The sequence below is a fragment of the Rhododendron vialii genome, chromosome 11a (assembly GCF_030253575.1).
Source record: "Rhododendron vialii isolate Sample 1 chromosome 11a, ASM3025357v1".
Lineage (NCBI taxonomy): Eukaryota > Viridiplantae > Streptophyta > Magnoliopsida > Ericales > Ericaceae > Rhododendron > Rhododendron vialii.
Genome location: NC_080567.1, coordinates 8,409,331 through 8,553,509, shown reverse-complemented (window position 1 = coordinate 8,553,509; position 144,179 = coordinate 8,409,331).

Below are 144,179 nucleotides of genomic sequence, written 5' to 3'. Positions count from 1 at the left end.
ACACCAAAACGGTCCAATACCTTACGAGTACTTCGTTACGGTTCCAAACCACACCAAAACGGTCCAATACCGTACGAGTACATCCATACGGTACCAAACCACACCAAAACGGTGCAAAACCGTACGAGTACATCCATAAGGTACCAAACCACACCAAAACGGTGCAATACCGTACGAGTACATCCATACGATACCAAACCACACCAAAACGGTGCAATACGGTACGAGTACATCCATACGGTACCAAACCACACCAAAACGGTGCAATACCTTACGACTACATCCATAAGGTACCAAACCACACCAAAACGGTGCAAAACCGTACGAGTACATCCATAAGGTACCAAACCACACAAAAACGGTACAATACCGTACGAGTACATCCATACGGTACCAAACCACACCAAAACGGTGCAAAACCGTACGAGTACATCCATAAGGTACCAAACCACACCAAAACGGTGCAACACCGTACGAGTACATCCATAAGGTACCAAACCACACCAAAACGGTGCAATACCGTACGAGTACATCCATACGGTACCAAACCACACCAAAACGGTGCAATACCGTACGAGTACATCCATCCGGTACCAAACCACACCAAAACGGTGCAATACCTTACGAGTACATCCACAAGGTACCAAACCACACCAAAACGGTGCAATTCCGTACGAGTACATCCATACGGTACCAAACCACACCAAAACGGTTCAATACCGTACGAGTACATCCATCCGGTACCAAACCACACCAAAACGGTCCAATACCGTCCGAGTACATCCATAAGGTACCAAACCACACCAAAACGGTGCAATACCGTACGAGTACATCCATACGGTACCAAACCACACAAAAACGGTTCAATACCGTACGAGTACATCCATACGGTACCAAACCACACCAAAACGGTGCAATACCGTACAAGTAAATCCATACGGTACCAAACCACACAAAAACGGTACAATACCTTACGAGTACTTCGTTACGGTTCCAAACCACACCGAAACGGTGCAATAGCGTACGAGTACATCCATACGGTACCAAACGACACCCAAACGGTGCAATACCGTACGAGTACATCCATACGTTACCAAACAACACCAAAACGGTGCAATACCGTACGAGTACATTCATACGGTACCAAACCACACCAAAACGGTGCAATACCGTACGAGTACATCCATCCGGTACCGAACCACACCAAAACGGTCCAATACCGTACGAGTACATCCATACGGTACCCAACCACACCAAAACGGTGCAATACCGTACGAGTACATCCATACGATACCAAACCACACCAAAACGGTGCAATACCGTACGAGTACATCCATACGGTACCAAACCACACCAAAACGGTGCAAAACCGTACGAGTACATCCATAAGGTACCAAACCACACCAAAACGGTGCAACACCGTACGAGTACATCCATAAGGTACCAAACCTCACCAAAACGGTGCAATACCGTACGAGTACATCCATACGGTACCAAACCACACCAAAACGGTGCAATACCGTACGAGTACATCCATCCGGTACCAAACCACACCAAAACGGTGCAATACCGTACGACTACATCCATAAGGTACCAAACCACACCAAAACGGTGCAATATCGTACGAGTACATCCATACGGTACCAAACCACACCAAAACGGTACAATACCTTACGAGTACTTCGTTACGGTTTTACAAACCACACCAAAACGGTGCAATACCGTACGAGTAGATCCATACGGTACCAAACCACACCAAAACGGTGCAACACCGTACGAGTACATCCATAAGGTACCAAACCACACCAAAACGGTGCAATACCGTACGAGTACATCCATACGGTACCAAACCACACCAAAACGGTGCAATACCGTACGAGTACATCCATACGGTACCAAACCACACCAAAACGGTGCAATACCGTACGAGTACATCCATACGGTACCAAACCACACCAAAACGGTGCAATACCGTACGAGTACATCCATACGGTACCAAACCACACCAAAACGGTGCAATACCGTACGAGTACATCCATCCGGTACCCAACCACACCAAAACGGTGAAACACCGTACGAATACATCCATAAGGTACCAAACCACACCAAAACGGTGCAATACCGTACGAGTACATCCATACGGTACCAAACCACACCAAAACGGTGCAATACCGTACGAGTACATCCATCCGGTACCAAACCACACGAAAACGGTGCAATACCGTACGAGTACATCCATAAGGTACCAAACCACACCAAAACGGTGCAATACCGTACGAGTACATCCATACGGTACCAAACCACACCAAAATGGTACAATACCTTACGAGTAATTCGTTACGGTTCCAAACCACACCGAAATGGTGCAATACCGTACGAGTACATCCATACGGTACCAAACCATACCAAAACGGTGCAATACCGTAGGAGTACATCCATAAGGTACCAAACCACACCAAAACGGTGCAATACCGTACGAGTACATCCATACGGTACCAAATCACACCAAAACGGTACAATACCTTACGAGTACTTCGTTACGGTTCAAAACCACACCGAAACCGTGCAATACCGTACGAGTTCATCCATACGATACCAAACCACACCAAAACGGTCCAATACCTTACGAGTACTTCGTTACGGTTCCAAACAACACCAAAACGGTCCAATACCTTACGAGTACATCCATACGGTACCAAACCACACCAAAACGGTGCAAAACCGTACGAGTACATCCATAAGGTACCAAACCACACCAAAACGGTGCAATACCGTACGAGTACATCCATACGATACCAAACCACACCAAAACGGTGCAATACCGTACGAGTACATCCATACGGTACCAAACCACACCAAAACGGTGCAAAACCGTACGAGTACATCCATACGGTACTAAACCACACCAAAACGGTGCAAAACCGTACGAGTACATCCATAAGGTACCAAACCACACCAAAACGGTGCAACACCGTACGAGTACATCCATAAGGTACCAAACCACACCAAAACGGTGCAATACCGTACGAGTACATCCATACGGTACCAAACCACACCAAAACGGTGCAATACCGTACGAGTACATCCATCCGGTACCAAACCACACCAAAACGGTGCAATACCGTACGAATACATCCATAAGGTACCAAACCACACCAAAACGGTGCAATACCGTACGAGTACATCCATACGGTACCAAACCACACCAAAACGGTACAATACCTTACGAGTACTTCGTTACGGTTCCAAACCACACCAAAACGGTGCAATACCGTACGAGTAGATCCATACGGTACCAAACCACACCAAAACGGTGCAACACCGTACGAGTACATCCATAAGGTACCAAACCACACCAAAACGGTGCAATACCGTACGAGTACATCCATACGGTACCAAACCACACCAAAACGGTGCAATACCGTACGAGTACATCCATACGGTTCCAAACCACACCGAAACCGTGCAATACCGTACGAGTACATCCATACGATACCAAACAACACCAAAACGGTCCAATACCTTACGAGTACTTCGTTACGGTTCCAAACCACACCAAAACGGTCCAATACCGTACGAGTACATCCATACGGTACCAAACCACACCAAAACGGTGCAAAACCGTACGAGTACATCCATAAGGTACCAAACCACACCAAAACGGTGCAATACCGTACGAGTACATCCATACGATACCAAACCACACCAAAACGGTTCAATACGGTACGAGTACATCCATACGGTACCAAACCACACCAAAACGGTGCAATACCTTACGACTACATCCATAAGGTACCAAACCACACCAAAACGGTGCAAAACCGTACGAGTACATCCATAAGGTACCAAACCACACAAAAACGGTACAATACCGTACGAGTACATCCATACGGTACCAAACCACACCAAAACGGTGCAAAACCGTACGAGTACATCCATAAGGTACCAAACCACACCAAAACGGTGCAACACCGTACGAGTACATCCATAAGGTACCAAACCACACCAAAACGGTGCAATACCGTACGAGTACATCCATACGGTACCAAACCACACCAAAACGGTGCAATACCGTACGAGTACATCCATCCGGTACCAAACCACACCAAAACGGTGCAATACCTTACGAGTACATCCACAAGGTACCAAACCACACCAAAACGGTGCAATTCCGTACGAGTACATCCATACGGTACCAAACCACACCAAAACGGTGCAATACCGTACGAGTACATCCATCCGGTACCAAACCACACCAAAACGGTCCAATACCGTCCGAGTACATCCATAAGGTACCAAACCACACCAAAACGGTGCAATACCGTACGAGTACATCCATACGGTACCAAACCACACAAAAACGGTTCAATACCGTACGAGTACATCCATACGGTACCAAACCACACCAAAACGGTGCAATACCGTACGAGTAAATCCATACGGTACCAAACCACACAAAAACGGTACAATACCTTACGAGTACTTCGTTACGGTTCCAAACCACACCGAAACGGTGCAATAGCGTACGAGTACATCCATACGGTACCAAACGACACCCAAACGGTGCAATACCGTACGAGTACATCCATACGTTACCAAACAACACCAAAACGGTGCAATACCGTACGAGTACATCCATACGGTACCAAACCACACCAAAACGGTGCAATACCGTACGAGTACATCCATCCGGTACCGAACCACACCAAAACGGTCCAATACCGTACGAGTACATCCATACGGTACCCAACCACACCAAAACGGTGCAATACCGTACGAGTACATCCATACGATACCAAACCACACCAAAACGGTGCAATACCGTACGAGTACATCCATACGGTACCAAACCACACCAAAACGGTGCAAAACCGTACGAGTACATCCATAAGGTACCAAACCACACCAAAACGGTGCAACACCGTACGAGTACATCCATACGATACCAAACCACACCAAAACGGTGCAATACCGTACGAGTACATCCATACGGTACCAAACCACACCAAAACGGTGCAAAACCGTACGAGTACATCCATACGGTACTAAACCACACCAAAACGGTGCAAAACCGTACGAGTACATCCATAAGGTACCAAACCACACCAAAACGGTGCAACACCGTACGAGTACATCCATAAGGTACCAAACCACACCAAAACGGTGCAATACCGTACGAGTACATCCATACGGTACCAAACCACACCAAAACGGTGCAATACCGTACGAGTACATCCATCCGGTACCAAACCACACCAAAACGGTGCAATACCGTACGAATACATCCATAAGGTACCAAACCACACCAAAACGGTGCAATACCGTACGAGTACATCCATACGGTACCAAACCACACCAAAACGGTACAATACCTTACGAGTACTTCGTTACGGTTCCAAACCACACCAAAACGGTGCAATACCGTACGAGTAGATCCATACGGTACCAAACCACACCAAAACGGTGCAACACCGTACGAGTACATCCATAAGGTACCAAACCACACCAAAACGGTGCAATACCGTACGAGTACATCCATACGGTACCAAACCACACCAAAACGGTGCAATACCGTACGAGTACATCCATACGGTTCCAAACCACACCGAAACCGTGCAATACCGTACGAGTACATCCATACGATACCAAACAACACCAAAACGGTCCAATACCTTACGAGTACTTCGTTACGGTTCCAAACCACACCAAAACGGTCCAATACCGTACGAGTACATCCATACGGTACCAAACCACACCAAAACGGTGCAAAACCGTACGAGTACATCCATAAGGTACCAAACCACACCAAAACGGTGCAATACCGTACGAGTACATCCATACGATACCAAACCACACCAAAACGGTGCAATACGGTACGAGTACATCCATACGGTACCAAACCACACCAAAACGGTGCAATACCTTACGACTACATCCATAAGGTACCAAACCACACCAAAACGGTGCAAAACCGTACGAGTACATCCATAAGGTACCAAACCACACAAAAACGGTACAATACCGTACGAGTACATCCATACGGTACCAAACCACACCAAAACGGTGCAAAACCGTACGAGTACATCCATAAGGTACCAAACCACACCAAAACGGTGCAACACCGTACGAGTACATCCATAAGGTACCAAACCACACCAAAACGGTGCAATACCGTACGAGTACATCCATACGGTACCAAACCACACCAAAACGGTGCAATACCGTACGAGTACATCCATCCGGTACCAAACCACACCAAAACGGTGCAATACCTTACGAGTACATCCACAAGGTACCAAACCACACCAAAACGGTGCAATTCCGTACGAGTACATCCATACGTTACCAAACCACACCAAAACGGTGCAATACCGTACGAGTACATCCATCCGGTACCAAACCACACCAAAACGGTCCAATACCGTCCGAGTACATCCATAAGGTACCAAACCACACCAAAACGGTGCAATACCGTACGAGTACATCCATACGGTACCAAACCACACAAAAACGGTTCAATACCGTACGAGTACATCCATACGGTACCAAACAACACCAAAACGGTGCAATACCGTACGAGTAAATCCATACGGTACCAAACCACACAAAAACGGTACAATACCTTACGAGTACTTCGTTACGGTTCCAAACCACACCGAAACGGTGCAATAGCGTACGAGTACATCCATACGGTACCAAACGACACCCAAACGGTGCAATACCGTACGAGTACATCCATACGTTACCAAACAACACCAAAACGGTGCAATACCGTACGAGTACATCCATACGGTACCAAACCACACCAAAACGGTGCAATACCGTACGAGTACATCCATCCGGTACCGAACCACACCAAAACGGTCCAATACCGTACGAGTACATCCATACGGTACCCAACCACACCAAAACGGTGCAATACCGTACGAGTACATCCATACGATACCAAACCACACCAAAACGGTGCAATACCGTACGAGTACATCCATACGGTACCAAACCACACCAAAACGGTGCAAAACCGTACGAGTACATCCATAAGGTACCAAACCACACCAAAACGGTGCAACACCGTACGAGTACATCCATAAGGTACCAAACCACACCAAAACGGTGCAATACCGTACGAGTACATCCATACGGTACCAAACCACACCAAAACGGTGCAATACCGTACGAGTACATCCATCCGGTACCAAACCACACCAAAACGGTGCAATACCGTACGACTACATCCATAAGGTACCAAACCACACCAAAACGGTGCAATATCGTACGAGTACATCCATACGGTACCAAACCACACCAAAACGGTGCAAAACCGTACGAGTACATCCATACGGTACTAAACCACACCAAAACGGTGAAACACCGTACGAATACATCCATAAGGTACCAAACCACACCAAAACGGTGCAATACCGTACGAGTACATCCATACGGTACCAAACCACACCAAAACGGTGCAATACCGTACGAGTACATCCATACGGTACCAAACCACACCAAAACGGTGCAACACCGTACGAGTACATCCATAAGGTACCAAACCACACCAAAACGGTGCAATACCGTACGAGTACATCCATACGGTACCAAACCACACCAAAATGGTACAATACCTTACGAGTAATTCGTTACGGTTCCAAACCACACCGAAATGGTGCAATACCGTACGAGTACATCCATACGGTACCAAACCATACCAAAACGGTGCAATACCGTAGGAGTACATCCATAAGGTACCAAACCACACCAAAACGGTGCAATACCGTACGAGTACATCCATACGGTACCAAATCACCCCAAAACGGTACAATACCTTACGAGTACTTCGTTACGGTTCCAAACCACACCGAAACCGTGCAATACCGTACGAGTTCATCCATACGATACCAAACCACACCAAAACGGTCCAATACCTTACGAGTACTTCGTTACGGTTCCAAACCACACCAAAACGGTCCAATACCTTACGAGTACATCCATACGGTACCAAACCACACCAAAACGGTGCAAAACCGTACGAGTACATCCATAAGGTACCAAACCACACCAAAACGGTGCAATACCGTACGAGTACATCCATACGATACCAAACCACACCAAAACGGTGCAATACCGTACGAGTACATCCATACGGTACCAAACCACACCAAAACGGTGCAAAACCGTACGAGTACATCCATCCGGTACCAAACCACACCAAAACGGTGCAAAACCGTACGAGTACATCCATAAGGTACCAAACCACACCAAAACGGTGCAACACCGTACGAGTACATCCATAAGGTACCAAACCACACCAAAACGGTGCAATACCGTACGAGTACATCCATACGGTACCAAACCACACCAAAACGGTGCAATACCGTACGAGTACATCCATCCGGTACCAAACCACACCAAAACGGTGCAATACCGTACGAATACATCCATAAGGTACCAAACCACACCAAAACGGTGCAATACCGTACGAGTACATCCATACGGTACCAAACCACACCAAAACGGTACAATACCTTACGAGTACTTCGTTACGGTTCCAAACCACACCAAAACGGTGCAATACCGTACGAGTACAACCATACGGTACCAAACCACACCAAAACGGTGCAACACCGTAAGAGTACATCCATAAGGTACCAAACCACACCAAAACGGTGCAACACCGTACGAGTACATCCATAAGGTACCAAACCACACCAAAACGGTGCAATACCGTACGAGTACATCCATACGGTACCAAACCACACCAAAACGGTGCAATACCGTACGAGTACATCCATCCGGTACCAAACCACACCAAAACGGTGCAATACCGTACGAGTACATCCATAAGGTACCAAACCACACCAAAACGGTGCAATACCGTACGAGTACATCCATACGGTACCAAAGCACACCAAAACGGTGCAATACCGTACGAGTACATCCATCCGGTACCAAACCACACGAAAACGGTGCAATACCGTACGAGTACATCCATAAGGTACCAAACCACACCAAAACGGTGCAATACCGTACGAGTACATCCATCCGGTACCAAACCACACCAAAACGGTGCAACACCGTACGAGTACATCCATAAGGTACCAAACCACACCAAAACGGTGCAATACCGTACGAGTACATCCATACGGTACCAAACCACACCAAAACGGTGCAATACCGTACGAGTACATCCATCCGGTACGAAACCACACCAAAACGGTGCAATACCGTACGAGTACATCCATAAGGTACCAAACCACACCAAAACGGTGCAATACCCTACGAGTACATCCATACGGTACCAAACCACACCAAAACGGTGCAATAACGTACGAGTACATCCATCCGGTACCAAACCACACAAAAACGGTGCAATACCGTACGAGTACATCCATACGGTACCAAACCACACCAAAACGGTACAATACCTTACGAGTACTTCGTTACGGTTCCAAACCACACCAAAACGGTGCAATACCGTACGAGTACAACCATACGGTACCAAACCACACCAAAACGGTGCAACACCGTAAGAGTACATCCATAAGGTACCAAACCACACCAAAACGGTGCAACACCGTACGAGTACATCCATAAGGTACCAAACCACACCAAAACGGTGCAATACCGTACGAGTACATCCATACGGTACCAAACCACACCAAAACGGTGCAATACCGTACGAGTACATCCATACGGTACCAAACCACACCAAAACGGTGCAAAACCGTACGAGTACATCCATAAGGTACCAAACCACACCAAAACGGTGCAACACCGTACGAGTACATCCATAAGGTACCAAACCACACCAAAACGGTGCAATACCGTACGAGTACATCCATACGGTACCAAACCACACCAAAACGGTGCAATACCGTACGAGTACATCCATCCGGTACCAAACCACACCAAAACGGTGCAATACCGTACGACTACATCCATAAGGTACCAAACCACACCAAAACGGTGCAATAACGTACGAGTACATCCATACGGTACCAAACCACACCAAAACGGTACAATACCTTACGAGTACTTCGTTACGGTTCCAAACCACACCAAAACGGTGCAATACCGTACGAGTAGATCCATACGGTACCAAACCACACCAAAACGGTGCAACACCGTACGAGTACATCCATAAGGTACCAAACCACACCAAAACGGTGCAATACCGTACGAGTACATCCATACGGTACCAAACCACACCAAAACGGTGCAATACCGTACGAGTACATCCATACGGTACCAAACCACACCAAAACGGTGCAATACCGTACGAGTACATCCATACGGTACCAAACCACACCAAAACGGTGCAATACCGTACGAGTACATCCATACGGTACCAAACCACACCAAAACGGTGCAATACCGTACGAGTACATCCATCCGGTACCAAACCACACCAAAACGGTGAAACACCGTACGAATACATCCATAAGGTACCAAACCACACCAAAACGGTGCAACACCGTACGAGTACATCCATAAGGTACCAAACCACACCAAAACGGTGCAATACCGTACGAGTACATCCATACGGTACCAAACCACACCAAAACGGTGCAATACCGTACGAGTACATCCATCCGGTACCAAACAACACCAAAACGGTGCAATACCGTACGAATACATCCATAAGGTACCAAACCACACCAAAACGGTGCAATACCGTACGAGTACATCCATACGGTACCAAACCACACCAAAACGGTACAATACCTTACGAGTACTTCGTTACGGTTCCAAACCACACCAAAACGGTGCAATACCGTACGAGTACAACCATACGGTACCAAACCACACCAAAACGGTGCAACACCGTAAGAGTACATCCATAAGGTACCAAACCACACCAAAACGGTGCAACACCGTACGAGTACATCCATAAGGTACCAAACCACACCAAAACGGTGCAATACCGTACGAGTACATCCATACGGTACCAAACCACACCAAAACGGTGCAATACCGTACGAGTACATCCATCCGGTACCAAACCACACCAAAACGGTGCAATACCGTACGAGTACATCCATAAGGTACCAAACCACACCAAAACGGTGCAATACCGTACGAGTACATCCATAAGGTACCAAACCACACCAAAACGGTGCAATACCGTACGAGTACATCCATACGATACCAAACCACACCAAAACGGTGCAATACCGTACGAGTACATCCATACGGTACCAAACCACACCAAAACGGTGCAAAACCGTACGAGTACATCCATACGGTACTAAACCACACCAAAACGGTGCAAAACCGTACGAGTACATCCATAAGGTACCAAACCACACCAAAACGGTGCAACACCGTACGAGTACATCCATAAGGTACCAAACCACACCAAAACGGTGCAATACCGTACGAGTACATCCATACGGTACCAAACCACACCAAAACGGTGCAATACCGTACGAGTACATCCATCCGGTACCAAACCACACCAAAACGGTGCAATACCGTACGAATACATCCATAAGGTACCAAACCACACCAAAACGGTGCAATACCGTACGAGTACATCCATACGGTACCAAACCACACCAAAACGGTGCAATACCGTACGAGTACATCCATCCGGTACCAAACCACACGAAAACGGTGCAATACCGTACGAGTACATCCATAAGGTACCAAACCACACCAAAACGGTGCAATACCGTACGAGTACATCCATACGGTACCAAACCACACCAAAATGGTACAATACCTTACGAGTAATTCGTTACGGTTCCAAACCACACCGAAATGGTGCAATACCGTACGAGTACATCCATACGGTACCAAACCATACCAAAACGGTGCAATACCGTAGGAGTACATCCATAAGGTACCAAACAACACCAAAACGGTGCAATACCGTACGACTACATCCATAAGGTACCAAACCACACCAAAACGGTGCAATATCGTACGAGTACATCCATACGGTACCAAACCACACAAAAACGGTACAATACCTTACGAGTACTTCGTTACGGTTCCAAACCACACCAAAACGGTGCAATACCGTACGAGTAGATCCATACGGTACCAAACCACACCAAAACGGTGCAACACCGTACGAGTACATCCATAAGGTACCAAACCACACCAAAACGGTGCAATACCGTACGAGTACATCCATACGGTACCAAACCACACCAAAACGGTGCAATACCGTACGAGTACATCCATACGGTACCAAACCACACCAAAACGGTGCAATACCGTACGAGTACATCCATACGGTACCAAACCACACCAAAACGGTGCAATACCGTACGAGTACATCCATACGGTACCAAACCACACCAAAACGGTGCAAAACCGTACGAGTACATCCATCCGGTACCAAACCACACCAAAACGGTGAAACACCGTACGAATACATCCATAAGGTACCAAACCACACCAAAACGGTGCAATACCGTACGAGTACATCCATACGGTACCAAACCACACCAAAACGGTGCAATACCGTACGAGTACATCCATCCGGTACCAAACCACACGAAAACGGTGCAATACCGTACGAGTACATCCATAAGGTACCAAACCACACCAAAACGGTGCAATACCGTACGAGTACATCCATACGGTACCAAACCACACCAAAATGGTACAATACCTTACGAGTAATTCGTTACGGTTCCAAACCACACCGAAATGGTGCAATACCGTACGAGTACATCCATACGGTACCAAACCATACCAAAACGGTGCAATACCGTAGGAGTACATCCATAAGGTACCAAACCACACCAAAACGGTGCAATACCGTACGAGTACATCCATACGGTACCAAATCACACCAAAACGGTACAATACCTTACGAGTACTTCGTTACGGTTCCAAACCACACCGAAACCGTGCAATACCGTACGAGTTCATCCATACGATACCAAACCACACCAAAACGGTCCAATACCTTACGAGTACTTCGTTACGGTTCCAAACCACACCAAAACGGTCCAATACCTTACGAGTACATCCATACGGTACCAAACCACACCAAAACGGTGCAAAACCGTACGAGTACATCCATAAGGTACCAAACCACACCAAAACGGTGCAATACCGTACGAGTACATCCATACGATACCAAACCACACCAAAACGGTGCAATACCGTACGAGTACATCCATACGGTACCAAACCACACCAAAACGGTGCAAAACCGTACGAGTACATCCATACGGTACTAAACCACACCAAAACGGTGCAAAACCGTACGAGTACATCCATAAGGTACCAAACCACACCAAAACGGTGCAACACCGTACGAGTACATCCATAAGGTACCAAACCACACCAAAACGGTGCAATACCGTACGAGTACATCCATACGGTACCAAACCACACCAAAACGGTGCAATACCGTACGAGTACATCCATCCGGTACCAAACCACACCAAAACGGTGCAATACCGTACGAATACATCCATAAGGTACCAAACCACACCAAAACGGTGCAATACCGTACGAGTACATCCATACGGTACCAAACCACACCAAAACGGTACAATACCTTACGAGTACTTCGTTACGGTTCCAAACCACACCAAAACGGTGCAATACCGTACGAGTACAACCATACGGTACCAAACCACACCAAAACGGTGCAACACCGTAAGAGTACATCCATAAGGTACCAAACCACACCAAAACGGTGCAACACCGTACGAGTACATCCATACGGTACCAAACCACACCAAAACGGTGCAATACCGTACGAGTACATCCATCCGGTACCAAACCACACCAAAACGGTGCAATACCGTACGAGTACATCCATAAGGTACCAAACCACACCAAAACGGTGCAATACCGTACGAGTACATCCATACGGTACCAAACCACACCAAAACGGTGCAATACCGTACGAGTACATCCATCCGGTACCAAACCACACGAAAACGGTGCAATACCGTACGAGTACATCCATAAGGTACCAAACCACACCAAAATGGTGCAATACCGTACGAGTACATCCATCCGGTACCAAACCACACCAAAACGGTGCAACACCGTACGAGTACATCCATAAGGTACCAAACCACACCAAAACGGTGCAATACCGTACGAGTACATCCATACGGTACCAAACCACACCAAAACGGTGCAATACCGTACGAGTACATCCATCCGGTACGAAACCACACCAAAACGGTGCAATACCGTACGAGTACATCCATAAGGTACCAAACCACACCAAAACGGTGCAATACCCTACGAGTACATCCATACGGTACCAAACCACACCAAAACGGTGCAATACCGTACGAGTACATCCATCCGGTACCAAACCACACCAAAACGGTGCAATACCGTACGAGTACATCCATACGGTACCAAACCACACCAAAACGGTGCAATACCGTACGAGTATATCCATCCGGTACCAAACCACACCAAAACGGTGAAACACCGTACGAGTACATCCATAAGGTACCAAACCACACCAAAACGGTGCAATACCGTACGAGTACATCCATACGGTACCGAACCACACCAAAACGGTGCAATACCGTACGAGTACATCCATCCGGTACCAAACCACACGAAAAACGGTGCAATACCGTACGAGTACATCCATAAGGTACCAAACCACACCAAAACGGTGCAATACCGTACGAGTACATCCATACGGTACCAAACCACACCAAAATGGTACAATACCTTACGAGTAATTCGTTACGGTTCCAAACCACACCGAAATGGTGCAATACCGTACGAGTACATCCATACGGTACCAAACCATACCAAAACGGTGCAATACCGTAGGAGTACATCCATAAGGTACCAAACCACACCAAAACGGTGCAATACCGTACGAGTACATCCATACGGTACCAAACCATACCAAAACGGTGCAATACCGTAGGAGTACATCCATAAGGTACCAAACCACACCAAAACGGTGCAATACCGTACGAGTACATCCATACGGTACCAAATCACACCAAAACGGTACAATACCTTACGAGTACTTCGTTACGGTTCCAAACCACACCGAAACCGTGCAATGCCGTACGAGTACATCCATACGATACCAAACCACACCAAAACGGTCCAATACCTTACGAGTACTTCGTTACGGTTCCAAACCACACCAAAACGGTCCAATACCGTACGAGTACATCCATACGGTACCAAACCACACCAAAACGGTGCAAAACCGTACGAGTACATCCATAAGGTACCAAACCACACCAAAACGGTGCAATACCGTACGAGTACATCCATACGATACTAAACCACACCAAAACGGTGCAATACGGTACGAGTACATCCATACGGTACCAAACCACACCAAAACGGTGCAATACCTTACGAGTACTTCGTTACGGTTCCAAACCACACCAAAACGGTGCAATACCGTACGAGTACATCCATACGGTACCAAACCGCACCAAAACGGTGCAACACCGTACGAGTACATCCATAAGGTACCAAACCACACCAAAACGGTGAAACACCGTACGAGTACATCCATAAGGTACCAAACCACACCAAAACGGTGCAATACCGTACGGGTAGATCCATAAGGTACCAAACCACACCAAAACGGTGCAATACCGTACGAGTACATCCATACGGTACCAAACCACACCAAAATGGTACAATACCTTACGAGTAATTCGTTACGGTTCCAAACCACATCGAAATGGTGCAATACCGTACGAGTACATCCATACGGTACCAAACCATACCAGAACGGTGCAATACCGTAGGAGTACATCCATAAGGTACCAAACCACACCAAAACGGTGCAATACCGTACGAGTACATCCATACGGTACCAAATCACACCAAAACGGTACAATACCTTACGAGTACTTCGTTACGGTTCCAAACCACACCGAAACCGTGCAATACCGTACGAGTACATCCATACGATACCAAACAACACCAAAACGGTCCAATACCTTACGAGTACTTCGTTACGGTTCCAAACCACACCAAAACGGTGCAAAACCGTACGAGTCTATCCATAAGGTACCAAACCACACCAAAACGGTGCAACACCGTACGAGTACATCCATAAGGTACCAAACCACCCCAAAACGGTGCAATACCGTACGAGTACATCCATACGGTACCAAACAACACCAAAACGGTGCAATACCGTAGGAGTACATCCATAAGGTACCAAACCACACCAAAACGGTGCAATACCGTACGAGTACATCCATACGGTACCAAATCACACCAAAACGGTACAATACCTTACGAGTACTTCGTTACGGTTCCAAACCACACCGAAACCGTGCAATACCGTAGGAGTACATCCATACGGTACCAAACCACACCAAAACGGTACAATACCTTATGAGTACCTCGTTACGGTTCCAAACCACGCCGAAACGGTGCAATAGCGTACGAGTACATCCATACGGTACCAAACCACACCAAAACAGTGCAATACCGTACGAGTACATCCATACGGTACCACACCACACCAAAATGGTGCAATACCATACGAGTACATCCATACGGTACCAAACCACACCAAAACGGTTTAATACTTTACGAGTACTTCGTTGCGGTTCCAAACCCCACCAAAACGGTGCAATACCGTACGAGTACATCCATACGGTACAAAACCACACAAAAACGGTAGAATACCGTACGAGTACATCCATAAGGTACCAAACCACACCAAAACGGTGCAACACCGTACGAGTACATCCATACGGTACCAAACCACACCAAAACGGTGCAATACCGTACGAGTACATCCATCCGGTACCAAACCACACCAAAACGGTGCAATACCGTACGAGTACATCCATAAGTTACCAAACCACACCAAAACGGTGCAATACCGTACAAACCACACCAAAACGGTGCAATACCGTACGAGTACATCCATAAGGTACCAAACCACACCAAAACGGTGCAATACCTTACGAGTACTTCGTTACGGTTCCAAACCACACCAAAACGGTGCAATACCGTACGAGTACATCCATACGGTACCAAACCGCACCAAAACGGTGCAACACCGTACGAGTACATCCATAAGGTACCAAACCACACCAAAACGGTGAAACACCGTACGAGTACATCCATAAGGTACCAAACCACACCAAAACGGTGCAATACCGTACGAGTACATCCATACGGTACCAAACCACACCAAAACGGTGCAATACCGTACGAGTACTTCCATCCGGTACCAAACCACACCAAAACGGTGCAATACCGTACGAGTACATCCATAAGGTACCAAACCACACCAAAACGGTGCAATACCGTACGAGTACATCCATACGGTACCAAACCACACCAAAATGGTACAATACCTTACGAGTAATTCGTTACGGTTCCAAACCACACCGAAATGGTGCAATACCGTACGAGTACATCCATACGGTACCAAACCACACCAAAACGGTGCAATACCGTAGGAGTACATCCATAAGGTACCAAACCACACCAAAACGGTGCAATACCGTACGAGTACATCCATACGGTACCAAATCACACCAAAACGGTACAATACCTTACGAGTACTTCGTTACGGTTCCAAACCACACCGAAACCGTGCAATACCGTAGGAGTACATCCATACGGTACCAAACCACACCAAAACGGTACAATACCTTATGAGTACCTCGTTACGGTTCCAAACCACACCGAAACGGTGCAATAGCGTACGAGTACATCCATACGGTACCAAACCGCACCAAAACAGTGCAATACCGTACGAGTACATCCATACGGTACCAAACCACACCAAAATGGTGCAATACCATACGAGTACATCCATACGGTACCAAACCACACCAAAACGGTTTAATACTTTACGAGTACTTCGTTGCGGTTCCAAACCCCACCAAAACGGTGCAATACCGTACGAGTACATCCATACGGTACAAAACCACACAAAAACGGTAGATTAACGTACGAGTACATCCATACGGTACCAAACCACACCAAAACGGTGCAATACCGTACGAGTACATCCATACGGTACCAAACCACACAAAAACGGTACAATACCTTACGAGTACTTCGTTACGGTTCCAAACCACACCGAAACGGTGCAATAGCGTACGAGTACATCCATACGGTACCAAACGACACCCAAACGGTGCAATACCATACGAGTACATCCATACGTTACCAAACAACACCAAAACGGTGCAATACCGTACGAGTACATCCATACGGTACCAAACCACACCAAAACAGTGCAATACCGTACGAGTACATCCATCCGGTACCGAACCACACGAAAACGGTCCAATACCGTACGAGTACATCCATACGGTACCCAAGCACACCAAAACGGTGCAATACCGTACGAGTACATCCATAAGGTACCAAACCACACCAAAACGGGGCAATACCGTACGAGTACATCCATACGATACCAAACCACACCAAAACGGTGCAATACCGTACGAGTACATCCATACGGTACCAAACCACACCAAAACGGTGCAAAACCGTACGAGTACATCCATAAGGTACCAAACCACACCAAAACGGTGCAACACCGTACGAGTACATCCATAAGGTACCAAACCACACCAAAACGGTGCAAGACCGTACGAGTACATCCATACGGTACCAAACCACACCAAAACGGTTTAATAATTTACGCGTACTTCGTTACGCTACCAAACCACACCAAAACGGTGCAATACCGTACGAATACATACGTACGGTACAAAACCACACAAAAACGGTACTATACCATACGAGTACATCCATACGGTACCAAACCACACCAAAAGGGTGCATTACCGTACGAACACATCCATACGGTACCAAACGCCACCAAAACGGTGCAATACCGTACGAGTACATCCATACGTTACCAAACAACACCAAAACGGAGCAATAGCGTACGAGTACATCCATACGGAACCAAACCACACCAAAACGGTGCAATACCGTACGAGTACATCCATCTGGTACCAAACCACACCAAAACGGTCCAATACCGTACGAGTACATCCATACGGTATTAAACCACATCAAAACGGTGCAATACCGTAGGAGTACATCCATAAGGTACAAAACCACACCAAAACGGTGCTATACCGTACGAGTACATCCATACGGTACCAAACCACACCAATACGGTACAATACCTTACGAGTACTTCGTTACGGTTCCAAACCTCACCAAAACGGTGCAATACCGTACGAGTACATCCATAGAGTACAAAACCACACAAAAACGGTAGAATACCGTACGAGTACATCCATACGGTACAAAACCACACAAAAACGGTAGAATACCGTACGAGTACATCCATACGGTACCAAACCACACCAAAAGGGTGCAATACCGTACGAGTACATCCATACGGTACCAAACCACACCAAAACGGTGCAATACCGTACGAGTACATCCATAAGGTACCAAACCAAACCAAAATGGTGCAATACCGTACGAGTACATCCATACGGTACCAAACCACGCCAAAACGGTACAATACCTTACGAGCACTTCGTTACGGTTCCAAACCACACCGAAACGGTGCAATAGCGTACGAGTACATCCATACGGTACCAAACCACACCAAAACGGTGCAATACCGTACGAGTACATCCATACGGTACCAAACCACACCAAAACGGTACAATACCTTACGAGTACTTCGTTACGGTTCCAAACCACACCAAAACGGTGCAATACCGTACGAGTACATCCATACGGTACCAAACCACACCAAAACGGTACAATACCTTACGAGTACTTCGTTACGGTTCCAAACCACACCAAAACGGTGCAATACCGTACGAGTACATCCATACGGTACCAAACCACACCAAAAGAGTGCAATACCGTACGAGTACATTCATAAGGTACCAAACCACACCAAAACGGTGCAACACCGTAGGAGTACATCCATAAGGTACCAAACAACACCAAAACGGTGCAATACCGTACGAGTACATCCATACGGTACCAAACCACACGAAAACGGTGCAATACCGTACGAGTACATCCATACGGTACCAAACCACACCAAAAGGGTGCAATACCGTACGAGTACATCCATACGGTACCAAACCACACCAAAACGGTGCAATACCGTACGAGTACATCCATAAGGTACCAAACCACACCAAAACGGTGCAATACCGTACGAGTACATCCATAAGGTACCAAACCACACCAAAACGGTGCAATACCGTACGAGTACATCCATACGGTACCAAACCACGCCAAAACGGTACAATACCTTACGAGCACTTCGTTACGGTTCCAAACCACACCGAAACGTTGTAATACCGTACGAGTACATCCATACGGTACCAAACCACACCGAAACGGTGCAATACCGTACGAGTACATCCATAAGGTACCAAACCACACCAAAACGGTGCAATACCGTACGAGTACATACATACGGTACAAAACCACACAAAAATGGTAGAATACCGTACGAGTACGTCCATACGGTACCAAACCACACCAAAAGGGTGCATTACCGTACGAATACATCCATACGGTACCAAACGACACCAAAACAGTGCAATACCGTACGAGTACATCCATACGTTACCAAACAACACCAAAACGGTGCAATACCGTACGAGTACATCCTTACGGTACCAAACCACACCAAAACGGTGCAATACCGTACGAGTACATCCATCCGGTACCAAACCACACCAAAACGGTCAAATACCGTACGAGTACATCCATACGGTATTAAACCACACCAAAACGGTGCAATACCGTAGGAGTACATCCATAAGGTACAAAACCACACCAAAACGGTGCAATACCGTACGAGTACATCCATACGGTACCAAACCACACCAAAACGGTACAATACCTTACGAGTACTTCGTTACGGTTCCAAACCACACCAAAACGGTGCAATACCGTACGAGTACATCCATACGGTACCAAACCACACCAAAAGGGTGCAATACCGTACGAGTACATCCATAAGGTACCAAACCACACCAAAACGGTGCAACACCGTAGGAGTACATCCATAAGGTACCAAACAACACCAAAACGGTGCAATACCGTACGAGTACATCCATACGGTACCAAACCACACCAAAACGGTGCAATACCGTACGAGTACATCCATACGGTACCAAACCACACCAAAACGGTGCAATACCGTACGAGTACATCCATCCGGTACCAAACCACACCAAAACGGTGCAATACCGTACGAGTACATCCATAAGGTACCAAACCACACCAAAACGGTGCAATACCGTACGAGTACATCCATACGGTACCAAACCACACCAAAATGGTACAATACCTTACGAGTAATTCGTTACTGTTCCAAACCACACCGAAACGGTGCAATACCGTACGAGTCTATCCATACGGTACCAAACCACACCAAAACGGTGCAATACCGTACGAGTACATCCATAAGGTACCAAACCACACCAAAACGTTGCAATACCGTACGAGTGCATCCATACGATACCAAACCACACCAAAACGGTGCAATACCGTACGACTACATCCATCCGGTACAAAACCACACCAAAACGGTCCAATACCGTACAAGTACATCCATACGGTACCAAACCACACCAAAACAGTGCAATACCGTAGGAGTACATCCACAAGGTACCAAACCACACCAAAACGGTACAATACCGTACGAGTACATCCATACGGTACCAAACCACACCAAAACGGTACAATACCGTACGAGTACATCCATACGGTACCAAACCACACCAAAACGGTTTAATACTTTACAAGTACTTCGTTACGGTACAAAACAACACCAAAACGGTGCAATACCGTACGAGTACATCCATACGGTACAAAACCACACAAAAACGGTTCAATACCGTACGAGTACATCCATACGGTACCAAACCACACCAAAACGGTTAAATACTTTACAAGTACTTCGTTACGGTACAAAACAACACCAAAACGGTGCAATACTGTACGAGTACATCCATAAGGTGCCAAACCACACCAAAACGGTGCAATACCGAACGAGTACATCCATACGGTACGAAACCACACCAAAATGGTACAATACCTTACGAGTAATTCGTTACGGTTCCAAACCGCACCGAAACGGTGCAATACCGTACGAGTACATCCATACGGTACCAAACCACACCAAAACGGTGCAATACCGTACGAGTACATCCATAATGTACCAAACCACACCAAAACGTTGCAATACCGTACGAGTGCATCCATCCGATACCAAACCACACCAAAACGGTGCAATACCGTACGAGTACATCCATCCGGTACCAAACCACACCAAAACGGTCCAATACCGTACAAGTACATCCATACGGTACCAAACCACACCAAAACGGTGCAATACCATATGAGTACATCCATAAGGTACCAAACCACACCAAAACGTTGCAATACCGTACGAGTACATCCATAAGGTACCAAACCACACCAAAACGGTGCAATACCGTACGAGTACATCCATACGGTACCAAACCACACCAAAACGGTTTATTACTTTACGAGTACTTCGTTACGATACCAAACCACACCAAAACGGTGCAATACCGTACGAGTACATCCATACGGTACAAAACCACACAAAAACGGTAGAATACCGTACGAGTACATCCATAAGGTACCAAACCACACCAAAAGGGTGCAATACCGTACGAGTACATCCATACGGTACCAAACCCCACCAAAACGGTGCAATACCGTACGAGTACATCCATACGTTACCAAACAACACCAAAACTGTGCAATACCGTACGAGTACATCCATAAGGTACCAAACCACACCAAAAAGGTGCAATACCGTACGAGTACATCCATACGGTACCAAACCACACCAAAACGGTACAATACCTTACGAGCACTTCGTTACGGTTCCAAACCACACCGAAACGGTGCAATACCGTACGAGTACATCCATACGGTACCAAACCACACCAAAAGGGTGCAATACCGTACGAGTACATCAATACGGTACCAAACCACACCAAAACGGTGCTATACCGTACGAGTACATCCATCCGGTACCAAACCACACCAAAACGTTCCAATACCGTACGAGTACATCCATACGGTACCAAACCACACCAAAACGGTGCAATACCGTAGGAGTACATCCATAAGGTACCAAACCACACCAAAACGGTACAATACCGTACGAGTACATCCATACGGTACCAAACCACACCAAAACGGTTTAATACTTTACGAGTACTTCGTTACGGTACCAAACCACACCAAAACGGTGCAATACCGTTGGAGTACATCCATAAGGTACCAAACCACACCAAAACGGTAGAATACCGTACGAGTTCATCCATACGGTACAGAACCACACAAAAACGGTAGAATACCGTACGAGTACATCCATACGGTACCAAACCACACCAAAAGGGTGCAATACCGTACGAGTACATCCATACGGTACCAAACCACACCAAAACGGTGCAATACCGTACGAGTACATCCATAAGGTACCAAACCACACCAAAACGGTGCAATACCGTACGAGTACATCCATACAGTACCAAACCACACCAAAATGGTACAATACCTTACGAGCACTTCGTTACGGTTCCAAACCACACCGAAACGGTGCAATACCGTACGAGTACATCCATACGGTACCAAACCACACCAAAACGGTTCAATACCGTACGAGTACATCCATACGGTACCAAACCACACCAAAACGGTGCAATACCGTACGAGTACATCCATACGGTACCAAGCCACACCAAAACGGTGCAATACCGTAGCAGTACATCCAAAAGGTACCAAACCACACCAAAACGGTGCAATACCGGACGAGTACATCCATACGTTACCAAACCACACCAAAACGGTGCAATACCGTACGAGTACATCCATCCGGTACCAAACCACACCAAAACGGTCCAATACCGTACGAGTACATACATACGGTACCAAACCACACCAAAACGGTGCAATACCGTAGGAGTACATCGATAAGGTACCAAACCACACCAAAACGGTGCAATACCGCATGAGTACATCCATACGGTACCAAACCACACCAAAACGGTACAATACATTACGAGTACTTCGTTACGGTTCCAAACCACACCAAAACGGTGCAATACCGTACGAGTACATCCATACGGTACCAAACCACACAAAAACGGTGCAATACCGTACGAGTACATCCATAAGGTACCAAACCACACCAAAACGGTGCAACACCGTACGAGTACATCCATAAGGTACCAAACCACACCAAAACGGTGCAATACCGTACGAGTACATCCATACGGTACCAAACCACACCAAAACGGTGCAATACCGTTGGAGTACATCCATAAGGTACCAAACCACACCAAAACGGTGCAATACCGGTCGAGTACATCCATACGGTACCAAACCACACCAAAACGATTTAATAATTTACGAGTACTTCGTTACGGTTCCAAACCACACCAAAACGGTGCAATACCGTACTAGTACATCCATACGGTACCAAACCACACCAAAACGGTGCAACACCGTACGAGTACATCCATAAGGTACCAAACCACACCAAAACGGTGCAACACCGTACGAGTCCATCCATAAGGAACAAAACCACACCAAAACGGTGCAATACCGTACGAGTACATCCATACGGTACCAAACCACACCAAAACGGGGCAATACCGTACGAGTACATCCATCCGGTACCAAACCACACCAAAACGGTGCAATACCGTACGAGTACATCCATAAGGTACCAAACCACACAAAAACGGTGCAATACCGTACGAGTACATCCATACGGTACCAAACCACACCAAAATGGTACAATACCTTACGAGTAATTCGTTACGGTTCCAAACCACACCGAAATGGTGCAATACCGTACGAGTACATCCATACGGTACCAAACCACACCAATACGGTGCAATACCGTAGGAGTACATCCATAAGGTACCAAACCACACTGAAACGGTGCAATACCGTACGAGTACATCCATACGGTACCAAACCACACCAAAACGGTTAAATACCGTACGGGTACATCCATAAGGTACCAAACCACACGAAAACGGTGCAATACCGTACGAGTACATCCATACGGTACCAAACCACACCAAAACGGTACAATACCTTACGAGTACTTCGTTACGGTTCCAAACCACACCAAAACGGTGCAATACCGTACGAGTACATCCATACGGTACCAAACTACACCAAAACGGTGCAATACCGTACGAGTACATCCATCCGGTACCAAACCACACCAAAACGGTCCAATACCGTCCGAGTACATCCATACGGTACCAAACCACACCAAAACGGTGCAATACCGTAGGAGTACATCCATAAGGTACCAAACCACACCAAAACGGTGCAATACCGTACGAGTACATCCATACGGTACCAAATCACACCAAAACGGTACAATACCTTACGAGTACTTCGTTACGGTTCCAAACCACACCAAAACGGTGCAATACCGTAGGAGTACATCCATACGGTACCAAACCACACCAAAACGGTACAATACCTTATGAGTACATCGTTACGGTTCCAAACCACACCGAAACGGTGCAATACCGTACGAGTACATCCATACGGTACCAAACCACACCAAAACGGTACAATACCTTACGAGTACTTCGTTACGGTTCCAAACCACACCGAAACTGTGCAATAGCGTACGAGTACATTCATACGGTGCCAAACCACACTAAAACCGTGCAATACCGTACGAGTACATCCATACGGTACCAAACCACACCAAAACAGTGCAATACCGTATGGGTACATCCATCTGGTACCAAACCACACCAAAACGGTCCAATACAGTCCGAGTACATCCATACGGTACCAAACCACACGAAAAGGGTGCAATACCGTAGGAGTACATCCATAAGGTACCAAACCACACCAAAACGTCGCAATACCGTACGAGTACATCCATACGGTACCAAATCACACCAAAACGGTACAATACCTTACGAGTACTTCGTTACGGTTCCAAACCACACCGAAACGGTGCAATACCGTAGGAGTACATCCATACGGTACCAAACCACACCAAAACGGTACAATACCTTACGAGTACCTCGTTACGGTTCCAAACCACACCGAAACGGTGCAATACCGTACGAGTACATCCATACGGTTCCAAACCACACCAAAACGGTGCAATACCGTAGGAGTACATCCATACGGTACCAAACCACACCGAAACGGTACAATACCGTACGAGTACATCGTTACGGTTCCAAACCACACCGAAACGGTGCAATACCGTACGAGTACATCCATACGGTACCAAACCACACCAAAACGGTACAATACCTTACGAGTACTTCGTTACGGTTCCAAACCACACCGAAACTGTGCAATAGCGTACGAGTACATTCATACGGTGCCAAACCACACTAAAACCGTTCAATACCGTACGAGTACATCCATACGGTACCAAACCACACCAAAACAGTGCAATACCGTATGGGTACATCCATCTGGTACCAAACCACACCAAAACGGTCCAATACAGTCCGAGTACATCCATACGGTACCAAACCACACGAAAAGGGTGCAATACCGTAGGAGTACATCCATAAGGTACCAAACCACACCAAAACGTCGCAATACCGTACGAGTACATCCATACGGTACCAAATCACACCAAAACGGTACAATACCTTACGAGTACTTCGTTACGGTTCCAAACCACACCGAAACGGTGCAATACCGTAGGAGTACATCCATACGGTACCAAACCACACCAAAACGGTACAATACCTTACGAGTACCTCGTTACGGTTCCAAACCACACCGAAACGGTGCAATACCGTACGAGTACATCCATACGGTACCAAACCACACCAAAACGGTACAATACCTTACGAGTACTTCGTTACGGTTCCAAACCACACCGAAACGGTGCAATAGCGTACGAGTACATCCATACGATACCAAACCACACCAAAACAGTGCAATACCGTACGAGTACATTCATACGGTACCAAACAACACCAATATGGTGCAATACCATACGAGTACATCCATACGGTACCAAACCACACCAAAACGGTTTAATACTTTACGAGTACTTCGTAGCGGTTCCAAACCACACCAAAACGGTGCAATACCGTACGAGTACATCCATACGGTACAAAACCACACAAAAACGGTAGAATACCGTACGAGTACATCCATACGGTACCAAACCACACCAAAACGGTACAATACCTTACGAGTACTTCGTTACGGTTCCAAACCACACCGAAACGGTGCAATAGCGTACGAGTACATTCATACGGTACCAAACCACCCCAAAACCGTTCAATACCGTACGAGTACATCCATACAGTACCAAACCACACCAAAACGGTGCAATACCGTACGAGTACATCCATCCGGTACCAAACCACCCCAAAACGGTCCAATACAGTCCGAGTACATCCATACGGTACCAAACCACACGAAAACGGTGCAATACCGTAGGAGTACATCCATAAGGTACCAAACCACACCAAAACGTCGCAATACCGTACGAGTACATCCATACGGTACCAAATCACACCAAAACGGTACAATACCTTACGAGTACTTCGTTACGGTTCCAAACCACACCGAAACGGTGCAATAGCGTACGAGTACATCCATACGGTACCAAACAACACCAAAACGGTGCAATACCGTACGAGTACATCCATACGGTACCAAACCACACCAAAACGGTGCAATACCGTAGGAGTACATCCATAAGGTACCAAACCACACCAAAACGGTCCAATACCGTACGAGTATATCCATACGGTACCAAACCACACCAAAACGGTACAATACCGTACGAGTACATCCATACGGTACCAAACCACACCAAAACGGTTTAATACTTTACGAGTACTTCGTTACGGTACCAAACCACACCAAAACGGTGCAATACCGTACGAGTACATCCATACGGTACCAAACCACACCAAAACGGTGCAATACCGTACGAGTACATCCATACGGTACCAAACCACAGCAAAACGGTGCAATACCGTACGAGTACATCCATCCGGTACCAAACCACACCAAAACGGTCCAATACCGTCCGAGTACATCCATACGGTACCAAACCACACCAAAACGGTGCAATACCGTACGAGTACATCCATAAGGTACCAAACCACACCAAAATGGTGCAATACCGTACGAGTACATCCATACGGTACCAAACCACACCAAAACGGTGCAATACCGTAGGAGTACATCCATAAGGTACCAAACCACACCAAAACGGTGCAATACCGTACGAGTACATCCATACGGTACTAAACCACACCAAAACGGTACAATACCTTACGAGTACTTCGTTACGGTTCCAAACCACACCAAAACGGTGCAATACAGTACGAGTACATCCATACGGTACCAAACCACACCAAAACGGTGCAATACCGTACGAGTACATCCATCCGGTATCAAACCACACCAAAACGGTCCAATACCGTCCGAATACATCCGTAAGGTACCAAACCACACCAAAACGGTGCAATACCGTACGAGTACATCCATACGGTACCAAACCACATAAAAACGGTTCAATACCGTACGAGTACATCCATACGGTACCAAACCACACCAAAACGGTGCAATACCGTACGAGTACATCCATACGGTACCAAACCACACCAAAACGGTGCAATACCGTACGAGTACATCCATCCGGTACCAAACCACACCAAAACGGTCCAATACCGTCCGAGTACATCCATACGGTACCAAACCACACCAAAACGGTTCAATACCGTAGGAGTACATCCATAAGGTACCAAACCACACCAAAACGGTGCAATACCGTACGAGTACAACCATACGGTACCAAATCACACCAAAACGGTACAATACCTTACGAGTACTTCGTTACGGTTCCAAACCACACCGAAACGGTGCAATACCGTAGGAGTACATCCATACGGTACCAAACCACACCAAAACGGTACAATACCTTACGAGTACTTCGTTACGGTTCCAAACCACACCGAAACGGTGCAATAGCGTACGAGTACATTCATACGGTGCCAAACCACACTAAAACCGTGCAATACCGTACGAGTACATCCATACGGTACCAAACCACACCAAAACGGTGCAATACCGTACGGGTACATCCATCTGGTACCAAACCACACCAAAACGGTCCAATACAGTCCGAGTACATCCATACGGTACCAAACCACACGAAAACGGTGCAATACCGTAGGACTACATCCATAAGGTACCAAACCACACCAAAACGTCGCAATACCGTACGAGTACATCCATACGGTACCAAATCACACCAAAACGGTACAATACCTTACGAGTACTTCGTTACGGTTCCAAACCACACCGAAACGGTGCAATACCGTAGGAGTACATCCATACGGTACCAAACCACACCAAAACGGTACAATACCTTACGAGTACCTCGTTACGGTTCCAAACCACACCGAAACGGTGCAATACCGTACGAGTACATCCATACGGTACCAAACCACACCAAAACGGTACAATACCTTACGAGTACTTCGTTACGGTTCCAAACCACACCGAAACGGTGCAATAGCGTACGAGTACATCCATACGGTACCAAACCACACCAAAACAGTGCAATACCGTAAGAGTACATTCATACGGTACCAAACAACACCAATATGGTGCAATACCATACGAGTACATCCATACGGTACCAAACCACACCAAAACAGTGCAATACCGTAAGAGTACATTCATACGGTACCAAACAACACCAATATGGTGCAATACCATACGAGTACATCCATACGGTACCAAACCACACCAAAACGGTTTAATACTTTACGAGTACTTCGTAGCGGTTCCAAACCACACCAAAACGGTGCAATACCGTACGAGTACATCCATACGGTACAAAACCACACAAAAACGGTAGAATACCGTACGAGTACATCCATACGGTACCAAACCACACCAAAACGGTACAATACCTTACGAGTACTTCGTTACGGTTCCAAACCACACCGAAACGGTGCAATAGCGTACGAGTACATCCATACGGTACCAAACAACACCGAAACGGTGCAATACCGTACGAGTACATCCATACGGTACCAAACCACACCAAAACGGTGCAATACCGTAGGAGTACATCCATAAGGTACCAAACCACACCAAAACGGTCCAATACCGTACGAGTATATCCATACGGTACAAAACCACACCAAAACGGTACAATACCGTACAAGTACATCCATACGGTACCAAACCACACCAAAACGGTTTAATACTTTACGAGTACTTCGTTACGGTACCAAACCACACCAAAACGGTGCAATACCGTACGAGTACATCCATACGGTACCAAACCACACCAAAACGGTGCAATACCGTACGAGTACATCCATACGGTACAAAACCACAGCAAAACGGTTCAATACCGAACGAGTACATCCATCCGGTACCAAACCACACCAAAACGGTCCAATACCGTCCGAGTACATCCATACGGTACCAAACCACACCAAAACGGTGCAATACCGTACGAGTACATCCATAAGGTACAAAACCACACCAAAATGGTGCAATACCGTACGAGTACATCCATACGGTACCAAACCACACCAAAACGGTGCAATACCGTAGGAGTACATCCATAAGGTACCAAACCACACCAAAACGGTGCAATACCGTACGAGTACATCCATACGGTACCAAACCACACCAAAACGGTACAATACCTTACGAGTACTTCGTTACGGTTCCAAACCACACCAAAACGGTGCAATACAGTACGAGTACATCCATACGGTACCAAACCACACCAAAACGGTGCAATACCGTACGAGTACATCCATCCGGTATCAAACCACACCAAAACGGTCCAATACCGTCCGAATACATCCGTAAGGTACCAAACCACACCAAAACGGTGCAATACCGTACGAGTACATCCATACGGTACCAATCCACATAAAAACGGTTCAATACCGTACGAGTACATCCATACGGTACCAAACTACACCAAAACGGTGCAATACCGTACGAGTACATCCATCCGGTACCAAACCACACCAAAACGGTCCAATACCGTCCGAGTACATCCATACGGTACCAAACCACACCAAAACGGTGCAATACCGTAGGAGTACATCCATAAGGTACCAAACCACACCAAAACGGTGCAATACCGTACGAGTACATCCATACGGTACCAAATCACACCAAAACGGTACAATACCTTACGAGTACTTCGTTACGGTTCCAAACCACACCAAAACGGTGCAATACCGTAGGAGGACATCCATACGGTACCAAACCACACCAAAACGGTACAATACCTTATGAGTACCTCGTTACGGTTCCAAACCACACCGAAACGGTGCAATACCGTACGAGTACATCCATACGGTACCAAACCACACCAAAACGGTACAATACCTTACGAGTACTTCGTTACGGTTCCAAACCACACCGAAACGGTGCAATAGCGTACGAGTACATTCATACGGTGCCAAACCACACTAAAACCGTGCAATACCGTACGAGTACATCCATACGGTACCAAACCACACCAAAACGGTGCAATACCGTACGAGTACATCCATCTGGTACCAAACCACACCAAAACGGTCCAATACAGTCCGAGTACATCCATACGGTACCAAACCACACGAAAACGGTGCAATACCGTAGGAGTACATCCATAAGGTACCAAACCACACCAAAACGGGGCAATACCGTACGAGTACATCCATCCGGTACCAAACCACACCAAAACGGTGCAATACCGTACGAGTACATCCATAAGGTACCAAACCACACCAAAACGGTGCAATACCGTACGAGTACATCCATACGGTACCAAACCACACCAAAACGGTACAATACCTTACGAGTACTTCGTTACGGTTCCAAACCACACCAAAACGGTGCAATACAGTACGAGTACATCCATACGGTACCAAACCACACCAAAACGGTGCAATACCGTACGAGTACATCCATCCGGTATCAAACCACACCAAAACGGTCCAATACCGTCCGAATACATCCGTAAGGTACCAAACCACACCAAAACGGTGCAATACCGTACGAGTACATCCATACGGTACCAATTCACATAAAAACGGTTCAATACCGTACGAGTACATCCATACGGTACCAAACTACACAAAAACGGTGCAATACCGTACGAGTACATCCATCCGGTACCAAACCACACCAAAACGGTCCAATACCGTCCGAGTACATCCATACGGTACCAAACCACACCAAAACGGTGCAATACCGTAGGAGTACATCCATAAGGTACCAAACCACACCAAAACGGTGCAATACCGTACGAGTACATCCATACGGTACCAAATCACACCAAAACGGTACAATACCTTACGAGTACTTCGTTACGGTTCCAAACCACACCAAAACGGTGCAATACCGTAGGAGTACATCCATACGGTACCAAACCACACCAAAACGGTACAATACCTTATGAGTACCTCGTTACGGTTCCAAACCACACCGAAACGGTGCAATACCGTACGAGTACATCCATACGGTACCAAACCACACCAAAACGGTACAATACCTTACGAGTACTTCGTTACGGTTCCAAACCACACCGAAACGGTGCAATAGCGTACGAGTACATTCATACGGTGCCAAACCACACTAAAACCGTGCAATACCGTACGAGTACATCCATACGGTACCAAACCACACCAAAACGGTGCAATACCGTACGAGTACATCCATCTGGTACCAAACCACACCAAAACGGTCCAATACAGTCCGAGTACATCCATACGGTACCAAACCACACGAAAACGGTGCAATACCGTAGGAGTACATCCATAAGGTACCAAACCACACCAAAACGTCGCAATACCGTACGAGTACATCCATACGGTACCAAATCACACCAAAACGGTACAATACCTTACGAGTACTTCGTTACGGTTCCAAACCACACCGAAACGGTGCAATACCGTAGGAGTACATCCATACGGTACCAAACCACACCAAAACGGTACAATACCTTACGAGTACCTCGTTACGGTTCCAAACCACACCGAAACGGTGCAATACCGTACCAGTACATCCATACGGTACCAAACCACACCAAAACGGTACAATACCTTACGAGTACTTCGTTACGGTTCCAAACCACACCGAAACGGTGCAATAGCGTACGAGTACATCCATACGGTACCAAACCACACCAAAACAGTGCAATACCGTACGAGTACATTCATACGGTACCAAACAACACCAATATGGTGCAATACCATACGAGTACATCCATACGGTACCAAACCACACCAAAACGGTTTAATACTTTACGAGTACTTCGTAGCGGTTCCAAACCACACCAAAACGGTGCAATACCGTACGAGTACATCCATACGGTACAAAACGACACAAAAACGGTAGAATACCGTACGAGTACATGCATACGGTACCAAACCACACCAAAACGGTACAATACCTTACGAGTACTTCGTTACGGTTCCAAACCACACCGAAACGGTGCAATAGCGTACGAGTACATTCATACGGTACCAAACCACCCCAAAACCGTGCAATACCGTACGAGTACATCCATACAGTACCAAACCACACCAAAACGGTGCAATACCGTACGAGTACATCCATCCGGTACCAAACCACCCCAAAACGGTCCAATACAGTCCGAGTACATCCATACGGTACCAAACCACACGAAAACGGTGCAATACCGTAGGAGTACATCCATAAGGTTCCAAAGCACACCAAAACGGTGCAATACCGTACGAGTACATCCATACGGTACCAAACCACACCAAAACGGTGCAATACCGTAGGAGTACATCCATAAGGTACCAAACCACACTGAAACGGTGCAATACCGTACGAGTACATCCATACGGTACCAAACCACACCAAAACGGTTAAATACCGTACGAGTACATCCATACGGTACCAAACCACACCAAAACGGTGCAATACCGTACGAGTACATCCATACGGTACCAAACTACACCAAAACGGTGCAATACCGTACGAGTACATCCATCCGGTACCAAACCACACCAAAACGGTCCAATACCGTCCGAGTACATCCATACGGTACCAAACCACACCAAAACGGTGCAATACCGTAGGAGTACATCCATAAGGTACCAAACCACACCAAAACGGTTCAATACCGTACGAGTACATCCATACGGTACCAAACCACACCAAAACGGTACAATACCTTACGAGTACTTCGTTACGGTTCCAAACCACACCAAAACGGTGCAATACCGTACGAGTACATCCATACGGTACCAAACCACACCAAAACGGTGCAACACCGTACGAGTACATCCATAAGGTACCAAACCACACAAAAACGGTGCAACACCGTACAAGTACATCCATAAGGAACAAAACCACACCAAAACGGTGCAATACCGTACGAGTACATCCATACGGTACCAAACCACACCAAAACGGGGCAATACCGTACGAGTACATCCATCCGGTACCAAACCACACCAAAACGGTGCAATACCGTACGAGTACATCCATAAGGTACCAAACCACACCAAAACGGTGCAATACCGTACGAGTACATCCATACGGTACCAAACCACACCAAAATGGTACAATACCTTACGAGTAATTCGTTACGGTTCCAAACCACACCGAAATGGTGCAATACCGTACGAGTACATCCATACGGTACCAAACCACACCAAAACGGTGCAATACCGTAGGAGTACATCCATAAGGTACCAAACCACACTGAAACGGTGCAATACCGTACGAGTACATCCATACGGTACCAAACCACACCAAAACGGTTAAATACCGTACGAGTACATCCATACGGTACCAAACCACACCAAAACGGTACAATACCTTACGAGTACTTCGTTACGGTTCCAAACCACACCGAAACGGTGCAATAGCGTACGAGTACATTCATACGGTACCAAACCACCCCAAAACCGTGCAATACCGTACGAGTACATCCATACAGTACCAAACCACACCAAAACGGTGCAATACCGTACGAGTACATCCATCCGGTACCAAACCACCCCAAAACGGTCCAATACAGTCCGAGTACATCCATACGGTACCAAACCACACGAAAACGGTGCAATACCGTAGGAGTACATCCATAAGGTTCCAAAGCACACCAAAACGGTGCAATACCGTACGAGTACATCCATACGGTACCAAACCACACCAAAACGGTGCAATACCGTAGGAGTACATCCATAAGGTACCAAACCACACTGAAACGGTGCAATACCGTACGAGTACATCCATACGGTACCAAACCACACCAAAACGGTTAAATACCGTACGAGTACATCCATACGGTACCAAACCACACCAAAACGGTGCAATACCGTACGAGTACATCCATACGGTACCAAACTACACCAAAACGGTGCAATACCGTACGAGTACATCCATCCGGTACCAAACCACACCAAAACGGTCCAATACCGTCCGAGTACATCCATACGGTACCAAACCACACCAAAACGGTGCAATACCGTAGGAGTACATCCATAAGGTACCAAACCACACCAAAACGGTTCAATACCGTACGAGTACATCCATACGGTACCAAACCACACCAAAACGGTACAATACCTTACGAGTACTTCGTTACGGTTCCAAACCACACCAAAACGGTGCAATACCGTACGAGTACATCCATACGGTACCAAACCACACCAAAACGGTGCAACACCGTACGAGTACATCCATAAGGTACCAAACCACACAAAAACGGTGCAACACCGTACAAGTACATCCATAAGGAACAAAACCACACCAAAACGGTGCAATACCGTACGAGTACATCCATACGGTACCAAACCACACCAAAACGGGGCAATACCGTACGAGTACATCCATCCGGTACCAAACCACACCAAAACGGTGCAATACCGTACGAGTACATCCATAAGGTACCAAACCACACCAAAACGGTGCAATACCGTACGAGTACATCCATACGGTACCAAACCACACCAAAATGGTACAATACCTTACGAGTAATTCGTTACGGTTCCAAACCACACCGAAATGGTGCAATACCGTACGAGTACATCCATACGGTACCAAACCACACCAAAACGGTGCAATACCGTAGGAGTACATCCATAAGGTACCAAACCACACTGAAACGGTGCAATACCGTACGAGTACATCCATACGGTACCAAACCACACCAAAACGGTTAAATACCGTACGAGTACATCCATACGGTACCAAACCACACCAAAACGGTGCAATACCGTACGAGTACATCCATCCGGTACCAAACCACACCAAAACGGTCCAATACCGTCCGAGTACATCCATACGGTACCAAACCACACCAAAACGGTGCAATACCGTAGGAGTACATCCATAAGGTACCAAACCACACCAAAACGGTGCAATACCGTACGAGTACATCCATACGGTACCAAATCACCCCAAAACGGTACAATACCTTACGAGTACTTCGTTACGGTTCCAAACCACACCAAAACGGTGCAATACCGTAGGAGTACATCCATACGGTACCAAACCACACCAAAACGGTACAATACCTTATGAGTACCTCGTTACGGTTCCAAACCACACCGAAACGGTGCAATACCGTACGAGTACATCCATACGGTACCAAACCACACCAAAACGGTACAATACCTTACGAGTACTTCGTTACGGTTCCAAACCACACCGAAACGGTGCAATAGCGTACGAGTACATTCATACGGTGCCAAACCACACTAAAACCGTGCAATACCGTACGAGTACATCCATACGGTACCAAACCACACCAAAACGGTGCAATACCGTACGAGTACATCCATCTGGTACCAAACCACACCAAAACGGTCCAATACAGTCCGAGTACATCCATACGGTACCAAACCACACGAAAACGGTGCAATACCGTAGGAGTACATCCATAAGGTACCAAACCACACCAAAACGTCGCAATACCGTACGAGTACATCCATACGGTACCAAATCACACCAAAACGGTACAATACCTTACGAGTACTTCGTTACGGTTCCAAACCACACCGAAACGGTGCAATACCGTAGGAGTACATCAATACGGTACCAAACCACACCAAAACGGTACAATACCTTACGAGTACCTCGTTACGGTTCCAAACCACACCGAAACGGTGCAATACCGTACGAGTACATCCATACGGTACCAAACCACACCAAAACGGTACAATACCTTACGAGTACTTCGTTACGGTTCCAAACCACACCGAAACGGTGCAATAGCGTACGAGTACATCCATACGGTACCAAACCACACCAAAAACGTGCAATACCGTACGAGTACATTCATACGGTACCAAACAACACCAATATGGTGCAATACCATACGAGTACATCCATACGGTACCAAACCACACCAAAACGGTTTAATACTTTACGAGTACTTCGTAGCGGTTCCAAACCACACCAAAACGGTGCAATACCGTACGAGTACATCCATACGGTACAAAACGACACAAAAACGGTAGAATACCGTACGAGTACATCCATACGGTACCAAACCACACCAAAACGGTACAATACCTTACGAGTACTTCGTTACGGTTCCAAACCACACCGAAACGGTGCAATAGCGTACGAGTACATTCATACGGTACCAAACCACCCCAAAACCGTGCAATACCGTACGAGTACATCCATACAGTACCAAACCACACCAAAACGGTTCAATACCGTACGAGTACATCCATCAGGTACCAAACCACCCCAAAACGGTCCAATACAGTCCGAGTACATCCATACGGTACCAAACCACACGAAAACGGTGCAATACCGTAGGAGTACATCCATAAGGTACCAAACCACACCAAAACGGTGCAATACCGTACGAGTACATCCATACGGTACCAAATCACACCAAAACGGTACAATACCTTACGAGTACTTCGTTACGGTTCCAAACCACACCGAAACGGTGCAATAGCGTACGAGTACATCCATACGGTACCAAACGACACCCAAACGGTGCAATACCGTACGAGTACATCCATACATTACCAAACAACAGCAAAACGGTGCAATACCGTACGAGTACATCCATCCGGTACCGAACCACACCAAAACGGTGCAATACCGTACGAGTACATCCATCCGGTACCGAACCACACCAAAACGGTCAAATACCGTACGAGTACATCCATACGGTACCAAACCACACCAAAACGGTGCAATACCGTACGAGTACATCCATAAGGTACCAAACCACACCAAAACGGTGCAATACCGTACGAGTACATCCATACGGTACCAAACCACACCAAAACGGTGCATTACCGTAAGAGTACATCCATACGGTACCAAACCACACCAAAACGGTGCAAAACCGTACGAGTACATCCATAAGGTACCAAACCACACCAAAACGGTGCAACACCGTACGAGTACATCCATAAGGTACCAAACCACACCAAAATGGTGCAATACCGTACGAGTACATCCATACGGTACAAAACCACACAAAAACGGCGCAATACCGTACGAGTACATCCATCCGGTACCAAACCACACCAAAACGGTGCAATACCGTACGAATACATCCATAAGGTACCAAACCACACCAAAACGGTGCAATACCGTACGAGTACATCCATACGGTACCAAACCACACCAAAACGGTACAATACCTTACGAGTACTTCGTTACGGTTCCAAACCACACCAAAACGGTGCAATACCGTACGAGTACATCCATACGGTACCAAACCACACCAAAACGGTGCAACACCGTACGAGTACTTCCATAAGGTACCAAACCACACCAAAATGGTGCAACACCGTACGAGTACATCCATAAGGTACCAAACCACACCAAAACGGTGCAATACCTTACGAGTACATCCATACGGTACCAAACCACACCAAAACGGTGCAATACCGTAGGAGTACATCCATAAGGTACCAAACCACACCAAAACGGTGCAATACCGTACGAGTACATCCATACGGTACCAAATCACACAAAAACGGTACAATACCTTACGAGTACTTCGTTACGGTTCCGAACCACACCGAAACCGTGCAATACCGTACGAGTACATCCATCCGGTACCAAACCACACCAAAACGGGGCAATACCGTACGAGTACATCCATAAGGTACCAAACCACACGAGAACGGTGCAATACCGTACGAGTACATCCATACGGTACCAAACCACACCAAAACGGTACAATACCTTACGAATACTTCGTTACGGTTCCAAACCACACCAAAACGGTGCAATACCGTACGAGTACATCCATACGGTACCAAACCACACCAAAACGGTGCAACACCGTACGAGTACATCCATAAGGTACCAAACCACACCAAAACGGTGCAACACCGTACGAGTACATCCATAAGGAACAAAACCACACCAAAACGGTGCAATACCGTACGAGTACATCCATACGGTACCAAACCACACCAAAACGGGGCAATACCGTACGAGTACATCCATCCGGTACCAAACCACACCAAAACGGTGCAATACCGTACGAGTACATCCATAAGGTACCAAACCACACCAAAACGGTGCAATAGCGTACGAGTACATCCATACGGTACCAAACCACACCAAAACAGTGCAATACCGTACGAGTACATTCATACGGTACCAAACAACACCAATATGGTGCAATACCATACGAGTACATCCATACGGTACCAAACCACACCAAAACGGTTTAATACTTTACGAGTACTTCGTAGCGGTTCCAAACCACACCAAAACGGTGCAATACCGTACGAGTACATCCATACGGTACAAAACGACACAAAAACGGTAGAATACCGTACGAGTACATCCATACGGTACCAAACCACACCAAAACGGTACAATACCTTACGAGTACTTCGTTACGGTTCCAAACCACACCGAAACGGTGCAATAGCGTACGAGTACATTCATACGGTACCAAACCACCCCAAAACCGTGCAATACCGTACGAGTACATCCATACGGTACCAAACTACACCAAAACGGTGCAATACCGTACGAGTACATCCATCCGGTACCAAACCACACCAAAACGGTCCAATACCGTCCGAGTACATCCATACGGTACCAAACCACACCAAAACGGTGCAATACCGTAGGAGTACATCCATAAGGTACCAAACCACACCAAAACGGTGCAATACCGTACGAGTACATCCATAAGGTACCAAACCACACCAAAACGGTGCAATAGCGTACGAGTACATCCATACGGTACCAAACCACACCAAAACAGTGCAATACCGTACGAGTACATTCATACGGTACCAAACAACACCAATATGGTGCAATACCATACGAGTACATCCATACGGTACCAAACCACACCAAAACGGTTTAATACTTTACGAGTACTTCGTAGCGGTTCCAAACCACACCAAAACGGTGCAATACCGTACGAGTACATCCATACGGTACAAAACGACACAAAAACGGTAGAATACCGTACGAGTACATCCATACGGTACCAAACCACACCAAAACGGTACAATACCTTACGAGTACTTCGTTACGGTTCCAAACCACACCGAAACGGTGCAATAGCGTACGAGTACATTCATACGGTACCAAACCACCCCAAAACCGTGCAATACCGTACGAGTACATCCATACGGTACCAAACTACACCAAAACGGTGCAATACCGTACGAGTACATCCATCCGGTACCAAACCACACCAAAACGGTCCAATACCGTCCGAGTACATCCATACGGTACCAAACCACACCAAAACGGTGCAATACCGTAGGAGTACATCCATAAGGTACCAAACCACACCAAAACGGTGCAATACCGTACGAGTACATCCATACGGTACCAAATCACACCAAAACGGTACAATACCTTACGAGTACTTCGTTACGGTTCCAAACCACACCGAAACGGTGCAATACCGTAGGAGTACATCCATACGGTACCAAACCACACCAAAACGGTACAATACCTTACGAGTACCTCGTTACGGTTCCAAACCACACCGAAACGGTGCAATACCGTACGAGTACATCCATACGGTACCAAACCACACCAAAACGGTACAATACCTTACGAGTACTTCGTTACGGTTCCAAACCACACCGAAACGGTGCAATAGCGTACGAGTACATCCATACGGTACCAAACCACACCAAAAACGTGCAATACCGTACGAGTACATTCATACGGTACCAAACAACACCAATATGGTGCAATACCATACGAGTACATCCATACGGTACCAAACCACACCAAAACGGTTTAATACTTTACGAGTACTTCGTAGCGGTTCCAAACCACACCAAAACGGTGCAATACCGTACGAGTACATCCATACGGTACAAAACGACACAAAAACGGTAGAATACCGTACGAGTACATCCATACGGTACCAAACCACACCAAAACGGTACAATACCTTACGAGTACTTCGTTACGGTTCCAAACCACACCGAAACGGTGCAATAGCGTACGAGTACATTCATACGGTACCAAACCACCCCAAAACCGTGCAATACCGTACGAGTACATCCATACAGTACCAAACCACACCAAAACGGTTCAATACCGTACGAGTACATCCATCAGGTACCAAACCACCCCAAAACGGTCCAATACAGTCCGAGTACATCCATACGGTACCAAACCACACGAAAACGGTGCAATACCGTAGGAGTACATCCATAAGGTACCAAACCACACCAAAACGGTGCAATACCGTACGAGTACATCCATACGGTACCAAATCACACCAAAACGGTACAATACCTTACGAGTACTTCGTTACGGTTCCAAACCACACCGAAACGGTGCAATAGCGTACGAGTACATCCATACGGTACCAAACGACACCCAAACGGTGCAATACCGTACGAGTACATCCATACATTACCAAACAACAACAAAACGGTGCAATACCGTACGAGTACATCCATCCGGTACCGAACCACACCAAAACGGTGCAATACCGTACGAGTACATCCATCCGGTACCGAACCACACCAAAACGGTCAAATACCGTACGAGTACATCCATAAGGTACCAAACCACACCAAAACGGTGCAATACCGTACGAGTACATCCATACGGTACCAAACCACACCAAAACGGTGCATTACCGTAAGAGTACATCCATACGGTACCAAACCACACCAAAACGGTGCAAAACCGTACGAGTACATCCATAAGGTACCAAACCACACCAAAACGGTGCAACACCGTACGAGTACATCCATAAGGTACCAAACCACACCAAAATGGTGCAATACCGTACGAGTACATCCATACGGTACCAAACCACACAAAAACGGCGCAATACCGTACGAGTACATCCATCCGGTACCAAACCACACCAAAACGGTGCAATACCGTACGAATACATCCATAAGGTACCAAACCACACCAAAACGGTGCAATACCGTACGAGTACATCCATACGGTACCAAACCACACCAAAACGGTACAATACCTTACGAGTACTTCGTTACGGTTCCAAACCACACCAAAACGGTGCAATACCGTACGAGTACATCCATACGGTACCAAACCACACCAAAACGGTGCAACACCGTACGAGTACTTCCATAAGGTACCAAACCACACCAAAATGTTGCAACACCGTACGAGTACATCCATAAGGTACCAAACCACACCAAAACGGTGCAATACCTTACGAGTACATCCATACGGTACCAAACCACACCAAAACGGTGCAATACCGTAGGAGTACATCCATAAGGTACCAAACCACACCAAAACGGTGCAATACCGTACGAGTACATCCATACGGTACCAAATCACACAAAAACGGTACAATACCTTACGAGTACTTCGTTACGGTTCCGAACCACACCGAAACCGTGCAATACCGTACGAGTACATCCATCCGGTACCAAACCACACCAAAACGGGGCAATACCGTACGAGTACATCCATAAGGTACCAAACCACACGAGAACGGTGCAATACCGTACGAGTACATCCATACGGTACCAAACCACACCAAAACGGTACAATACCTTACGAATACTTCGTTACGGTTCCAAACCACACCAAAACGGTGCAATACCGTACGAGTACATCCATACGGTACCAAACCACACAGAAACGGTGCAACACCGTACGAGTACATCCATAAGGTACCAAACCACACCAAAACGGTGCAACACCGTACGAGTACATCCATAAGGAACAAAACCACACCAAAACGGTGCAATACCGTACGAGTACATCCATACGGTACCAAACCACACCAAAACGGGGCAATACCGTACGAGTACATCCATCCGGTACCAAACCACACCAAAACGGTGCAATACCGTACGAGTACATCCATAAGGTACCAAACCACACCAAAACGGTGCAATAGCGTACGAGTACATCCATACGGTACCAAACCACACCAAAACAGTGCAATACCGTACGAGTACATTCATACGGTACCAAACAACACCAATATGGTGCAATACCATACGAGTACATCCATACGGTACCAAACCACACCAAAACGGTTTAATACTTTACGAGTACTTCGTAGCGGTTCCAAACCACACCAAAACGGTGCAATACCGTACGAGTACATCCATACGGTACAAAACGACACAAAAACGGTAGAATAACGTACGAGTACATCCATACGGTACCAAACCACACCAAAACGGTACAATACCTAACGAGTACTTCGTTACGGTTCCAAACCACACCGAAACGGTGCAATAGCGTACGAGTACATTCATACGGTACCAAACCACCCCAAAACCGTGCAATACCGTACGAGTACATCCATACGGTACCAAACTACACCAAAACGGTGCAATACCGTACGAGTACATCCATCCGGTACCAAACCACACCAAAACGGTCCAATACCGTCCGAGTACATCCATACGGTACCAAACCACACCAAAACGGTGCAATACCGTAGGAGTACATCCATAAGGTACCAAACCACACAAAAACGGTGCAATACCGTACGAGTACATCCATACGGTACCAAATCACACCAAAACGGTACAATACCTTACGAGTACTTCGTTACGGTTCCAAACCACACCGAAACGGTGCAATACCGTAGGAGTACATCCATACGGTACCAAACCACACCAAAACGGTACAATACCTTATGAGTACCTCGTTACGGTTCCAAACCACACCGAAACGGTGCAATACCGTACGAGTACATCCATACGGTACCAAACCACACCAAAACGGTACAATACCTTACGAGTACTTCGTTACGGTTCCAAACCACACCGAAACGGTGCAATAGCGTACGAGTACATTCATACGGTGCCAAACCACACTAAAACCGTGCAATACCGTACGAGTACATCCATACGGTACCAAACCACACCAAAACGGTGCAATACCGTACGAGTACATCCATCTGGTACCAAACCACACCAAAACGGTCCAATACAGTCCGAGTACATCCATACGGTACCAAACCACACGAAAACGGTGCAATACCGTAGGAGTACATCCATAAGGTACCAAACCACACCAAAACGTCGCAATACCGTACGAGTACATCCATACGGTACCAAATCACACCAAAACGGTACAATACCTTACAAGTACTTCGTTACGGTTCCAAACCACACCGAAACGGTGCAATACCGTAGGAGTACATCCATACGGTACCAAACCATACCAAAACATTACAATACCTTACGAGTACCTCGTTACGGTTCCAAACCACACCGAAACGGTGCAATACCGTACGAGTACATCCATACGGTACCAAACCACACCAAAACGGTACAATACCTTACGAGTACTTCGTTACGGTTCCAAACCACACCGAAACGGTGCAATAGCGTACGAGTACATCCATACGGTACCAAACCACACCAAAAACGTGCAATACCGTACGAGTACATTCATACGGTACCAAACAACACCAATATGGTGCAATACCATACGAGTACATCCATACGGTACCAAACCACACCAAAACGGTTTAATACTTTACGAGTACTTCGTAGCGGTTCCAAACCACACCAAAACGGTGCAATACCGTACGAGTACATCCATACGGTACAAAACGACACAAAAACGGTAGAATACCGTACGAGTACATCCATACGGTACCAAACCACACCAAAACGGTACAATACCTTACGAGTACTTCGTTACGGTTCCAAACCACACCGAAACGGTGCAATAGCGTACGAGTACATTCATACGGTACCAAACCACCCCAAAACCGTGCAATACCGTACGAGTACATCCATACAGTACCAAACCACACCAAAACGGTTCAATACCGTACGAGTACATCCATCATGTACCAAACCACCCCAAAACGGTCCAATACAGTCCGAGTACATCCATACGGTACCAAACCACACGAAAACGGTGCAATACCGTAGGAGTACATCCATAAGGTACCAAACCACACCAAAACGGTGCAATACCGTACGAGTACATCCATACGGTACCAAATCACACCAAAACGGTACAATACCTTACGAGTACTTCGTTACGGTTCCAAACCACACCGAAACGGTGCAATAGCGTACGAGTACATCCATACGGTACCAAACGACACCCAAACGGTGCAATACCGTACGAGTACATCCATACATTACCAAACAACAACAAAACGGTGCAATACCGTACGAGTACATCCATCCGGTACCGAACCACACCAAAACGGTGCAATACCGTACGAGTACATCCATCCGGTACCGAACCACACCAAAACGGTCAAATACCGTACGAGTACATCCATACGGTACCAAACCACACCAAAACGGTGCAATACCGTACGAGTACATCCATAAGGTACCAAACCACACCAAAACGGTGCAATACCGTACGAGTACATCCATACGGTACCAAACCACACCAAAACGGTGCATTACCGTAAGAGTAAATCCATACGGTACCAAACCACACCAAAACGGTGCAAAACCGTACGAGTACATCCATAAGGTACCAAACCACACCAAAACGGTGCAACACCGTACGAGTACATCCATAAGGTACCAAACCACACCAAAATGGTGCAATACCGTACGAGTACATCCATACGGTACCAAACCACACAAAAACGGCGCAATACCGTACGAGTACATCCATCCGGTACCAAACCACACCAAAACGGTGCAATACCGTACGAATACATCCATAAGGTACCAAACCACACCAAAACGGTGCAATACCGTACGAGTACATCCATACGGTACCAAACCACACCAAAACGGTACAATACCTTACGAGTACTTCGTTACGGTTCCAAACCACACCAAAACGGTGCAATACCGTACGAGTACATCCATACGGTACCAAACCACACCAAAACGGTGCAACACCGTACGAGTACTTCCATAAGGTACCAAACCACACCAAAATGGTGCAACACCGTACGAGTACATCCATAAGGTACCAAACCACACCAAAACGGTGCAATACCTTACGAGTACATCCATACGGTACCAAACCACACCAAAACGGTGCAATACCGTAGGAGTACATCCATAAGGTACCAAACCACACCAAAACGGTGCAATACCGTACGAGTACATCCATACGGTACCAAATCACACAAAAACGGTACAATACCTTACGAGTACTTCGTTACGGTTCCGAACCACACCGAAACCGTGCAATACCGTACGAGTACATCCATCCGGTACCAAACCACACCAAAACGGGGCAATACCGTACGAGTACATCCATAAGGTACCAAACCACACGAGAACGGTGCAATACCGTACGAGTACATCCATACGGTACCAAACCACACCAAAACGGTACAATACCTTACGAATACTTCGTTACGGTTCCAAACCACACCAAAACGGTGCAATACCGTACGAGTACATCCATACGGTACCAAACCACACCAAAACGGTTCAACACCGTACGAGTACATCCATAAGGTACCAAACCACACCAAAACGGTGCAACACCGTACGAGTACATCCATATGGAACAAAACCACACCAAAACGGTGCAATACCGTACGAGTACATCCATACGGTACCAAACCACACCAAAACGGGGCAATACCGTACGAGTACATCCATCCGGTACAAAACCACACCAAAACGGTGCAATACCGTACGAGTACATCCATAAGGTACCAAACCACACCAAAACGGTGCAATAGCGTACGAGTACATCCATACGGTACCAAACCACACCAAAACAGTGCAATACCGTACGAGTACATTCATACGGTACCAAACAACACCAATATGGTGCAATACCATACGAGTACATCCATACGGTACCAAACCACACCAAAACGGTTTAATACTTTACGAGTACTTCGTAGCGGTTCCAAACCACACCAAAACGGTGCAATACCGTACGAGTACATCCATACGGTACAAAACGACACAAAAACGGTAGAATACCGTACGAGTACATCCATACGGTACCAAACCACACCAAAACGGTACAATACCTTACGAGTACTTCGTTACGGTTCCAAACCACACCGAAACGGTGCAATAGCGTACGAGTACATTCATACGGTACCAAACCACCCCAAAACCGTGCAATACCGTACGAGTACATCCATACAGTACCAAACCACACCAAAACGGTGCAATACCGTACGAGTACATCCATCCGGTACCAAACCACCCCAAAACGGTCCAATACAGTCCGAGTACATCCATACGGTACCAAACCACACGAAAACGGTGCAATACCGTAGGAGTACATCCATAAGGTACCAAACCACACCAAAACGGTGCAATACCGTACGAGTACATCCATACGGTACCAAACCACACCAAAACGGTGCAATACCGTAGGAGTACATCCATAAGGTACCAAACCACACTGAAACGGTGCAATACCGTACGAGTACATCCATACGGTACCAAACCACACCAAAACGGTGCAATACCGTACGAGTACATCCATACGGTAGCAAACTATACCAAAACGGTGCAATACCGTACGAGTACATCCATCCGGTACCAAACCACACCAAAACGGTCCAATACCGTCCGAGTACATCCATACGGTACCAAACCACACCAAAACGGTGCAATACCGTAGGAGTACATCCATAAGGTACCAAACCACACCAAAACGGTGCAATACCGTACGAGTACATCCATACGGTACCAAACCACACCAAAACGGTACAATACCTTACGAGTACTTCGTTACGGTTCCAAACCACACCAAAACGGTGCAATACCGTACGAGTACATCCATACGGTACCAAACCACACCAAAACGGTGCAACACCGTACGAGTACATCCATAAGGTACCAAACCACACAAAAACAATGCAACACCGTACGAGTACATCCATAAGGAACAAAACCACACCAAAACGGTGCAATACCGTACGAGTACATCCATACGGTACCAAACCACACCAAAACGGGGCAATACCGTACGAGTACATCCATCCGGTACCAAACCACACCAAAACGGTGCAATACCGTACGAGTACATCCATAAGGTACCAAACAACACCAAAACGGTGCAATACCGTACGAGTACATCCATACGGTACCAAACCACACCAAAATGGTATAATACCTTACGAGTAATTCGTTACGGTTCCAAACCACACCGAAATGGTGCAATACCGTACGAGTACATCCATACGGTACCAAACCACACCAAAACGGTGCAATACCGTACGAGTACGTCCATACGGTACCAAACCACACCAAAACGGGGCAATACCGTACGAGTACATCCATCCGGTACCAAACCACACCAAAACGGTGCAATACCGTACGAGTACATCCATAAGGTACCAAACCACACTGAAACGGTGCAATACCGTACGAGTACATCCATACGGTACCAAACCACACCAAAACGGTTAAATACCGTACGAGTACATCCATACGGTACCAAACCACACCAAAACGGTGCAATACCGTACGAGTACATCCATACGGTACCAAACTACACCAAAACGGTGCAATACCGTACGAGTACATCCATCCGGTACCAAACCACACCAAAACGGTCCAATACCGTCCGAGTACATCCATACGGTACCAAACCACACCAAAACGGTGCAATACCGTAGGAGTACATCCATAAGGTACCAAACCACACCAAAACGGTGCAATACCGTACGAGTACATCCATACGGTACCAAATCACACCAAAACGGTACAATACCTTACGAGTACTTCGTTACGGTTCCAAACCACACCAAAACGGTGCAATACCGTAGGAGTACATCCATACGGTACCAAACCACACCAAAACGGTACAATACCTTATGAGTACCTCGTTACGGTTCCAAACCACACCGAAACGGTGCAATACCGTACGAGTACATCCATACGGTACCAAACCACACCAAAACGGTACAATACCTTACGAGTACTTCGTTACGGTTCCAAACCACACCGAAACGGTGCAATAGCGTACGAGTACATTCATACGGTGCCAAACCACACTAAAACCGTGCAATACCGTACGAGTACATCCATACGGTACCAAACCACACCAAAACGGTGCAATACCGTACGAGTACATCCATCTGGTACCAAACCACACCAAAACGGTCCAATACAGTCCGAGTACATCCATACGGTACCAAACCACACGAAAACGGTGCAATACCGTAGGAGTACATCCATAAGGTACCAAACCACAGCAAAACGTCGCAATACCGTACGAGTACATCCATACGGTACCAAATCACACCAAAACGGTACAATACCTTACGAGTACTTCGTTACGGTTCCAAACCACACCGAAACGGTGCAATACCGTAGGAGTACATCCATACGGTACCAAACCACACCAAAACGGTACAATACCTTACGAGTACCTCGTTACGGTTCCAAACCACACCGAAACGGTGCAATACCGTACGAGTACATCCATACGGTACCAAACCACACCAAAACGGTACAATACCTTACGAGTACTTCGTTACGGTTCCAAACCACACCGAAACGGTGCAATAGCGTACGAGTACATCCATACGGTACCAAACCACACCAAAACAGTGCAATACCGTACGAGTACATTCATACGGTACCAAACAACACCAATATGGTGCAATACCATACGAGTACATCCATACGGTACCAAACCACACCAAAACGGTTTAATACTTTACGAGTACTTCGTAGTGGTTCCAAACCACACCAAAACGGTGCAATACCGTACGAGTACATCCATACGGTACAAAACGACACAAAAACGGTACAATACCTTACGAGTACTTCGTTACGGTTCCAAACCACACCGAAACGGTGCAATAGCGTACGAGTACATTCATACGGTACCAAACCACCCCAAAACCGTGCAATACCGTACGAGTACATCCATACAGTACCAAACCACACCAAAACGGTGCAATACCGTACGAGTACATCCATCCGGTACCAAACCACCCCAAAACGGTCCAATACAGTCCGAGTACATCCATACGGTACCAAACCACACGAAAACGGTGCAATACCGTAGGAGTACATCCATAAGGTACCAAACCACACCAAAACGGTGCAATACCGTACGAGTACATCCATACGGTACCAAATCACACCAAAACGGTACAATACCTTACGAGTACTTCGTTACGGTTCCAAACCACACCGAAACGGTGCAATACCGTAGGAGTACATCCATACGGTACCAAACCACACCAAAACGGTACAATACCTTATGAGTACCTCGTTACGGTTCCAAACCACACCGAAACGGTGCAATACCGTACGAGTACATCCATACGGTACCAAACCACACCAAAACGGTACAATACCTTACGAGTACTTCGTTACGGTTCCAAACCACACCGAAACGGTGCAATAGCGTACGAGTACATTCATACGGTGCCAAACCATACTAAAACCGTGCAATACCGTACGAGTACATCCATACGGTACCAAACCACACCAAAACGGTGCAATACCGTAGGAGTACATCCATAAGGTACCAAACCACACCAAAACGGTGCAATACCGTACGAGTACATCCATACGGTACCAAATCACACAAAAACGGTACAATACCTAACGAGTACTTCGTTACGGTTCCGAACCACACCGAAACCGTGCAATACCGTACGAGTACATCCATCCGGTACCAAACCACACCAAAACGGGGCAATACCGTACGAGTACATCCATAAGGTACCAAACCACACGAAAACGGTGCAATACCGTACGAGTACATCCATACGGTACCAAACAACACCAAAACGGTACAATACCTTACGAATACTTCGTTATGGTTCCAAACCACACCAAAACGGTGCAATACCGTACGAGTACATCCATACGGTACCAAACCACACCAAAACGGTGCAACACCGTACGAGTACATCCATAAGGTACCAAACCACACCAAAACGGTGCAACACCGTACGAGTACATCCATAAGGAACAAAACCACACCAAAACGGTGCAATACCGTACGAGTACATCCATACGGTACCAAACCACACCAAAACGGGGCAATACCGTACGAGTACATCCATCCGGTACCAAACCACACCAAAACGGTGCAATACCGTACGAGTACATCCATACGGTACCAAACCACACCAAAATGGTACAATACCTTACGAGTAATTCGTTACGGTTCCAAACCACACCGAAATGGTGCAATACCGTACGAGTACATCCATACGGTACCAAACCACACCAAAACGGTGCAATACCGTAGGAGTACATCCATAAGGTACCAAACCACACTGAAACGGTGCAATACCGTACGAGTACATCCATACGGTACCAAACCACACCAAAACGGTTAAATACCGTACGAGTACATCCATACGGTACCAAACCACACAAAAACGGTGCAATACCGTACGAGTACATCCATACGGTACCAAACCACACCAAAACGGTGCAATACCGTACGAGTACATCCATCCGGTACCAAACCACACCAAAACGGTCCAATACCGTCCGAGTACATCCATACGGTACCAAACCACACCAAAACGGTGCAATACCGTAGGAGTACATCCATAAGGTACCAAACCACACCAAAACGGTGCAATACCGTACGAGTACATCCATACGGTACCAAACCGCACCAAAACGGTACAATACCTTATGAGTACCTCGTTACGGTTCCAAACCACACCGAAACGGTGCAATACCGTACGAGTACATCCATACGGTACCAAACCACACCAAAACGGTACAATACCTTACGAGTACTTCGTTACGGTTCCAAACCACACCGAAACGGTGCAATAGCGTACGAGTACATTCATACGGTGCCAAACCACACTAAAACCGTGCAATACCGTACGAGTACATCCATACGGTACCAAACCACACCAAAACGGTGCAATACCGTACGAGTACATCCATCTGGTACCAAACCACACCAAAACGGTCCAATACAGTCCGAGTACATCCATACGGTACCAAACCACACGAAAACGGTGCAATACCGTAGGAGTACATCCATAAGGTACCAAACCACACCAAAACGTCGCAATACCGTACGAGTACATCCATACGGTACCAAATCACACCAAAACGGTACAATACCTTACAAGTACTTCGTTACGGTTCCAAACCACACCGAAACGGTGCAATACCGTAGGAGTACATCCATACGGTACCAAACCATACCAAAACATTACAATACCTTACGAGTACCTCGTTACGGTTCCAAACCACACCGAAACGGTGCAATACCGTACGAGTACATCCATACGGTACCAAACCACACCAAAACGGTACAATACCTTACGAGTACTTCGTTACGGTTCCAAACCACACCGAAACGGTGCAATAGCGTACGAGTACATCCATACGGTACCAAACCACACCAAAAACGTGCAATACCGTACGAGTACATTCATACGGTACCAAACAACACCAATATGGTGCAATACCATACGAGTACATCCATACGGTACCAAACCACACCAAAACGGTTTAATACTTTACGAGTACTTCGTAGCGGTTCCAAACCACACCAAAACGGTGCAATACCGTACGAGTACATCCATACGGTACAAAACGACACAAAAACGGTAGAATACCGTACGAGTACATCCATACGGTACCAAACCACACCAAAACGGTACAATACCTTACGAGTACTTCGTTACGGTTCCAAACCACACCGAAACGGTGCAATAGCGTACGAGTACATTCATACGGTACCAAACCACCCCAAAACCGTGCAATACCGTACGAGTACATCCATACAGTACCAAACCACACCAAAACGGTTCAATACCGTACGAGTACATCCATCATGTACCAAACCACCCCAAAACGGTCCAATACAGTCCGAGTACATCCATACGGTACCAAACCACACGAAAACGGTGCAATACCGTAGGAGTACATCCATAAGGTACCAAACCACACCAAAACGGTGCAATACCGTACGAGTACATCCATACGGTACCAAATCTCACCAAAACGGTACAATACCTTACGAGTACTTCGTTACGGTTCCAAACCACACCGAAACGGTGCAATAGCGTACGAGTACATCCATACGGTACCAAACGACACCCAAACGGTGCAATACCGTACGAGTACATCCATACATTACCAAACAACAACAAAACGGTGCAATACCGTACGAGTACATCCATCCGGTACCGAACCACACCAAAACGGTGCAATACCGTACGAGTACATCCATCCGGTACCGAACCACACCAAAACGGTCAAATACCGTACGAGTACATCCATACGGTACCAAACCACACCAAAACGGTGCAATACCGTACGAGTACATCCATAAGGTACCAAACCACACCAAAACGGTGCAATACCGTACGAGTACATCCATACGGTACCAAACCACACCAAAACGGTGCATTACCGTAAGAGTAAATCCATACGGTACCAAACCACACCAAAACGGTGCAAAACCGTACGAGTACATCCATAAGGTACCAAACCACACCAAAACGGTGCAACACCGTACGAGTACATCCATAAGGTACCAAACCACACCAAAATGGTGCAATACCGTACGAGTACATCCATACGGTACCAAACCACACAAAAACGGCGCAATACCGTACGAGTACATCCATCCGGTACCAAACCACACCAAAACGGTGCAATACCGTACGAATACATCCATAAGGTACCAAACCACACCAAAACGGTGCAATACCGTACGAGTACATCCATACGGTACCAAACCACACCAAAACGGTACAATACCTTACGAGTACTTCGTTACGGTTCCAAACCACACCAAAACGGTGCAATACCGTACGAGTACATCCATACGGTACCAAACCACACCAAAACGGTGCAACACCGTACGAGTACTTCCATAAGGTACCAAACCACACCAAAATGGTGCAACACCGTACGAGTACATCCATAAGGTACCAAACCACACCAAAACGGTGCAATACCTTACGAGTACATCCATACGGTACCAAACCACACCAAAACGGTGCAATACCGTAGGAGTACATCCATAAGGTACCAAACCACACCAAAACGGTGCAATACCGTACGAGTACATCCATACGGTACCAAATCACACAAAAACGGTACAATACCTTACGAGTACTTCGTTACGGTTCCGAACCACACCGAAACCGTGCAATACCGTACGAGTACATCCATCCGGTACCAAACCACACCAAAACGGGGCAATACCGTACGAGTACATCCATAAGGTACCAAACCACACGAGAACGGTGCAATACCGTACGAGTACATCCATACGGTACCAAACCACACCAAAACGGTACAATACCTTACGAATACTTCGTTACGGTTCCAAACCACACCAAAACGGTGCAATACCGTACGAGTACATCCATACGGTACCAAACCACACCAAAACGGTTCAACACCGTACGAGTACATCCATAAGGTACCAAACCACACCAAAACGGTGCAACACCGTACGAGTACATCCATATGGAACAAAACCACACCAAAACGGTGCAATACCGTACGAGTACATCCATACGGTACCAAACCACACCAAAACGGGGCAATACCGTACGAGTACATCCATCCGGTACAAAACCACACCAAAACGGTGCAATACCGTACGAGTACATCCATAAGGTACCAAACCACACCAAAACGGTGCAATAGCGTACGAGTACATCCATACGGTACCAAACCACACCAAAACAGTGCAATACCGTACGAGTACATTCATACGGTACCAAACAACACCAATATGGTGCAATACCATACGAGTACATCCATACGGTACCAAACCACACCAAAACGGTTTAATACTTTACGAGTACTTCGTAGCGGTTCCAAACCACACCAAAACGGTGCAATACCGTACGAGTACATCCATACGGTACAAAACGACACAAAAACGGTAGAATACCGTACGAGTACATCCATACGGTACCAAACCACACCAAAACGGTACAATACCTTACGAGTACTTCGTTACGGTTCCAAACCACACCGAAACGGTGCAATAGCGTACGAGTACATTCATACGGTACCAAACCACCCCAAAACCGTGCAATACCGTACGAGTACATCCATACAGTACCAAACCACACCAAAACGGTGCAATACCGTACGAGTACATCCATCCGGTACCAAACCACCCCAAAACGGTCCAATACAGTCCGAGTACATCCATACGGTACCAAACCACACGAAAACGGTGCAATACCGTAGGAGTACATCCATAAGGTACCAAACCACACCAAAACGGTGCAATACCGTACGAGTACATCCATACGGTACCAAACCACACCAAAACGGTGCAATACCGTAGGAGTACATCCATAAGGTACCAAACCACACTGAAACGGTGCAATACCGTACGAGTACATCCATACGGTACCAAACCACACCAAAACGGTGCAATACCGTACGAGTACATCCATACGGTAGCAAACTATACCAAAACGGTGCAATACCGTACGAGTACATCCATCCGGTACCAAACCACACCAAAACGGTCCAATACCGTCCGAGTACATCCATACGGTACCAAACCACACCAAAACGGTGCAATACCGTAGGAGTACATCCATAAGGTACCAAACCACACCAAAACGGTGCAATACCGTACGAGTACATCCATACGGTACCAAACCACACCAAAACGGTACAATACCTTACGAGTACTTCGTTACGGTTCCAAACCACACCAAAACGGTGCAATAGCGTACGAGTACATCCATACGGTACCAAACCACACCAAAACGGTGCAACACCGTACGAGTACATCCATAAGGTACCAAACCACACAAAAACAATGCAACACCGTACGAGTACATCCATAAGGAACAAAACCACACCAAAACGGTGCAATACCGTACGAGTACATCCATACGGTACCAAACCACACCAAAACGGGGCAATACCGTACGAGTACATCCATCCGGTACCAAACCACACCAAAACGGTGCAATACCGTACGAGTACATCCATAAGGTACCAAACAACACCAAAACGGTGCAATACCGTACGAGTACATCCATACGGTACCAAACCACACCAAAATGGTATAATACCTTACGAGTAATTCGTTACGGTTCCAAACCACACCGAAATGGTGCAATACCGTACGAGTACATCCATACGGTACCAAACCACACCAAAACGGTGCAATACCGTACGAGTACGTCCATACGGTACCAAACCACACCAAAACGGGGCAATACCGTACGAGTACATCCATCCGGTACCAAACCACACCAAAACGGTGCAATACCGTACGAGTACATCCATAAGGTACCAAACCACACTGAAACGGTGCAATACCGTACGAGTACATCCATACGGTACCAAACCACACCAAAACGGTTAAATACCGTACGAGTACATCCATACGGTACCAAACCACACCAAAACGGTGCAATACCGTACGAGTACATCCATACGGTACCAAACTACACCAAAACGGTGCAATACCGTACGAGTACATCCATCCGGTACCAAACCACACCAAAACGGTCCAATACCGTCCGAGTACATCCATACGGTACCAAACCACACCAAAACGGTGCAATACCGTAGGAGTACATCCATAAGGTACCAAACCACACCAAAACGGTGCAATACCGTACGAGTACATCCATACGGTACCAAATCACACCAAAACGGTACAATACCTTACGAGTACTTCGTTACGGTTCCAAACCACACCAAAACGGTGCAATACCGTAGGAGTACATCCATACGGTACCAAACCACACCAAAACGGTACAATACCTTATGAGTACCTCGTTACGGTTCCAAACCACACCGAAACGGTGCAATACCGTACGAGTACATCCATACGGTACCAAACCACACCAAAACGGTACAATACCTTACGAGTACTTCGTTACGGTTCCAAACCACACCGAAACGGTGCAATAGCGTACGAGTACATTCATACGGTGCCAAACCACACTAAAACCGTGCAATACCGTACGAGTACATCCATACGGTACCAAACCACACCAAAACGGTGCAATACCGTACGAGTACATCCATCTGGTACCAAACCACACCAAAACGGTCCAATACAGTCCGAGTACATCCATACGGTACCAAACCACACGAAAACGGTGCAATACCGTAGGAGTACATCCATAAGGTACCAAACCACAGCAAAACGTCGCAATACCGTACGAGTACATCCATACGGTACCAAATCACACCAAAACGGTACAATACCTTACGAGTACTTCGTTACGGTTCCAAACCACACCGAAACGGTGCAATACCGTAGGAGTACATCCATACGGTACCAAACCACACCAAAACGGTACAATACCTTACGAGTACCTCGTTACGGTTCCAAACCACACCGAAACGGTGCAATACCGTACGAGTACATCCATACGGTACCAAACCACACCAAAACGGTACAATACCTTACGAGTACTTCGTTACGGTTCCAAACCACACCGAAACGGTGCAATAGCGTACGAGTACATCCATACGGTACCAAACCACACCAAAACAGTACAATACCGTACGAGTACATTCATACGGTACCAAACAACACCAATATGGTGCAATACCATACGAGTACATCCATACGGTACCAAACCACACCAAAACGGTTTAATACTTTACGAGTACTTCGTAGTGGTTCCAAACCACACCAAAACGGTGCAATACCGTACGAGTACATCCATACGGTACAAAACGACACAAAAACGGTACAATACCTTACGAGTACTTCGTTACGGTTCCAAACCACACCGAAACGGTGCAATAGCGTACGAGTACATTCATACGGTACCAAACCACCCCAAAACCGTGCAATACCGTACGAGTACATCCATACAGTACCAAACCACACCAAAACGGTGCAATACCGTACGAGTACATCCATCCGGTACCAAACCACCCCAAAACGGTCCAATACAGTCCGAGTACATCCATACGGTACCAAACCACACGAAAACGGTGCAATACCGTAGGAGTACATCCATAAGGTACCAAACCACACCAAAACGGTGCAATACCGTACGAGTACATCCATACGGTACCAAATCACACCAAAACGGTACAATACCTTACGAGTACTTCGTTACGGTTCCAAACCACACCGAAACGGTGCAATAGCGTACGAGTACATCCATACGGTACCAAACGACACCCAAACGGTGCAATACCGTACGAGTACATCCATACATTACCAAACAACAACAAAACGGTGCAATACCGTACGAGTACATCCATCCGGTACCGAACCACACCAAAACGGTGCAATACCGTACGAGTACATCCATCCGGTACCGAACCACACCAAAACGGTCCAATACCGTACGAGTACATCCATACGGTACCAAACCACACCAAAACGGTGCAATACCGTACGAGTACATCCATAAGGTACCAAACCACACCAAAACGGTGCAATACCGTACGAGTACATCCATACGGTACCAAACCACACCAAAACGGTGCATTACCGTAAGAGTACATCCATACGGTACCAAACCACACCAAAACGGTGCAAAACCGTACGAGTACATCCATAAGGTACCAAACCACACCAAAACGGTGCAACACCGTACGAGTACATCCATAAGGTACCAAACCACACCAAAATGGTGCAATACCGTACGAGTACATCCATACGGTACCAAACCACACAAAAACGGCGCAATACCGTACGAGTACATCCATCCGGTACCAAACCACACCAAAACGGTGCAATACCGTACGAATACATCCATAAGGTACCAAACCACACCAAAACGGTGCAATACCGTACGAGTACATCCATACGGTACCAAACCACACCAAAACGGTACAATACCTTACGAGTACTTCGTTACGGTTCCAAACCACACCAAAACGGTGCAATACCGTACGAGTACATCCATACGTTACCAAACCACACCAAAACGGTGCAACACCGTACGAGTACTTCCATAAGGTACCAAACCACACCAAAATGGTGCAACACCGTACGAGTACATCCATAAGGTACCAAACCACACCAAAACGGTGCAATACCTTACGAGTACATCCATACGGTACCAAACCACACCAAAACGGTTCAATACCGTAGGAGTACATCCATAAGGTACCAAACCACACCAAAACGGTGCAATACCGTACGAGTACATCCATACGGTACCAAATCACACAAAAACGGTACAATACCTTTCGAGTACTTCGTTACGGTTCCGAACCACACCGAAACCGTGAAATACCGTACGAGTACATCCATCCGGTACCAAACCACACCAAAACGGGGCAATACCGTACGAGTACATCCATAAGGTACCAAACCACACGAGAACGGTGCAATACCGTACGAGTACATCCATACGGTACCAAACCACACCAAAACGGTACAATACCTTACGAATACTTCGTTACGGTTCCAAACCACACCAAAACGGTGCAATACCGTACGAGTACATCCATACGGTACCAAACCACACCAAAACGGTGCAACACCGTACGAGTACATCCATAAGGTACCAAACCACACCAAAACGGTGCAACACCGTACGAGTACATCCATAAGGAACAAAACCACACCAAAACGGTGCAATACCGTACGAGTACATCCATACGGTACCAAACCACACCAAAACGGGGCAATACCGTACGAGTACATCCATCCGGTACCAAACCACACCAAAACGGTGCAATACCGTACGAGTACATCCATAAGGTACCAAACCACACCAAAACGGTGCAATAGCGTACGAGAACATCCATACGGTACCAAACCACACCAAAACAGTGCAATACCGTACGAGTACATTCATACGGTACCAAACAACACCAATATGGTGCAATACCATACGAGTACATCCATACGGTACCAAACCACACCAAAACGGTTTAATACTTTACGAGTACTTCGTAGCGGTTCCAAACCACACCAAAACGGTGCAATACCGTACGAGTACATCCATACGGTACAAAACGACACAAAAACGGTAGAATACCGTACGAGTACATCCATACGGTACCAAACCACACCAAAACGGTACAATACCTTACGAGTACTTCGTTACGGTTCCAAACCACACCGAAACGGTGCAATAGCGTACGAGTACATTCATACGGTACCAAACCACCCCAAAACCGTGCAATACCGTACGAGTACATCCATACAGTACCAAACCACACCAAAACGGTGCAATACCGTACGAGTACATCCATCAGGTACCAAACCACCCCAAAACGGTCAATACAGTCCGAGTACATCCATACGGTACCAAACCACACGAAAACGGTGCAATACCGTAGGAGTACATCCATAAGGTACCAAACCACACCAAAACGGTGCAATACCGTACGAGTACATCCATACGGTACCAAATCACACCAAAACGGTACAATACCTTACGAGTACTTCGTTACGGTTCCAAACCACACCGAAACGGTGCAATAGCGTACGAGTACATCCATACGGTACCAAACGACCCCCAAACGGTGCAATACCGTACGAGTACATCCATACATTACCAAACAACAACAAAACGGTGCAATACCGTACGAGTACATCCATCCGGTACCGAACCACACCAAAACGGTGCAATACCGTACGAGTACATCCATCCGGTACCGAACCACACCAAAACGGTCCAATACCGTACGAGTACATCCATACGGTACCAAACCACACCAAAACGGTGCAATACCGTACGAGTACATCCATAAGGTACCAAACCACACCAAAACGGTGCAATACCGTACGAGTACATCCATACGGTACCAAACCACACCAAAACGGTGCATTACCGTAAGAGTACATCCATACGGTACCAAACCACACCAAAACGGTGCAAAACCGTACGAGTACATCCATAAGGTACCAAACCACACCAAAACGGTGCAACACCGTACGAGTACATCCATAAGGTACCAAACCACACCAAAATGGTGCAATACCGTACGAGTACATCCATACGGTACCAAACCACACAAAAACGGCGCAATACCGTACGAGTACATCCATCCGGTACCAAACCACACCAAAACGGTGCAATACCGTACGAATACATCCATAAGGTACCAAACCACACCAAAACGGTGCAATACCGTACGAGTACATCCATACGGTACCAAACCACACCAAAACGGTACAATACCTTACGAGTACTTCGTTACGGTTCCAAACCACACCAAAACGGTGCAATACCGTACGAGTACATCCATACGGTACCAAACCACACCAAAACGGTGCAACACCGTACGAGTACTTCCATAAGGTACCAAACCACACCAAAATGGTGCAACACCGTACGAGTACATCCATAAGGTACCAAACCACACCAAAACGGTGCAATACCTTACGAGTACATCCATACGGTACCAAACCACACCAAAACGGTGCAATACCGTAGGAGTACATCCATAAGGTACCAAACCACACCAAAACGGTGCAATACCGTACGAGTACATCCATACGGTACCAAATCACACAAAAACGGTACAATACCTAACGAGTACTTCGTTACGGTTCCGAACCACACCGAAACCGTGCAATACCGTACGAGTACATCCATCCGGTACCAAACCACACCAAAACGGGGCAATACCGTACGAGTACATCCATAAGGTACCAAACCACACGAAAACGGTGCAATACCGTACGAGTACATCCATACGGTACCAAACAACACCAAAACGGTACAATACCTTACGAATACTTCGTTATGGTTCCAAACCACACCAAAACGGTGCAATACCGTACGAGTACATCCATACGGTACCAAACCACACCAAAACGGTGCAACACCGTACGAGTACATCCATAAGGTACCAAACCACACCAAAACGGTGCAACACCGTACGAGTACATCCATAAGGAACAAAACCACACCAAAACGGTGCAATACCGTACGAGTACATCCATACGGTACCAAACCACACCAAAACGGGGCAATACCGTACGAGTACATCCATCCGGTACCAAACCACACCAAAACGGTGCAATACCGTACGAGTACATCCATACGGTACCAAACCACACCAAAATGGTACAATACCTTACGAGTAATTCGTTACGGTTCCAAACCACACCGAAATGGTGCAATACCGTACGAGTACATCCATACGGTACCAAACCACACCAAAACGGTGCAATACCGTAGGAGTACATCCATAAGGTACCAAACCACACTGAAACGGTGCAATACCGTACGAGTACATCCATACGGTACCAAACCACACCAAAACGGTTAAATACCGTACGAGTACATCCATACGGTACCAAACCACACAAAAACGGTGCAATACCGTACGAGTACATCCATACGGTACCAAACCACACCAAAACGGTGCAATACCGTACGAGTACATCCATCCGGTACCAAACCACACCAAAACGGTCCAATACCGTCCGAGTACATCCATACGGTACCAAACCACACCAAAACGGTGCAATACCGTAGGAGTACATCCATAAGGTACCAAACCACACCAAAACGGTGCAATACCGTACGAGTACATCCATACGGTACCAAATCACACCAAAACGGTACAATACCTTACGAGTACTTCGTTACGGTTCCAAACCACACCGAAACGGTGCAATACCGTACGAGTACATCCATACGGTACCAAACCACACCGAAACGGTGCAATACCGTACGAGTACATCCATAAGGTACCAAACCACACCCAAACGGTGCAATACCGTACGAGTACATCCATACGATACCAAACCACACCGAAACGGTGCAATACCATACGAGTACATCCATACGGTACCAAACCACACCGAAACGGTGCAATACCGTACGAGTACATCCATACGGTACCAAACCACACCGAAACGGTGCAATACCGTACGAGTACATCCATAAGGTACCAAACCACACCCAAAACGGTGCAATACCGTACGAGTACATCCATACGATACCAAACCACACCAAAACGGTGCAATACCGTACGAGTACATCCATACGGTACCAAACCACACCAAAACATTACAATACCTTACGAGTACTTCGTTACGGTTCCAAACCACACCGAAACGGTGCAATACCGTACGAGTACTTCGTTACGGTTCCAAACTACACCGAAACGGTACAAAACCGTACGAGTACATCCTTACGGTACCAAACCACACCAAAACGGTACAATTCCGTACGAGTACATCCATACGGTACCAAACCACACCAAAACGGTTTAATACTTTACGAGTACTTCGTTACGGTACCAAACCACACCGAAACGGTGCAATACCGTACGAGTACATCCATACGGTACAAAACCACACAAAAACGGTAGAATACCGTACGAGTACATCCATACGGTACCAAACCACACCAAAAGGGTGCAATACCGTACGAGTACATCCATACGTTACCAAACCACACCAAAACGGTGCAATACCGTAGGAGTACATCCATAAGGTACCAAACCACACTAAAACGGTGCAATACCGTACGAGTACATCCATACGGTACCAAACCAAACCAAAACGGTTCAATACCGTACGAGTACATCCATACGGTACCAAACCACACCAAAACGGTGCAATACCGTACGAGTACATCCATATGGTACCAAACTACACCAAAACGGTGCAATACCGTACGAGTACTTCCATCCGGTACCAAACCACACCAAAACGGTCCAATACCGTCCGAGTACATCCATACGGTACCAAACCACACCAAAACGGTGCAATACCGTAGGAGTACATCCATAAGGTACCAAACCACACCAAAACGGTACAATACCGTACGAGTACATCCATACGGTACCAAACCACACCAAAACGGTTTAATACTTTACGAGTACTTCGTTACGGTACCAAACCACACCAAAACGGTGCATTACCGTACGAGTACATCTTTACGGTACCAAACCACACCAAAACGGTGCAATACCGTACGAGTACATCCATAGGGTACCAAACCACACCAAAACGGTACAATACCTTACGAGCACTTCGTTACGGTTCCAAACCACACCGAAACGGTGCAATACCGTACGAGTACATCCATACGGTACCAAACCACACCGAAACGGTGCAATACTGTACGAGTACATCCATAAGGTAGCAAACCACACCAAAACGGTGCAACACCGTACGAGTACATCCATATGCTACCAAACCACACCAAAACGGTGCAATACCGTACGAGTACATCCATACGGTACCAAACCACACCAAAACGGTACAATACCTTACGAGTACTTCTTTACGGTTCCAAACCACACCGAAACGGTGCAATACCGTACGAGTACATCCATACGGTACCAAACCACACCAAAACGGTACAATACCTTACGAGCACTTCGTTACGGTTCCAAACCACACCGAAACGGTGCAATACCGTACGAGTACATCTATACGGTACCAAACCACACAAAAACGGTGCAATACCGTACGAGTACATCTATACGGTACCAAACCACACCAAAACGGTGCAATACCGTACGAGTACATCCATACGGTACCAAACCACACCAAACCGGTACAATACCGTACGAGTACTTCGTTACGGTTCCAAACAACACCAAAATGGTGCAATACCGTACGAGTACATCCATACGGTACCAAACGACACCAAAACGGTGCAATACCGTACGAGTACATCCATAAGGTACCAAACCACACCAAAACGGTTCAATACCGTACGAGTACATCCATAAGGTACCAAACCACACCAAAACGGTGCATTACCGTACGAGTACATCTTTACGGTACCAAACCACACCAAAACGGTGCAATACCGTACGAGTACATCCATAGGGTACCAAACCACACCAAAACGGTACAATACCTTACGAGCACTTCGTTACGGTTCCAAACCACACCGAAACGGTGCAATACCGTACGAGTACATCCATACGGTACCAAACCACACCGAAACGGTGCAATACTGTACGAGTACATCCATAAGGTAGCAAACCACACCAAAACGGTGCAACACCGTACGAGTACATCCATATGCTACCAAACCACACCAAAACGGTGCAATACCGTACGAGTACATCCATACGGTACCAAACCACACCAAAACGGTACAATACCTTACGAGTACTTCTTTACGGTTCCAAACCACACCGAAACGGTGCAATACCGTACGAGTACATCCATACGGTACCAAACCACACCAAAACGGTACAATACCTTACGAGCACTTCGTTACGGTTCCAAACCACACCGAAACGGTGCAATACCGTACGAGTACATCTATACGGTACCAAACCACACAAAAACGGTGCAATACCGTACGAGTACATCTATACGGTACCAAACCACACCAAAACGGTGCAATACCGTACGAGTACATCCATACGGTACCAAACCACACCAAAACGGTTTAATACTTTACGAGTACTTCGTTGCGGTACCAAACCACAGCAAAACGGTGCAATACCGTACGAGTACATCCATACGGTTCCAAACCACACCGAAACGGTGCAATACCGTACGAGTACATCCATAAGGTACCAAACCAAATCAAAACGGTGCAATACCGTACGAGTACATCCATACGGTACCAAACCACACCGAAACGGTGCAATACCGTACGAGTACATCCATAAGGTACCAAACCACACCCAAACGGTGCAATACCGTACGAGTACATCCATACGATACCAAACCACACCAAAACGGTGCAATACCGTACGAGTACATCCATACGGTACCAAACCACACCAAAACGGTGCAATACCGTACGAGTACATCCATACGGTACCAAACCACACCGAAATGGTGCAATACCGTACGAGTACATCCATAAGATACCAAACCACACCAAAACGGTGCAATACCGTACGAGTACATCCATACGATACCAAACCACACCAAAACGGTGCAATACCGTACGAGTACATCCATACGGTACCAAACCACACCAAAACGGTACAATACCTTACGAGCACTTCGTTACGGTTCCAAACCACACCGAAACGGTGCAATACCGTACGAGTACATCCATACGGTACCAAACCACACCGAAACGGTGCAATACCGTAGGAGTACGTCCATAAGATACCAAACCACACCAAAACGGTGCAATACCGTACGAGTACATCCATACGGTACCAAACCACACCAAAACGGTTTAATACCGTACGAGTACATCCATACGGTACCAAACCACACCAAAACGGTGTAATACCGTACGAGTACATCCATACGGTACCAAACCACACCAAAACGGTTCAATACCGTACGAGTACATCCATCCGGTACCAAACCACACCAAAACGGTCCAATACCGTCCGAGTACATCCATACGGTACCAAACCACACCAAAACGGTGCAATACCGTAGGAGTACATCCATACGGTACCAAATCACACCAAAACGGTACAATACCTTACGAGTACTTCGTTACGGTTCCAAACCACACCGAAACGGTGCAATACCGTAGGAGTACATCCATACGGTACCAAACCTCACCAAAACGGTGCAATACCGTACGAGGACATCCATACGATACGAAACCAAACCAAAACGGTGCAATACCGTACGAGCACATCCATACGGTACCAAACCACACCAAAACGGTACAATACCTTACGAGTACTTCGTTACGGTTCCAAACCACACCGAAACGGTGCAATACCGTACGAGTACATCCATACGGTACCAAACCACACCAAAACGGTTTAATACTTTACGAGTACTTCGTTACGGTACCAAACCACACCAAAACGGTGCAATACCGTACGAGTACATCCATACGGTACAAAACCACACAAAAACGGTAGAATACCGTACGAGTACATCCATACGGTTCCAAACCACACCAAAAGGGTGCAATAATGTACGAGTACATCCATACGGTACCAAACCACACCAAAACGGTGCAATACCGTAGGAGTACGTCCATAAGATACCAAACCACACCAAAACGGTGCAATACCGTACGAGTACATCCATACGGTACCAAACCACACCAAAACGGTTTAATACCGTACGAGTACATCCATACGGTACCAAACCACACCAAAACGGTGCAATACCGTACGAGTACATCCATACGGTGTACCAAACCACACCAAAACGGTGCAATACCGTACGAGTACATCCATCCGGTACCAAACCACACCAAAACGGTCCAATACCGTCCGAGTACATCCATACGGTACCAAACCACACCAAAACGGTGCAATACCGTAGGAGTACATCCATACGGTACCAAACCACACCAAAACGGTTTAATACCGTACGAGTACATCCATACGGTACCAAACCACACCAAAACGGTGTAATACCGTACGAGTACATCCATACGGTACCAAACCACACAAAAACGGTGCAATACCGGACGAGTACATCCATCCGGTACCAAACCACACCAAAACGGTCCAATACCGTCCGAGTACATCCATACGGTACCAAACCACACCAAAACGGTGCAATACCGTAGGAGTACATCCATACGGTACCAAATCACACCAAAACGGTACAATACCTTACGAGTACTTCGTTACGGTTCCAAACCACACCGAAACGGTGCAATACCGTAGGAGTACATCCATACGGTACCAAACCTCACCAAAACGGTGCAATACCGTACGAGTACATCCATACGATACGAAACCACACCAAAACGGTTCAATACCGTACGAGCACATCCATACGGTACCAAACCACATCAAAACGGTACAATACCTTACGAGTACTTCGTTACGGTTCCAAACCACACCGAAACGGTGCAATACCGTACGAGTACATCCATACGGTACCAAACCACACCAAAACGGTTTAATACTTTACGAGTACTTCGTTACGGTACCAAACCACACCAAAACGGTTCAATACCGTACGAGTACATCCATACGGTACAAAACCACACAAAAACGGTAGAATACCGTACGAGTACATCCTTACGGTACCAAACCACACCAAAAGGGTGCAATACTGTACGAGTACATCCATACGGTACCAAACCACACCAAAACGGTGCAATACCGTAGGAGTACGTCCATAAGATACCAAACCACACCAAAACGGTGCAATACCGTACGAGTACATCCATACGGTACCAAACCACACCAAAACGGTTTAATACCGTACGAGTACATCCATACGGTACCAAACCACACCAAAACGGTGCAATACCGTACGAGTACATCCATACGGTACCAAACCACACCAAAACGGTGCAATACCGTACGAGTACATCCATCCGGTACCAAACCACACCAAAACGGTCCAATACCGTCCGAGTACATCCATACGGTACCAAACCACACCAAAACGGTGCAATACCGTAGGAGTACATCCATACGGTACCAAATCACACCAAAACGGTACAATACCTTACGAGTACTTCGTTACGGTTCCAAACCACACCGAAACGGTGCAATACCGTAGGAGTACATCCATACGGTACCAAACCTCACCAAAACGGTGCAATACCGTACGAGTACATCCATACGATACCAAACCACACCAAAACGGTGCAATACCGTACGAGCACATCCATACGGTACCAAACCACACCAAAACGGTACAATACCTTACGAGTACTTCGTTACGGTTCCAAACCACACCGAAACGGTGCAATACCGTACGAGTACATCCATACGGTACCAAACCACACCAAAACGGTGCAATACCGTACGAGTACATCCATACGGTACCAAACGACACAAAAACGGTGCAATACCGTACGAGTACATCCATCCGGTACCAAACCACACCAAAACAGTCCAATACCGTCCGAGTACATCCCTACGGTACCAAACCACACCAAAACGGTGCAATACCATAGGAGTACATCCATAAGGTACCAAACGACACCAAAACGGTGCAATACCGTACGAGTACATCCATACGGTACCAAATCATACCAAAACGGTACAATACCTTACGACTACTTCGTTACGGTTCCAAACCACACCGAAACGGTGCAATACCGTAGGAGTACATCCATACGGTACCAAACCACACCAAAACGGTACAATACCTTACGAGTACTTCTTTACGGTTCCAAACCACACCGAAACGGTGCAATACCGTACGAGTACATCCATACGGTACCAAACCACACCAAAACGGTGCAATACCGTACGAGTACATCCATACGGTACCAAACCACACCAAAACGGTACAATACCTTACGAGTACTTCTTTACGGTTCCAAACCGCACCGAAACGGTGCAATACCGTACGAGTACATCCATACGGTACCAAACCACACCAAAACGGTACAATACCTTACGAGTACTTCGTTACGGTTCAAAACCACACCGAAACGGTGCAATAGCGTACGAGTACATCCATACGGTACCAAACCACACCAAAACGGAGCAATACCGTACGAGTACATCCATCCGGTACCAAACCACACCAAAACGGAGCAATGCCGTACGAGTACATCAATCCGGTACCAAACCACACCAAAACGGTCCAATACCGTCCGAGTACATCCATACGGTACCAAACCACACTAAAATGGTGCAATACCGTACGAGTACATCCATACGGTACCAAACCACACAAAAACGGTACAATACCTTACTAGTACTTCGTTACGGTTCCAAACCACACCAAAACGGTGCAATACCGTACGAGTACATCCATAAGGTACCAAACCACACCAAAACGGTGCAATACCGTACGAGTACATCCATACGATACCAAACCACACCAAAACGGTGCAATACCGTACGAGTACATCCATACGGTACCAAACCACACCAAAATGGTACAATACCTTACGAGTACTTCGTTACGGTTCCAAACCACACCAAAACGGTGCAATACCGTACGAGTACATCCATACGGTACCAAACCACCAAACCACACCAAAACGGTCCAATACCGTACGAGTACATCCATACGATACCAAACCACACCCAAACCACACCAAAACGGTGCAATACCGTACGAGTACATCCATACGGTACCAAACCACACCAAAACGGTACAATACCTTACGAGTACTTCATTACGGTTCCAAACCACACCAAAACGGTGCAATACCGTACGAGTACATCCATACGGTACCAAACCACACCAAAACGGTGCATTACCGTACGAGGACATCCATAAGGTACCAAACCTCACCAAAACGGTGCAATACCGTACGAGTACATCCATACGATACCAAACCACACCAAAACGGTGCAATACCGTACGAGTACATCCATACGGCACCAAACCACACCAAAACGGTACAATACCTTACGAGTACTTCGTTACGGTTCCAAACCACACCGAAACGGTGCAATACCGTACGAGTACATCCATACGGTACCAAACCACCAAACCACACCAAAACGGTCCAATACCGTACGAGTACATCCATACGATACCAAACCACACCAAAACGGTGCAATACCGTATGAGTACATCCATACGGTACCAAACCACACCAAAACGGTACAATACCTTACGAGTACTTCGTTACGGTTCCAAACCACACCGAAACGGTGCAATACCGTACGAGTACTTCGTTACTGTTCCAAACTACACCGAAACGGTACAAAACCGTACGAGTACATCCATACGGTACCAAACCACACCAAAACGGTACAATACCGTACGAGTACATCCATACGGTACCAAACCACACCAAAACGGTTTAATACTTTACGAGTACTTCGTTATGGTACCAAACCACACCAAAACGGTGCAATACCGTACGAGTACATCCATACGGTACCAAACCACACCAAAACGGTCCAATACCGTCCGAGTACATCCATACGGTACCAAACCACACCAAAACGGTGCAATACCGTAGGAGTACATCCATACGGTACCAAATCACACCAAAACGGTACAATACCTTACGAGTACTTCGTTACGGTTCCAAACCACACCGAAACGGTGCAATACCGTAGGAGTACATCCATACGGTACCAAACCTCACCAAAACGGTGCAATACCGTACGAGCACATCCATACGATACCAAACCACACCAAAACGGTGCAATACCGTACGAGCACATCCATACGGTACCAAACCACACCAAAACGGTACAATACCTTACGAGTACTTCGTTACGGTTCCAAACCACACCGAAACGGTGCAATACCGTACGAGTACATCCATACGGTACCAAACCACACCAAAACGGTGCAATACCGTACGAGTACATCCATACGGTACCAAACGACACAAAAACGGTGCAATACCGTACGAGTACATCCATCCGGTACCAAACCACACCAAAACAGTCCAATACCGTCCGAGTACATCCATACGGTACCAAACCACACCAAAACGGTGCAATACCATAGGAGTACATCCATAAGGTACCAAACGACACCAAAACGGTGCAATACCGTACGAGTACATCCATACGGTACCAAATCATACCAAAACGGTACAATACCTTACGACTACTTCGTTACGGTTCCAAACCACACCGAAACGGTGCAATACCGTAGGAGTACATCCATACGGTACCAAACCACACCAAAACGGTACAATACCTTACGAGTACTTCTTTACGGTTCCAAACCACACCGAAACGGTGCAATACCGTACGAGTACATCCATACGGTACCAAACCACACCAAAACGGTGCAATACCGTACGAGTACATCCATACGGTACCAAACCACACCAAAACGGTACAATACCTTACGAGTACTTCTTTACGGTTCCAAACCACACCGAAACGGTGCAATACCGTACGAGTACATCCATACGGTACCAAACCACACCAAAACGGTACAATACCTTACGAGTACTTCGTTACGGTTCAAAACCACACCGAAACGGTGCAATAGCGTACGAGTACATCCATACGGTACCAAACCACACCAAAACGGAGCAATACCGTACGAGTACATCCATCCGGTACCAAACCACACCAAAACGGAGCAATACCGTACGAGTACATCAATCCGGTACCAAACCACACCAAAACGGTCCAATACCGTCCGAGTACATCCATACGGTACCAAACCACACTAAAATGGTGCAATACCGTACGAGTACATCCATACGGTACCAAACCACACCAAAACGGTACAATAGCTTACTAGTACTTCGTTACGGTTCCAAACCACACCAAAACGGTGCAATACCGTACGAGTACATCCATAAGGTACCAAACCACACCAAAACGGTGCAATACCGTACGAGTACATCCATACGATACCAAACCACACCAAAACGGTGCAATACCGTACGAGTACATCCATACGGTACCAAACCACACCAAAATGGTACAATACCTTACGAGTACTTCGTTACGGTTCCAAACCACACCAAAACGGTGCAATACCGTACGAGTACATCCATACGGTACCAAACCACCAAACCACACCAAAACGGTCCAATACCGTACGAGTACATCCATACGATACCAAACCACACCAAAACGGTGCAATACCGTACGAGTACATCCATACGGTACCAAACCACACCAAAACGGTACAATACCTTACGAGTACTTCATTACGGTTCCAAACCACACCAAAACGGTGCAATACCGTACGAGTACATCCATACGGTACCAAACCACACCAAAACGGTGCAATACCGTACGAGTACATCCATAAGGTACCAAACCTCACCAAAACGGTGCAATACCGTACGAGTACATCCATACGATACCAAACCACACCAAAACAGTGCAATACCGTACGAGTACATCCATACGGTACCAAACCACACCAAAACGGTACAATACCTTACGAGTACTTCGTTACGGTTCCAAACCACACCGAAACGGTGCAATACCGTACGAGTACATCCATACGGTACCAAACCACCAAACCACACCAAAACGGTCCAATACCGTACGAGTACATCCATACGATACCAAACCACACCAAAACGGTGCAATACCGTATGAGTACATCCATACGGTACCAAACCACACCAAAACAGTACTTCGTTACGGTTCCAAACCACACCAAAACGGTGCAATACCGTACGAGTACTTCGTTACGGTTCCAAACTACACCGAAACGGTACAAAACCGTACGAGTACATCCATACGGTACCGAACCACACCAAAAGGGTGCAATACCGTACGAGTACATCCATACGGTACCAAACCACACCAAAACGGTACAATACCTTACTAGTACTTCGTTACGGTTCCAAACCACACCAAAACGGTGCAATACCGTACGAGTACATCCATAAGGTACCAAACCACACCAAAACGGAGCAATACCGTACGAGTACATCCATCCGGTACCAAACCACACCAAAACGGAGCAATACCGTACGAGTACATCAATCCGGTTCCAAACCACACCAAAACGGTCCAATACCGTCCGAGTACATCCATACGGTACCGAACCACACCAAAATAGTATAATACCGTACGAGTACATCCATACGGTACCAAACCACACCAAAACGGTACAATACCTTACTAGTAATTCGTTACGGTTCCAAACCACACCAAAACGGTGCAATACCGTACGAGTACAGCCATAAGGTACCAAATCACACCAAAACGGTTTAATACCGTACGAGTACATCCATACGGTACCAAACCACACCAAAACGGTGCAATACCGTACGAGTACATCCATCCGGTACCAAACCACACCAAAACGGTCCAATACCGTCCGAGTACATCCATACGGTACCAAACCACACCAAAACGGTGCAATACCGTAGGAGTACATCCATATGGTACCAAATCACACCAAAACGGTACAATACCTTACGAGTACTTCGTTACGGTTCCAAACCACACCGAAACGGTGCAATACCATAGGAGTACATCCATACGGTACCAAACCTCACCAAAACGGTGCAATACCGTACGAGTACATCCATACGGTACCAAACCACACCAAAACGGTGCAATACCGTACGAGTACGTCCATACGGTACCAAACGACACAAAAACGGTGCAATACCGTACGAGTACATCCATCCGGTACCAAACCACACCAAAACAGTCCAATACCGTCCGAGTACATCCATACGGTACCAAACCACACCAAAACGGTGCAATACCATAGGAGTACATCCATAAGGTACCAAACGACACCAAAACGGTGCAATACCGTACGAGTACATCCATACGGTACCAAATCATACCAAAACGGTACAATACCTTACGACTACTTCGTTACGGTTCCAACCCACACCGAAACGGTGCAATACCGTAGGAGTACATCCATACGGTACCAAACCACACCAAAACGGTACAATACCTTACGAGTACTTCTTTACGGTTCCAAACCACACCGAAACGGTGCAATACCGTACAAGTACATCCATACGGTACCAAACCACACCAAAACGGTGCAATACCGTACGAGTACATCCATACGTTACCAAACCACACCAAAACGGTACAATACCTTACGACTACTTCTTTACGGTTCCAAACCACACCGAAACGGTGCAATACCGTACGAGTACATCCATACGGTACCAAACCACACCAAAACTGTACAATACCTTACGAGTAGTTCGTTACGGTTCAAAACCACACCGAAACGGTGCAATAGCGTACGAGTACATCCATACGGTACCAAACCACACCAAAACGGAGCAATACCGTACGAGTACATCCATCCGGTACCAAACCACACCAAAACGGAGCAATACCGTACGAGTACATCAATCCGGTACCAAACCACACCAAAACGGTCCAATACCGTCCGAGTACATCCATACGGTACCAAACCACACTAAAATGGTGCAATACCGTACGAGTACATCCATATGGTACCAAACCACACCAAAACGGTACAATACCTTACTAGTACTTCGTTACGGTTCCAAACCACACCAAAACGGTGCAATACCGTACGAGTACATCCATAAGGTACCAAACCACACCAAAACGGTGCAATACCGTACGAGTACATCCATACGGTACCAAACCACACCAAAATGGTGCAATACCTTACGAATACTTCGTTACGGTTCCAAACCACACCGAAACGGTGCAATACCGTACGAGTACATCCATACGGTACCAAACCACCAAACCACACCAAAACGGTCCAATACCGTACGAGTACATCCATACGATACCAAACCACACCAAAACGGTGCAATACCGTACGAGTACATCCATACGGTACCAAACCACACCAAAACGGTACAATACCTTACGAGTACTTCATTACGGTTCCAAACCACACCAAAACGGTGCAATACCGTACGAGTACATCCATACGGTACCAAACCACACCAAAACGGTGCAATACCGTACGAGTACATCCATAAGGTACCAAACCTCACCAAAACGGTGCAATACCGTACGAGTACATCCATACGATACCAAACCACACCAAAACGGTGCAATACCGTACGAGTACATCCATACGGTACCAAACCACACCAAAACGGTACAATACCTTACGAGTACTTCGTTACGGTTCCAAACCACACCGAAACGGTCCAATACCGTCCGAGTACATCCATACGGTACCGAACCACACCAAAAGGGTGCAATACCGTACGAGTACATCCATACGGTACCAAACCACACCAAAACGGTACAATACCTTACTAGTACTTCGTTACGGTTCCAAACCACACCAAAACGGTGCAATACCGTACGAGTACATCCATACGATACCAAACCACACCAAAACGGTGCAATACCGTTCGAGTACATCCATACGGTACCAAACCACACCAAAACGGTACAATACCTTACGAGTACTTCGTTACGGTTCCAAACCACACCGAAACGGTGCAATACCGTACGAGTACATCCATACGGTACCAAACCACCAAACCACACCAAAACGGTCCAATACCGTACGAGTACATCCATACGGTACCAAACCACACCAAAACGGTCCAATACCTTACAAGTACTTCGTTACGGTTCCAAACCACACCGAAACGGTGCAATACCGTACGAGTACTTCGTTACGGTTCCAAACTACACCGAAACGGTACAAAACCGTACGAGTACATCCATACGGTACCAAACCACACCAAAACGGTACAATACCGTACGAGTACGTCCATACGGTACCAAACCACACCAAAACGGTTTAATACTTTACGAGTACTTCGTTATGGTACCAAACCACACCAAAATGGTGCAATACCGTACGAGTACATCCATACGGTACAAAACCACACAAAAACGGTAGAATACCGTACGAGTACATTCATACGGTACCAAACCACACCAAAACGGTGCAATACCGTAGGAGTACATCCATAAGGTACCAAACCACACTAAAACGGTGCAATACCGTACGAGTACATCCATACGGTACCAAACCACACCAAAACGGTTCAATAACGTACGAGTACATCCATACGGTACCAAACCACACCAAAACGGTGCAATACCGTACGAGTACATCCATACGGTACCAAACTACACCAAAACGGTGCAATACCGTACGAGTACATCCATCCGGTACCAAACCACACCAAAACGGTCCAATACCGTCCGAGTACATCCATACGGTACCAAACCACACCAAAACGGTGCAATACCGTAGGAGTACATCCATAAGGTACCAAACCACACCAAAACGGTACAATACCGTAGGAGTACATCCATACGGTACCAAACCACACCAAAACGGTACAATACCTTACTAGTACTTCGTTACGGTTCCAAACCACACCAAAACGGTGCAATACCGTACGAGTACATCCATAAGGTACCAAACCACACCAAAACGGTGCAATACCGTACGATTACATCCATACGATACCAAACCACACCAAAACGGTGCAATACCGTACGAGTACATCCATACGGTACCAAACCACACCAAAACGGTCCAATACCTTACGAGTACTTCGTTACGGTTCCAAACCACACCAAAACGGTGCAATACCGTACGAGTACTTCGTTACGGTTCCAAACTACACCGAAACGGTACAAAACCGTACGAGTACATCCATACGGTACCAAACCACACCAAAACGGTACAATACCGTACGAGTACATCCATACGGTACCAAACCACACCAAAACGGTTTAATACTTTACGGGTACTTCGTTATGGTACCAAACCACACCAAAACGGTGCAATACCGTACGAGTACATCCATACGGTACAAAACCACACAAAAACGATAGAATACCGTACGAGTACATCCATACGGTACCAAACCACACCAAAACGGTGCAATACCGTAGGAGTGCATCCATAAGGTACCAAACCACACTAAAACGGTGCAATACCGTACGAGTACATCCATACGGTACCAAACCACACCAAAACGGTTCAATAACGTACGAGTACATCCATACGGTACCAAACCACACCAAAACGGTGCAATACCGTACGAGTACATCCATACGGTACCAAACTACACCAAAACGGTGCAATACCGTACGAGTACATCCATCCGGTACCAAACCACACCAAAACGGTCCAATACCGTCCGAGTACATCCATACGGTACCAAACCACACCAAAACGGTGCAATACCGTAGGAGTACATCCATAAGGTACCAAACCACACCAAAACGGTACAATACCGTAGGAGTACATCCATACGGTACCAAACCACACCAAAACGGTTTAATACTTTACGAGTACTTCGTTATGGTACCAAACCACACCAAAATGGTGCAATACCGTACGAGTACATCCATCCGGTACCAAACCACACCAAAACGGTCCAATACCGTCCGAGTACATCCATACGGTACCAAACCACACCAAAACGGTGCAATACCGTAGGAGTACATCCATAAGGTACCAAACCACACCAAAACGGTACAATACCGTACGAGTACATCCATACAGTACCAAACCACACCAAAACGGTACAATACCGTACGAGTACATCCATACGGTACCAAACCACACCAAAACGGTTTAATACTTTACGAGTACTTCGTTACGGTACCAAACCACACCAAAACGGTGCAATACCGTACGAGTACATCCATACGATACCAAACCACACCAAAACGGTGCAATACCGTACGAGTACATCCATACGGTACCAAACCACACCAAAACGGTACAATACCTTACGAGTACTTCGTTACGGTTCCAAACCACACCGAAACGGTGCAATACCGTACGAGTACATCCATACGGTACCAAACCACCAAACCACACCAAAACGGTCCAATACCGTACGAGTACATCCATACGATACCAAACCACACCAAAACGGTGCAATACCGTACGAGAACATCCATACGGTACCAAACCACACCAAAACGGTACAATACCGTAGGAGTACATCCATACGGTACCAAACCACACCAAAACGGTTTAATACTTTACGAGTACTTCGTTATGGTACCAAACCACACCAAAACGGTCCAATACCGTCCGAGTACATCCATACGGTACCGAACCACACCAAAAGGGTGCAATACCGTACGAGTACATCCATACGGTACCAAACCACACCAAAACGGTACAATACCTTACTAGTACTTCGTTACGGTTTCAAACCACACCAAAACGGTGCAATACCGTACGAGTACATCCATAAGGTACCAAACCACACCAAAACGGTGCAATATCGTACGAGTACATCCATACGATACCAAACCACACCAAAACCGTGCAATACCGTACGAGTACATCCATACGGTACCAAACCACACCAAAACGGTCAAATACCTTACGAGTACTTCGTTACGGTTCCAAACCACACCGAAATGGTGCAATACCGTACGAGTACTTCGTTACGGTTCCAAACTACACCGAAACGGTACAACACCGTACGAGTACATCCATACGGTACCAAACCACACCAAAACGGAGCAATACCGTACGAGTACATCCATCCGGTACCAAACCACACCAAAACGGAGCAATACCGTACGAGTACATCAATCCGGTTCCAAACCAAACCAAAACGGTCCAATACCGTCCGAGTACATCCATACGGTACCGAACCACACCAAAATGGTATAATACCGTACGAGTACATCCATACGGTACCAAACCATACCAAAACGGTGCAATACCGTAGGAGTACATCCATAAGGTACCAAACCACACCAAAACGGTACAATACCGTAGGAGTACATCCATACGGTACCAAACCACACCAAAACGGTTTAATACTTTACGAGTACTTCGTTATGGTACCAAACCACACCAAAATGGTGCAATACCGTACGAGTACATCCATCCGGTACCAAACCACACCAAAACGGTCCAATACCGTCCGAGTACATCCATACGGTACCAAACCACACCAAAACGGTGCAATACCGTAGGAGTACATCCATAAGGTACCAAACCACACCAAAACGGTACAATACCGTAAGAGTACATCCATACGGTACCAAACCACACCAAAACGGTACAATACCGTACGAGTACATCCATACGGTACCAAACCACACCAAAACGGTACAATACCGTACGAGTACATCCATACGGTACCAAACCACACCAAAACGGTTTAATACTTTACGAGTACTTCGTTATGGTACCAAACCACACCAAAATGGTGCAATACCGTACGAGTACATCCATCCGGTACCAAACCACACCAAAACGGTCCAATACCGTCCGAGTACATCCATACGGTACCAAACCACACCAAAACGGTGCAATACCGTAGGAGTACATCCATAAGGTACCAAACCACACCAAAACGGTACAATACCGTACGAGTACATCCATACGGTACCAAACCACACCAAAACGGTACAATACCGTACGAGTACATCCATACGGTACCAAACCACACCAAAACGGTTTAATACTTTACGAGTACTTCGTTACGGTACCAAACCACACCAAAACGGTGCAATACCGTACGAGTACATCCATACGATACCAAACCACACCAAAATGGTGCAATACCGTACGAGTACATCCATACGGTACCAAACCACACCAAAACGGTACAATACCTTACGAGTACTTCGTTACGGTTCCAAATCCACACCGAAACGGTGCAATACCGTACGAGTACATCCATACGGTACCAAACCACCAAACCACACCAAAACGGTCCAATACCGTACGAGTACATCCATACGATACCAAACCACACCAAAACGGTGCAATACCGTACGAGAACATCCATACGGTACCAAACCACACCAAAACGGTACAATACCGTAGGAGTACATCCATACGGTACCAAACCACACCAAAACAGTTTAATACTTTACGAGTACTTCGTTATGGTACCAAACCACACCAAAACGGTCCAATACCGTCCGAGTACATCCATACGGTACCGAACCACACCAAAAGGGTGCAATACCGTACGAGTACATCTATACGGTACCAAACCACACCAAAACGGTACAATACCTTACTAGTACTTCGTTATGGTTCCAAACCACACCAAAACGGTGCAATACCGTACCAGTACATCCATAAGGTACCAAACCACACCAAAACGGTGCAATATCGTACGAGTACATCCATACGATACCAAACCACACCAAAACCGTGCAATACCGTACGAGTACATCCATACGGTACCAAACCACACCAAAACGGTCCAATACCTTACGAGTACTTCGTTACGGTTCCAAACCACACCGAAACGGTGCAATACCGTACGAGTACTTCGTTACGGTTCCAAACTACACCGAAACGGTACAACACCGTACGAGTACATCCATACGGTACCAAACCACACCAAAACGGAGCAATACCGTACGAGTACATCCATCCGGTACCAAACCACACCAAAACGGAGCAATACCGTACGAGTACATCAATCCGGTTCCAAACCAAACCAAAACGGTCCAATACCGTCCGAGTACATCCATACGGTACCGAACCACACCAAAATGGTATAATACCGTACGAGTACATCCATACGGTACCAAACCACACCAAAACGGTGCAATACCGTAGGAGTACATCCATAAGGTACCAAACCACACCAAAACGGTACAATACCGTAGGAGTACATCCATACGGTACCAAACCACACCAAAACGGTTTAATACTTTACGAGTACTTCGTTATGGTACCAAACCACACCAAAATGGTGCAATACCGTACGAGTACATCCATCCGGTACCAAACCACACCAAAACGGTCCAATACCGTCCGAGTACATCCATACGGTACCAAACCACACCAAAACGGTGCAATACCGTAGGAGTACATCCATAAGGTACCAAACCACACCAAAACGGTACAATACCGTACGAGTACATCCATACGGTACCAAACCACACCAAAACGGTACAATACCGTACGAGTACATCCATACGGTACCAAACCACACCAAAACGGTACAATACCGTACGAGTACATCCATACGGTACCAAACCACACCAAAACGGTTTAATACTTTACGAGTACTTCGTTATGGTACCAAACCACACCAAAATGGTGCAATACCGTACGAGTACATCCATCCGGTACCAAACCACACCAAAACGGTCCAATACCGTCCGAGTACATCCATACGGTACCAAACCACACCAAAACGGTGCAATACCGTAGGAGTACATCCATAAGGTACCAAACCACACCAAAACGGTACAATACCGTACGAGTACATCCATACGGTACCAAACCACACCAAAACGGTACAATACCGTACGAGTACATCCATACGGTACCAAACCACACCAAGACGGTTTAATACTTTACGAGTACTTCGTTACGGTACCAAACCACACCAAAACGGTGCAATACCGTACGAGTACATCCATACGATACCAAACCACACCAAAATGGTGCAATACCGTACGAGTACATCCATACGGTACCAAACCACACCAAAACGGTACAATACCTTACGAGTACTTCGTTACGGTTCCAAACCACACCGAAACGGTGCAATACCGTACGAGTACATCCATACGGTACCAAACCACACCAAAACGGTGCAATACCGTACGAGTACGTCCATACGGTACCAAACGACACAAAAACGGTGCAATACCGTACGAGTACATCCATCCGGTACCAAACCACACCAAAACAGTCCAATACCGTCCGAGTACATCCATACGGTACCAAACCACACCAAAACGGTGCAATACCATAGGAGTACATCCATAAGGTACCAAACGACACCAAAACGGTGCAATACCGTACGAGTACATCCATACGGTACCAAATCATACCAAAACGGTACAATACCTTACGACTACTTCGTTACGGTTCCAACCCACACCGAAACGGTGCAATACCGTAGGAGTACATCCATACGGTACCAAACCACACCAAAACGGTACAATACCTTACGAGTACTTCTTTACGGTTCCAAACCACACCGAAACGGTGCAATACCGTACAAGTACATCCATACGGTACCAAACCACACCAAAACGGTGCAATACCGTACGAGTACATCCATACGTTACCAAACCACACCAAAACGGTACAATACCTTACGACTACTTCTTTACGGTTCCAAACCACACCGAAACGGTGCAATACCGTACGAGTACATCCATACGGTACCAAACCACACCAAAACTGTACAATACCTTACGAGTAGTTCGTTACGGTTCAAAACCACACCGAAACGGTGCAATAGCGTACGAGTACATCCATACGGTACCAAACCACACCAAAACGGAGCAATACCGTACGAGTACATCCATCCGGTACCAAACCACACCAAAACGGAGCAATACCGTACGAGTACATCAATCCGGTACCAAACCACACCAAAACGGTCCAATACCGTCCGAGTACATCCATACGGTACCAAACCACACTAAAATGGTGCAATACCGTACGAGTACATCCATATGGTACCAAACCACACCAAAACGGTACAATACCTTACTAGTACTTCGTTACGGTTCCAAACCACACCAAAACGGTGCAATACCGTACGAGTACATCCATAAGGTACCAAACCACACCAAAACGGTGCAATACCGTACGAGTACATCCATACGGTACCAAACCACACCAAAATGGTGCAATACCTTACGAATACTTCGTTACGGTTCCAAACCACACCGAAACGGTGCAATACCGTACGAGTACATCCATACGGTACCAAACCACCAAACCACACCAAAACGGTCCAATACCGTACGAGTACATCCATACGATACCAAACCACACCAAAACGGTGCAATACCGTACGAGTACATCCATACGGTACCAAACCACACCAAAACGGTACAATACCTTACGAGTACTTCATTACGGTTCCAAACCACACCAAAACGGTGCAATACCGTACGAGTACATCCATACGGTACCAAACCACACCAAAACGGTGCAATACCGTACGAGTACATCCATAAGGTACCAAACCTCACCAAAACGGTGCAATACCGTACGAGTACATCCATACGATACCAAACCACACCAAAACGGTGCAATACCGTACGAGTACATCCATACGGTACCAAACCACACCAAAACGGTACAATACCTTACGAGTACTTCGTTACGGTTCCAAACCACACCGAAACGGTCCAATACCGTCCGAGTACATCCATACGGTACCGAACCACACCAAAAGGGTGCAATACCGTACGAGTACATCCATACGGTACCAAACCACACCAAAACGGTACAATACCTTACTAGTACTTCGTTACGGTTCCAAACCACACCAAAACGGTGCAATACCGTACGAGTACATCCATACGATACCAAACCACACCAAAACGGTGCAATACCGTTCGAGTACATCCATACGGTACCAAACCACACCAAAACGGTACAATACCTTACGAGTACTTCGTTACGGTTCCAAACCACACCGAAACGGTGCAATACCGTACGAGTACATCCATACGGTACCAAACCACCAAACCACACCAAAACGGTCCAATACCGTACGAGTACATCCATACGGTACCAAACCACACCAAAACGGTCCAATACCTTACAAGTACTTCGTTACGGTTCCAAACCACACCGAAACGGTGCAATACCGTACGAGTACTTCGTTACGGTTCCAAACTACACCGAAACGGTACAAAACCGTACGAGTACATCCATACGGTACCAAACCACACCAAAACGGTACAATACCGTACGAGTACGTCCATACGGTACCAAACCACACCAAAACGGTTTAATACTTTACGAGTACTTCGTTATGGTACCAAACCACACCAAAATGGTGCAATACCGTACGAGTACATCCATACGGTACAAAACCACACAAAAACGGTAGAATACCGTACGAGTACATTCATACGGTACCAAACCACACCAAAACGGTGCAATACCGTAGGAGTACATCCATAAGGTACCAAACCACACTAAAACGGTGCAATACCGTACGAGTACATCCATACGGTACCAAACCACACCAAAACGGTTCAATAACGTACGAGTACATCCATACGGTACCAAACCACACCAAAACGGTGCAATACCGTACGAGTACATCCATACGGTACCAAACTACACCAAAACGGTGCAATACCGTACGAGTACATCCATCCGGTACCAAACCACACCAAAACGGTCCAATACCGTCCGAGTACATCCATACGGTACCAAACCACACCAAAACGGTGCAATACCGTAGGAGTACATCCATAAGGTACCAAACCACACCAAAACGGTACAATACCGTAGGAGTACATCCATACGGTACCAAACCACACCAAAACGGTACAATACCTTACTAGTACTTCGTTACGGTTCCAAACCACACCAAAACGGTGCAATACCGTACGAGTACATCCATAAGGTACCAAACCACACCAAAACGGTGCAATACCGTACGATTACATCCATACGATACCAAACCACACCAAAACGGTGCAATACCGTACGAGTACATCCATACGGTACCAAACCACACCAAAACGGTCCAATACCTTACGAGTACTTCGTTACGGTTCCAAACCACACCAAAACGGTGCAATACCGTACGAGTACTTCGTTACGGTTCCAAACTACACCGAAACGGTACAAAACCGTACGAGTACATCCATACGGTACCAAACCACACCAAAACGGTACAATACCGTACGAGTACATCCATACGGTACCAAACCACACCAAAACGGTTTAATACTTTACGGGTACTTCGTTATGGTACCAAACCACACCAAAACGGTGCAATACCGTACGAGTACATCCATACGGTACAAAACCACACAAAAACGATAGAATACCGTACGAGTACATCCATACGGTACCAAACCACACCAAAACGGTGCAATACCGTAGGAGTGCATCCATAAGGTACCAAACCACACTAAAACGGTGCAATACCGTACGAGTACATCCATACGGTACCAAACCACACCAAAACGGTTCAATAACGTACGAGTACATCCATACGGTACCAAACCACACCAAAACGGTGCAATACCGTACGAGTACATCCATACGGTACCAAACTACACCAAAACGGTGCAATACCGTACGAGTACATCCATCCGGTACCAAACCACACCAAAACGGTCCAATACCGTCCGAGTACATCCATACGGTACCAAACCACACCAAAACGGTGCAATACCGTAGGAGTACATCCATAAGGTACCAAACCACACCAAAACGGTACAATACCGTAGGAGTACATCCATACGGTACCAAACCACACCAAAACGGTTTAATACTTTACGAGTACTTCGTTATGGTACCAAACCACACCAAAATGGTGCAATACCGTACGAGTACATCCATCCGGTACCAAACCACACCAAAACGGTCCAATACCGTCCGAGTACATCCATACGGTACCAAACCACACCAAAACGGTGCAATACCGTAGGAGTACATCCATAAGGTACCAAACCACACCAAAACGGTACAATACCGTACGAGTACATCCATACAGTACCAAACCACACCAAAACGGTACAATACCGTACGAGTACATCCATACGGTACCAAACCACACCAAAACGGTTTAATACTTTACGAGTACTTCGTTACGGTACCAAACCACACCAAAACGGTGCAATACCGTACGAGTACATCCATACGATACCAAACCACACCAAAACGGTGCAATACCGTACGAGTACATCCATACGGTACCAAACCACACCAAAACGGTACAATACCTTACGAGTACTTCGTTACGGTTCCAAACCACACCGAAACGGTGCAATACCGTACGAGTACATCCATACGGTACCAAACCACCAAACCACACCAAAACGGTCCAATACCGTACGAGTACATCCATACGATACCAAACCACACCAAAACGGTGCAATACCGTACGAGAACATCCATACGGTACCAAACCACACCAAAACGGTACAATACCGTAGGAGTACATCCATACGGTACCAAACCACACCAAAACGGTTTAATACTTTACGAGTACTTCGTTATGGTACCAAACCACACCAAAACGGTCCAATACCGTCCGAGTACATCCATACGGTACCGAACCAAACCAAAAGGGTGCAATACCGTACGAGTACATCCATACGGTACCAAACCACACCAAAACGGTACAATACCTTACTAGTACTTCGTTACGGTTTCAAACCACACCAAAACGGTGCAATACCGTACGAGTACATCCATAAGGTACCAAACCACACCAAAACGGTGCAATATCGTACGAGTACATCCATACGATACCAAACCACACCAAAACCGTGCAATACCGTACGAGTACATCCATACGGTACCAAACCACACCAAAACGGTCAAATACCTTACGAGTACTTCGTTACGGTTCCAAACCACACCGAAATGGTGCAATACCGTACGAGTACTTCGTTACGGTTCCAAACTACACCGAAACGGTACAACACCGTACGAGTACATCCATACGGTACCAAACCACACCAAAACGGAGCAATACCGTACGAGTACATCCATCCGGTACCAAACCACACCAAAACGGAGCAATACCGTACGAGTACATCAATCCGGTTCCAAACCAAACCAAAACGGTCCAATACCGTCCGAGTACATCCATACGGTACCGAACCACACCAAAATGGTATAATACCGTACGAGTACATCCATACGGTACCAAACCACACCAAAACGGTGCAATACCGTAGGAGTACATCCATAAGGTACCAAACCACACCAAAACGGTACAATACCGTAGGAGTACATCCATACGGTACCAAACCACACCAAAACGGTTTAATACTTTACGAGTACTTCGTTATGGTACCAAACCACACCAAAATGGTGCAATACCGTACGAGTACATCCATCCGGTACCAAACCACACCAAAACGGTCCAATACCGTCCGAGTACATCCATACGGTACCAAACCACACCAAAACGGTGCAATACCGTAGGAGTACATCCATAAGGTACCAAACCACACCAAAACGGTACAATACCGTAAGAGTACATCCATACGGTACCAAACCACACCAAAACGGTACAATACCGTACGAGTACATCCATACGGTACCAAACCACACCAAAACGGTACAATACCGTACGAGTACATCCATACGGTACCAAACCACACCAAAACGGTTTAATACTTTACGAGTACTTCGTTATGGTACCAAACCACACCAAAATGGTGCAATACCGTACGAGTACATCCATCCGGTACCAAACCACACCAAAACGGTCCAATACCGTCCGAGTACATCCATACGGTACCAAACCACACCAAAACGGTGCAATACCGTAGGAGTACATCCATAAGGTACCAAACCACACCAAAACGGTACAATACCGTACGAGTACATCCATACGGTACCAAACCACACCAAAACGGTACAATACCGTACGAGTACATCCATACGGTACCAAACCACACCAAAACGGTTTAATACTTTACGAGTACTTCGTTACGGTACCAAACCACACCAAAACGGTGCAATACCGTACGAGTACATCCATACGATACCAAACCACACCAAAATGGTGCAATACCGTACGAGTACATCCATACGGTACCAAACCACACCAAAACGGTACAATACCTTACGAGTACTTCGTTACGGTTCCAAACCACACCGAAACGGTGCAATACCGTACGAGTACATCCATACGGTACCAAACCACCAAACCACACCAAAACGGTCCAATACCGTACGAGTACATCCATACGATACCAAACCACACCAAAACGGTGCAATACCGTACGAGAACATCCATACGGTACCAAACCACACCAAAACGGTACAATACCGTAGGAGTACATCCATACGGTACCAAACCACACCAAAACAGTTTAATACTTTACGAGTACTTCGTTATGGTACCAAACCACACCAAAACGGTCCAATACCGTCCGAGTACATCCATACGGTACCGAACCACACCAAAAGGGTGCAATACCGTACGAGTACATCTATACGGTACCAAACCACACCAAAACGGTACAATACCTTACTAGTACTTCGTTATGGTTCCAAACCACACCAAAACGGTGCAATACCGTACGAGTACATCCATAAGGTACCAAACCACACCAAAACGGTGCAATATCGTACGAGTACATCCATACGATACCAAACCACACCAAAACCGTGCAATACCGTACGAGTACATCCATACGGTACCAAACCACACCAAAACGGTCCAATACCTTACGAGTACTTCGTTACGGTTCCAAACCACACCGAAACGGTGCAATACCGTACGAGTACTTCGTTACGGTTCCAAACTACACCGAAACGGTACAACACCGTACGAGTACATCCATACGGTACCAAACCACACCAAAACGGAGCAATACCGTACGAGTACATCCATCCGGTACCAAACCACACCAAAACGGAGCAATACCGTACGAGTACATCAATCCGGTTCCAAACCAAACCAAAACGGTCCAATACCGTCCGAGTACATCCAGACGGTACCGAACCACACCAAAATGGTATAATACCGTACGAGTACATCCATACGGTACCAAACCACACCAAAACGGTGCAATACCGTAGGAGTACATCCATAAGGTACCAAACCACACCAAAACGGTACAATACCGTAGGAGTACATCCATACGGTACCAAACCACACCAAAACGGTTTAATACTTTACGAGTACTTCGTTATGGTACCAAACCACACCAAAATGGTGCAATACCGTACGAGTACATCCATCCGGTACCAAACCACACCAAAACGGTCCAATACCGTCCGAGTACATCCATACGGTACCAAACCACACCAAAACGGTGCAATACCGTAGGAGTACATCCATAAGGTACCAAACCACACCAAAACGGTACAATACCGTACGAGTACATCCATACGGTACCAAACCACACCAAAACGGTACAATACCGTACGAGTACATCCATACGGTACCAAACCACACCAAAACGGTACAATACCGTACGAGTACATCCATACGGTACCAAACCACACCAAAACGGTTTAATACTTTACGAGTACTTCGTTATGGTACCAAACCACACCAAAATGGTGCAATACCGTACGAGTACATCCATCCGGTACCAAACCACACCAAAACGGTCCAATACCGTCCGAGTACATCCATACGGTACCAAACCACACCAAAACGGTGCAATACCGTAGGAGTACATCCATAAGGTACCAAACCACACCAAAACGGTACAATACCGTACGAGTACATCCATACGGTACCAAACCACACCAAAACGGTACAATACCGTACGAGTACATCCATACGGTACCAAACCACACCAAGACGGTTTAATACTTTACGAGTACTTCGTTACGGTACCAAACCACACCAAAACGGTGCAATACCGTACGAGTACATCCATACGATACCAAACCACACCAAAATGGTGCAATACCGTACGAGTACATCCATACGGTACCAAACCACACCAAAACGGTACAATACCTTACGAGTACTTCGTTACGGTTCCAAACCACACCGAAACGGTGCAATACCGTACGAGTACATCCATACGGTACCAAACCACCAAACCACACCAAAACGGTCCAATACCGTACGAGTACATCCATACGATACCAAACCACACCAAAACGGTGCAATACCGTACGAGAACATCCATACGGTACCAAACCACACCAAAACGGTACAATACCGTAGGAGTACATCCATACGGTACCAAACCACACCAAAACGGTTTAATACTTTACGAGTACTTCGTTATGGTACCAAACCACACCAAAACGGTCCAATACCGTCCGAGTACATCCATACGGTACCGAACCACACCAAAAGGGTGCAATACCGTACGAGTACATCCATACGGTACCAAACCACACCAAAACGGTACAATACCTTACTAGTACTTCGTTACGGTTCCAAACCACACCAAAACGGTGAAATACCGTACGAGTACATCCATAAGGTACCAAACCACACCAAAACGGTGCAATATCGTACGAGTACATCCATACGATACCAAACCACACCAAAACCGTGCAATACCGTACGAGTACATCCATACGGTACCAAACCACACCAAAACGGTCCAATACGTTACGAGTACTTCGTTACGGTTCCAAACCACACCGAAACGGTGCAATACCGTACGAGTACTTCGTTACGGTTCCAAACTACACCGAAACGGTACAACACCGTACGAGTACATCCATACGGTACCAAACCACACCAAAACGGAGCAATACCGTACGAGTACATCCATCCGGTACCAAACCACACCAAAACGGAGCAATACCGTACGAGTACATCAATCCGGTTCCAAACCACACCAAAACGGTCCAATACCGTCCGAGTACATCCATACGGTACCGAACCACACCAAAATGGTATAATACCGTACGAGTACATCCATACGGTACCAAACCACACCAAAACGGTACAATACCTTACTAGTAATTCCTTACGGTTCAAAACCACACCAAAACGGTGCAATACCGTACGGGTACATCCATAAGGTACCAAACCACACCAAAACGGTGCAATACCGTACGAGTACATCCCTACGATACCAAACCACACCGAAACGGTACAATACCGTACGAGTACATCCATACGGTACCAAACCACACCAAAACGGTTTAATACTTTACGAGTACTTCGTTATGGTACCAAACCACACCAAAATGGTGCAATACCGTACGAGTACATCCATACGGTACAAAACCACACAAAAACGGTAGAATACCGTACGAGTACATCCATACGGTACCAAACCACACCAAAACGGTTCAATAACGTACGAGTACATCCATACGGTACCAAACCACACCAAAACGGTGCAATACCGTACGAGTACATCCATACGGTACCAAACTACACCAAAACGGTGCAATACCGTACGAGTACATCCATCCGGTACCAAACCACACCAAAACGGTCCAATACCGTCCGAGTACATCCATACGGTACCAAACCACACCAAAACGGTGCAATACCGTAGGAGTACATCCATAAGGTACCAAACCACACCAAAACGGTACAATACCGTACGAGTACATCCATACGGTACCAAACCACACCAAAACGGTACAATACCTTACTAGTACTTCGTTACGGTTCCAAACCACACAAAAACGGTGCAATACCGTACGAGTACATCCATAAGGTACCAAACCACACCAAAACGGTGCAATACCGTACGAGTACATCCATAAGATACCAAACCACACCAAAACGGTGCAATACCGTACGAGTACATCCATACGGTACCAAACCACACCAAAACGGTCCAATACCTTACGAGTACTTCGTTACGGTTCCAAACCACACCGAAACGGTGCAATACCGTACGAGTACATCCATAAGGTACCAAACCAAAGCAAAACGGTGCAATACCGTACGAGTACATCCATACGGTACCAAACCACACCGAAACGGTGCAATACCGTACGAGTACATCTATAAGGCACCAAACCACACCCAAACGGTGCAATACCGTACGAGTACATCCATACGATACCAAACCACACCAAAACGGTGCAATACCGTACGAGTACATCCACACGGTACCAAACCACACCGAAACGGTGCAATACCGTACGAGTACATCCATACGGTACCAAACCACACCGAAACGGTGCAATCCCGTACGAGTACATCCATACGTTACCAAACCACACCAAAACGGTGCAATACCGTACGAGTACGTCCATACGGTACCAAACCACACCAAAACGGTACAATACCTTACGAGCACTTCGTTACGGTTCCAAACCACACCGAAATGGTGCAATACCGTACGAGTACATCCATAAGGCACCAAACCACACCCAAACGGTGCAATACCGTACGAGTATATCCATACGATACCAAACCACACCAAAACGGTGCAATACCGTACGAGTACATCCATACGGTACCAAACCACACCAAAACGGTGCAATACCGTACGAGTACATCCATACGGTACCAAACCACACCGAAACGGTGCAATACCGTACGAGTACATCCATAAGGTACCAAACCACACCGAAACGGTGCAATACCGTACGAGTACATCCATACGTTACCAAACCACACCAAAACGGTGCAATACCGTACGAGTACATCCATACGGTACCAAACCACACCAAAACGGTACAATACCTTACGAGCACTTCGTTACGGTTCCAAACCACACCGAAACGGTGCAATACCGTACGAGTACATCCATACGGTACCAAACCACACCGAAACAGTGCAATACCGTACGAGTACATCCATAAGGTACCAAACCACACCAAAACGGTGCAATACCGTACGAGTACATCTATACGATACCAAACCACACCAAAATGGTGCAATACCGTACGAGTACATCCATACGGTACCAAACCACACCAAAACGGTACAATACCTTACGAGTACTTCGTTACGGTTCCAAACCACACCGAAACGGTGCAATACCGTACGAGTACATCCATACGGTACCAAACCACACAAAAATGGTGCAATACCGTACGAGTACATCCATACGGTACAAAACCACACAAAAAAAGTAGAATACCGTACGAGTACATCCATACGGTACCAAACCACACCAAAACGGTTCAATAACGTACGAGTACATCCATACGGTACCAAACCACACCAAAACGGTACAATACCTTACGAGTACCTCGTTACGGTTCCAAACCACACCGAAACGGTGCAATACCGTACGATTACATCCATACGGTACCAAACCACTCCAAAACGGTACAATACCTTACGAGTACTTCGTTACGGTTCCAAACCACACCGAAACGGTGCAATAGCGTACGAGTACATCCATACGGTACCAAACCACACCAAAACAGTGCAATACCGTACGAGTACATCCATCCGGTACCAAACCACACCAAAACGGTCCAATACCGTCCGAGTACATCCATACGGTACCAAACCACACCAAAATGGTGCAATACCGTAGGAGTACATCCATAAGGTACCAAACCACACCAAAACGGTGCAATACCGTACGAGTACATCCATACGGTACCAAATCACACCAAAACGGTACAATACCTTACGAGTACTTCGTTACGGTTCCAAACCACACAAAAATGGTGCAATACCGTACGAGTACATCCATACGGTACCAAAGCACACCAAAAGGTACAATATCTTACGAGTACTTCGTTATGGTTCCAAACCACACCGAAACGGTGCAATAGCATACGAGTACATCCATACGGTACAAAACCACACAAAAACGGTAGAATACCGTACGAGTACATCCATACGGTACCAAACCACACCAAAAGGGTGCAATACCGTACGAGTACATCCATAAGGTACCAAACCACACCAAAACGGTGCAATACCGTACGAGTACATCCATAAGGTACCAAACCACACCAAAACGGTGCAATACCGTACGAGTACATCCATACGATACCAAACCACACCAAAACGGTGCAATACCGTACGAGTACATCCATACGGTACCAAACGACACAAAAACGGTGCAATACCGTACGAGTACATCCATCCGGTACCAAACCACACCAAAATAGTCCAATACCGTCCGAGTACATCCATACGGTACCAAACCACACCAAAACGGTGCAATACCGTAGGAGTACATCCACAAGGTACCAAACCACACCAAAACGGTGCAATACCGTACGAGTACATCCATACGGTACCAAATCATACCAAAACGGTACAAATACCTTACGAGTACTTCGTTACGGTTCCAAACCACACCGAAACGGTGCAATACCGTAGGAGTACATCCATACGGTACCAAACCACACCAAAACGGTACAATACCTTACGAGTACCTCGTTACGGTTCCAAACCACACCGAAACGGTGCAATACCGTACGATTACATCCATACGGTACCAAACCACACCAAAACGGTACAATACCTTACGAGTACTTCGTTACGGTTCCAAACCACACCGAAACGGTGCAATAGTGTACGAGTACATCCATACGGTACCAAACCACACCAAAACAGTGCAATACCGTACGAGTACATCCATCCGGTACCAAACATCACCAAAACGGTCCAATACCGTCCGAGTACATCCATACGGTACCAAACCACACCAAAATGGTGCAATACCGTAGGAGTACCTCGTTACGGTTCCAAACCACACCGAACGGTGCAATACCGTACGAGTACATCCATACAGTACCAAACCACACAAAAACGGTAGAATACCGTACGAGTACATCCATACGGTACCAAACCACACCAAAAGGGTGCAATACCGTACGAGTACATCCATACGGTACCAAACCACACCAAAACGGTACAATACCTTACGAGTACTTCGTTACGGTTCCAAACCACACCAAAATGGTGCAATACCGTACGAGTACATCCATACGGTACCAAAGCACACCAAAAGGTACAATAGCTTACGAGTACTTCGTTATGGTTCCAAACCACACCGAAACGGTGCAATAGCATACGAGTACATCCATACGGTACAAAACCACACAAAAACGGTAGAATACCGTACGAGTACATCCATACGGTACCAAACCACACCAAAAGGGTGCAATACCGTACGAGTACATCCATACGGTACCAAACCACACCAAAACGGTACAATACCTTACGAGTACTTCGTTACGGTTCCAAACCACACCAAAATGGTGCAATACCGTACGAGTACATCCATACGGTACCAAAGCACACCAAAACGGTACAATATCTTACGAGTACTTCGTTATGGTTCCAAACCACACCGAAACGGTGCAATAGCATACGAGTACATCCATACGGTACAAAACCACACAAAAACGGTAGAATACCGTACGAGTACATCCATACGGTACCAAACCACACCAAAAGGGTGCAATACCGTACGAGTACATCCATAAGGTACCAAACCACACCAAAACGGTGCAATACCGTACGAGTACATCCATAAGGTACCAAACCACACCAAAACGGTGCAATACCGTACGAGTACATCCATACGATACCAAACCACACCAAAATGGTGCAATACCGTACGAGTACATCCATACGGTACCAAACCACACCAAAACGGTACAATACCTTACGAGTACTTCGTTACGGTTCCAAACCACACCGAAACGGTGCAATACCGTACGAGTACATCCATACGGTACCAAACCACACAAAAACGGTGCAATACCGTACGAGTACATCCATACGGTACCAAACGACACAAAAACGGTGCAATACCGTACGAGTACATCCATCCGGTACCAAACCACACCAAAATAGTCCAATACCGTCCGAGTACATCCATACGGTACCAAACCACACCAAAACGGTGCAATACCGTAGGAGTACATCCACAAGGTACCAAACCACACCAAAACGGTGCAATACCGTACGAGTACATCCATACGGTACCAAATCATACCAAAACGGTACAAATACCTTACGAGTACTTCGTTACGGTTCCAAACCACACCGAAACGGTGCAATACCGTAGGAGTACATCCATACGGTACCAAACCACACCAAAACGGTACAATACCTTACGAGTACCTCGTTACGGTTCCAAACCACACCGAAACGGTGCAATACCGTACGATTACATCCATACGGTACCAAACCACACCAAAACGGTACAATACCTTACGAGTACATCGTTACGGTTCCAAACCACACCGAAACGGTGCAATAGCGTACGAGTACATCCATACGGTACCAAACCACACCAAAACAGTGCAATACCGTACGAGTACATCCATCCGGTACCAAACCACACCAAAACGGTCCAATACCGTCCGAGTACATCCATACGGTACCAAACCACACCAAAATGGTGCAATACCGTAGGAGTACATCCATAAGGTACCAAACCACACCAAAACGGTGCAATACCGTACGAGTACATCCATACGGTACCAAATCACACCAAAACGGTACAATACCTTACGAGTACTTCGTTACCGTTCCAAACCACACCGAAACGGTGCAATACCGTAGGAGTACATCCATACGGTACCAAACCACACCAAAACGGTGCAATACCTTACGAGTACCTCGTTACGGTTCCAAACCACACCGAAACGGTGCAATACCGTAGGAGTACATCCATACGGTACCAAACCACACCAAAACGGTACAATACCTTACGAGTACCTCGTTACGGTTCCAAACCACACCGAAACGGTGCAATACCGTACGAGTACATCCATACGGTACCAAACCACACCAAAACGGTACAATACCTTACGAGTACTTCGTTACGGTTCCAAACCACACCGAAACGGTGCAATAGCGTACGAGTACATCCATACGGTACCAAACCACACCAAAAGGGTGCAATACCGTACGAGTACATCCATACGGTATCAAACCACACCAAAACGGTGCAATACTGTACGAGTACATCCATACGGTACCAAACCACACCAAAACGGTACAATACCTTACGAGTACTTCGTTACGGTTCCAAACCACACCGAAACGTTGCAATAGCGTACGAGTACATCCATACGGTACCAAACCACACCAAAACAGTGCAATACCGTACGAGTACATCCATACGGTACCAAACCACACCAAAATGGTGCAATACCATACGAGTACATCCATACGGTACCAAACCACACCAAAACGGTTTAATACTTTACGAGTACTTCGTTGCGGTTCCAAACCACACCAAAACGGTGCAATACCGTACGAGTACATCCATACGGTACAAAACCACACAAAAACGGTAGAATACCGTACGAGTACATCCATACGGTACCAAACCACACCAAAAGGGTGCAATACCGTACGAGTACATCCATACGGTACCAAACCACACCAAAACGGTACAATACCTTACGAGTACTTCGTTACGGTTCCAAACCACACCAAAACAGTGCAATACCGTACGAGTACATCCATACGGTACCAAACCACACCAAAATGGTGCAATACCATACGAGTACATCCATACGGTACCAAACCACACCAAAACGGTTTAATACTTTACGAGTACTTCGTTGCGGTTCCAAACCACACCAAAACGGTGCAATACCGTACGAGTACATCCATACGGTACAAAACCACACAAAAACGGTAGAATACCGTACGAGTACATCCATACGGTACCAAACCACACCAAAAGGGTGCAATACCGTACGAGTACATCCATACGGTACCAAACCACACCAAAACGGTACAATACCTTACGAGTACTTCGTTACGGTTCCAAACCACACCAAAATGGTGCAATACCGTACGAGTACATCCATACGGTACCAAACCACACCAAAACGGTACAATACCTTACGAGTACTTCGTTACGGTTCCAAACCACACCGAAACGGTGCAATACCGTACGAGTACATCCATACGGTACCAAACCACACAAAAACGGTGCAATACCGTACGAGTACATCCATACGGTACCAAACGACACAAAAACGGTGCAATACCGTACGAGTACATCCATCCGGTACCAAACCACACCAAAATAGTCCAATACCGTCCGAGTACATCCATACGGTACCAAACCACACCAAAACGGTGCAATACCGTAGGAGTACATCCACAAGGTACCACTCCACACCAAAACGGTGCAATACCGTACGAGTACATCCATACGGTACCAAATCATACCAAAACGGTACAAATACCTTACAAGTACTTCGTTACGGTTCCAAACCACACCGAAACGGTGCAATACCGTAGGAGTACATCCATACGGTACCAAACCACACCAAAACGGTACAATACCTTACGATTACTTCGTTACGGTTCCAAACCACACCGAAACGGTGCAATACCGTACGAGTACTTCGTTACGGTTCCAAACTACACCGAAACGGTACAACACCGTACGAGTACATCCATACGGTACCAAACCAAACCAAAACCGTGCAATACCGTACGAGTACATCAATCCGGTTCCAAACCAAACCAAAACGGTCCAATACCGTCCGAGTACATCCATACGGTACCGAACCACACCAAAATGGTATAATACCGTACGAGTACATCCATACGGTACCAAACCACACCAAAACGGTGCAATACCGTAGGAGTACATCCATAAGGTACCAAACCACACCAAAACGGTACAATACCGTAGGAGTACATCCATACGGTACCAAACCACACCAAAACGGTTTAATACTTTACGAGTACTTCGTTATGGTACCAAACCACACCAAAATGGTGCAATACCGTACGAGTACATCCATCCGGTACCAAACCACACCAAAACGGTACAATACCTTACGAGTACTTCGTTACGGTTCCAAACCACACCGAAACGGTGCAATAGCGTACGAGTACATCCATACGGTACCAAACCACATCAAAACAGTGCAATACCGTACGAGTACATCCATACGGTACCAAACCACACCAAAACGGTGCAATACCGTACGAGTACATCCATACGGTACCAAACCACACCAAAACGGTACAATACCTTACGAGCACTTCGTTACGGTTCCAAACCACACCGAAACGGTGCAATACCGTACGAGTACATCCATACGGTACCAAACCACACCGAAACGGTGCAATACCGTACGAGCACATCCATAAGGTACCAAACCACACCAAAACGGTGCAATAACGTACGAGTACATCCATACGGTACCAAACCACACTAAAACGGTACAATACCTTACGAGTACCTCGTTACGGTTCCAAACCACACCGAAACGGTGCAATACCGTACGAGTACATCCATACGGTACCAAACCACACCAAAACGGTACAATACCTTACGAGTACTTCGTTACGGTTCCAAACCACACCGAAACGGTGCAATAGCGTACGAGTACATCCATACGGTACCAAACCACATCAAAACAGTGCAATACCGTACGAGTACATCCATACGGTACCAAACCACACCAAAACGGAGCAATACCGTACGAGTACATCCATCCGGTACCAAACCACACCAAAACGGTCCAATACCGTCCGAGTACATCCATACGGTACCAAACCACACCAAAACGGTGCAATACCGTAGGAGTACATCCATAAGGTACCAAACCACACGAAAACGGTTCAATACCGTACGAGTACATCCATACGGTACCAAACCACACCAAAACGGTACAATACCTTACGAGTACTTCGTTACGGTTCCAAACCACACCGAAACGGTGCAATACCGTAGGAGTACATCCATACGGTACCAAACCACACCAAAACGGTGCAATACCTTACGAGTACCTCGTTACGGTTCCAAACCACACCGAAACGGTGCAATACCGTAGGAGTACATCCATACGGTACCAAACCACACCAAAACGGTACAATACCTTACGAGTACCTCGTTACGGTTCCAAACCACACCGAAACGGTGCAATACCGTACGAGTACATCCATACGGTACCAAACCACACCAAAACGGTACAATACCTTACGAGTACTTCGTTACGGTTCCAAACCACACCGAAACGGTGCAATAGCGTACGAGTACATCCATACGGTACCAAACCACATCAAAACAGTGCAATACCGTACGAGTACATCCATACGGTACCAAACCACACCAAAACGGAGCAATACCGTACGAGTACATCCATCCGGTACCAAACCACACCAAAACGGTCCAATACCGTCCGAGTACATCCATACGGTACCAAACCACACCAAAATGGTGCAATACCGTAGGAGTACATCCATAAGGTACCAAACCACACCAAAACGGTGCAATACCGTACGAGTACATCCATACGGTACCAAATCACACCAAAACGGTACAATACCTTACGAGTACTTCGTTACGGTTCCAAACCACACCGAAACGGTGCAATACCGTAGGAGTACATCCATACGGTACCAAACCACACCAAAACGGTACAATACCTTACGAGTACCTCGTTACGGTTCCAAACCACACCGAAACGGTGCAATAGCGTACGAGTACATCCATACGGTACCAAACCACACCAAAACGGTACAATACCTTACGAGTACTTCGTTACGGTTCCAAACCACACCGAAACGGTGCAATAGCGTACGAGTACATCCATACGGTACCAAACCACATCAAAACAGTGCAATACCGTACGAGTACATCCATACGGTACCAAACCACACCAAAACGGTGCAATACCGTACGAGTACATCCATCCGGTACCAAACCACACCAAAACGGTCCAATACCGTCCGAGTACATCCATACGGTACCAAACCACACCAAAACCGTACAATACCGTACGAGTACATCCATACGGTACCAAACCACACCAAAACGGTTTAATACTTTACGAGTACTTCGTTACGGTTCCAAACCACACCAAAACGGTGCAATACCATACGAGTACATCCATACGGTACCAAATCACACCAAAACGGTACAATACCTTACGAGTACTTCGTTACCGTTCCAAACCACACCGAAACGGTGCAATACCGTAGGAGTACATCCATACGGTACCAAACCACACCAAAACGGTACAATACCTTACGAGTACCTCGTTACGGTTCCAAACCACACCGAAACGGTGCAATACCGTACGAGTACATCCATACGGTACCAAACCACACCAAAACGGTACAATACCTTACGAGTACTTCGTTACGGTTCCAAACCACACCGAAACGGTGCAATAGCGTACGAGTACATCCATACGGTACCAAACCACATCAAAACAGTGCAATACCGTACGAGTACATCCATACGGTACCAAACCACACCAAAACAGTGCAATACCGTACGAGTACATCCATACGGTACCAAACCACACCGAAACGGTGCAATACCGTACGAGTACATCCATACGGTACCAAACCACACCAAAATGGTGCAATACCGTCCGAGTACATCCATAAGGTACCAAACCACACCAAAACAGTGCAATACCGTACGAGTACATCCATACGGTACCAAACCACACCGAAACGGTGCAATACCGTACGAGTACATCCAAACGTTACCAAACCACACCAAAACGGTGCAATACCGTACGAGTACATCCATACGGTACCAAACCACACCAAAATGGTACAATACCTTACGAGCACTTCGTTACGGTTCCAAACCACACCGAAACGGTGCAATACCGTACGAGTACATCCATACGGTACCAAACCACACAAAAACGGTGCAATACCGTACGAGTACATCCATAGGGTACCAAACGACACAAAAACGGTGCAATACCGTACGAGTACATCCATCCGGTACCAAACCACACCAAAATAGTCCAATACCGTCCGAGTACATCCATACGGTACCAAACCACACCAAAACGGTGCAATACCGTAGGAGTACATCCACAAGGTACCAAACCACACCAAAACGGTGCAATACCGTACGAGTACATCCATACGGTACCAAATCATACCAAAACGGTACAAATACCTTACGAGTACTTCGTTACGGTTCCAAACCACACTGAAACGGTGCAATACCATAGGAGTACGTCCATACGGTACCAAACCACACCAAAACGGTACAATACCTTACGAGTACCTCGTTACGGTTCCAAACCACACCGAAACGGTGCAATACCGTACGATTAAATCCATACGGTACCAAACCACACCAAAACGGTACAATACCTTACGAGTACTTCGTTACGGTTCCAAACCACACCGAAACGGTGCAATAGCGTACGAGTACATCCATACGGTACCAAACCACACCAAAACAGTGCAATACCGTACGAGTACATCCATCCGGTACCAAACCACACCAAAACGGTCCAATACCGTCCGAGTACATCCATACGGTACCAAACCACACCAAAATGGTGCAATACCGTAGGAGTACATCCATAAGGTACCAAACCACACCAAAACGGTGCAATACCGTACGAGTACATCCATACGGTACCAAATCACACCAAAACGGTACAATACCTTACGAGTACTTCGTTACCGTTCCAAACCACACCGAAACGGTGCAATACCGTAGGAGTACATCCATACGGTACCAAACCACACCAAAACGGTACAATACCTTACGAGTACCTCGTTACGGTTCCAAACCACACCGAACGGTGCAATACCGTACGAGTACATCCATACGGTACCAAACCACACCAAAACGGTACAATACCTTACGAGTACTTCGTTACGGTTCCAAACCACACCGAAACGTTGCAATAGCGTACGAGTACATCCATACGGTACCAAACCACACCAAAACAGTGCAATACCGTACGAGTACATCCATACGGTACCAAACCACACCAAAATGGTGCAATACCATACGAGTACATCCATACGGTACCAAACCACACCAAAACGGTTTAATACTTTACGAGTACTTCGTTGCGGTTCCAAACCACACCAAAACGGTGCAATACCGTACGAGTACATCCATACGGTACAAAACCACACAAAAACGGTAGAATACCGTACGAGTACATCCATACGGTACCAAACCACACCAAAAGGGTGCAATACCGTACGAGTACATCCATACGGTACCAAACCACACCAAAACGGTACAATACCTTACGAGTACTTCGTTACGGTTCCAAACCACACCAAAATGGTGCAATACCGTACGAGTACATCCATACGGTACCAAAGCACACCAAAACGGTACAATATCTTACGAGTACTTCGTTATGGTTCCAAACCACACCGAAACGGTGCAATAGCTTACGAGTACATCCATACGGTACAAAACCACACAAAAACGGTAGAATACCGTACGAGTACATCCATACGGTACCAAACCACACCAAAAGGGTGCAATACCGTACGAGTACATCCATAAGGTACCAAACCACACCAAAACGGTGCAATACCGTACGAGTACATCCATAAGGTACCAAACCACACCAAAACGGTGCAATACCGTACGAGTACATCCATACGGTACCAAACCACACCAAAACGGTCCAATACCTTACGAGCACTTCGTTACGGTTCCAAACCACACCGAAACGGTGCAATACCGTACGAGTACATCCATACGGTACCAAACCACACCGAAACGGTGCAATACCGTACGAGTACATCCATAAGGTACCAAACCACACCAAAACGGTGCAATACCGTACGAGTACATCCATACGGTACCAAACCACACCAAAACGGTACAATACCTTACGAGTACCTCGTTACGGTTCCAAACCACACCGAAACGGTGCAATACCGTACGAGTACATCCATACGGTACCAAACCACACCAAAACGGTACAATACCTTACGAGTACTTCGTTACGGTTCCAAACCACACCGAAACGGTGCAATAGCGTACGAGTACATCCATACGGTACCAAACCATATCAAAACAGTGCAATACCGTACGAGTACATCCATACGGTACCAAACCACACCAAAACGGAGCAATACCGTACGAGTACATCCATCCGGTACCAAACCACACCAAAACGGTCCAATACCGTCCGAGTACATCCATACGGTACCAAACCACACGAAAACGGTGCAATACCGTAGGAGTACATCCATAAGGTACCAAACCACACGAAAACGGTTCAATACCGTACGAGTACATCCATACGGTACCAAATCACACCAAAACGGTACAATACCTTACGAGTACTTCGTTACGGTTCCAAACCACACCGAAACGGTGCAATACCGTAGGAGTACATCCATACGGTACCAAACCACACCAAAACGGTGCAATACCTTACGAGTACCTCGTTATGGTTCCAAACCACACCGAAACGGTGCAATACCGTAGGAGTACATCCATACAGTACCAAACCACACCAAAACGGTACAATACCTTACGAGTACCTCGTTACGGTTCCAAACCACACCGAAACGGTGCAATACCGTACGAGTACATCCGTACGGTACCAAACCACACCAAAACGGTACAATACCTTACGAGTACTTCGTTACGGTTCCAAACCACACCGAAACGGTGCAATAGCGTACGAGTACATCCATACGGTACCAAACCACATCAAAACAGTGCAATACCGTACGAGTACATCCATACGGTACCAAACCACACCAAAACGGAGCAATACCGTACGAGTACATCCATCCGGTACCAAACCACACCAAAACGGTCCAATACCGTCCGAGTACATCCATACGGTACCAAACCACACCAAAATGGTGCAATACCGTAGGAGTACATCCATAAGGTACCAAACCACACCAAAACGGTGCAATACCGTACGAGTACATCCATACGGTACCAAATCACACCAAAACGGTACAATACCTTACGAGTACTTCGTTACCGTTCCAAACCACACCGAAACGGTGCAATACCGTAGGAGTACATCCATACGGTACCAAACCACACCAAAACGGTACAATATCTTACGAGTACCTCGTTACGGTTCCAAACCACACCGAAACGGTGCAATACCGTACGAGTACATCCATACGGTACCAAACCAAACCAAAACGGTACAATACCTTACGAGTACTTCGTTACGGTTCCAAACCACACCGAAACGGTGCAATAGCGTACGAGTACATCCATACGGTACCAAACCACATCAAAACAGTGCAATACCGTACGAGTACATCCATACGGTACCAAACCACACCAAAACGGAGCAATACCGTACGAGTACATCCATCCGGTACCAAACCACACCAAAACGGTCCAATACCGTCCGAGTACATCCATACGGTACCAAACCACACCAAAATGGTGCAATACCGTAGGAGTACATCCATAAGGTACCAAACCACACCAAAACGGTGCAATACCGTCCGAGTACATCCATACGGTACCAAACCACACCAAAACAGTGCAATACCGTACGAGTACATCCATACGGTACCAAACCACACCGAAACGGTGCAATACCGTACGAGTACATCCATACGTTACCAAACCACACCAAAACGGTGCAATACCGTACGAGTACATCCATACGGTACCAAACCACACCAAAATGGTACAATACCTTACGAGCACTTCGTTACGGTTCCAAACCACACCGAAACGGTGCAATATCGTACGAGTACATCCATACGGTACCAAACCACACCGAAACAGTGCAATACCGTACGAGTACATCCATAAGGTACCAAACCACACCAAAACGGTGCAATACCGTACGAGTACATCCATACGATACCAAACCACACCAAAATGGTGCAATACCGTACGAGTACATCCATACGGTACCAAACCACACCAAAACGGTACAATACCTTACGAGTACTTCGTTACGGCTCCAAACCACACCGAAACGGTGCAATACCGTACGAGTACATCCATACGGTACCAAACCACACAAAAACGGTGCAATACCGTACGAGTACATCCATACGGTACCAAACGACACAAAAACGGTGCAATACCGTACGAGTACATCCATCCGGTACCAAACCACACCAAAATAGTCCAATACCGTCCAAGTACATCCATACGGTACCAAACCACACCAAAACGGTGCAATACCGTAGGAGTACATCCACAAGGTACCAAACCACACCAAAACGGTGCAATACCGTACGAGTACATCCATACGGTACCAAATCATACCAAAACGGTACAAATACCTTACGAGTACTTCATTACGGTTCCAAACCACACCGAAACGGTGCAATACCGTAGGAGTACATCCATACGGTACCAAACCACACCAAAACGGTACAATACCTTACGAGTACCTCGTTACGGTTCCAAACCACACCGAAACGGTGCAATACCGTACGATTACATCCATACGGTACCAAACCACACCAAAACGGTACAATACCTTACGAGTACTTCGTTACGGTTCCAAACCACACCGAAACGGTGCAATAGCGTACGAGTACATCCATCCGGTACCAAACCACACCAAAACGGTCCAATACCGTCCGAGTACATCCATACGGTACCAAACCACACCAAAATGGTGCAATACCGTAGGAGTACATCCATAAGGTACCGAACCACACCAAAACGGTGCAATACCGTACGAGTACATCCTTACGGTACCAAATCACACCAAAACGGTACAATACCTTACGAGTACTTCGTTACGGTTCCAAACCACACCGAAACGGTGCAATACCGTAGGAGTACATCCATACGGTACCAAACCACACCAAAACGGTACAATACCTTACGAGTACCTCGTTACAGTTCCAAACCACACCGAACGGTGCAATACCGTACGAGTACATCCATACGGTACCAAACCACACCAAAACGGTACAATACCTTACGAGTACTTCGTTACGGTTCCAAACCACACCGAAACGTTGCAATAGCGTACGAGTACATCCATACGGTACCAAACCACACCAAAACAGTGCAATACCGTACGAGTACATCCATACGGTACCAAACCACACCAAAATGGTGCAATACCATACGAGTACATCCATACGGTACCAAACCACACCAAAACGGTTTAATACATTACGAGTACTTCGTTGCGGTTCCAAACCACACCAAAACGGTGCAATACCGTACGAGTACATCCATACGGTACAAAACCACACAAAAACGGTAGAATACCGTACGAGTACATCCATACGGTACCAAACCACACCAAAAGGGTGCAATACCGTACGAGTACATCCATACGGTACCAAACCACACCAAAACGGTACAATACCTTACGAGTACTTCGTTACGGTTCCAAACCACACCAAAATGGTGCAATACCGTACGAGTACATCCATACGGTACCAAAGCACACCAAAACGGTACAATATCTTACGAGTACTTCGTTATGGTTCCTAACCACACCGAAACGGTGCAATAGCATACGAGTACATCCATACGGTACAAAACCACACAAAAACGGTAGAATACCGTACGAGTACATCCATACGGTACCAAACCACACCAAAAGGGTGCAATACCGTACGAGTACATCCATAAGGTACCAAACCACACCAAAACGGTGCAATACCGTACGAGTACATCCATAAGGTACCAAACCACACCAAAACGGTGCAATACCGTACGAGTACATCCATACGGTACCAAACCACACCAAAACGGTACAATACCTTACGAGCACTTCGTTACGGTTCCAAACCACACCGAAACGGTGCAATACCGTACGAGTACATCCATACGGTACCAAACCACACCGAAACGGTGCAATACCGTACGAGTACATCCATAAGGTACCAAACCACACCAAAACGGTGCAATACCGTACGAGTACATCCATACGGTACCAAACCACACCAAAACGGTACAATACCTTACGAGTACCTCGTTACGGTTCCAAACCACACCGAAACGGTGCAATACCGTACGAGTACGTCCATACGGTACCAAACCACACCAAAACGGTACAATACCTTACGAGTACTTCGTTACGGTTCCAAACCACACCGAAACGGTGCAATAGCGTACGAGTACATCCATACGGTACCAAACCACATCAAAACAGTGCAATACCGTACGAGTACATCCATACGGTACCAAACCACACCAAAACGGAGCAATACCGTACGAGTACATCCATCCGGTACCAAACCACACCAAAACGGTCCAATACCGTCCGAGTACATCCATACGGTACCAAACCACACCAAAACGGTGCAATACCGTAGGAGTACATCCATAAGGTACCAAACCACACGAAAACGGTTCAATACCGTACGAGTACATCCATACGGTACCAAATCACACCAAAACGGTACAATACCTTACGAGTACTTCGTTACGGTTCCAAACCACACCGAAACGGTGCAATACCGTAGGAGTACATCCATACGGTACCAAACCACACCACAAGGGTGCAATACCGTACGAGTACATCCATACGGTACCAAACCACACCAAAACGGTCCAATACCGTCCGAGTACATCCATACGGTACCAAACCACACCAAAATGGTGCAATACCGTAGGAGTACATCCATAAGGTACCAAACCAAACGAAAACGGTTCAATACCGTACGAGTACATCCATACGGTACCAAATCACACCAAAACGGTACAATACCTTACGAGTACTTCGTTACGGTTCCAAACCACACCGAAACGGTGCAATACCGTAGGAGTACATCCATACGGTACCAAACCACACCAAAACGGTGCAATACCTTACGAGTACCTCGTTACGGTTCCAAACCACACCGAAACGGTGCAATACCGTAGGAGTACATCCATACGGTACCAAACCACACCAAAACAGTACAATACCTTACGAGTACCTCGTTACGGTTCCAAACCACACCGAAACGGTGCAATACCGTACGAGTACATCCATACGGTACCAAACCACACCAAAACGGTACAATACCTTACGAGTACTTCGTTACGGTTCCAAACCACACCGAAACGGTGCAATAGCGTACGAGTACATCCATACGGTACCAAACCACATCAAAACAGTGCAATACCGTACGAGTACATCCATACGGTACCAAACCACACCAAAACGGAGCAATACCGTACGAGTACATCCATCCGGTACCAAACCACACCAAAACGGTCCAATACCGTCCGAGTACATCCATACGGTACCAAACCACACCAAAATGGTGCAATACCGTAGGAGTACATCCATAAGGTGCCAAACCACACCAAAACGGTGCAATACCGTACGAGTACATCCATACGGTACCAAATCACACCAAAACGGTACAATACCTTACGAGTACTTCGTTACCGTTCCAAACCACACCGAAACGGTGCAATACCGTAGGAGTACATCCATACGGTACCAAACCACACCAAAACGGTACAATACCATACGAGTACCTCGTTACGGTTCCAAACCACACCGAAACGGTGCAATACCGTACGAGTACATCCATACGGTACCAAACCACACCAAAACGGTACAATACCTTACGAGTACTTCGTGACGGTTCCAAACCACACCGAAACGGTGCAATAGCGTACGAGTACATCCATACGGTACCAAACCACATCAAAACAGTGCAATACCGTACGAGTACATCCATACGGTACCAAACCACACCAAAACGGAGCAATACCGTACGAGTACATCCATCCGGTACCAAACCACACCAAAACGGTCCAATACCGTCCGAGTACATCCATACGGTACCAAACCACACCAAAATGGTGCAATACCGTAGGAGTACATCCATAAGGTACCAAACCACACCAAAACGGTGCAATACCGTCCGAGTACATCCATACGGTACCAAACCACACCAAAACAGTGCAATACCGTACGAGTACATCCATACGGTACCAAACCACACCAAAATGGTGCAATACCATACGAGTACATCCATACGGTACCAAACCACACCAAAACGGTTTAATACTTTACGAGTACTTCGTTGCGGTTCCAAACCACACCAAAACGGTGCAATACCGTACGAGTACATCCATACGGTACAAAACCACACAAAAACGGTAGAATACCGTACGAGTACATCCATACGGTACCAAACCACACCAAAAGGGTGCAATACCGTACGAGTACATCCATATGGTACCGAACCACACCAAAACGGTACAATACCTTACGAGTACTTCGTTACGGTTCCAAACCACACCAAAATGGTGCAATACCGTACGAGTACATCCATACGGTACCAAAGCACACCAAAACGGTACAATATCTTACGAGTACTTCGTTAGGGTTCCAAACGACACCGAAACGGTGCAATAGCGTACGAGTACATCCATACGGTACAAAACCACACAAAAACGGTAGAATACCGTACGAGTACATCCATACGGTACCAAACCACACCACAAGGGTGCAATACCGTACGAGTACATCCATACGGTACCAAACCACACCAAAACGGTGCAATACCGTACGAGTACATCCATAAGGTACCAAACCACACCAAAACGGTGCAATACCGTACGAGTACATCCATAAGGTACCAAACCACACCAAAACGGTGCAATACCGTACGAGTACATCCATACGGTACCAAACCACACCAAAACGGTACAATACCTTACGAGCACTTCGTTACGGTTCCAAACCACACCGAAACGGTGCAATACCGTACGAGTACATCCATACGGTACCAAACCACACCGAAACGGTGCAATACCGTACGAGTACATCCATAAGGTACCAAACCATACCAAAACGGTGCAATACCGTACGAGTACATCCATACGGTACCAAACCACACCAAAACGGTGCAATACCGTTCGAGTACATCCATACGGTACCATACGAGTACTTCGTTACGGTTCCAAACCACACCGAAACGGTGCAATACCGTACGAGTACATCCATACGGTACCAAACCACCAAACCACACCAAAACGGTTCAATACCGTACGAGTACATCCATACGGTACAAAACCACACCAAAACGGTGCAATACCGTACGAGTACATCCATACGGTACCAAACCACACCAAAACCGTACAATACCGTACGAGTACATCCATACGGTACCAAACCACACCAAAACGGTTTAATACTTTACGAGTACTTCGTTACGGTTCCAAACCACACCAAAACGGTGCAATACCATACGAGTACATCCATACGGTACCAAATCACACCAAAACGGTACAATACCTTACGAGTACTTCGTTACCGTTCCAAACCACACCGAAACGGTGCAATACCGTAGGAGTACATCCATACGGTACCAAACCACACCAAAACGGTACAATACCTTACGAGTACCTCGTTACGGTTCCAAACCACACCGAACGGTGCAATACCGTACGAGTACATCCATACGGTACCAAACCACACCAAAACGGTACAATACCTTACGAGTACCTCGTTACGGTTCCAAACCACACCGAACGGTGCAATACCGTACGAGTACATCCATACGGTACCAAACCACACCAAAACGGTACAATACCTTACGAGTACTTCGTTACGGTTCCAAACCACACCGAAACGTTGCAATAGCGTACGAGTACATCCATACGGTACAAAACCACACCAAAACAGTGCAATACCGTACGAGTACATCCATACGGTACCAAACCACACCAAAATGGTGCAATACCATACGAGTACATCCATACGGTACCAAACCACACCAAAACGGTTTAATACTTTACGAGTACTTCGTTGCGGTTCCAAACCACACCAAAACGGTGCAATACCGTACGAGTACATCCATACGGTACAAAACCACACAAAAACGGTAGAATACCGTACGAGTACATCCATACGGTACCAAACCACACCAAAAGGGTGCAATACCGTACGAGTACATCCATACGGTACCAAACCACACCAAAACGGTACAATACCTTACGAGTACTTCGTTACGGTTCCAAACCACACCAAAATGGTGCAATACCGTACGAGTACATCCATACGGTACCAAAGCACACCAAAACGGTACAATATCTTACGAGTACTTCGTTATGGTTCCAAACCACACCGAAACGGTGCAATAGCATACGAGTACATCCATACGGTACAAAACCACACAAAAACGGTAGAATACCGTACGAGTACATCCATACGGTACCAAACCACACCAAAAGGGTGCAATACCGTACGAGTACATCCATAAGGTACCAAACCACACCAAAACGGTGCAATACCGTACGAGTACATCCATACGGTACCAAACCACACCAAAACGGTACAATACCTTACGAGCACTTCGTTACGGTTCCAAACCACACCGAAACGGTGCAATACCGTACGAGTACATCCATACGGTACCAAACCACACCGAAACGGTGCAATACCGTACGAGTACATCCATAAGGTACCAAACCACACCAAAACGGTGCAATACCGTACGAGTACATCCATACGGTACCAAACCACACCAAAACGGTACAATACCTTAAGAGTACCTCGTTACGGTTCCAAACCACACCGAAACGGTGCAATACCGTACGAGTACATCCATACGGTACCAAACCACACCAAAACGGTACAATACCTTACGAGTACTTCGTTACGGTTCCAAACCACACCGAAACGGTGCAATAGCGTACGAGTACATCCATACGGTACCAAACCACATCAAAACAGTGCAATACCGTACGAGTACATCCATACGGTACCAAACCACACCAAAACGGAGCAATACCGTACGAGTACATCCATCCGGTACCAAACCACACCAAAACGGTCCAATACCGTCCGAGTACATCCATACGGTACCAAACCACACCAAAATGGTGCAATACCGTAGGAGTACATCCATAAGGTACCAAACCACACGAAAACGGTTCAATACCGTACGAGTACATCCATACGGTACCAAATCACACCAAAACGGTACAATACCTTACGAGTACTTCGTTACGGTTCCAAACCACACCGAAACGGTGCAATACCGTAGGAGTACATCCATACGGTACCAAACCACACCAAAACGGTGCAATACCTTACGAGTACCTCGTTACGGTTCCAAACCACACCGAAACGGTGCAATACCGTAGGAGTACATCCATACGGTACCAAACCCCACCAAAACGGTACAATACCTTACGAGTACCTCGTTACGGTTCCAAACCACACCGAAACGGTGCAATAGCGTACGAGTACATCCATACGGTACCAAACCACATCAAAACAGTGCAATACCGTACGAGTACATCCATACGGTACCAAACCACACCAAAACGGAGCAATACCGTACGAGTACATCCATCCGGTACCAAACCACACCAAAACGGTCCAATACCGTCCGAGTACATCCATACGGTACCAAACCACACCAAAATGGTGCAATACCGTAGGAGTACATCCATAAGGTACCAAACCACACGAAAACGGTTCAATACCGTACGAGTACATCCATACGGTACCAAACCACACCGAAACGGTGCAATACCGTACGAGTACATCCATAAGGTACCAAACCACACCGAAACGGTGCAATACCGTAGGAGTACATCCATACGGTACCAAACCACAACAAAACGGTACAATACCTTACGAGTACCTCGTTACGGTTCCAAACCACACCGAAACGGTGCAATACCGTACGAGTACATCCATACGGTACCAAACCACATCAAAACAGTGCAATACCGTACGAGTACATCCATACGGTACCAAACCACACCAAAATGGTGCAATACCGTAGGAGTACATCCATAAGGTACCAAACCACACCAAAACGGTGCAATACCGTCCGAGTACATCCATACGGTACCAAACCACACCAAAACAGTGCAATACCGTACGAGTACATCCATACGGTACCAAACCACACCGAAACGGTGCAATACCGTACGAGTACATCCATACGTTACCAAACCACACCAAAACGGTGCAATACCGTACGAGTACATCCATACGGTACCAAACCACACCAAAATGGTACAATACCTTACGAGCACTTCGTTACGGTTCCAAACCACACCGAAACGGTGCAATACCGTACGAGTACATCCATACGGTACCAAACCACACCGAAACAGTGCAATACCGTACGAGTACATCCATAAGGTACCAAACCACACCAAAACGGTGCAATACCGTACGAGTACATCCATACGATACCAAACCACACAAAAATGGTGCAATACCGTACGAGTACATCCATACGGTACCAAACCACACCAAAACGGTACAATACCTTACGAGTACTTCGTTACGGTTCCAAACCACACCGAAACGGTGCAATACCGTACGAGTACATCCATACGGTACCAAACCACACAAAAACGGTGCAATACCGTACGAGTACATCCATACGGTACCAAACGACACAAAAACGGTGCAATACCGTACGAGTACATCCATCTGGTACCAAACCACACCAAAATAGTCCAATACCGTCCGAGTACATCCATACGGTACCAAACCACACCAAAACGGTGCAATACCGTAGGAGTACATCCACAAGGTACCAAACCACACCAAAACGGTGCAATACCGTACGAGTACATCCATACGGTACCAAATCATACCAAAACGGTACAAATACCTTACGAGTACTTCATTACGGTTCCAAACCACACCGAAACGGTGCAATACCGTAGGAGTACATCCATACGGTACCAAACCACACCAAAACGGTACAATACCTTACGAGTACCTCGTTACGGTTCCAAACCACACCGAAACGGTGCAATACCGTACGATTACATCCATACGGTACCAAACCACACCAAAATGGTGCAATACCATACGAGTACATCCATACGGTACCAAACCACACCAAAACGGTTTAATACATTACGAGTACTTCGTTGCGGTTCCAAACCACACCAAAACGGTGCAATACCGTACGAGTACATCCATACGGTACAAAACCACACAAAAACGGTAGAATACCGTACGAGTACATCCATACGGTACCAAACCACACCAAAAGGGTGCAATACCGTACGAGTACATCCATACGGTACCAAACCACACCAAAACGGTACAATACCTTACGAGTACTTCGTTACGGTTCCAAACCACACCAAAATGGTGCAATACCGTACGAGTACATCCATACGGTACCAAAGCACACCAAAACGGTACAATATCTTACGAGTACTTCGTTATGGTTCCAAACCACACCGAAACGGTGCAATAGCATACGAGTACATCCATACGGTACAAAAGCACACAAAAACGGTAGAATACCGTACGAGTACATCCATACGGTACCAAACCAAAAGGGTGCAATACCGTACGAGTACATCCATAAGGTACCAAACCACACCAAAACGGTGCAATACCGTACGAGTACATCCATAAGGTACCAAACCACACCAAAATGGTGCAATACCGTACGAGTACATCCATACGGTACCAAACCACACCAAAACGGTACAATACCTTACGAGCACTTCGTTACGGTTCCAAACCACACCGAAACGGTGCAATACCGTACGAGTACATCCATACGGTACTAAACCACACCGAAACGGTGCAATACCGTACGAGTACATCCATAAGGTACCAAACCACACCAAAACGGTGCAATACCGTACGAGTACATCCATACGGTACCAAACCACACCAAAACGGTACAATACCTTACGAGTACCTCGTTACGGTTCCAAACCACACCGAAACGGTGCAATACCGTACGAGTACATCCATACGGTACCAAACCACACCAAAACGGTACAATACCTTACGAGTACGTCGTTACGGTTCCAAACCACACCGAAACGGTGCAGTAGCGTACGAGTACATCCATACGGTACCAAACCACATCAAAACAGTGCAATACCGTACGAGTACATCCATACGGTACCAAACCACACCAAAACGGAGCAATACCGTACGAGTACATCCATCCGGTACCAAACCACACCAAAACGGTCCAATACCGTCCGAGTACATCAGTACGGTACCAAACCACACCAAAACGGTGCAATACCGTAGGAGTACATCCATAAGGTACCAAACCACACGAAAACGGTTCAATACCGTACGAGTACATCCATACGGTACCAAATCACACCAAAACGGTACAATACCTTACGAGTACTTCGTTACGGTTCCAAACCACACCGAAACGGTGCAATACCGTAGGAGTACATCCATACGGTACCAAACCACACCACAAGGGTGCAATACCGTACGAGTACATCCATACGGTACCAAACCACACCAAAACGGTCCAATACCGTCCGAGTACATCCATACGGTACCAAACCACACCAAAATGGTGCAATACCGTAGGAGTACATCCATAAGGTACCAAACCACACGAAAACGGTTCAATACCGTACGAGTACATCCATACGGTACCAAATCACACCAAAACGGTACAATACCTTACGAGTACTTCGTTACGGTTCCAAACCACACCGAAACGGTGCAATACCGTAGGAGTACATCCATACGGTACCAAACAACACCAAAACGGTGCAATACCTTACGAGTACCTCGTTACGGTTCCAAACCACACCGAAACGGTGCAATACCGTTGGAGTACATCCATACGGTACAAAACCACACCAAAACGGTACAATACCTTACGAGTACCTCGTTACGGTTCCAAACCACACCGAAACGGTGCAATACCGTACGAGTACATCCATACGGTACCAAACCACACCAAAACGGTACAATACCTTACGAGTACTTCGTTACGGTTCCAAACCACACCGAAACGGTGCAATAGCGTACGAGTACATCCATACGGTACCAAACCACATCAAAACAGTGCAATACCATACGAGTACATCCATACGGTACCAAACCACACCAAAACGGAGCAATACCGTACGAGTACATCCATCCGGTACCAAACCACACCAAAACGGTCCAATACCGTCCGAGTACATCCATACGGTACCAAACCACACCAAAATGGTGCAATACCGTAGGAGTACATCCATAAGGTGCCAAACCACACCAAAACGGTGCAATACCGTACGAGTACATCCATACGGTACCAAATCACACCAAAACGGTACAATACCTTACGAGTACTTCGTTACCGTTCCAAACCACACCGAAACGGTGCAATACCGTAGGAGTACATCCATACGGTACCAAACCACACCAAAACGGTACAATACCATACGAGTACCTCGTTACGGTTCCAAACCACACCGAAACGGTGCAATACCGTACGAGTACATCCATACGGTACCAAACCACACCAAAACGGTACAATACCTTACGAGTACTTCGTTACGGTTCCAAACCACACCGAAACGGTGCAATAGCGTACGAGTACATCCATACGGTACCAAACCACATCAAAACAGTGCAATACCGTACGAGTACATCCATACGGTACCAAACCACACCAAAACGGAGCAATACCGTACGAGTACATCCATCCGGTACCAAACCACACCAAAACGGTCCAATACCGTCCGAGTACATCAATACGGTACCAAACCACACCAAAATGGTGCAATACCGTAGGAGTACATCCATAAGGTACCAAACCACACCAAAACGGTGCAATACCGTCCGAGTACATCCATACGGTACCAAACCACACCAAAACAGTGCAATACCGTACGAGTACATCCATACGGTACCAAACCACACCAAAATGGTGCAATACCATACGAGTACATCCATACGGTACCAAACCACACCAAAATGGTTTAATACTTTACGAGTACTTCGTTGCGGTTCCAAACCACACCAAAACGGTGCAATACCGTACGAGTACATCCATACGGTACAAAACCACACAAAAACGGTAGAATACCGTACGAGTACATCCATACGGTACCAAACCACACCAAAAGGGTGCAATACCGTACGAGTACATCCATACGGTACCGAACCACACCAAAACGGTACAATACCTTACGAGTACTTCGTTACGGTTCCAAACCACACCAAAATGGTGCAATACCGTACGAGTACATCCATACGATACCAAAGCACACCAAAACGGTACAATATCTTACGAGTACTTCGTTATGGTTCCAAACCACACCGAAACGGTGCAATAGCGTACGAGTACATCCATACGGTACAAAACCACACAAAAACGGTAGAATACCGTACGAGTACATCCATACGGTACCAAACCACACCACAAGGGTGCAATACCGTACGAGTACATCCATACGGTACCAAACCACACCAAAACGGTGCAATACCGTACGAGTACATCCATAAGGTACCAAACCACACCAAAACGGTGCAATACCGTACGAGTACATCCATAAGGTACCAATCCACACCAAAACGGTGCAATACCGTACGAGTACATCCATACGGTACCAAACCACACCAAAACGGTACAATACCTTACGAGCACTTCGTTACGGTTCCAAACCACACCGAACGGTGCAATACCGTACGAGTACATCCATACGGTACCAAACCACACCAAAACGGTACAATACCTTACGAGTACTTCGTTACGGTTCCAAACCACACCGAAACGTTGCAATAGCGTACGAGTACATCCATACGGTACAAAACCACACCAAAACAGTGCAATACCGTACGAGTACATCCATACGGTACCAAACCACACCAAAATGGTGCAATACCATACGAGTACATCCATACGGTACCAAACCACACCAAAACGGTTTAATACTTTACGAGTACTTCGTTGCGGTTCCAAACCACACCAAAACGGTGCAATACCGTACGAGTACATCCATACGGTACAAAACCACACAAAAACGGTAGAATACCGTACGAGTACATCCATACGGTACCAAACCACACCAAAAGGGTGCAATACCGTACGAGTACATCCATACGGTACCAAACCACACCAAAACGGTACAATACCTTACGAGTACTTCGTTACGGTTCCAAACCACACCAAAATGGTGCAATACCGTACGAGTACATCCATACGGTACCAAAGCACACCAAAACGGTACAATATCTTACGAGTACTTCGTTATGGTTCCAAACCACACCGAAACGGTGCAATAGCATACGAGTACATCCATACGGTACAAAACCACACAAAAACGGTAGAATACCGTACGAGTACATCCATACGGTACCAAACCACACCAAAAGGGTGCAATACCGTACGAGTACATCCATAAGGTACCAAACCACACCAAAACGGTGCAATACCGTACGAGTACATCCATACGGTACCAAACCACACCAAAACGGTACAATACCTTACGAGCACTTCGTTACGGTTCCAAACCACACCGAAACGGTGCAATACCGTACGAGTACATCCATACGGTACCAAACCACACCGAAACGGTGCAATACCGTACGAGTACATCCATAAGGTACCAAACCACACCAAAACGGTGCAATACCGTACGAGTACATCCATACGGTACCAAACCACACCAAAACGGTACAATACCTTAAGAGTACCTCGTTACGGTTCCAAACCACACCGAAACGGTGCAATACCGTACGAGTACATCCATACGGTACCAAACCACACCAAAACGGTACAATACCTTACGAGTACTTCGTTACGGTTCCAAACCACACCGAAACGGTGCAATAGCGTACGAGTACATCCATACGGTACCAAACCACATCAAAACAGTGCAATACCGTACGAGTACATCCATACGGTACCAAACCACACCAAAACGGAGCAATACCGTACGAGTACATCCATCCGGTACCAAACCACACCAAAACGGTCCAATACCGTCCGAGTACATCCATACGGTACCAAACCACACCAAAATGGTGCAATACCGTAGGAGTACATCCATAAGGTACCAAACCACACGAAAACGGTTCAATACCGTACGAGTACATCCATACGGTACCAAATCACACCAAAACGGTACAATACCTTACGAGTACTTCGTTACGGTTCCAAACCACACCGAAACGGTGCAATACCGTAGGAGTACATCCATACGGTACCAAACCACACCAAAACGGTGCAATACCTTACGAGTACCTCGTTACGGTTCCAAACCACACCGAAACGGTGCAATACCGTAGGAGTACATCCATACGGTACCAAACCCCACCAAAACGGTACAATACCTTACGAGTACCTCGTTACGGTTCCAAACCACACCGAAACGGTGCAATAGCGTACGAGTACATCCATACGGTACCAAACCACATCAAAACAGTGCAATACCGTACGAGTACATCCATACGGTACCAAACCACACCAAAACGGAGCAATACCGTACGAGTACATCCATCCGGTACCAAACCACACCAAAACGGTCCAATACCGTCCGAGTACATCCATACGGTACCAAACCACACCAAAATGGTGCAATACCGTAGGAGTACATCCATAAGGTACCAAACCACACGAAAACGGTTCAATACCGTACGAGTACATCCATACGGTACCAAACCACACCGAAACGGTGCAATACCGTACGAGTACATCCATAAGGTACCAAACCACACCGAAACGGTGCAATACCGTAGGAGTACATCCATACGGTACCAAACCACAACAAAACGGTACAATACCTTACGAGTACCTCGTTACGGTTCCAAACCACACCGAAACGGTGCAATACCGTACGAGTACATCCATACGGTACCAAACCACATCAAAACAGTGCAATACCGTACGAGTACATCCATACGGTACCAAACCACACCAAAATGGTGCAATACCGTAGGAGTACATCCATAAGGTACCAAACCACACCAAAACGGTGCAATACCGTCCGAGTACATCCATACGGTACCAAACCACACCAAAACAGTGCAATACCGTACGAGTACATCCATACGGTACCAAACCACACCGAAACGGTGCAATACCGTACGAGTACATCCATACGTTACCAAACCACACCAAAACGGTGCAATACCGTACGAGTACATCCATACGGTACCAAACCACACCAAAATGGTACAATACCTTACGAGCACTTCGTTACGGTTCCAAACCACACCGAAACGGTGCAATACCGTACGAGTACATCCATACGGTACCAAACCACACCGAAACAGTGCAATACCGTACGAGTACATCCATAAGGTACCAAACCACACCAAAACGGTGCAATACCGTACGAGTACATCCATACGATACCAAACCACACAAAAATGGTGCAATACCGTACGAGTACATCCATACGGTACCAAACCACACCAAAACGGTACAATACCTTACGAGTACTTCGTTACGGTTCCAAACCACACCGAAACGGTGCAATACCGTACGAGTACATCCATACGGTACCAAACCACACAAAAACGGTGCAATACCGTACGAGTACATCCATACGGTACCAAACGACACAAAAACGGTGCAATACCGTACGAGTACATCCATCTGGTACCAAACCACACCAAAATAGTCCAATACCGTCCGAGTACATCCATACGGTACCAAACCACACCAAAACGGTGCAATACCGTAGGAGTACATCCACAAGGTACCAAACCACACCAAAACGGTGCAATACCGTACGAGTACATCCATACGGTACCAAATCATACCAAAACGGTACAAATACCTTACGAGTACTTCATTACGGTTCCAAACCACACCGAAACGGTGCAATACCGTAGGAGTACATCCATACGGTACCAAACCACACCAAAACGGTACAATACCTTACGAGTACCTCGTTACGGTTCCAAACCACACCGAAACGGTGCAATACCGTACGATTACATCCATACGGTACCAAACCACACCAAAATGGTGCAATACCATACGAGTACATCCATACGGTACCAAACCACACCAAAACGGTTTAATACATTACGAGTACTTCGTTGCGGTTCCAAACCACACCAAAACGGTGCAATACCGTACGAGTACATCCATACGGTACAAAACCACACAAAAACGGTAGAATACCGTACGAGTACATCCATACGGTACCAAACCACACCAAAAGGGTGCAATACCGTACGAGTACATCCATACGGTACCAAACCACACCAAAACGGTACAATACCTTACGAGTACTTCGTTACGGTTCCAAACCACACCAAAATGGTGCAATACCGTACGAGTACATCCATACGGTACCAAAGCACACCAAAACGGTACAATATCTTACGAGTACTTCGTTATGGTTCCAAACCACACCGAAACGGTGCAATAGCATACGAGTACATCCATACGGTACAAAAGCACACAAAAACGGTAGAATACCGTACGAGTACATCCATACGGTACCAAACCAAAAGGGTGCAATACCGTACGAGTACATCCATAAGGTACCAAACCACACCAAAACGGTGCAATACCGTACGAGTACATCCATAAGGTACCAAACCACACCAAAATGGTGCAATACCGTACGAGTACATCCATACGGTACCAAACCACACCAAAACGGTACAATACCTTACGAGCACTTCGTTACGGTTCCAAACCACACCGAAACGGTGCAATACCGTACGAGTACATCCATACGGTACTAAACCACACCGAAACGGTGCAATACCGTACGAGTACATCCATAAGGTACCAAACCACACCAAAACGGTGCAATACCGTACGAGTACATCCATACGGTACCAAACCACACCAAAACGGTACAATACCTTACGAGTACCTCGTTACGGTTCCAAACCACACCGAAACGGTGCAATACCGTACGAGTACATCCATACGGTACCAAACCACACCAAAACGGTACAATACCTTACGAGTACGTCGTTACGGTTCCAAACCACACCGAAACGGTGCAGTAGCGTACGAGTACATCCATACGGTACCAAACCACATCAAAACAGTGCAATACCGTACGAGTACATCCATACGGTACCAAACCACACCAAAACGGAGCAATACCGTACGAGTACATCCATCCGGTACCAAACCACACCAAAACGGTCCAATACCGTCCGAGTACATCAGTACGGTACCAAACCACACCAAAACGGTGCAATACCGTAGGAGTACATCCATAAGGTACCAAACCACACGAAAACGGTTCAATACCGTACGAGTACATCCATACGGTACCAAATCACACCAAAACGGTACAATACCTTACGAGTACTTCGTTACGGTTCCAAACCACACCGAAACGGTGCAATACCGTAGGAGTACATCCATACGGTACCAAACCACACCACAAGGGTGCAATACCGTACGAGTACATCCATACGGTACCAAACCACACCAAAACGGTCCAATACCGTCCGAGTACATCCATACGGTACCAAACCACACCAAAATGGTGCAATACCGTAGGAGTACATCCATAAGGTACCAAACCACACGAAAACGGTTCAATACCGTACGAGTACATCCATACGGTACCAAATCACACCAAAACGGTACAATACCTTACGAGTACTTCGTTACGGTTCCAAACCACACCGAAACGGTGCAATACCGTAGGAGTACATCCATACGGTACCAAACAACACCAAAACGGTGCAATACCTTACGAGTACCTCGTTACGGTTCCAAACCACACCGAAACGGTGCAATACCGTTGGAGTACATCCATACGGTACAAAACCACACCAAAACGGTACAATACCTTACGAGTACCTCGTTACGGTTCCAAACCACACCGAAACGGTGCAATACCGTACGAGTACATCCATACGGTACCAAACCACACCAAAACGGTACAATACCTTACGAGTACTTCGTTACGGTTCCAAACCACACCGAAACGGTGCAATAGCGTACGAGTACATCCATACGGTACCAAACCACATCAAAACAGTGCAATACCATACGAGTACATCCATACGGTACCAAACCACACCAAAACGGAGCAATACCGTACGAGTACATCCATCCGGTACCAAACCACACCAAAACGGTCCAATACCGTCCGAGTACATCCATACGGTACCAAACCACACCAAAATGGTGCAATACCGTAGGAGTACATCCATAAGGTGCCAAACCACACCAAAACGGTGCAATACCGTACGAGTACATCCATACGGTACCAAATCACACCAAAACGGTACAATACCTTACGAGTACTTCGTTACCGTTCCAAACCACACCGAAACGGTGCAATACCGTAGGAGTACATCCATACGGTACCAAACCACACCAAAACGGTACAATACCATACGAGTACCTCGTTACGGTTCCAAACCACACCGAAACGGTGCAATACCGTACGAGTACATCCATACGGTACCAAACCACACCAAAACGGTACAATACCTTACGAGTACTTCGTTACGGTTCCAAACCACACCGAAACGGTGCAATAGCGTACGAGTACATCCATACGGTACCAAACCACATCAAAACAGTGCAATACCGTACGAGTACATCCATACGGTACCAAACCACACCAAAACGGAGCAATACCGTACGAGTACATCCATCCGGTACCAAACCACACCAAAACGGTCCAATACCGTCCGAGTACATCAATACGGTACCAAACCACACCAAAATGGTGCAATACCGTAGGAGTACATCCATAAGGTACCAAACCACACCAAAACGGTGCAATACCGTCCGAGTACATCCATACGGTACCAAACCACACCAAAACAGTGCAATACCGTACGAGTACATCCATACGGTACCAAACCACACCAAAATGGTGCAATACCATACGAGTACATCCATACGGTACCAAACCACACCAAAATGGTTTAATACTTTACGAGTACTTCGTTGCGGTTCCAAACCACACCAAAACGGTGCAATACCGTACGAGTACATCCATACGGTACAAAACCACACAAAAACGGTAGAATACCGTACGAGTACATCCATACGGTACCAAACCACACCAAAAGGGTGCAATACCGTACGAGTACATCCATACGGTACCGAACCACACCAAAACGGTACAATACCTTACGAGTACTTCGTTACGGTTCCAAACCACACCAAAATGGTGCAATACCGTACGAGTACATCCATACGATACCAAAGCACACCAAAACGGTACAATATCTTACGAGTACTTCGTTATGGTTCCAAACCACACCGAAACGGTGCAATAGCGTACGAGTACATCCATACGGTACAAAACCACACAAAAACGGTAGAATACCGTACGAGTACATCCATACGGTACCAAACCACACCACAAGGGTGCAATACCGTACGAGTACATCCATACGGTACCAAACCACACCAAAACGGTGCAATACCGTACGAGTACATCCATAAGGTACCAAACCACACCAAAACGGTGCAATACCGTACGAGTACATCCATAAGGTACCAATCCACACCAAAACGGTGCAATACCGTACGAGTACATCCATACGGTACCAAACCACACCAAAACGGTACAATACCTTACGAGCACTTCGTTACGGTTCCAAACCACACCGAACGGTGCAATACCGTACGAGTACATCCATACGGTACCAAACCACACCAAAACGGTACAATACCTTACGAGTACTTCGTTACGGTTCCAAACCACACCGAAACGTTGCAATAGCGTACGAGTACATCCATACGGTACCAAACCACACCAAAACAGTGCAATACCGTACGAGTACATCCATACGGTACCAAACCACACCAAAATGGTGCAATACCATACGAGTACATCCATACGGTACCAAACAACACCAAAACGGTTTAATACTTTACGAGTACTTCGTTGCGGTTCCAAACCACACCAAAACGGTGCAATACCGTACGAGTACATCCATACGGTACAAAACCACACAAAAACGGTAGAATACCGTACGAGTACATCCATACGGTACCAAACCACACCAAAAGGGTGCAATACCGTACGAGTACATCCATACGGTACCAAACCACACCAAAACGGTACAATACCTTACGAGTACTTCGTTACGGTTCCAAACCACACCAAAATGGTGCAATACCGTACGAGTACATCCATACGGTACCAAAGCACACCAAAACGGTACAATATCTTACGAGTACTTCGTTATGGTTCCAAACCACACCGAAACGGTGCAATAGCATACGAGTACATCCATACGGTACAAAACCACACAAAAACGGTAGAATACCGTACGAGTACATCCATACGGTATCAAACCACACCAAAAGGGTGCAATACCGTACGAGTACATCCATAAGGTACCAAACCACACCAAAACGGTGCAATACCGTACGAGTACATCCATAAGGTACCAAACCACACCAAAACGGTGCAATACCGTAGGAGTACATCCATACGGTACCAAACCACACCAAAACGGTACAATACCTTACGAGCACTTCGTTACGGTTCCAAACCACACCGAAACGGTGCAATACCGTACGAGTACATCCATACGGTACCAAACCACACCGAAACGGTGCAATACCGTACGAGTACATCCATAAGGTACCAAACCACACCAAAACGGTGCAATACCGTACGAGTACATCCATACGGTACCAAACCACACCAAAACGGTACAATACCTTACGAGTACCTCGTTACGGTTCCAAACCACACCGAAACGGTGCAATACCGTACGAGTACATCCATACGGTACCAAACCACACCAAAACGGTACAATACCTTACGAGTACTTCGTTACGGTTCCAAACCACACCGAAACGGTGCAATAGCGTACGAGTACATCCATACGGTACCAAACCACATCAAAACAGTGCAATACCGTACGAGTACATCCATACGGTACCAAACCACACCAAAACGGAGCAATACCGTACGAGTACATCCATCCGGTACCAAACCACACCAAAACGGTCCAATACCGTCCGAGTACATCCATACGGTACCAAACCACACCAAAATGGTGCAATACCGTAGGAGTACATCCATAAGGTGCCAAACCACACCAAAACGGTGCAATACCGTACGAGTACATCCATACGGTACCAAATCACACCAAAACGGTACAATACCTTACGAGTACTTCGTTACCGTTCCAAACCACACCGAAACGGTGCAATACCGTAGGAGTACATCCATACGGTACCAAACCACACCAAAACGGTACAATACCATACGAGTACCTCGTTACGGTTCCAAACCACACCGAAACGGTGCAATACCGTACGAGTACATCCATACGGTACCAAACCACACCAAAACGGTACAATACCTTACGAGTACTTCGTTACGGTTCCAAACCACACCGAAACGGTGCAATAGCGTACGAGTACATCCATACGGTACCAAACCACATCAAAACAGTGCAATACCGTACGAGTACATCCATACGGTACCAAACCACACCAAAACGGAGCAATACCGTACGAGTACATCCATCCGGTACCAAACCACACCAAAACGGTCCAATACCGTCCGAGTACATCAATACGGTACCAAACCACACCAAAATGGTGCAATACCGTAGGAGTACATCCATAAGGTACCAAACCACACCAAAACGGTGCAATACCGTCCGAGTACATCCATACGGTACCAAACCACACCAAAACAGTGCAATACCGTACGAGTACATCCATACGGTACCAAACCACACCAAAATGGTGCAATACCATACGAGTACATCCATACGGTACCAAACCACACCAAAATGGTTTAATACTTTACGAGTACTTCGTTGCGGTTCCAAACCACACCAAAACGGTGCAATACCGTACGAGTACATCCATACGGTACAAAACCACACAAAAACGGTAGAATACCGTACGAGTACATCCATACGGTACCAAACCACACCAAAAGGGTGCAATACCGTACGAGTACATCCATACGGTACCGAACCACACCAAAACGGTACAATACCTTACGAGTACTTCGTTACGGTTCCAAACCACACCAAAATGGTGCAATACCGTACGAGTACATCCATACGATACGAAAGCACACCAAAACGGTACAATATCTTACGAGTACTTCGTTATGGTTCCAAACCACACCGAAACGGTGCAATAGCGTACGAGTACATCCATACGGTACAAAACCACACAAAAACGGTAGAATACCGTACGAGTACATCCATACGGTACCAAACCACACCACAAGGGTGCAATACCGTACGAGTACATCCATACGGTACCAAACCACACCAAAACGGTGCAATACCGTACGAGTACATCCATAAGGTACCAAACCACACCAAAACGGTGCAATACCGTACGAGTACATCCATAAGGTACCAATCCACACCAAAACGGTGCAATACCGTACGAGTACATCCATACGGTACCAAACCACACCAAAACGGTACAATACCTTACGAGCACTTCGTTACGGTTCCAAACCACACCGAAACGGTGCAATACCGTACGAGTACATCCATACGGTACCAAACCACACCGAAACGGTGCAATACCGTACGAGTACATCCATAAGGTACCAAACCACACCAAAACGGTGCAATACCGTACGAGTACATCCATACGGTACCAAACCACACCAAAACGGTGCAATACCGTTCGAGTACATCCATACGGTACCATACGAGTACTTCGTTACGGTTCCAAACCACACCGAAACGGTGCAATACCGTACGAGTACATCCATACGGTACCAAACCACCAAACCACACCAAAACGGTTCAATACCGTACGAGTACATCCATACGGTACCAAACCACACCAAAACGGTGCAATACCGTACGAGTACATCCATACGGTACCAAACCACACCAAAACCGTACAATACCGTACGAGTACATCCATACGGTACCAAACCACACCAAAACGGTTTAATACTTTACGAGTACTTCGTTACGGTTCCAAACCACACCAAAACGGTGCAATACCGTACGAGTACATCCATACGGTACAAAACCACACAAAAACGGTAGAATACCGTACGAGTACATCCATACGGTACCAAATCACACCAAAACGGTACAATACCTTACGAGTACTTCGTTACCGTTCCAAACCACACCGAAACGTTGCAATACCGTAGGAGTACATCCATACGGTACCAAACCACACCAAAACGGTACAATACCTTACGAGTACCTCGTTACGGTTCCAAACCACACCGAACGGTGCAATACCGTACGAGTACATCCATACGGTACCAAACCACACCAAAACGGTACAATACCTTACGAGTACTTCGTTACGGTTCCAAACCACACCGAAACGTTGCAATAGCGTACGAGTACATCCATACGGTACCAAACCACACCAAAACAGTGCAATACCGTACGAGTACATCCATACGGTACCAAACCACACCAAAATGGTTCAATACCATACGAGTACATCCATACGGTACCAAACAACACCAAAACGGTTTAATACTTTACGAGTACTTCGTTGCGGTTCCAAACCACACCAAAACGGTGCAATACCGTACGAGTACATCCATACGGTACAAAACCACACAAAAACGGTAGAATACCGTACGAGTACATCCATACGGTACCAAACCACACCAAAAGGGTGCAATACCGTACGAGTACATCCATACGGTACCAAACCACACCAAAACGGTACAATACCTTACGAGTACTTCGTTACGGTTCCAAACCACACCAAAATGGTGCAATACCGTACGAGTACATCCATACGGTACCAAAGCACACCAAAACGGTACAATATCTTACGAGTACTTCGTTATGGTTCCAAACCACACCGAAACGGTGCAATAGCATACGAGTACATCCATACGGTACAAAACCACACAAAAACGGCAGAATACCGTACGAGTACATCCATACGGTATCAAACCACACCAAAAGGGTGCAATACCGTACGAGTACATCCATAAGGTACCAAACCACACCAAAACGGTGCAATACCGTACGAGTACATCCATAAGGTACCAAACCACACCAAAACGGTGCAATACCGTAGGAGTACATCCATACGGTACCAAACCACACCAAAACGGTACAATACCTTACGAGCACTTCGTTACGGTTCCAAACCACACCGAAACGGTGCAATACCGTACGAGTACATCCATACGGTACCAAACCACACCGAAACGGTGCAATACCGTACGAGTACATCCATAAGGTACCAAACCACACCAAAACGGTGCAATACCGTACGAGTACATCCATACGGTACCAAACCACACCAAAACGGTACAATACCTTACGAGTACCTCGTTACGGTTCCAAACCACACCGAAACGGTGCAATACCGTACGAGTACATCCATACGGTACCAAACCACACCAAAACGGTACAATACCTTACGAGTACTTCGTTACGGTTCCAAACCACACCGAAACGGTGCAATAGCGTACGAGTACATCCATACGGTACCAAACCACATCAAAACAGTGCAATACCGTACGAGTACATCCATACGGTACCAAACCACACCAAAACGGAGCAATACCGTACGAGTACATCCATCCGGTACCAAACCACACCAAAACGGTCCAATACCGTCCGAGTACATCCATACGGTACCAAACCACACCAAAATGGTGCAATACCGTAGGAGTGCATCCATAAGGTACCAAACCACACGAAAACGGTTCAATACCGTACGAGTACATCCATACGGTACCAAATCACACCAAAACGGTACAATACCTTACGAGTACTTCGTTACGGTTCCAAACCACACCGAAACGGTGCAATACCGTAGGAGTACATCCATACGGTACCAAACCACACCAAAACGGTGCAATACCTTACGAGTACCTCGTTACGGTTCCAAACCACACCGAAACGGTGCAATACCATAGGAGTACATCCATACGGTACCAAACCCCACCAAAACGGTACAATACCTTACGAGTACCTCGTTACGGTTCCAAACCACACCGAAACGGTGCAATACCGTACGAGTACATCCATACGGTACCAAATCACACCAAAACGGTACAATACCTTACGAGTACTTCGTTACCGTTCCAAACCACACCGAAACGGTGCAATACCGTAGGAGTACATCCATACGGTACCAAACCACAACAAAACGGTACAATACCTTACGAGTACCTCGTTACGGTTCCAAACCACACCGAAACGGTGCAATCCCGTACGAGTACATCCATACGGTACCAAACCACACCAAAATGGTGCAATACCGTAGGAGTACATCCATAAGGTACCAAACCACACCAAAACGGTGCAATACCGTACGAGTACATCCATACGGTACCAAATCACACCAAAACGGTACAATACCTTACGAGTACTTCGTTACCGTTCCAAACCACACCGAAACGGTGCAATACCGTAGGAGTACATCCATACGGTACCAAACCACAACAAAACGGTACAATACCTTACGAGTACCTCGTTACGGTTCCAAACCACACCGAAACGGTGCAATCCCGTACGAGTACATCCATACGGTACCAAACCACACCAAAACGGTACAATACCTTACGAGTACTTCGTTACGGTTCCAAACCACACCGAAACGGTGCAATAGCGTACGAGTACATCCATACGGTACCAAACCACATCAAAACAGTGCAATACCGTACGAGTACATCCATACGGTACCAAACCACACCAAAACGGAGCAATACCGTACGAGTACATCCATCCGGTACCAAACCACACCAAAACGGTCCAATACCGTCCGAGTACATCCATATGGTACCAAACCACACAAAAATGGTGCAATACCGTAGGAGTACATCCATAAGGTACCAAACCACACCAAAACGGTGCAATACCGTCCGAGTACATCCATACGGTACCAAACCACACCAAAAAAAGTGCAATACCGTACGAGTACATCCATACGGTACCAAACCACACCAAAATGGTGCAATACCATACGAGTACATCCATACGGTACCAAACCACACCAAAACGGTTTAATACTTTACGAGTACTTCGTTGCGGTTCCAAACCACACCAAAACGGTGCAATACCGTACGAGTACATCCATACGGTACAAAACCACACAAAAACGGTAGAATACCGTACGAGTACATCCATACGGTACCAAACCACACCAAAAGGGTGCAATACCGTACGAGTACATCCATACGGTACCGAACCACACCAAAACGGTACAATACCTTACGAGTACTTCGTTACGGTTCCAAACCACACCAAAATGGTGCAATACCGTACGAGTACATCCATACGGTACCAAAGCACACCAAAACGGTACAATATCTTACGAGTACTTCGTTATTGTTCCAAACCACACCGAAACGGTGCAATAGCGTACGAGTACATCCATACGGTACAAAACCACACAAAAACGGTAGAATACCGTACGAGTACATCCATACGGTACCAAACCACACCACAAGGGTGCAATACCGTACGAGTACATCCATACGGTACCAAACCACACCAAAACGGTGCAATACCGTACGAGTACATCCATAAGGTACCAAACCACACCAAAACGGTGCAATACCGTACGAGTACATCCATAAGGTACCAAACCACACCAAAACGGTGCAATACCGTACGAGTACATCCATACGGTACCAAACCACACCAAAACGGTACAATACCTTACGAGCACTTCGTTACGGTTCCAAACCACACCGAAACTGTGCAATACCGTACGAGTACATCCATACGGTACCAAACCACACCGAAACGGTGCAATACCGTACGAGTACATCCATAAGGTACCAAACCACACCAAAACGGTTCAATACCGTACGAGTACATCCATACGGTACCAAACCACACCAAAACGGTACAATACCTTACGAGTACCTCGTTACGGTTCCAAACCACACCGAAACGGTGCAATACCGTACGAGTACATCCATACGGTACCAAACCACACCAAAACGGTACAATACCTTACGAGTACTTCGTTACGGTTCCAAACCACACCGAAACGGTGCAATAGCGTACGAGTACATCCATACGGTACCAAACCACACCAAAACGGTGCAATACCGTACGAGTACATCCATAAGGTACCAAACCACACCAAAACGGTGCAATACCGTACGAGTACATCCATACGGTACCAAACCACACCAAAACGGAGCAATACCGTACGAGTACATCCATCCGGTACCAAACCACACCAAAACGGTCCAATACCGTCCGAGTACATCCATACGGTACCAAACCACACCAAAATGGTGCAATACCGTAGGAGTACATCCATAAGGTACCAAACAACACGAAAACGGTTCAATACCGTACGAGTACATCCATACGGTACCAAATCACACCAAAACGGTACAATACCTTACGAGTACTTCGTTACGGTTCCAAACCACACCGAAACGGTGCAATACCGTAGGAGTACATCCATACGGTACCAAACCACACCAAAACGGTGCAATACCTTACGAGTACCTCGTTACGGTTCCAAACCACACCGAAACGGTGCAATACCGTAGGAGTACATCCATACGGTACCAAACCCCACCAAAACGGTACAATACCTTACGAGTACCTCGTTACGGTTCCAAACCACACCGAAACGGTGCAATACCGTACGAGTACATCCATACGGTACCAAACCACACCAAAACGGTACAATACCTTACGAGTACTTCGTTACGGTTCCAAACCACACCGAAACGGTGCAATAGCGTACGAGTACATCCATACGGTACCAAACCACATCAAAACAGTGCAATACCGTACGAGTACATCCATACGGTACCAAACCACACCAAAACGGAGCAATACCGTACGAGTACATCCATCCGGTACCAAACCACACCAAAACGGTCCAATACCGTCCGAGTACATCCATACGGTACCAAACCACACCAAAATGGTGCAATACCGTAGGAGTACATCCATAAGGTACCAAACCACACCAAAACGGTGCAATACCGTACGAGTACATCCATACGGTACCAAATCACACCAAAACGGTACAATACCTTACGAGTACTTCGTTACCGTTCCAAACCACACCGAAACGGTGCAATACCGTAGGAGTACAACCATACGGTACCAAACCACAACAAAACGGTACAATACCTTACGAGTACCTCGTTACGGTTCCAAACCACACCGAAACGGTGCAATACCGTACGAGTACATCCATACGGTACCAAACCACACCAAAACGGTACAATACCTTACGAGTACTTCGTCACGGTTCCAAACCACACCGAAACGGTGCAATAGCGTACGAGTACATCCATACGGTACCAAACAACATCAAAACAGTGCAATACCGTACGAGTACATCCATACGGTACCAAACCACACCAAAACGGAGCAATACCGTACGAGTACATCCATCCGGTACCAAACCACACCAAAACGGTCCAATACCGTCCGAGTACATCCATATGGTACCAAACCACACCAAAATGGTGCAATACCGTAGGAGTACATCCATAAGGTACCAAACCACACCAAAACGGTGCAATACCGTCCGAGTACATCCATACGGTACCAAACCACACCAAAACAGTGCAATACCGTACGAGTACATCCATACGGTACCAAACCACACCAAAATGGTGCAATACCATACGAGTACATCCATACGGTACCAAACCACACCAAAACGGTTTAATACTTTACGAGTACTTCGTTGCGGTTCCAAACCACACCAAAACGGTGCAATACCGTACGAGTACATCCATACGGTACAAAACCACACAAAAACGGTAGAATACCGTACGAGTACATCCATACGGTACCAAACCACACCAAAAGGGTGCAATACCGTACGAGTACATCCATACGGTACCGAACCACACCAAAACGGTACAATACCTTACGAGTACTTCGTTACGGTTCCAAACCACACCAAAATGGTGCAATACCGTACGAGTACATCCATACGGTACCAAAGCACACCAAAACGGTACAATATCTTACGAGTACTTCGTTATTGTTCCAAACCACACCGAAACGGTGCAATAGCGTACGAGTACATCCATACGGTACAAAACCACACAAAAACGGTAGAATACCGTACGAGTACATCCATACGGTACCAAACCACACCACAAGGGTGCAATACCGTACGAGTACATCCATACGGTACCAAACCACACCAAAACGGTGCAATACCGTACGAGTACATCCATAAGGTACCAAACCACACCAAAACGGTGCAATACCGTACGAGTACATCCATAAGGTACCAAACCACACCAAAACGGTGCAATACCGTACGAGTACATCCATACGGTACCAAACCACACCAAAACGGTACAATACCTTACGAGCACTTCGTTACGGTTCCAAACCACACCGAAACTGTGCAATACCGTACGAGTACATCCATACGGTACCAAACCACACCGAAACGGTGCAATACCGTACGAGTACATCCATAAGGTACCAAACCACACCAAAACGGTTCAATACCGTACGAGTACATCCATACGGTACCAAACCACACCAAAACGGTACAATACCTTACGAGTACCTCGTTACGGTTCCAAACCACACCGAAACGGTGCAATACCGTACGAGTACATCCATACGGTACCAAACCACACCAAAACGGTACAATACCTTACGAGTACTTCGTTACGGTTCCAAACCACACCGAAACGGTGCAATAGCGTACGAGTACATCCATACGGTACCAAACCACACCAAAACGGTGCAATACCGTACGAGTACATCCATAAGGTACCAAACCACACCAAAACGGTGCAATACCGTACGAGTACATCCATACGGTACCAAACCACACCAAAACGGAGCAATACCGTACGAGTACATCCATCCGGTACCAAACCACACCAAAACGGTCCAATACCGTCCGAGTACATCCATACGGTACCAAACCACACCAAAATGGTGCAATACCGTAGGAGTACATCCATAAGGTACCAAACAACACGAAAACGGTTCAATACCGTACGAGTACATCCATACGGTACCAAATCACACCAAAACGGTACAATACCTTACGAGTACTTCGTTATGGTTCCAAACCACACCGAAACGGTGCAATACCGTAGGAGTACATCCATACGGTACCAAACCACACCAAAACGGTGCAATACCTTACGAGTACCTCGTTACGGTTCCAAACCACACCGAAACGGTGCAATACCGTAGGAGTACATCCATACGGTACCAAACCCCACCAAAACGGTACAATACCTTACGAGTACCTCGTTACGGTTCCAAACCACACCGAAACGGTGCAATACCGTACGAGTACATCCATACGGTACCAAACCACACCAAAACGGTACAATACCTTACGAGTACTTCGTTACGGTTCCAAACCACACCGAAACGGTGCAATAGCGTACGAGTACATCCATACGGTACCAAACCACATCAAAACAGTGCAATACCGTACGAGTACATCCATACGGTACCAAACCACACCAAAACGGAGCAATACCGTACGAGTACATCCATCCGGTACCAAACCACACCAAAACGGTCCAATACCGTCCGAGTACATCCATACGGTACCAAACCACACCAAAATGGTGCAATACCGTAGGAGTACATCCATAAGGTACCAAACCACACCAAAACGGTGCAATACCGTACGAGTACATCCATACGGTACCAAATCACACCAAAACGGTACAATACCTTACGAGTACTTCGTTACCGTTCCAAACCACACCGAAACGGTGCAATACCGTAGGAGTACATCCATACGGTACCAAACCACAACAAAACGGTACAATACCTTACGAGTACCTCGTTACGGTTCCAAACCACACCGAAACGGTGCAATACCGTACGAGTACATCCATACGGTACCAAACCACACCAAAACGGTACAATACCTTACGAGTACTTCGTCACGGTTCCAAACCACACCGAAACGGTGCAATAGCGTACGAGTACATCCATACGGTACCAAACCACATCAAAACAGTGCAATACCGTACGAGTACATCCATACGGTACCAAACCACACCAAAACGGAGCAATACCGTACGAGTACATCCATCCGGTACCAAACCACACCAAAACGGTCCAATACCGTCCGAGTACATCCATATGGTACCAAACCACACCAAAATGGTGCAATACCGTAGGAGTACATCCATAAGGTACCAAACCACACCAAAACGGTGCAATACCGTCCGAGTACATCCATACGGTACCAAACCACACCAAAACAGTGCAATACCGTACGAGTACATCCATACGGTACCAAACCACACCAAAATGGTGCAATACCATACGAGTACATCCATACGGTACCAAACCACACCAAAACGGTTTAATACTTTACGAGTACTTCGTTGCGGTTCCAAACCACACCAAAACGGTGCAATACCGTACGAGTACATCCATACGGTACAAAACCACACAAAAACGGTAGAATACCGTACGAGTACATCCATACGGTACCAAACCACACCAAAAGGGTGCAATACCGTACGAGTACATCCATACGGTACCGAACCACACCAAAACGGTACAATACCTTACGAGTACTTCGTTACGGTTCCAAACCACACCAAAATGGTGCAATACCGTACGAGTACATCCATACGGTACCAAAGCACACCAAAACGGTACAATATCTTACGAGTACTTCGTTATTGTTCCAAACCACACCGAAACGGTGCAATAGCGTACGAGTACATCCATACGGTACAAAACCACACAAAAACGGTAGAATACCGTACGAGTACATCCATACGGTACCAAACCACACCACAAGGGTGCAATACCGTACGAGTACATCCATACGGTACCAAACCACACCAAAACGGTGCAATACCGTACGAGTACATCCATAAGGTACCAAACCACACCAAAACGGTGCAATACCGTACGAGTACATCCATAAGGTACCAAACCACACCAAAACGGTGCAATACCGTACGAGTACATCCATACGGTACCAAACCACACCAAAACGGTACAATACCTTACGAGCACTTCGTTACGGTTCCAAACCACACCGAAACTGTGCAATACCGTACGAGTACATCCATACGGTACCAAACCACACCGAAACGGTGCAATACCGTACGAGTACATCCATAAGGTACCAAACCACACCAAAACGGTTCAATACCGTACGAGTACATCCATACGGTACCAAACCACACCAAAACGGTACAATACCTTACGAGTACCTCGTTACGGTTCCAAACCACACCGAAACGGTGCAATACCGTACGAGTACATCCATACGGTACCAAACCACACCAAAACGGTACAATACCTTACGAGTACTTCGTTACGGTTCCAAACCACACCGAAACGGTGCAATAGCGTACGAGTACATCCATACGGTACCAAACCACACCAAAACGGTGCAATACCGTACGAGTACATCCATAAGGTACCAAACCACACCAAAACGGTGCAATACCGTACGAGTACATCCATACGGTACCAAACCACACCAAAACGGAGCAATACCGTACGAGTACATCCATCATGTACCAAACCACACCAAAACGGTCCAATACCGTCCGAGTACATCCATACGGTACCAAACCACACCAAAATGGTGCAATACCGTAGGAGTACATCCATAAGGTACCAAACAACACGAAAACGGTTCAATACCGTACGAGTACATCCATACGGTACCAAATCACACCAAAACGGTACAATACCTTACGAGTACTTCGTTATGGTTCCAAACCACACCGAAACGGTGCAATACCGTAGGAGTACATCCATACGGTACCAAACCACACCAAAACGGTGCAATACCTTACGAGTACCTCGTTACGGTTCCAAACCACACCGAAACGGTGCAATACCGTAGGAGTACATCCATACGGTACCAAACCCCACCAAAACGGTACAATACCTTACGAGTACCTCGTTACGGTTCCAAACCACACCGAAACGGTGCAATACCGTACGAGTACATCCATACGGTACCAAACCACACCAAAACGGTACAATACCTTACGAGTACTTCGTTACGGTTCCAAACCACACCGAAACGGTGCAATAGCGTACGAGTACATCCATACGGTACCAAACCACATCAAAACAGTGCAATACCGTACGAGTACATCCATACGGTACCAAACCACACCAAAACGGAGCAATACCGTACGAGTACATCCATCCGGTACCAAACCACACCAAAACGGTCCAATACCGTCCGAGTACATCCATACGGTACCAAACCACACCAAAATGGTGCAATACCGTAGGAGTACATCCATAAGGTACCAAACCACACCAAAACGGTGCAATACCGTACGAGTACATCCATACGGTACCAAATCACACCAAAACGGTACAATACCTTACGAGTACTTCGTTACCGTTCCAAACCACACCGAAACGGTGCAATACCGTAGGAGTACATCCATACGGTACCAAACCACAACAAAACGGTACAATACCTTACGAGTACCTCGTTACGGTTCCAAACCACACCGAAACGGTGCAATACCGTACGAGTACATCCATACGGTACCAAACCACACCAAAACGGTACAATACCTTACGAGTACTTCGTCACGGTTCCAAACCACACCGAAACGGTGCAATAGCGTACGAGTACATCCATACGGTACCAAACCACATCAAAACAGTGCAATACCGTACGAGTACATCCATACGGTACCAAACCACACCAAAACGGAGCAATACCGTACGAGTACATCCATCCGGTACCAAACCACACCAAAACGGTCCAATACCGTCCGAGTACAACCATACGGTACCAAACCACACCAAAACGGTGCAATACCGTCCGAGTACATCCATACGGTACCAAACCACACCAAAACGGTGCAATACCGTCCGAGTACATCCATACGGTACCAAACCACACCAAAATGGTGCAATACCATACGAGTACATCCATACGGTACCAAACCACACCAAAACGGTTTAATACTTTACGAGTACTTCGTTGCGGTTCCAAACCACACCAAAACGGTGCAATACCGTACGAGTACATCCATACGGTACAAAACCACACAAAAACGGTAGAATACCGTACGAGTACATCCATACGGTACCAAACCACACCAAAAGGGTGCAATACCGTACGAGTACATCCATACGGTACCGAACCACACCAAAACGGTACAATACCTTACGAGTACTTCGTTACGGTTCCAAACCACACCAAAATGGTGCAATACCGTACGAGTACATCCATACGGTACCAAAGCACACCAAAACGGTACAATATCTTACGAGTACTTCGTTATGGTTCCAAACCACACCGAAACGGTGCAATAGCGTACGAGTACATCCATACGGTACAAAACCACACAAAAACGGTAGAATACCGTACGAGTACATCCATACGGTACCAAACCACACCAAAAGGGTGCAATACCGTACGAGTACATCCATACGGTACCAAACCACACCAAAACGGTTCAATACCGTACGAGTACATCCATAAGGTACCAAACCACACCAAAACGGTGCAATACCATACGAGTACATCGATAAGGTACCAAACCACACCAAAACGGTGCAATACCGTACGAGTACATCCATACGGTACCAAACCACACCAAAACGGTACAATACCTTACGAGCACTTCGTTACGGTTCCAAACCACACCGAAACGGTGCAATACCGTACGAGTACATCCATACGGTACCAAACCACACTGAAACGGTGCAATACCGTACGAGTACATCCATAAGGTACCAAACCACACCAAAACGGTGCAATACCGTACGAGTACATCCATACGGTACCAAACCACACCAAAACGGTGCAATACCGTTCGAGTACATCCATACGGTACCATACGAGTACTCCGTTACGGTTCCAAACCACACCGAAACGGTGCAATACCGTACGAGTACATCCATACGGTACCAAACCACCAAACCACACCAAAACGGTTCAATACCGTACGAGTACATCCATACGGTACCAAACCACACCAAAACGGTGCAATACCGTACGAGTACATCCATACGGTACCAAACCACACCAAAACCGTACAATACCGTACGAGTTCATCCATACGGTACCAAACCACACCAAAACGGTTTAATACTTTACGAGTACTTCGTTACGGTTCCAAACCACACCAAAACGGTGCAATACCGTACGAGTACATCCATACGGTACAAAACCACACAAAAACGGTAGAATACCGTACGAGTACATCCATACGGTACCAAATCATACCAAAACGGTACAATACCTTACGAGTACTTCGTTACGGTTCCAAACCACACCGAAACGGTGCAATACCGTAGGAGTACATCCATACGGTACCAAACCACACCAAAACGGTACAATACCTTACGAGTACCTCGTTACGGTTCCAAACCACACCGAAACGGTGCAATACCGTACGAGTACATCCATACGGTACCAAACCACACCAAAACGGTGCAATACCGTTCGAGTACATCCATACGGTACCATACGAGTACTTCGTTACGGTTCCAAACCACACCGAAACGGTGCAATACCGTACGAGTACATCCATACGGTACCAAACCACCAAACCACACCAAAACGGTTCAATACCGTACGAGTACATCCATACGGTACCAAACCACACCAAAACGGTGCAATACCGTACGAGTACATCCATACGGTACCAAACCACACCAAAACCGTACAATACCGTACGAGTACATCCATACGGTACCAAACCACACCAAAACGGTTTAATACTTTACGAGTACTTCGTTACGGTTCCAAACCACACCAAAACGGTGCAATACCGTACGAGTACATCCATACGGTACAAAACCACACAAAAACGGTAGAATACCGTACGAGTACATCCATACGGTACCAAATCATACCAAAACGGTACAATACCTTACGAGTACTTCGTTACGGTTCCAAACCACACCGAAACGGTGCAATACCGTAGGAGTACATCCATACGGTACCAAACCACACCAAAACGGTACAATACCTTACGAGTACCTCGTTACAGTTCCAAACCACACCGAAACGGTGCAATACCGTACGAGTACATCCATACGGTACCAAACCACACCAAAACGGTACAATACCTTACGAGTACTTCGTTACCGTTCCAAACCACACCGAAACGGTGCAATAGCGTACGAGTACATCCATACGGTACCAAACCACATCAAAACAGTGCAATACCGTATGAGTACATCCATACGGTACCAAACCACACCAAAACGGAGCAATACCGTACGAGTACATCCATTCGGTACCAAACCACACCAAAACGGTACAATACCTTACGAGTACTTCGTTACGGTTCCAAACCACACCGAAACGGTGCAATACCGTAGGAGTACATCCATACGGTACCAAACCACACCAAAACGGTGCAATACCGTACGAGTACATCCATACGGTACCAAACCACACCAAAACGGTACAATACCGTACGAGTACATCCATACGGTACCAAACCACACCAAAACGGTTTAATACTTTACGAGTAATTCGTTACGGTTCCAAACCACACCAAAACGGTGCAATACCGTACGAGTACATCCATACGGTACAAAACCACACAAAAACGGTAGAATACCGTACGAGTACATCCATACGGTACCAAACCACACCAAAAGGGTGCAATACCGTACGAGTACATCCATACGGTACCAAACCACACCAAAACGGTGCAATACCTTAGGAGTACATCCATAAGGTACCAAACCACACCAAAACGGTGCAATACCGTACGAGTACATCCATACGGTACCAAACCACACCAAAACGGTACAATACCTTACGAGCACTTCGTTACGGTTCCAAACCACACCGAAACGGTGCAATACCGTACGAGTACATCCATACGGTACCAAACCACACCGAAACGGTGCAATACCGTACGAGTACATCCATAAGGTACCAAACCAAACCAAAACGGTGCAATACCGTACGAGTACATCCATACGGTACCAAACCACACCAAAACGGTGCAATACCGTTCGAGTACATCCATACGGTACCATACGAGTACTTCGTTACGGTTCCAAACCACACCGAAATGGTGCAATACCGTACGAGTACATCCATACGGTACCGAACCACCAAACCACACCAAAGCGGTTCAATACCGTACGAGTACATCCATACGGTACCAAACCACACCAAAACGGTGCAATACCGTACGAGTACATCCATACGGTACCAAACCACACCAAAACCGTACAATACCGTACGAGTACATCCATACGGTACCAAACCACACCAAAACGGTTTAATACTTTACGAGTACTTCGTTACGGTTCCAAACCACACCAAAACGGTGCAATACCGTACGAGTACATCCATACGGTACAAAACCACACAAAAACGACAGAATACCATACGAGTACATCCATACGGTACCGAATCATACCAAAACGGTACAATACCTTACGAGTACTTCGTTACGGTTCCAAACCACACCGAAACGGTGCAATACCGTAGGAGTACATCCATACGGTACCAAACCACAGCAAAACGGTACAATACCTTACGAGTACCTCGTTACGGTTCCAAACCACACCGAAATGGTGCAATACCGTACGAGTACATCCATACGGTATCAAACCACACCAAAACGGTACAATACCTTACGAGTACTTCGTTACGGTTCAAAACCACACCGAAACAGTGCAATAGCGTACGAGTACATCCATACGGTACCAAACCACATCAAAACAGTGCAATACCGTACGAGTACATCCATACGGTACCAAACCACACCAAAACGGAGCAATACCGTACGAGTACATCCATCCGGTACCAAACCACACCAAAACGGTACAATACCTTACGAGTACTTCGTTACGGTTCCAAACCACACTGAAACGGTGCAATACCGTAGGAGTACATCCATACGGTACCAAACCACACCAAAACGGTGCAATACCGTACGAGTACATCCATACGGTACCAAACCACACCAAAACGGTACAATACCGTACGAGTACATCCATACGGTACCAAACCACACCAAAACGGTTTAATACTTTACGAGTACTTCGTTACGGTTCCAAACCACACCAAAACGGTGCAATACCGTACGAGTACATCCATACGGTACAAAACCACACAAAAACGGTAGAATACCGTACGAGTACATCCATACGGTACCAAACCACACCAAAAGGGTGCAATACCGTACGAGTACATCCATACGGTACCAAACCACACCAAAACGGTGCAATACCTTAGGAGTACATCCATAAGGTACCAAACCACACAAAAACGGTGCAATACCGTACGAGTACATCCATACGGTACCAAACCACACCAAAACGGTTCAATACGTTACGAATACTTCGTTACGGTTCCAAACCACACCAAAACGGTGCAATACCGTACGAGTACATCCATACGGTACAAAACCACACAAAAACGGTAGAATACCGTACGAGTACATCCATACGGTACCAAACCACACCAAAACGGTCCAATACCGTCCGAGTACATCCATACGGTACCAAACCACACCAAAACGGTGCAATACCGTAGGAGTACATCCATAAGGTACCAAACCACACCAAAACGGTGCAATACCGTACGAGTACATCCATACGGTACCAAATCACACCAAAACGGTACAATACCTTACGAGTACTTCGTTACGGTTCCAAACCACACCGAAACGGTGCAATACCGTAGGAGTACATCCATACGGTACCAAACCACACCAAAACGGTACAATACCTTACGAGTACCTCGTTACGGTTCCAAACCACACCGAAACGGTGCAATACCGTACGAGTACATCCATACGGTACCAAACCACACCAAAACGGTACAATACCTTACGAGTACTTCGTTACGGTTCCAAACCACACCGAAACGGTGCAATAGCGTACGAGTACATCCATACGGTACCAAACCAAATCAAAACAGTGCAATACCGTACGAGTACATCCATACGGTACCAAACCACACCAAAACGGAGCAATACCGTACGAGTACATCCATCCGGTACCAAACCACACCAAAACGGTACAATACCGTACGAGTACATCCATACGGTACCAAACCACACCAAAACGGTTTAATACTTTACGAGTACTTCGTTACGGTTCCAAACCACACCAAAACGGTGCAATACCGTACGAGTACATCCATACGGTAAAAAACCACACAAAAACGACAGAATACCGTACGAGTACATCCATACGGTACCAAATCATACCAAAACGGTACAATACCTTACGAGTACTTCGTTACGGTTCCT